The sequence below is a fragment of the Tubulanus polymorphus genome, chromosome 2 (genome assembly GCF_964204645.1).
Source record: "Tubulanus polymorphus chromosome 2, tnTubPoly1.2, whole genome shotgun sequence".
Classification (NCBI taxonomy): Eukaryota; Metazoa; Nemertea; class Palaeonemertea; order Tubulaniformes; family Tubulanidae; genus Tubulanus; species Tubulanus polymorphus.
Window position 1 is genome coordinate 18,233,307 of NC_134026.1, and position 110,560 is coordinate 18,343,866.

The following is a 110,560-nucleotide window of genomic DNA, read 5'->3' on the forward strand; positions in this document are numbered from 1 at the left end:
GCAGGCAGGATTTTATTTTTATTAGGATTTTATATTTTTATTTAAACAATATGTAACTTTCTAGTTTACCTTCGTCAGCGATATGATGTTGGCATTGAGCCAATTCATGTAATATCGCGGTACGTTTTTTGTGTGAGCATTTGTTTCATTGGTTCTCGGCTAAAACGACGTATAATCGATGCGACTGAAGACATGGCGAACCTCCGTCGATGACATGGTCAACTGAGTTAAAATTCTACGAAAAACTGTTTTGGCGGGAAAATTCTTAGCTCTCGCGTATAAAATTGCAATGACCTCGATTGGGGGCGTCGTCTCTACGAGCGAATGGGATTGGCTGTTTTTGGGATAAACGGGGAATTCCGGCGCTACTAAAATAATTATGGGAAAGCTATAGAATGGCATACGTTTCATTGGACTAGGTGCCGTAGACGTGCGAATTTTAAATGCTGATTGCTGGTGAGGATGTAATTATTTCACACATCCGCCATAGGTATTGTTTCATTTTAATACCCGGTGATTGTTTTGATTGACATTGAAGTGTAAGCGAACATTCACTTACACGAGGCCTCCACCTGTGCGCGCAGAGTGCTACACGACATATACACAAGCTCGTACAGTACACTACTCAAGGTGATGCTGTAACGCGTGCGCGTTTGACATGAAAATAGGCTGAATAATCGTAGCAGAAGATGAGCGCTGTGTTTTCTGTTTGATAGAATTTGTAATAAATTGTAATTTCTTGTGAACTGAAAATATTTAGCAACAAAGTATAGGTCGAGGTCTGAATATTGTAGTCGTTGAGTAATTTTTCCTAAATCCGAATTGGTTATGATCAATAATTTCAAATTTATCACAAAAAGCGACTAAACGTTTATGAACGAGTTTTTCTAGTATCTTAGAAAAACATGTTAAAATAGATAAGGGTCGATAATTGTCAAAGGAATCGCATTCACCTTTTTTATACAGAGGGCACACCCGAGCAATTTTGAGTTCAGCAGGGACCACTCAAGGCTATTGTTGAATATATGAGTAAGTGGATATTTATTACATCAATTATTCTTTTAACTATTTTCATAGAGATCCCGTCAATGCCAATACCTTTATTTCCAGAGAATTTATTTACTATTTCATCAATTTCTTGCGAGTTTGTTGGGAAGAAAAAGAAGTTTTCATTATTAGGACGATTTAAATAAAAGCTGAAATTTTTTCAGACTCGGGGATCGTATTTGCTAAACGATGTCCAATATTAACAAAAAAAGTATTAAACTCATTTGCAATGTTTAAACTACCACTGACAGTTACGTTGTTTAGCTTAAAGGAAGCTGGTAGTTGTTCTTTGACGGAGTTACTTCCAATAACTGTTTTTAAGATTTTCCACGTAGCTTTCATATCATTCTTTACACCAAATAACTGAGTATCATAGTAACCTTTTTCAACAGCTTTTAATAAACGTGATAATAATCGCTTATATTCTAAATAACGGGATTTAAAAGCAATATCTGAATTATAAAGTGTTTTCCTATATAAGTTATTTTTATATTTAATAGAGTTTAACAAGCCCGTAGTTAACCAGGGTTTAGACTCATTGGTTTTTGCATTCATGCGTTTGATAAATGGAAAGCATGTATCGTATAAATGAGTAAATTTAGAAATAAATACAGTATACGACCTTTGTGGGTCATTTTCATTATAAATAGCCGACCAATCACACGCTATTAAGCTCCTATAGAATCTATCAATATTATGATCACTAAAGTTTCTAGTTGAGTAAGTACAATTATTGCAGACACGTTTACGTTGATCACACATTGTGAAAATTGGAAAATGATCAGAAATATCTGTACATAATATGCCCGAGTTAAATACATTTTCAACATTATTACAAAAAATATTGTCAATTAGACTGGATGAATTATTGGTCACCCTGGTTGGTTTATCAATAAGTGGGTAAAAGGATGAAGCTATCAGATTATCTAGAAATGATTCAGTAGGCTTGTGAACTTCTGATTGAAGTACATCAATGTTAAAATCACCAATCAAATAACAATCTTTTCTTTCCCTATTTAGCTTGTCTAATAGTAAATTAAATTCAACTAAAAAAGTAGATATACTTAGCCCCGGAGGTCTGTATATAATACCAATAATCTTATTCTTTTTACTCTTACAAATAATTTCAAGAAAGAGAGATTCAAATACCTCATTATTACCAGAAAGATCTGGGCGTATTATAGTTTCGTAATCATCTTTGAAATAAAGGGCAACGCCACCACCCTTTACATCATTCGAGCGGCTTTTAAGAAATACTATCGTAGCCAGATAGTTTATAAAGATTATTGTTATGGGCATTATCATTACTCCAAGTCTCAGTAAGTCCTATGATAGAAAAATCGGATTTTATACAATTGATGTAGTCAGTGAAAGAATCAAAATTTTTGTTGCAACTTCTGATATTAAAAGTGCAAATTGAAAATTGACTTTTATCGAATTCAAAGTTATTCTCATCGAAATACTGACAATCATTAGATGAAGATGGATTGTTAGTCATAGACTGATGGATAATAATACACTTCAAACTGCAGTAACAGGTGAGTCACCAGAAATAATCCTGTCCTTTTTAGTCAGTTGGCTACAACTGGGACTGATGATAGCAGGTGACGTCTGACTATGAGATCTTTTCTTGTTTCTATCCGACGGTAAAGCAAATGCATTCAGAAATGTGGCTGTTAGTTCTTTGGCTCCGTCTATTCCTAAATGAACTCCACTCTTATCCATGGAATCGAAGAGGGCTCGTGTAACACCAGCTTGGTTAGGGCGGAACTTTTCATCATTGTCGATATAAAATAGTCTTTCGTCGCTATTACACAGTTTTTTTAGATAGTTATTGACGGCCGTGGCAGATTCATTAAGTGCCATTATTGTCTTGCTCCGTCCTCTACGGGGGAGGATACTGGATACATGAATTTCAGAATTTGGAAATCTAGTAAGTAGTGTATTTGTAGCTTTGGATAAGTCGAGAATAGTTTGATCATTATCGTCCTTGTTTAAAGAAATGTCATTTGTTCCTAGATGACAAATAACACGTTTTACTAGGCTACTGTCTAATTTCGGGTTAAGCTTGAGTAATTGTTGATCAATACCATGAGCGGTTGCGCCTGGCAAACTGTCAACATGAATACTACTGGGCAGGTCAGTGAATATAAGGCGCCTGCAGTTAGAGTCTCCTATGATCAGGTAATCCGCGGTCGGATTGTCAACAACAAGAGGCGTTGTTGTAAATTCAACTCGCGCTGAGTTTTGAATTGTGTCTGACTGGTGATCACTGATACTATTTTCGTCATAGAATTTTTTGCAACAATAGACGAAGTTTGTCAGTTAGAAAATCAGGGGGTATAGCTATTGCCATCAGATATGACATATCTCAATATGTGTGATCTGTGAATCTTCAGTTAAGAAAATAATAAAAGAAATCCTGGGAGTAGAGGACGCAGAACATATTAAATTCCAGCGAGTCCATAGATTATATAAACGTGCGGAAAGCAACAACAGTCCACGCGGTGTTATTGCTCGGTTCGTACATTACGCTGACCGGGAGAGAGTCAGGCGGAACGCGTATAAATTTAAAGGTACGGGACTGTCACTCAGCGAGGATTACAGCCCAGAAACTTCGAATAAAATCCGCGAATTGCTCCCAATTAAAAAAGCGGCCGTCAAAGCTGGTCACAAAGCGTTCTTCAACTGGCAGGGTAACCTTTTCGTAGACAAAAAACCGTATAAGGGTGATGGTAGCGAATTTAGACGTAAGAAAAAACCAATGAAAGTGGCCCCGCCGCAGGGGAACACGGTAGCCGAAAATCAAGACGCCACACGTGACGAAGGGGTTTTTTCGTTTCGTGCCGGACCAAGCCCAGAGAGCTTTGACAAACATGATACAGTGCCAAAAACCGTATCCAATTCAAAATTCGCGGGGAAACCGAATCACAATAGAAAACATGCGTCATCAAAGCCTGATTCGAAACGGGCACGGGTTTCTTCATCGGTTACCTCAACGGATGATGGCCTAGGCGATCTAGGCGAGGTGCTGAGGAACGCGCGCATGACACTAGATTGCGATCCGGTCCAGGCATAACGGGACACTGAGGCAAAATTATCAATTCTATCACTAAACGTTGGCGGATTGAGGAGCAAATTACATGTCCCAGAATTTCAGGCGCTAATTCTGGAAAACGATGTTATCGCGCTAACTGAAACTAAACTCGATGATACGGACGAACAGTGGATAAAGCAGTTTTTTAAAAGTTTAGGATACAAAATATTCCTTAAGAACCGGAAAAAAATATCATCGTTCCGTTCAGGAGGCATAGCGATCGCCGATAGACTGAACTTAGCTCCACATGTATGCCCTATTGACAGCGAAAGTAAATTAGTTCTGTGGCTGCGCGTTCATAAGCAGCTAACTGGATCTGAAAAAAATATCCAGATTGGATGTGTTTACGTTCCACCCGAATCGAGCAGTTACGGTGGAAGTGAGTGTTTTGACGAACTGAATCTCGAAATAATAGAGAATTATAATGCTAATGATTCGCACTTATTTATTTGTGGTGATTTAAATGCGTACACTGGAAGCCTATTTGATTATAGTGACCCAAACGACATTTTAACACAAGGGCTAGAATTCGAAAACGAGGTTTTTGCAGACACCCATACTTGTGTACAAATATTAAATTCCCTCAATATTACCAGACGTAAAACAAAAGATCTTTCTATTAACAACTACGGTTTACGGTTGGTGGAACTATGTAAAAACCATTCAATCATTATCCTGAATGGTCGAATAGCCCCTGATTTAACAGTTGGTGATTTTACGTGCCATAAAGGAGATAATGAACATATTGTCGACTACATGATTTCGTCATCGTACCTTATAAACTATGTAAAGCGGCTGGAGGTAATGGCATTCGACCGGTTACTTTCCGACGTACATAGTGCCATCGTGACGCATCTACAACTTAAGACATCAGCGCCAGTTGTAACTGGTTCTCAAAATTTCGAACCGGAGGAGGTAGTGAACTGGGACCCAGATAAAAAAGACCAATTCGCACAAGACATTTCGAGGAATTCAACGGTCCTTATTGAAATAAACGAAAACCTGATGAATGGGTCATTGAGCGCAAGCGAAGCCAATGAACGGCTTTGTGCTGTTTTGTTACAATCAGCCGTTAAAGTAATGGGCAAACGAATTGTCAAACGTAAATCGAAACCTCGGCCACCGGCCAAGGCTACCCAAAACGAAGTCGTTAGAAACACCAGGTTGGATTATCGTCGTGCAAAAAGAACATACTCATCTTTACCCTCACGTAATAATCACTACATAATGAACCGTGCGTTCCGTAAATACAAAAACGCCATTCACAAATGGAATAGTGATAGGAAGACGGTTTTCAACGAGAAAATACGTTCACTGTCAAAATCTGACCCTCACAACTTCTGGAACTATTTCAAGAAGAACCACAATAACACGTGTAATGTCTCAAGCGCTGATTTTCTAAATCACTTTAAATCTATGAACGAGCGTCCTGTGCTTGATGGAAGTGAACCACGGCTTCATAACGTCGAAGACTTTAACGGCAATAACTATGACCAAACCCCTTTAAATCAACGTATTAACGGGGATGAAATATTAAAGAGTATAAATAAATTAAAAAACTTTAAGGCATGTGGTACGGACAAAATCCCTAACGAGTTCTTAAAATCGGCCGAGGAGAGTTTACTACCAACACTTATGTGTCTTTTTAACAATGTCCTTGATACAGGTAATATCCCCGAATCATGGTTAAACGGAATGATTATACCTATTTTCAAACAAAAGGGTAGTGCTGATGACCCAAGTAACTATAGGGGCGTGACTTTGTTGAGCAATGTAGGCAAACTTTTTACTAGTGTCATCAACAACCGGCTAACTAATTACCTAGAGACGAACAATATACTAATGGAAAATCAAGCAGGTTTCAGACAAAAACACGGCATTCTGGACCATATATACTCCCTTAAGTCACTTGTGGATATGTTTTTGAATAGTAATCGCAAGCTTTACTGCATTTTTGTAGATTACAAACGTGCCTTTGATAGCATATGGAGAAAGGCTCTGTGGCATAAGATGATCAATAGTGGTGTTACGGGCAAAGTTCTAAATGTAATATGTAGCATGTACCAGGGCATCAAGTCATGTGTATTTTCTAATCATAGTAAAACAGATGCCTTTGAAAGTTTTATGGGTGTCAGACAGGGAGAAAATTTGTCCCCTGTGCTCTTTTCAATATTTTTAAATGATCTGGAAGGCTATTTAGATGCTCAAAATTGTCCCTCCCTAAATCTGCGCATGCGTAATGATGCATGGGTCAAATTGATGATCCTTATGTACGCAGACGATACAGTACTTATGAGCGAGAGTCCACAGGGTCTTCAGAAATTGATTGACAACCTGCATGTTTATTGCAAAGATTGGAAGTTACAAATAAATTGCGAAAAAACAAAAGTAATGATATTCTCGAAACGAAGACTCCGAAACCCTCCGGAGTTTAATATAAACGGTCGAGTGTTGGAGTTAGTACATAACTATAAGTATTTGGGTATACTATTCTCCCATACCGGGTCTTTTGCTCAGTGCCGAAAAGCGTTAGCAAACCAAGCACAGCGGGCTATGTTTTCTATTTTAAAAAAGGTTAGCGAATATTCACTCGACGTTGATGTTAGTTTAAAGTTATATGATAGCATGGTATTACCAATTCTATTATTTGGTTGTGAAATTTGGGGTTACGAAAATCTCCGAGTTCTTGAGTGCGTGCAGCTGAAATTTTTTAAATATTTACTCAAGTTAAAGAAATCTACTAATAGCTCATTTGTCTATGGAGAACTGGGTCGTTTTCCTCTCGAAGTTTACGTACAGCTTAGAATTGTAAATTTTTGGGCAAAATTAATAACTGATGATAAATTATCGTCAAAGGTTTACAGTTGTGTTTATAATAGCTATATTGATGGTCAAGCTAACTCTTGGATGGATTCTGTGAAGTAACATTTTGCTCCGAAATGGGCTCGGATATATTTGGGAAAATCAAAATATTCCAAACGTGAATTACTTGAGTCTGATTCTTAAACAGAGATTGCAGGATCAGTTTATGCAAGTCTGGCATGCAAAACTTACTGATTCCACTATGGCTGTTACGTATTTAACAATCAAATGCCGTTTCGAAATGGAAAAGTATCTAACTGAATTAACCCCTAGGGACCGGTTAACTTTATGTAGATTTAGATGCTCAGCTCACAGGCTACCGGTGGAAGTTGGGCGGTGGCGTGGAATTGCCCGTGCCAATAGGCTGTGCCAAAAGTGTGATTTAGTGGCGGTGGGGGATGAATATCACTTTTTACTCGTCTGCCCGTACTTCCAGGAATCCAGAGCTAGATATATCCCGGAGCGTTATTGGAGATTCCCCAATAACGTAAAGTTGTATGATTTGTTTAACTCAAATTGCCAAACTCTTAAAAAATTGGCGTTGTATATACGCAAATGTTTAATACATTTCTAATGTTAAATGTTGCAATGTCTATTGTAAATTAATTTTGTGCTCTGTGCAATTGTATAATTGTGGAGTAAATAAACTTAACTTAACTTAACTTAACTATTCGATCGTTCCACCTGAGCAATCTTGCGCAGTGGATTGAGTTTGATAAAGTTTTGTGGAACACCGATAAGCATGTTCTATTCGCAGGTATATACTTGCCACCCGAAACTAGTGTTTACGGTGGAAGTCATTTGTTTGACGATTTAAACAGCGAGATAGCGCAGGTTTTAAAAGATGAAAATTATCTCTTCATTAGTGGAGATTTTAATTCATATACAAAAACCTTCCCAGAATTTATAACCCATGATGAATTCATAGCAAATGAATTGGGCCTGGACTTCATTTTTAATGACGCAGTGGTAGGTTTGGCTGAACTTGATAGGCTTGGAATCCGTAATAGATGTAATGAAGATAGCGGGATAAATAACTATGGGTACAGGTTGATTGAACTTTGTAAATTGTGTAATATTTTTATTGTGAATGGGCGAGTTGGAGTTGACAGAAATATCGGGAAGTGCACGTGCTTCAAGGGAAACACAAAACACCTTGTGGACTATTTTATCAGTTCATCGAGCATTTTCAAAAACATTACAGATTTCCAAGTACTCGAATTCGAAAAGCTTTTTTCTGACGTTCACTCAGCGATATCTTGCCAAATTAGAAGGGGAAATTTACCAAAACCAGAACAACGGGACCACCCGACAGTTGTAGATCAAAATGCTAGGATTAAGTGGAATAAACAAAGAGTTGAAACCTATAAAATTGAGCTCAAACGACGTAATGAGGACCAATTAATTGAACTCAATAGAGAACTATTAGATAATAATATCAATGCTGGTGATGCGAGCAATATTTTAACTGACATAATGATCAGTACTGCAGTTTCAATAATGGGGTTACAAAATGTAAAAAGTAAGAAAACGGTCAGTAATAATAAGGGGTTTAGCCCAAGATTAAAAGAGCCGAGGAGAAACTATCGTCAGATGAAACGGAGATATAGGAGGTATAAATCAAACCTAAATAGAACAGAAATGAACAAAGCTTTTAGGCGATATAAAAAAGCTATCCGAACTCCGAGAAATATAAAAGTGAAAAATATGAATAACACCTTGCGGCAAATGAAACGCCTAAACCCAAGGGACTATTGGAAATTCTTCAAAAAGGATAACAATCCACAATGTGAAACCACACTTGAAGACCTCTTTGAATTTTATGTTGACTTAAATAAACCCCCTACAGATGAGGGGAATTACTCCGGTTTTTTAAATGCCCTTGACTTTTCGTTTGACGGCGATGAGGTATTAAATAGGTTTTTCACTACAAATGAAGTTGTTAAATGTATGAAAAGACTTAAGACTAACAAAGCTGCAGGAATAGATCGCATAACTAACGAAATTTTAAAAGCCTCACAAGAGTTCATATTACCAACACTTGTTTTACTTTTTAACACTGTCTTAGATACCGGTGTTATCCCCGACAGTTGGACTATTGGTACTATCAAGCCAATCTATAAGGGAAAAGGCGATGCCAAAGACCCAGACAACTATCGAGGGATCACCCTCCTTAGCTGTCTGGGGAAACTTTTTACTAGCCTGATAAATGATCGTCTGACGGAATACCTAGAAATCAATGATCTTCTACTGAAAAACCAGGCAGGCTTCAGGAAGGAGCATTCTATACTAGACCATATCTTCACTTTGAATTCACTGATTGAATTATTTATAGCAAACAATAAGAAGTTATTTTGTATCTTCATCGATTATCGAAAGGCATTCGATTCAATATGGCGTAAAGCACTCTGGCATAAAATGATAAATACTGGTATAACTGGAAAAATATTACGAGTAATTTACAATATTTATCAAGATGCAAAGTCATGTATTCAAGTAAACGGCGTCAATTCGGAGTACTTTGAGAGTTTTAAAGGATTGAGGCAAGGTGAGAACCTCTCCCCTATTCTGTTTTCAATATATCTGAATGATATGGAACCGTTTCTGATTGAAAGTCAGTGTGATGGTATTAGGTTCTTTCGTGACCAAGATAGCTTAGATGTTTATTTCCAACTCCTATTATTGTTATATGCAGACGATGCCGTTATACTAGCAGAATCTGCCCAAAGCCTACAATATACAATCGATAAAGTCTTTGAGTATTGTCAGATGTGGAAACTCGACATCAACTTGGATAAAACGAAGGCAATAATCTTTCAAAAGAGGAAATGTCGAAATCCTCCAGAATTTTTCATAAATGGGAGTAAAATAGAATTAGTCTCCAGTTTCAGATACTTAGGTATCATTTTCTATTATAATGGAAACCTATCGACATGTATTAAGTCTATAGCTTCACATGCTAATAAAGCTATGTTTTTTGTTTTGAAAAAGGTAACAGAATACTCCTTGAGTGTTGACATAGCTTTACAACTCTTCGACAGTATGGTAACCCCAGTTTTAACATTCGGTTGCGAAATTTGGGGATTTCTAAATTTGAACTTGCTTGAGAAAGTTCAACTGACCTTTTTCAAATATCTATTAAAACTAAAAAGGTCGACACCGACCTTCTTTGTTTATGGAAAACTATGACGTTTCCCCTTGGAAGTAACGGTAAAAACCAGAATGCTTAAATTTTGGAGCAAATTGTTGAATAATCATAGTAAGCTTTCTTCTTTTATGTACAAGGTTTTGTACCAACAGTCCTTATTTAATAATAATACCAGTAGATGGTTAAAATGTATCAAGAATACATTGGAATCTAACGGACTTGGTGATTTATGGTACAACCAAAACACACCGGACCTGGAGCTCTTCTCTTTAATAGTGCGGACACGAATAACTGATCAATTCACCCAAACTTGGCACAGCATAGTAAATGAATCAAGCATCGCCACGTACTATAAATTTTTTTAAAACCAATGGGGTATCGAAAATTACCTTGTCAAACTGCCAACGGATCTTAGAATAAGTCTTTGCCGATTTCGCTGCTCTAACCATAAACTACCAGTCGAAATAGGAAGATATAACCGTACCCCCAGGGAAGAGCGAATATGTAATCTATGTAATATGAGAGTCATTGGGGATGAGTACCACTTTGTTCTAGAATGCCCTTTCCTTCAGAATCTTCGCACCCGGTTCATTAAACCATATTTTAGAATAAGACCAAGTGCCTTCAAACTGATACAATTATTAAATTCTAAAGGCAAACAGCTCTGTAACCTGTCTCGCTTTATACAGCAAGGATCAAAGTTTCTCTAACTCATATTGAATATGTACTGTTCAATGCCCGCCTTAAGCTATTGTTGATTGATAAGTATTCATGTATTTCTTTTCATTTAAACCGTGTTTGTATGAATTCTGTAAACTGCATGGATACGTGTACAATGTATGAACCTGTTTTTTTTTGCTCTGTGCAAATGTAAATTTTGTGGAGCAATAAACTAATTGTAATTGTCTATATCGTAATTCAATCGTTTTTGAATTTTTCGAATTTTTGGGCATTCAGATTTTTTGTGACCATCTTCACGACAATGATAACAAATTATGCCGTACGGACAATCATAAGCCATATGATCAGCTGATTTACACTTGAAACAAAGTTTTCTAGTTTTCAGTAAACATCTGAAATACGGGTGATCAGTGTCACCGCAATGTTTGCACTGTGTTTTGTTATTGTCGCAAAAAAGTCTTACTTCAAATCTTCCAAACTTAGTCTCCACGGGTATAATGTTTTTTACGTTTGACAGTTTTGCATAGATAGATCCGTTTAAAATTTCGGTGTCTTTAATTTTGCCTCTTCGCAGTGAACCGGTTACTACGTTGCCATACTTTTGTAGCTGATTAATAATGAACATATCCGAAAGCTCAACCGGCGCGTCTTTAATAGTTATGTTCGTTATATCAATCAATTCGTCAACTTTGCACGCTTTAATTTGACGATTTCTGATCTTTATACCACTTTTAATGAAGTTTTCCATAGCTTCCAAATTGTAAAAAGTAATTCTGCACTCACCATTCTTCAAAAACTGAATGGCTCAAACATGTTTTGTGTTTTCTCCAAGCTTACTCAATATATCCTCCTCAAAAGATATTACAAAAGACATTAAATAAGTTACAGTAAACTCAGATAAGTACAATTTACACATCGCACGTTTCAAATTATGCCCAGTATGACATATTTGAGTAAATATAATAATATAAATATAAGAAGGCACAGTTGTAAAAAAAACATAGTAAAGAGTACAGTAATTGAATAATAGTAAACCACAGAACAATGAAATGATGATGTTTTGCCAAATCAATTGAGCAAAATAGAATATATATATTGTTCATATAATTGATAAAAGTTCATGAAAATTTTAAAACTCAGTTATTTCACTCAGCACCAATGTTTGTCAACTTAACGATTTAACAAACGCATATTCCAACCAACACCACGCAGAAATTCTGGCATGTCCTTCCGCCTAGTATTGTAATCCATGCACAAATTTCTCAAACGATTTTGTAAGTCCACATATTTTTTACGGATGCGCTTTGCCGGGCGTTGGCCAATTCGATCTTGTTCAATGATAGCACTAACTGCAGCATTCTCGTGCTGAAATTCCTGAATAGTCCGCCAAATAGAGGGATGACGATGCCCTACAAGATTGAAGAATTTATTATTCCAACCTTCACAGAAATTATTTGTCCGAGCGCAATTATCTAAAGTAGCCTGATGTACATTCCATTTAACAGGAGGGAAACGTGGCGGAACCCGTCTAAATCTAATAACACCACCAGGGGCACGCACATTACGATAAGTCCCGGTTCCATAAGTTGAGTTAAAATAGTTCAGCAACTCAACAGCCTCATCAGGAACATTATCCATTAGATATAATAATCCATCTGGAACATCATCTATTGGTAGGAAGGCAAGTCCATCGATCATACCACAAAACAACTGGAATTCTTCAATTTCCATATTGTTGTAACCCTAGCGCCTGAACCTTTCTCCACGTCGCTTGCGTTAGATGGTAGAAACATCCCCGTATTCTCTCCTGTTCATCGCCATCATCGAACGCTGCCTTCACACCTTGGTGTACTGCCATCTCAAAATCTACCATAACCATCTCGGGATCTGGGAAGATGTTCTGTTGCTGACACTTCTCCAGTAACACGCTGATAAGTTCTTGATACGTCTCCTTGGTCTTGCGCTGGAGAAACGCGTAGACTACTGTTATCGCCGAGTCACCACATGGCACCCTTATAATATATATCTGTTCAAACAGCGTTGGTGCCATACTAAAGTTACCATCCATGTACCATTTAGTTGACTGGCCTAGTTTTCTGAGACATTCATCGCTTGCAAAGATAATGATTCGTGACGTGTTGTCGTTGTTATCGTGTAACAGGAACCGTTCTCCTTCTGCCTCGTCATCTTCTCGCTGGGAACCAGTAGTAGCCCAGCGGCCTTCTATGCGTAGTTCATGTAAAGATTGCGGATTTTTTGGTAAGTTCTTCCGTCTGTGTCTTCTGATGGCTTGCTTGCAGATGTCTTCATTTGGCAATGATCCCTTGACTTGTTCAGGGAACTGGGCAATTACTTCTGAGTAGATCTGAACTGGCTTTGAGTGGGATATCTCAGAATTCATCTTCAATCTGGCTTTAGCTGTGGCTATTTCTGTATCACTACTACCATGGTTGTGTAGCATACTGACAACTGGATCTGTCATTGTGGCTGTGGACATCACGCTTCCTTTACAACTATCGCTCTTCTTCTTAACACATTCCCATCTTATCTTGTTATTACGCTCGTACTGTTTGGTGTACAAGTAGCCATCCATACATAACTTGTGGCCTCCTCTTGACGTTTTAATAATTTCGTGCGGCATGTTTGCTGTAAATATTAACTATGATGATGTTTCCCCAAAAATTGGCCTTTTTATACAGTTTCCTATAGCTGATAAGTAATCAAAAGCAATGAATCCACTCACTCACTAATTAAGCGCACCCATTGGTTAATTACTAATGAATCCACTCACCCACTAATTAAGCGCACCTATTGGTTAATAAAGAGTTCTCATTGGTTTTGTTTTAATGCACTATATTAAGCATTTTCGGGTCTTTTTTATTAATGATTCAATTACAGTGGATTGTCAGAGCAATTCCCTTTTTAATTCAAAACATTCTCAAAACAATTGAGTAAATCAAAAACAGTTTTGGAACCCTGCATCAATATTGGTTTTATTCAACAACTCTCCTATTTCAGTATGTACAAGGCAACTTATGGATTCATAGAGAAATACTCATTTTAGTTTTAAAATGAATAACTGCAACAATGCGTTAATATATTGAATAATTAAATCCTTTGATCTAAGAAACAATGAGGATTAATAAGATTAAAGGTTTTATTAAATAAAGCAAATTGCCTTGCTATTGTCAGATTGAGTCAGGTGGAACTTGAATTTAGCTCACATGCTTAGGCAACATAATATTATACTAGAAATTCTGTTAATGTCCATCGATCAAAAATGAATTTTCATAATCAAATCATTTATTTCCAATTATTTCATTAATAATATTAAATTGAACACTTGGAGGGAAAATGTATGTTTTTGGAGGGAAAGTAACTGAAGGGATAATGATTGAGGGATTTTGTGTGGAGGGAAAATGGCCGGAGGAAAAATGACAGTGAATCCAGATTTTATCTCTTTGTGCCTGCTTTCCATTTGATTGAGACGTTGAATAAACCCAGGAAGAAAGACACTCTAAATATTTGGATGGATATATGAAAGCTGTGGGTACTGGAGTGTGTAATGGGTAGTGTAGTGTGATCTGTGTGCATTTGTGGCCAGCACACAGATCACATTGTTCAATGGGGTTTGGTCCAGGACTCGCGGGATTTTCAACAACACGAAGTAAAGTGTAATAAATGATGACTTGAATTGCATGACTACCTACCACCCCTCATTATTGTTGGAAAACTAAACGTTCGGCACTGACTAAAAATTAGTAATAACATTTTAGAAATGGCCAGAATTTTAACTTAGGTTCTATCTCATTTTTATTTTACAATTGCGATTGATATAATTTTTTTTAAACGGCCGTTAAGGCTTCATGTTTCGTCTGCAATTCACTGCAAATAGTTACGCAACTACGCACATTTCAGTGTTTTTGGCAGCTGTACACTCAATCGGCACCGTTCGTGACTAGCTTCACTGCGGAATTATCATTAATTATCATCGCCATATCACATCATCAACTTATATTGTGCCTTAAAACCCTAACAGCCGAAATAATTGAAATGCACACACTATTTCTATCATTGAAAATTGAGAGAGTGGCCATGTTTGTGGTTGCTGCTTCGCGTAAATCCCGCGCGGTGGCGCAACCGCGCGGAGTGGGGCCGATAATGGGCGGCGAGACGACGCGAAAAGCTACCCGAGCTGAGAGCCGCGAAAGCGAACGGAAAACAAGCTTTCTTTGTACGGGACAAACTCGTTATCCGCGAAAACCGTGACCGCGTACCGATGGACAGCCACTAGGAACCAGCGGAGGGACTTTGCGTACAATTCGTAGACCGGACTGTCCTTGTATCTCGAAGTTGTTGTTATGTTATAGAATTTGTAAATAGTGTAAATTTATGTGACAGTTATCCAAATGTAAATAGAGATATCGTTGGCTCGCATGTAAATTCTCATACGGTAGATACATACCCTGATGTAAATAGTAACAATCATGTACCTGATGTAACTCCTAACAATTTCATTTCTGATGTAAATAAGCGAAATATTAACACTTCTGATTTAAATAAGCAAAATGTAACTAGTACAGCAAACGCAGCAAACATAAGTGAAATTCCTTGTATCAAATCATCATTAAAGTTTTCTACGCTGAATGTATGTGGCCTTATAGCTAAACTCGATATCCCAGAATTCTGTGAATTTATTAGCAATAATGACATCACATGTCTAACTGAAACTCACTTAGATGATTTAGACGGTAATTTAGGTTGTAGCTTGCCCGCCTCCCATATGGCGCACTTTAAAAATAGGAAAAAATTTTCAAAAAAAGGATCAGGTGGCGTCGGTATCATATATAGGAAGTTCATGAAAAATAAAATAAAACCAATTTCGACTGACTCTCAGTTTGTATCTTGGTATTTATTAGATAAAGATTTATTTAATCGCGACAAACATGTACTTTTAGGTGTAATTTATATTCCTCCAGAAAATAGTCGTTATTATTCAGAAATAGCTATCAGAGAAATTGAAATAGAGTTATTGCAATTGAAAGTTGAGTATGATTTCAATGTGTTAATTTCTGGTGACTTTAATGCTCACACCGCTTGTATGCCAGACTTTTTGGAACCTGATAATCAGATAATTCAAGATGATAACTTAGACCCTATTGTTGACTCATTGATTAATTTAGGCGTTCCCACTACTAGAAATAATCAGGACAAAAGAAAGAATAATACAGGCTATCAACTAATAGATTTGTGTAAGAACCATTCACTAATTATCCTCAATGGCAGATGTGGCAATGATCAGACAGGTAATTATACTTTTAGGAACACTAGTGTCATCGATTATTTTGTGTGTGATTTAGAACTGTTTGGTTATGTTGAGGACTTTGAAATAATGCCTTTTGACCCATTATTATCTGATGGACATAATCCTGTTAATCTGTGCGTGTATACGAATTCTAGGGACACCATTGCTAGCGATAATGAAAGGGGTAATGAACACGCGAACTTTAAAACTTCAATTAGGTGGGTCAGTACTAGATCAAATCAATTTTTCCTGAATGTAGAATCAAGATTACGAGATAATGATCTAGATAAGTTACTGTTGGACGGGTTGCAAGATCTAGGAAATCAATCGCCAGATGACATTAATGGACTTACCGATAGATTTGTATCTTCTTTATTATCAAGTGCTGATGAGTGTAATTTGATGTACCATAGAAAAAGTAGGAAAAGTAATAACTGCAAAAAAACGGTCCGCAACAGATGGTTTGGCAGGGACTGTAGAGATGCACAGAAGAAATATAATTATATGAAAAAAAGATATAGGGGTTGCCCTACCCCTTCCAATTTTGAATCCCTTAAGAACTCGTCTAAAAACTATAAAAAGGTCATCCGAGAAAATAAGAAGAAACAAAAGGATGAATTTATTAAGGAATTGAGAGAATGCGAAATTAATAACCCAAAAAAGTATTGGTCGATGCTAAACTCTGCGAGCGGAACAAAAAATAATGAGGCTAATATAGATATTGATATTTTTCTTGAACATTTTATGAGATTAAATGATTTGAATAATGTTAACAATGAAACCGATGACGGTGATGAGCCCCCAGACGTGGGTGACCACCCTGTCTATGACAATTATATTTTGAACAGTGATATAACCAGTGATGAGGTAATTAAGGCTATCTCTTTACTCAAAAACAATAAGGCCCCTGGCATTGATGGAATCACGAATGAGCTGTTGGGAGTTAGTCAGTATCCGTTTTTAGTTGATATATTACAAAAATTATTCAATTTAGTTCAGGATATGTTCCAGAGATGTGGTCTATAGGCGTCATCAAACCCATTTTCAAAAAGAATGGCGATCCCTCTAATCCTGATAATTATAGAGGTATTACCTTAGTTAGCTGTCTCGGTAAATTATTTACAAGTATCCTAAATCAAAGATTGTCAACATTTCTAGATACGAATCACATTATAAGTGAAGCCCAGGCTGGCTTTAGATCGAAATATTCCACCATTGATCATATTTACACGCTTAAAACAATCGTAGAGCTGTATCTTTGTCAGGGAAGAAGACTTTTTTGCGCCTTTGTTGATTTTAAGAAAGCTTTCGACTCGATTTGTAGGGTAAAGTTATGGCGAAAATTGATTGCTAACAATGTTAATGGAAACTTTTTCAATGTGGTCAAAAATATGTATAACTCCATAAAATCATGTGTTGAATTAAATGGTTGCACGTCACAATACTTTGCAGCTGATAGAGGCTTAAGACAAGGCGAAAATCTCTCACCTATCCTCTTTTCGTTATTCTTAAACGACATTGAAGAATTTTTCATTGATCGTGGAAAACCGACTTTGTCATTTATAGAAAAACTAAATTTGAATCGTGATCAGGATATTGATACTTTACTGAATTTATTCATAATACTATACGCAGATGATACAGTTATTCTTGCTGAGGATGAGAAATCTCTTCAGCTACACTTAGATACCTTATTTGAATATTGCGCGGCTAATGGTCTCACTGTTAACTCAGAGAAAACTAAAGTACTAGTATTTGCGCGAAGTAAATCCCGGATAAAAACGATTTCGAAATTTATGTTTGGTGATCAAGAGTTAGAGGTAGTTGAAGTTTATGTTTATCTCGGAGTAAAATTCAATTGGAATGGTAACTTTGCTAAGGCAAAAAAGTATCTTTACGATAAAGCTATCAGAGCTATGTTTTCGATCGTTCAAAAAGGCAGACGTTTGAAATTGCCCATAGATGTTATGTTTAAATTATTTGATACGTGTGTTGCTCCAATAGCCATGTATGGGTGTGAGATCTGGGGATATGAAAATCTTGATTTATTAGAAAATATTCATTGCTTCTTCTGTAAAATCTTAATGAAAGTGACGAAATATTCTCGCAACTTACAAGTTTTATCAGAGCTAGGACGTTACCCTTTGAATATAGATGTTAGACGCAGGATGATTAACTTTTGGGTGAAAACAGTATCTGGAAAGCAAACCAAACTTAATTCAATACTCTATAAAATATCTTTCAATTTATTTTTAAGGGATAAATTTAAGAGCCCTTGGTTATCATATATAAAGAAAACGTTTGATGACTGTGGTTTGTCCTGCATTTGGACGCAGCAATTCATGACTAACAGTAAATCTTTTTCAAAACGAATAAAACAGATACTCCGTGACCAGCACCTTCAAGAAACTGTATCAGCCATAAATACTAATCCGATATACACTAACTTTAGGCAATATAAAAATGATATTAGGTTAGAGAAGTATATAATAGAACTTGGTGATGACTTAGGAACTAGTTTATTTGAATTTAGGGTCGGGTCCTATATTTTACCTGTGAACAAATTTTCAAACCTTCATTTAGACAGAGCCGATAGAATATGCCCCACTTGTAATACTTTAGGTGACGAATCCCATTTTCTGTTTGACTGTACCTTACTTAACGAACAACGCAAAAACTTTTTGAATTTGAATACCTTTAATACCCTTGATATTCTGAAAAACCCAACGGTCAACTTAGCTAAATTCATTAAGACCGGCTTAGATGTATATAGATCCCTCCAATAGTATATATAGTATTGTAAATAGTTGATGTATATAATAGTATATATAGTATTGTAAATAGTTGATGTATATATATATTTCGTTACGTTTACATTCTCTAGATTTTAATCACTTTAGTGTTGTTTTGTAAATATTTGTATATACATGTGTAATAGTTTTCCTCCATATACCATGGAAATGGTTGGAGTGTAAATAAATCGTAATCGTAATCGTAATCGGGCCGATACGTCCAGTATTAGTAAATTAATTCAATCGTTCGAATGGTCAGTTTTGCAAAAATCTGCCACACGCAAAAAGTCCGTTACTTCAATTCAATCACCGTGAACATCAACGGCCTTGAACCTTCACTAGCGCTACTGTCGCTAAAGGGCTCAGACACACCGGGCGATTTAGTCGACAGAAATCACCTTTCATAAGTTAATCATGTGAATCGATGAAGTACCGTGATTGGTCGCCTGACACACAAGCCTAAATTACCGGCGACGAAAATGGCCCACCATGTGCCCCCCCCGCTTTGATTCTTTTCTTTACCGAGCGAGGATTCTGTGGATTGGTGCGCGTGTTGCACCGATGAATTTCTCGCAATTCATGTACAAATAAATAACGGATTCTATTTTAAAAATTAAATTCGTTCCTGCTTTTCGAATGGACCCGGCCACCAGGGGTTTATTTTTACAAATTTTCAGCATGATTTTTCCGACCCGGCAACTGCGGAGAAAGAAGGTATATCACTTTTTTGCCCTATTTTACAATGCAGCATTAGGCCACACAAAGAAATACCAGTTTCTCATCAGATTTTTTCTTGAAAGTGACGAGGGCGGCTGAATTTTATTTTTTTTTGCTTTTGCCAAATAAAAAAGTTTAAATAAAAAGCTCAACCTATGAATTATAGAACAGACGCGGGAGGGGAAGTTTTTTTTACCAATGTCAAACAAATACCAGTAATGCGAGTAGAACATATGCAAAAAACTTTATTTAGAATTACGTAGCTCACCAAAACCTATAAAATCAAACTACATGTATATATATCGAGTCATTTAATCGAAACTGAAACAATCCCCTTCGCTATTTTCACGCTTCCGCGAAATGATGTAAAAGGAAACGAACCTGGCGCTGTTTGTGTCACCATGAATAAATGTGCATTACCAGTACGTCGATGATGAGTATATAAACACTCGCAGAAAAAACCACTGTCGTACACTATATAGCTATGCGGGCGAACGGTTTTTAATTTTTGTTAGAAAAAGACGATTAATTCTTTGCCGATGCAGGCTAGCGCATTTGTCTTTTTAATTTTTATTAGGGACTTTTTTATGACACGGGTGGCATTTTACTTTCTTGAGAAACTAGGGTATTTCTTTGTGTGGCCTTAATTAAATTAATAAAAAGCTTAATGGTGGTTGAATACGCAGAACCCGTAGATGCGGCTCACCCGACGCACATCCTTGGGTACAGGCCCGATACACCAGTCACTGTGGGGTCAACAGTCAATGTTGTATAGGCCTGCGTAGGTTCTCAATTTTTTCGTTTGGAAGTATTGTTAATTTGTTGAGTGACGATAGTAATAAATTATCACAAAGGCCTACCGGGTACCGGTAATGAAAACGTTCGGCCAGTGCCTTGTCCGACAAGGGGTATCCATGTGGAAAGTGACAGAACAGGTTAAAATTGACCCATTCTTTCTTTATTAATCATGCTCAACTTTTCTATGCTCAACTCGAGGAACTATTATTGGGCATATAAGATGAAAGATAAGATAAGGCATAAAAGAATGGGACTATTTAAACCGGTTCTGGAGTCGAGCCGGTACGTAACATCTTGTGGGTCCAAGATAACCATCTGAACCGGTTTTATCAAAGCGTGTTGTGAACGCCCACCCAGATATAAATTTTAGACATAAACGCCGTGTTCATTCGTTTCTTCCTGAACCGGGATGTCAATTTTCAAGCTGTTAACCTTTTGTGGGACTCGGTGCGCCTTTCATCAGTGCTCGTATATTCCGCCCTGCGGACGAGAAAATCCTCATTGAATCACAAAGAGTGGATTAGGTCCCTACCTAGTTAAAGTTTTGAAGTTTGTTTTTCATTCCATCATAACCAATGTAACAAGATTGCCAAACAAACATGAAGAGCCATGACGTTTACTTAGTGTTGCTAGCATTTGAATTGAAGGTTTAATGTAGGTAGCTAATCATTGAACTATGTAAGACCCGAGGTAAAATACAGATTATCAAGAAATTAGAATATTTGAAATAATTTCAATTAGTTAATAAGTTACATGTATTATTGAATGCTTATTTCTTCATTAATTGCTGTCACATGAGAAAAGATCATTATTTTTTGTTTGGTGCGTTGCTGCACTGAGATATGGATGACGTACGCACGCCGTTGAGTTCAATTTGATATGTATTTGTCATCGGGACAGGATGGAGAATCAATAGTTTCCTGTCCTCGTCACTGTTTATCCAAGTCATTGACAGAGATAACAGTGCCGCGTGTGGTTGTTATATTACTGACATTTCTGACGCTAGCGTGTTAGGAGACTAAAACACCGCACTGATAAAATATGGATATACTCATGTCAACGTCGTATATCTTACCTCCAATATCGTCCAGAATCTGAATTCCCGCTCTATGACAAAGACCGGATGAGTTTTGAGTAAGTACATATTGTAAATCCGATGACAAATGGGGCCGATTCCGGTACATTTTATTCTATTAGACACGGAGAAAAGAACTGCCAAGAAATCAGTGAGTTCATTGAGTGCAATTCTTATCGCATGGTTTTAAGTATGAATATGACGTTTGTCGTGGTCTATAGGTTCATATGAAATTTGCAGAGAAAGGGGTGCTTAGGACCGACTTTTCTTTATAATTGGGTAGGGGAGTTTTAGTTAAGTCATTCCAACAACAATTGTGAGGTTTCGTTTACTAAAAACGTGCAACTTACACCGACTGATAGTAATCAATCATGCCAAGATGTTCAGATGTGTACTGATAATAATTGTCGACCATCGAACACTGTTAAAATCATTCGTCGAAAAACGTTAAATTTTTGGGGTTTATTTTTTACATAATCCCCAGTAATTTCACAGATTGCTCTAGATTTTTATAAATTCTGTTGAAAATCAGGGTAAATCCGTTTTGTCTAGAAAATTCTTAAGAAGCCACTACAGAACCTACTTTTACTTGTGCTCTGCATTCACGAAAAGGAATCTTGCGTACCGTTATACCGGCTTTTTATTTATTACGTGAATACCACGCACCGTTCAAATGTGCCAAATCTTATAAGGGTTATGTTTACTAATTGAGATGAAAATAGGCTTGCCTTTTTCATTGAAGATACAACCAATTTTCAATGCCAAAATTCTACTTATGGTGTTGTTAAGTACGTATGCTGCTCTAATATAGAATAACGCACAGCTGTTATCCAATTTTGTCCAGGTAGGCCAAGTGATTTGAGATCCGTTCTCTGAGATTAGTCTAATTTAAACACCCGGATTTTCAAATGCATGATTATACCAGCAAGTCTATAAAATATTTGACAAAACTGATCTATAGTACACCAAAGTCAACCATTTGCATATAGGTATATATAAACTGAAAGAATCCACTATTTTATTTTGTTTTGTTGTAAATTCCGGCTTTTTCTTTGCAATTCCATATAGCCTTTTTATTTTAGTATCACTTTAATCATAATTTCCAGCGAGTAGTCCTCAAAATAGGCCACAGCACATTGTAGGAGCATAAGACGGTGTAATCTGCATATATATTGAGCCATATAGATTTGTTGCCGAAGCCAGTTCGCCTATCATTTGATAGAATACTAATCATCTATAAAAATCGAAACCTACCGGCGAACAATTTTCGCCCCATCTTAGCACAATAAAACTGCTGGAATATTCAGATGCCTGACGATTAGTTAATTACCTGTATTTTACTATTCACATTGGGATAACGCACGTGCAAATAACACCAGTGTTTATTTGTCTTTGCCAAAGGACTTTACGCCATATCGTATCAAATACTTGCTTAAAATAGTTAAGCATACAACTCGCGAATTTTAATATATTCTTTAACTTCAGTACGACACGATCAAGGATACTTTGATCTTTCCGAAATCCCGCCCGGTTGTGTGATACAGTAGTATATGTTTTCGTAGTACATTAGTTTGCTTTACCAATGCGGCTGAGGTGTCAGTATATAATGGTAGCTTATCAAAGTGGTGTCATAAGATATATCGACCTGCGTTTAGCAGGAAATATTAAAGTGTTAAATGTCGGTGATTTCTTCCCTAATGATGGTTGTTCAACGCATAAACGAGATCTTTTCTCGTGCAAGGATAAGAATCTCAACTGCGTTACCGCGATAATCTAAAAACTTGTCAAGATAAAATCCTTAGAATTTTGTGGTAGGTGTGGTTGCATGAAGATCAACCGAACCCCAAGATGGTTGCCTAACAGGCCATCTTATATTCCTAAAAAGTGCATTGTGGTCTCTAACTGTGAACATATTTCATTTAAAACATTGAAATTGCGCATAAGATATATGATATTATGTTATATCAGTAGATGGATCTAGGACATGAGTCAAGATGGCCATCTTTCAAAAATGTACCTTTTGGCTTAACTGTGAATTTATTTCATTTTGAACAATGATATCTCATGAATTTTCAAAGTCAACTCATAGGACCGGTCGGCGGAATCGAATAAGATTACTTCGTCAAGAATGTCATAAAATGCCTCCATTCTTTGACGCCCTCGAAATTGTGACTTTGGCATGTTCCAAGTTTCTTCCAAAAATATTTATCTATGATAAAGCCGGACCTATATTTCTTAGCTTCCATCCGGTCCCATAGTAATGATGATTCATAGACTTAATATAGTATTTCTTTCATTTTTACCATGATATCGGGGTTCGGAAATTATCAAATTATAACAATCTATTTACCGGGGAAATAGTTTTTAACCATGGGTCAACATTTGACTTAAAGATGTATAAGTTGGTATGCATATCTTTCTCCTACGCAAAGAATAACTCCGTAATTTTTTACCCACTATCACATCGGTGGAGTGATGTTTTTTGATTTGCCTTTGTCAAAATCTGTTTTTTAAGCCGAATGCGTACAGGGAGCGTCCAAAAAGTACGTAACGATCAAAACAATTTTTGTGTTTAAAAATGCGGACCTTTTTCCTATTTCCAAGAGTTATCTTATCTCGATAAATAATTGTCGTCTTTTGTTGGCACCTTTTACTGATAATCCCACATATCCAAGTTAGAACTCATGATGGAATAAAATTTTTTTCCAATAATTTCTTGTTTCATCGCACAAATACATATATAGAATAAATACACTACTACCTGGTGATTTTTCGAAAGGGTTTTCTGAAATTCATACTTAAATTGTCTTCTTTCTTGAACGAAAACGCTGGCCTAGTGGGTCGGAATTTTATCGTGTAAGTCTGAAAACGACTAACTCTCAATCACGAATTCAGGTTATCACATAAGGGAAAAGTGTTGCTGGACCGTTTAGTTACCCTGGACACTCAGTGGCTGGCGTGATGCTGCTTCTATATGATCGGTCTATAAGATTGATGCAGTAAGTGCGCTGTTAAGGTTTCCTAGCGGGTGTTTTACGCAAGTCGTTACCATTTTGCTTCGTGCTTCAGTTATCATGATAATTGAATTGACACACTACCGTCGTTACCGTGATCCGGCTATTCACTATCGTATAGAAGGAAATCTACATTACCTGCCGCCGAACGTTTTGAAATAACCATTGTGCCTTACCGTTCTATTCAAAAAGTCTGGGTCCTTTATTGTCTTACTCAACTGTTAAGAATAGCTACATTGGTTTGATGTAAATGTGTTTAATTATGAAAAATATGAATTTTTGATATCATATGTATGATATTATTCCTGATATCCAGCTCTCACTGCCCAGAGTTGAATATATTGAAGCAGCCCAGCATATTTTTGACTTGATTTATATACTATTTTATCCATCCCCTGATTTTCAATTTAGCAGAAATGAGATAGAAGACATAATCAACCATTATTGGTATCTGCTAAGTCATGTAGCCTTCATGTAACTTTGAATGTCCTTAAATTATTATGCATGTAAATTAGTTTTCCAATTGAATGTGAATTTTTTGTATTTTGTATTCTCTTCTTCTCCTGTAGTCTGTACTTTTTGTACGAAATGAAGACGTATTATTATTATATGAATATTGGTTAGTTTTTTATAGACTGTTGGTGAAAATATTATGCAATTCTAACTCTAATTTGTAAAGGAATGGATCTGTTACGTATTTGGGATACCACAGTTGGATTCTTTTGAGGAAATTCGTCAATGTTAAAGTGGTGTTAAACGAATATGAATTGAAATATGTCTTTTATTTATATTTCAGGATCATGAGAATCAATTTCTCACCATTTATTACATGGCTGTATATAGCAATTGCTGCTGTTTCAGGTAAGTCTTCCGCCTACAACAACCAAATCTTGTGCATGGTTATCGCTGTTAGGCAAATGTTTACTCAATATTTCAGAGCATTTTTAAATGTCAAACAACGCATTTCTGATTTACCCTGGCTGTTGACGGCCCGTTTATCATTTTCTACTGAGATCTTGGCTATTTATTCAGTGTTCGATGTTATGTTCGCAAAACGCCAACGCCATGCGACAAGGCTACACGAATGGGCACTTGTCATCCAGGTTCCTAGAGAACAATGTTCAGCCGATCAGTGGGCTATATTTCCTGTTGCATTGTTTGCCTCCACATTTCTCAAAAACCTCTCAGCGATTTAAAGAATCGCGAGAAGGTTGGTTTAGAAAATATACGTGGGTGACGGCAATACGTTGAACCTATCCTAAATTCACTATTCGCGTATATAGTTGGTATAATCTGACGGATGAGGATTACTCCGCGAGATTGATGCTCTGCGAAATTGATGCTCTACGTTGAAATGTCTTATTGAACTGTCTATAATGTCTATAATGTTGACAAGAACGGTAGTTGTTAGATTGCGACTTTTCGACCGTCGTCCTTGATGATCAGTCGAGTCAATCATTAAGGGTGTATCGATATATTACCATCTTGTAAATTTCTCTCACTTTTATAGGTGTTAGTAAATCCGCTGGTCGTAAATCTTGTAGAACGTACAGAAATATAAGAGAACAGACGGACGACGATCTGATACTTTTGATGAGAGAAAAAGGTGCCCAGTATATACCGCACATAATGGCTATGGGAGAAGAAAGTTCCACTCGACAGTTCACTAATCTAATACCAACTGTTACTCATTACAGAGTCAGTATTGAAGTATTTTCCTTAAAGATTCTACTAAATCCAAATTAGCCGTCACCACAATTGTGGGATTTCTTATCCGCGTACTTGAAGTACATGGATCTGCAATTCTTATCTTGAAATATTTCACTTCCTTATACTGATTCAAAACCAAAAAATATAAAATAATCCTTGCTTCATATTATACGTCGTAATATTGCCCAACAGTCTGTTCTCTTCTAGGTGCCACTTCATAAAGTCCATATATTTGACAGTGTCCTGACTCGTAAGTCAACTAGGCTGCGGACTTATGGACTAGATTCAGCGAAAAATAACTCAAATTCTGTGATAAAACAAATATATTTAAACAAAAAAGACAGACAGAAAAGAACTATCAACGCCAAAAGTCTGCGTCACCGTAAATACAGACGGGACTTCGTTCATCCAAAAACTGTTGGCATCAATGGCACAGTTTGGATCGGAGCTGATGGTAAGTTAAGTAGTGAAATCGTACTGAAAGTGGGCCAAAACAGTTTGCGTTGCCATCAGCCATTATCGAATAAACATGGTCAGATATGATTTATAATACTTGTACGTGCTGGATTTGCTATTTGCAGACGCTGTTCAATTATGCTTGATTATGATTGTAGTGATCGTCCAGTGATTAATCGTCGCAAAAATTTCCAAACACTTGATAAAATAGTTGGCATACTCATCAATAATGTCATGTTTATTATCTATAACTACAAATATGTACGAATATCATAATATGTTCATTGAGAAAACGTGATGACCTCGCACGGTAAGTTTTGTTAAATGAGGCAAATATTCCGATCCAACTTCTGCCGTGGGTTCCATTATACAAACATGCAGTTTTTTAATGCAACGTGATATATACCGGAAGTGCCCGAAAGAAATTGTTGAAAGTCGTTGTATAGAAAAATTGCCGAATTTATTGTCATCGAAGCCAACATGGTTTTTATAAAAAATTTGAGAAACAGTTTTAATTAATTATCCATTACTAGCAAAATACCCGACTCCTTGACGGGTTCGGTTTGCTGCTATAGACAGAAAACCCGTTATCGCTGTTCTGCAGCTATTTAACAAACTATATTACGATGGAATTGCATCCCGCTTGTGTGGGCGCTTCTATCGACAGACGACATTGAATCAGCCAATAGGGGTTTTTTCTTTTTGATGATCAACACGTGTCTGCTTAGTAACAACGCCTTGTTCCTTGTTCAAATGCTTTACACAAAAACAACGACTGGGAAATATCGAGGAGTCTTCTTGAATTAATCAGAATGTTTTCTCGGATATTCAATCTATTTATTTTTTTCAGGGTCAAGGACAAAAATAGAGTACTGCCAAAGACGGGGCTCGAAAAATCACGATGGATACATGAATATGTGTAATTGGTGTGCTGCAACGACGACACTGCCCAGTAATAGAATACCACGAGTAATCAACGAAGTTATTTGCAATCCAGGATATACTGGATGTTTTGTAGGACCTGATTACACAGGTTAGCGCATTTTCAGTTAATACTTATGTCTCACAGTGGAGGAGACTATTTTTTATGTGCCCACCATCCGCCGTGTCGCCTATAGACCTCGTTAGCCCCTTACATTATCGGCTATCAAATATGGCCGCCAGGGCAGTTATCTTGAATTTCTAGTTAGCGCGATATGGCCGATAACTCCTGATGGATTTTCATGAATCTTAATGTGAGGATTGGGGCAGGTATTTGCCCATTCGAATTGGAGGTCATCGGCTATCATATATGGTCACCCGGCAGGCATCTTGAATTTCTTGTCAGTACGATACAGGGGCGGATCCAGGGGCATGTTGTGATCATGTCGACCAGTAGAAAGGGCATATATTCTTAATTTAGGGCGGGAAGGCATATCAGCAAGATTTTTGAAATTATACTAACATTTTAGAGCTTTCTGAGCATCTCTGAGAGGCATTCAGTCAAGAAACATAGGTTATATATTTTGGAAAAATATTCTATTGTGTATCTCAGGTGGTAACAACGGCAAATTTTACAGAGAAAAAATAAAAAGGCGCTTTAAAATTCCGACCGTGTCGGGCGACACGGTCGACACGGTCTAAATCCGCCCTGCGATAAAGCCTACATCTCTCGGTGGATTTTCATAAATGAAACTCAATGTGAGGATTGGGGCAATTGGATGTCAACCCCTATTGAAAATGGAGGTCATCGGCCATCAAACATGACCGTTAGGGCGCCTCTTGAATATCTTGTTAGCAATATACAGCGTGCAGACAGGTCTATTTATCTCGAACTAAATCAATGATTCTCACAAAGTCGATGAAAAATTAAGTTAACGCTGCTCTTTATGAAGTATGCAATGTTTGTTACCTGTCTTCAATTTCTTGTCCTTTTGCTGTTCACTGACCCAGGGAAGATATACGTCGCGTTGCCATATTTTAGTCGAATAAAATCTGGTTAGTGTTTGTTGACATTGATTATTAGTGGATATCCGTAAGAGAAAATGAAAATATGAAATTATTTTGGGGCATTTGTTGTGATTAAGCCAATTTCAAACGTGGCTACATTTGGTCATTTGGTATTGTAAATATTCGTGAGACCGATTTTGTTCATTTTTGAAATCAGTTATGTATCGGGTAAAAGGTTACTAATACTTTCGGCTCCCATTTCTACAAAATGATAGTAGTGGTGATTTCATACGCGTATCCAGTAAGGAAATATCAACCCATGGCCTTCGGGACATCGATGAATGACTCTTGGTGACAGACTATTTTGGCGACCATCGTGGAAACTTTGTTTGTGGATCTAAACCATCAATGTCATGTACTACATACGTCGTAGTGTTGCATCAACTAAATCTAAAATTCATCGTTATCGATACGTTATCAAATATCAAAACCCATGAGAAAACATTCAATCCTCGTAAGTGCAATCGACTGATTGACGTGTTAATCGTTTATCGAGGTCATGCCACGACGAAGATAGTTTCGAATCTGGTTAGAAAATAAGTCCTCCGACACTGAAAATCTAATTTTTACCTTATATAGTAATTGTCTTTTTCAAAGCTTAATCATTTTCTTCTATTTAATGTGATTATTATGCGATGATGAGTCAGTAATATGATATCCATGTTGTAGTTCAGAAGAACCACACGCGGACAAACTTGTTCATGTTTGCTCCAACAACAGCTCCTGCATTCAAAAACAATAAATCTATATTCATCTTTTGAATGCCAAAATGTTGGACAAATTTCTGAAGTGTTGTTTTGCTTTTTGCAAAATGTTCTTTATCAGCATTTATATGGTATTTTTATTCAATCTCATGAAGAATATTGATTTCTTTCATTGTACTCTATTGGATAACGAAGATCGCTTGAAGCAAGGATGGTAAATTTACATTGAAACTGATTGAAACCACCCTTTATCTATGAACAATAATATGATAACCTTACGCCGTACCTAGAATGAGAGTCATTTTATGGACTTTGGTTTTAGCGAAGTCCATTTTGCTAACGCATATGAAACTTTCTTCCTTTGGTACAAAATACGTAACTTTCAAACGAGGCTTAGTTTCTCTTCGAAACTTTTCAAAACATTCAACGTAGTAATGAAAGCTCTAACCTATTGAATTTCGTCGGAATCCGTTGCTAATTTAGTTCGCGTGTCCTAGTTCAAGTTTTCTTGGAAACTACAAATGATTCAACTGCCAGGGTTCGTTGCAGGCGTCCGTGAAAAGCCTTGAACTTTATGGAAGGGCAGTGAAATTGGGAAAGGAAGAAGTGAATCTTAGAAATTTTTTAATTTACGAAAATAAATTGTCTAACGAACTTCGTACACAGTGTATGTAATAAATGAAATCATCACACCATTAACGTGGAGAGTGTCTATTTAAGCTTGTGGGAAAACCCACTACCATGTGTATTCATGATGAATCATCATGCAGTTGTGTGTGATAACAACAGCGCTTCATGGAGATCTTGTCAATAGGCAGATTTTCATAAAAGCTTCTTGATTCGATCAAGGGGGGCATTTAAGGTTTTTTGCTTACTTGGAGCACGGATTCTCTGAGATTCCGCGAAATACTTCATGCCGAAGATATGTAAGCGTTTCCAATCATAATCTGAAAGAAAATAAAATCTATTTCTTTTTATTTTCGTCCTTATTTTCGATCTAATTATCCGTAAAAAGTAAGTTTCCTCCGATCATTTGAATTCAATCCAATAGTATTCCCTCTTTTTCATGCTCTGCTTAATCTCTAGAGTACCAATGTTTTATTCTGGTGCTGGATTACATACACTCATGTAAATTTTAGGAAAGTCCATATTAAGAATTTCGTTCCTTGTTTAGACCTTAGATTCTGGAACATGTTATGTATGATTTGTTATAGTCTTTTTATAGGTAGGTAAAGGATTACGAGTTTAGCCCAATTTCCTCAAGAATGACGATGGGAGAGTGTATTGGTAATTTCAACACGAATAACGACAAGCAAACCTCATCTTTTCAGAGCATGGGATTTGTAGACAAAAATACATGAATTTGAAAATGGTGCGTAAGCGGACAGTACAAGACAGTAGTTGTAGATTTTCCGATAAATATGGGAAGTCGGTAGTGATGGTGTTGGATGACTGGGAGCTTTACCAACAAACAATAAGAACAGGTTGTGAATGCGCATTCGATTCTCGATCGAAATTTGCCTCTTTTATCAAGCCGTAGCAGTTGAATAAACGTTCGATCGATTTACAAACTATGTAAAATACATGAAATACTAGTTAGTAAACCTATGAATTGAAAATTACTTTTTTAAGAAAACAAATAAATCTTTTATTTCCTCTAACGCTTAGCTTTTACTTCCCATTGAACATCGAGAATAAAATGTAGTCTAGTGACACACTTGCATATTTCGAAAGAAAAATTCAAATACGCATGTACATGTTCCAGGGCAAAATTGATACCAATCTATTAAACTGGGCCCCCATTATATACGGTTATCAAAGTTTTGGTATCCATCCAGCGGCGTATGTGAGGCGTTTTATAACGTTTACAGAAGTGCATAATCAGAATAGAAGAATTATCACAATTATTACAGCGTTTAAAGTGATACGAAGATATTTTAGTGTTTTACGTGTCATCCCACACATCCGTTGGTGTTAATTGAGACTCAAATTCAACGGCTGTGAGACATCCCGTGGTTATTTGCGCGAAAGCTTCTATACACTAATGAACAGAACGCCCTTAATTGGGAGGCAGGCAGGCTTGGAGAGATGTTTCAAGATGGATATACTATACAGCTATGTCTATTTTTCACGAGATCGTAACCGTGAAATGGGTGCATTCCTGGGAAGGTATATCTGCGTGATTTTTTCGCGCCTATTTTCCAACATTAATTTTAAGGAAATTACGAAAATATTAACTATCTACATGTATACGTTTACGTAGCTTTATAGTCTTGATATTTCATTATAATTAGTACTAGGATACATCTCGCATGGAATTGGGGTCACTCGATTTTTTTTCTTGCCGATTTTTCGCTCTAAGCCGAAATTTTGGCGAGGGAATTCTACCAGCCTTGCGTTAATGGGTTATCCATTAGGTTGATAAAAGCATTTTATTAACCTATCAACATCGTTCTTCTCCGCGCAAATAGTCTTAATTTCTTTTTCTATAGAAGTTCTTTGTCTTTTTGATTGTTGTCTGGTATCTTTTGAAAGCTTTTGAATTTGCTATTTTCCTTAGTTTTTTTTTCTTCTGGAAACTGGATCAAAAATAAATCGTTGATGATTTTCTTCCGTGGTCACCCCTTGCGGTGAAGATTGCGACAGCTGCTGCAGCTGTCGTTGGTTTGCACTCTTACTGGCGAATATAATCTCCAGGATAATGAATTATGAACATATCATTAACTGTCTACATGTATACGTTTACGTAGCTTTATAGTCTTGATATTTGAAATTGTCACACTTTTAATACTTTGCATTTTGTTAGTGGATCTCATGATCTATGGCAATCATTTCCATGTTCGTGCTCATGGTATTCAAAAGCAAGACAAAGTTTACATTCTTCCTCTTACGTCTGTAAGTTTCGTAAGATATTTTTTATTGGTGTTATTTTCAGAATAATCATTGTACATTGAAGATATACTTATTTCCGGGCTTAAATACTTCCGGTTAGGGGCATGCTCACTCCGGTAACGACTGATCATAGGGTTTTATGAATTGATGTGATTGATCTGTAATGAATCTCTTTACATTATCTTTCAATTCATGATGGGGAGTATGCTTCCCTCCCCTATCAGGCGTGGGGTTAAATACAGGGTTATCATCAGAATCTTTTAAGGCACAAGCCAATACTTTTTTCTGAATGGTAGCCCAACGAAAAATATCCGATAGACCGTTGTATCGTTTGATGGGGTACCTGCAACAGGTACGTACTTGATAGTGACGCCCTGTTAGGTGTAGGATATAAGTTTTTGGCGTTGATTTTTTTATTTTTGAAAATATCCATTGTTTCCGTTCATTATAGCTCAAGGCCCAATACTTTTCATGGATAATTGCACGCTGGTCTTTAGATATTTTTCTGCACATTTAAACCTTTTACAATTACATGCCTCAAGCATCCGATGATTGTTCTTTGTTTTTTGATGTTGTTCAAATCTGGATAGTCGACGACGCTTGGCTGCTTGAGATACTACCTGAATATCAGGACTATCCTGTTCGGTTCTATATCTAAGCGGAGGCTGCTATTCTATATCCAAACGTGCAAGCTGGATTTCAGTCAGTTCTGTCTCCAAACGTACAGGCTGGATTTCAATCTGTTCTGTCTCTAAACGTGCTGGCTGTATCGGTATTGGATCAAGAATATTGGATTGTCTCAGATTGTTGAATACTTGGGAAAATAAAAGAGCAATCCTGAAAACACGAAGTAAGAAACCAGATGATTTCTCTGTGACGAACATCAGTTACCATTGATTGCTAGGGTTTCTTCCCCACACCATTAGATACACGCCACAGGAACCCCTGGCATATAGCGCTATATTGGGGCGTGTAACTAGTGGAGCGGAGATGATCAGTTAAATCAGGAGTAAAATATCGGTTAGATAGACTGCAGTACGTGGTGGTGACAAAGTATTTCTGTGGCCTTTGGGATTTTTTAATACATCACAATAAAACGTTAACAATAGTAATCAATTAAACAATTATCCTCATGCACCGAATAGACCGATACTCTTAAAAGATCAAAAGATTGCAATAACTCTTGCCTTTTTGCAGCTTTTGCACGTAACTGGATATCATCAAAAATGTGCTTGGCCAATAAAGATTCAAATCCTAGGCTTTTAACCATGCTAAATTGCAACAATTAAATCCGTTAAAATCAATTGCCTTTTAAGTCTTACACTAACAAAAAGGGTCCAGTTACACAGTTCTGAGGATTTGACCCTGGGTTAAAACATTGAAAATGAACTAACTTTAACTCAGAGTTAATTCTAACTCACAACTGTGGAACTGGGTCCTGGAGTATGTTTAAAATGTACCTCCTTTCGTGAGTGTAAATTAGCAACAAGCAAGTGAGTGAACACTCGCCAAATGATGTTTGATTATTAGCTGACTTTGGTCAGTGTATTTGGATTTACTCCCTTTGCCACTGTAAATAAACAATAAAATATTATGAAAATGAAAACTGAAAACTGATGTATATTTTGCAACGGCTTTATCACAGCTGAAAAGCATGGCCGAATTAGTCAGAATTTTTATTTTTTTTTTTACTTAACCCCGTTTTGTCAGTGGAGGGCAGTTTTGTACATGTAATTTTTTCTAATTAATGTTTGACTAATGTTTATTTGGCCGAAGTTTTTGAAATACTAAAAGGAATACTAAAAATGTATTTACAGGAAAATCCCACGAAATACATACTTCACTACAAAGACTTAAAGAAGAAAAGAGATTATAATAGTGTTGTGTTGGTGGCTGTCTTTCCTGGGATCTTATATGAAAGCTATCTCCGATTGATGTTGCGATAGAGCTTATATTTCACGATCCATCCAAACGACATGATAATGATAATAGTAATAATCTATTTTCTTATTTAGCGCTGAACTAAAAATCATAATCTAAGCACTACATTATAAAACATATGCAGCATATTTAAAAAATATGCAGCAAATCTATACAAAATACCCTTTTCTTCTTTTTTAAAATGTTCTACATATACGTCCAAGCATTAGCAAAGCAATCCATGTTACTGCCTTGGTGGCCCGGCAAATCTAACCTTATGACAGAAAACTATGAATTCCTTGAAATATTTTCATGGAGCATCCAACAACAATGAAGTTGAAAAAGATTTGTAAAAAAAAAGTACGTGAGTAGTTTACGAGTATTTGTATTAGTATAACTCGTACTGTAACTGAAATAAATTTTTAATACTTTTTTCTCTTTTTTAATGCATCGTTTTTTCTTTTTCTCTTGAAAAACATTTTACTAGAAAAACTATAAGATGTAAGATACACAGCGTTTGCTTGTGAGACTATTCTCAATCTGGTCGACAAGAAACACCTTCCTCTTATGTTAAAACACTAGGCAGAGCTAAACCATCATTTGCTTTCCTATTCGTGAAACATAATGACACATGATATAAGGATTAACTTGCGCATGATAAACAAATCCTTCACTTTCCTCTCAATTGTGCCATCTTCATCTGTGAACTCAAAGACAGAATTTTTGCATTGATTACTTTCTTTAAAGCCTCCTTCAATCTCAAAAGGTCAGAAATGTTCTTCGCATTCGTTGCTCGGATGAAAGCCAGCTTCAACACATCTCGCATGGTTCCAATAATATTGAGTATATATGTACGCGACTGATATAACATTCATCCATAGACCCAACAACTCCAATCCCGTAACAGAACACGACTTAGCAGCTTTTGGCAATGTCTTAAAATGGTACGCTCCTGGCCGTTTTATCTTGCATAAGCACAGAACTCGTCATCTCATGACTTGTATCAGAGTACAAAAACCCTGATCACCCTGATCCCGAGATGCGCACAAGACCGGTTGCTAAAGTAACAACTCTTTTATAGTGCCGACGTTATGATCGTGTTCTCCTGTCCATATGAACTTTGCATTCTTATGTGTAAGACGGTCGAACGTTTTGGCAAAAATGCTTGAAGTTTGGGAAGAAACCTAGATAAGGCATTTGATTTGGCATTTGCAACAATGAACTTCCTAACAACTTTATGATTTGTTGGCGTATATAAAAAGGCGAATCGTCTCTTAAAGAATATCAATTTCGAAATCTGAGCATGTTGAAAAATTACCGGAATACATGGTTATTTCGGAAATACATGTACTTCATATCAGGTATGAGCGCTACAAGAAAAATAGAATTTGTCTTTATCTTCTTCAATACTGTACATTCTTTCACACGTTCATGTGTTATCCATCCATTAACTATTATTTCGGTCAGTTCAACAGCAGAGAGCAATAAGGCATCTGCAGTATTTGCTACGGATCGGAGATGAATACACTCGTACGTAGGTCACTTTCTTACTCCTTATAGTGACATCTTTAGGGCCTCGATACAGTCCTTACTGGTACATGTCCGTTTAATTCAGATATTTGCCGACCACAAACATGACATAGGGTCGATCAACAGTGTATCTTATTTTGCATACTGCTTTTCGTATGTTGCTTAATTGAATCTGAAGTGAAATACTTCTGACAATAATAACAATGATGGTGATGACGACGGAGGTGCATATTTCGAGAACCTTTGAAAGCATAAAGCTACAGCATGTGAAATGCCATCCAAGAAATCAAAAATCAAAATCTACTGCGTCTCATATCCTAAAGATTCATGGAATTAAGAGACAATTCTATCCATGAAACTTTTGAACGGATGCATAAAGAAATCCTTGCAGTTATGAATAATATTGTAATTTACAAATTTCATTGATGCATTTAGTGTCATATATCTCTTACTAAGCTCCAATGTTTTTTATTCTTATGTTGTCTTATTGTATACACAATGTTTTTGCATTTATCTTACATGTTGAAATTAAGAATAAACATTGACATAACTGTACAATCGAAATATTCGCTTACAAGTCAGAAAGTGCTAAGTAGCATGTATTCCTGTAACTATCAACAATATTTTGACATCATACTGCACTAACCAGTCCAAGGTTATACGGTCTTTCTAGGCTGTATGTTATTTGTATCTTCGAATTCAGCCTTATAGATACTCTCGTAATTCATTTAATTGCAAATGTTGTGTAAAATGAACGCACACAAAATGATAACGATCAATAATTTTAGGTCTGAAACGTCGAAGTTGTCTCTCGGTCTTCGGAATTGCCCCTGTTACCATAAGCTCTTTCTGTAGCCGAATTTTTAGCCGAATATAGTCTGCGATTAAATGTTTTTTGGCTGTTGGTCAAGTTCCCATAATCCTTGAATGGTGTTATCGGCACTGATTGGAGTGGATGGGTATGCCGACTCTTTCAATAAAAATTCGTTGTCATCAATTAATTCGCCTGAATTTCTGCAGTCGAAAAACAATTTCTTAACTACCTTATCATATTTACACTACCCAGTGGTATTTTTTCCTGTTGATATGCGATGATGGATTCTCTCGGGTTGCTACAGCATCACCATATAGTAGTCTGTATGAGCGTGTGTTTGTGTATGCAACAGTTAAGCACTCCCGCGCACGTGGAGGCCTTGTGTAGTGAACGTTCACTTCACTTCAATCTCAATCAACACAATCACGGGATATAAAAATAAAACAATACCTATGGCGATATGTGAAATAATCATATTCTCACCAGCAATGAACATTCGCACATATACGGCACCTAGTCCAATGAAACGTTCGCCATTAATGGCTTTCCCACAATTATTTTAGTAGCGCCGGAATTCCCCGTATATCCCAAAAACAGCCAATCACATTCGCTCGTAGAGACGACGCCCCCAATCGAGGTCATTGCAATTTTGCAATTTGCATTGCTTTCTTACTGACGGTCTATCAATGCGCATAGCACTGTCAGTTTAATTGCAACGCATCCACGGACCTAACTACGCACTGTACGTATATTAGAAACACAAAACTGCTCCCCGTGTAAAAACTTTTACTTTAGGCAAACTCAGTACCAGATGTGAAGTACCATCTGCGCACCCCTTGACGGAGAAACCCATCCTCATCGGAGCTGCACCGTCGATGTCATACAACTACACTTCGGATACCCCAGGACCATACTCCCATCTGGAAAACTTGCGTTTCGAAATGTGCTTCCTTTCTATCTAGTCAACACGCGAGATCATCAACTTAGAGCACTTCGACATCAACATCTACCCGAGAAAATAACTACAATAAACTAACGGACTATTTACACGTAGAAAACGACAAAAAAAATGGATAAAATGATCTTCAACCTTGTAATATTGCTATTTCCAAAATCTCGATGTATTAAATTAGGCAGCCAAGAAAATTCACCCCAATCAGTTGCTTGCCGGTTCAGACTGAATGGAAGATTGTTTGAATGAACCGGAACCGAATTTCCAATTATCTACATCGATTTAAAAAAAGATTCTGTTAACTCGACCGCCGATCACACAACTATATTTGTACTTCGATTTCCGATTTTAAAATCAAACCCCCTGTTTCGCTCCCGGCAGGTGTGTTTGGTCTGTATGAGACACTCAATCAAAAAATCACACGTTATTTACCAGCCAAATAAATAACAGGGGAATTCCATATTTTAAGATCAAAAACCTACATAGCCAGAATCCCAAAGAACCGGTGGGTTGGCCTCAAAGTCGTATAGCTACATACTTAAATAAATAAGAATTTTAAATAGATACAACTACATCCTCAGGCCAAAGTCGTGAACATCACCACGAAAACCGGGCAGCTGGAAAAGATCGTCCAGAACCCCAACATTATACGGCCAAATGGCAAAGAAAATGGGAAACGTGTGGTCCCTTCTCCAGTAAATAAATTGAGATTAAATGATTGTTAACAAACTGAACCTATGTACACTTACTAAAACATGTCGACCGTCCCCGGACTCATACCGAAGGCCGGCAAAGCCAACTGCAAGGTCCCTAGTCCCCCGAACATGGAACGAAGGGAACTTGAGACGGCTAAATGGAAGGACCGGACGAGTGACAGCGCTTCTCTTAAACGAGAACCACGGCGCCCAAAGAAGCCAAAGAATCTAACTGCTCCGACACGTCACGTAAGTAGAAGTACGCAAAGGTAGACGGGGCGGACCGAAAAGCTGCCAACAAACCTGGTCTAAAAACCACAATAGAAAACCGCCCACGAGATCGAACCTCGTGAGACACTACTCTCGCGGAATTGGGCACCCCTTCTTGGATGAGCGCCTCCTTGGTGAGCGAGACTATCCAGCGGGCTACCGTGTCCCTGGAAATATCAGACTCAAAGCCCTGACTGGGCACAAGGCTGAGTCCGGCAAGTCGCCAGAAACTCCCCAGAAACTCCCTAGGTCAGCGCCTCAATTCTCCACTCCCTACCCACAGACATGGGTTCTGGTTTTTTGCAAGGACCGACAATCCCGGGCGAAGCAGAATAAACTGGTCAAGGGGGCCAAAAACAATATGACCTGGCCGAGCCGACAAGGCATGAAGCTCCGACCTGCGCGTCGCCATAGCTATACACAGTAAAAACACGGTATTCTTTGTCGGACGTGAAAACGACAGAGAAGCTAAAGGCTCGTATGGAGCCCAATTCAAAACGACAGTCAAATCCCATGGGGGAAGATCCCAGATCAACTTCGGACGAGAAATGGAAATCCTGCAATCAGCTGTGAAATACGAGGATCTGCCATGACTGACGGAAGGCCCACCGAGCGATGGGTATGGGAGATCGCCGACCTATAGCCTTTCACTGTACATACTTGAAAACCTTTTTCCTTGAAAAGAAAATGGGGAAAATCGGCTAAATCCGCTACAGAGGGAGAGCGAGGGTCCACCTGTCTCCCACGGCCCCAGTTACTGAAGAGCTCCCAATTGGAGTCGTAAATGAGACCTGTAGAGGGTCGTCTCGAAGCGACGATATACGAGGCAACGTTTGCCGAAAAACCTTCACTCTGTAGACTACGCTGGACAGCGGCCACGCGTGAAGATTGAGCCAATGTAGATTGGGGTGTTGCTTGAACCGACCCTGCGACAGAAGCGACGGAAACACTGGGAGAACCCTGGGGCTGTCGCACAAGAGCTGGAGCTGAATGTGGAACCATGACTGGATTTGCCAGCAGGGAGCCACCAGGACAAATTTGTAGTTGGTTGCTTGTTCCAACCGGAGAGCGCCTAGCCGATGAGAGGAATCGGGGGGAATGCGTACGCGTGTAGATCCTCCCAGTCTTGAGCTAACGCGTCGACGCCCACGCATGGTCGTCCGGGAAGGGAGGCACAAACGCTGGGCACCGGGAGTTGTTTCTCAGCGACACCGGTGTAATAATCTGACACTACACAGTTTGCCTGAAGTCTTCAGCCCGATCGGTCGACTTTTGTCTGGTGAGCATTCCGTTTGTCTTATTTCTAGTGAGGTTGGGGTTTTGAAGGTTTGGAAGTTTTTTTTTATTTTAGATTTTGCGCCAACTAGTGAAGTTGGGCAGTTAAGATTTGTGCCAAATAGTGAGGTTAGGCAGTGAAGATTTTGTGCCAGCTAGTGAGGTTGGGCAGTGAAGATTTTGCGCCAACTAGTGAGGTTGGGCAGTGATAATTTGCGCCAACTAGTGAGGTTGGGCATTAAAGATTTGTGCCAACTGGTGAGATTGGACAGTAAGATTTTGCGCCAACTAGTGAGGTTGGGCAGTAAAGATTTGTGCCAACTAGTGAGGTTGGACAGAAAAAAATTTGTTGCAAGCTAAAGGGTTCATGGTTTGTGCTAGCTAAGTATATGGCTAGCGAGGCCGGTAACATTTTTGGCTAGAATGTGTTACACGTAGTTTGCTTTTAGTATGTCTTATTATTAACGGGCGAATACTGTTCACAAATTCATACATTTTATTATTGTTATTATTGAGATCTCTGGGCTGCTACACTTGTATTAAAGTAAGCTTTTATCATTGTTATCTGATCCACTACATGTGATATGCACTAACTCACAACTTGGTCAACTGGCAAATTTCTTGCCCTTGGATTCTAAGAGGTCTCTGCAGGTCTTTACCTCGGTTCTTTAACTCTTGTTTGGCTCGGGCGTTTGGGAATTTACTCGTCGTTCTCAGGGTGACTTATACCCTAGGGTACATTCATCTTTATTGCTTATTTAATTTTTCTTAGCTATTGTGGTGGGTTTTTGCCCCAGGTTGAACTTGCACAGTGGAAGTCTACCACCAAGAAGCAGCTGCTCAAACTTACAATTTGGTCAACTGGTAAATTTCTTGCCCTTGGATCTTTAGAGGTCTTTGCAGGTCTTTACCTCGGTTCTTTAACCTTTGTTTGGCTCGGGCGTTTGGGAATTTCCCTTAGCGCAAAACTACTCAGCCACGCGGGCTGGCATCTCGTATTTCCAGCAACCAGTGGACCCTGTGGTGCACCCAGCTTACTTGGAGTAGTACAAAGATTCGCTGGACCAAACGGTATGGGGAGCCCCTCGGCCCTCCCAGGACTGGTCATGGCCTCCTCTCGAATCCGGTATCAAAGATCTAAAATTCTTTTCGTGCACGGAGCCGCATTTTACCGAATTTCGGCCCAGCTATTATGCGACTCTAGGTTCGTCATTCAAGCCAAACACGGCTATCGATGCGGATATGGTTATGTTGGGCATTTCCACGGCTCAACCTAGCACGTATGCCATGCCTAAACAGGCAATGGCGGCTATGCAATCATTGAGCGAAAGCATTTGCCAAATTGGTTCCTTTCAAGACATTGCTCGTTCGCGATGCATGGGGAACTGGCCTCAATAAAATCCCGGCTTCGTCGGCGCCTGATTTTGATATGGTTTCGGATGGGGTCGCTACGATTGACAGACTCCTACAGCCATCAGCAAAAGCGATTTGTCATCAAGCGCCGGTGGCAGTCAGGTTACAGGCTAATCTGGCCTTGATAGCTCAGCACTCCTGGTTAAAAGATGCTTAACTCCCAGATGCGATTAAACAAAATTTGTATAGGGCCCCGTTGGGGCTGTCAAGTCGTTTGTTTTTGGGCTGGTGTGGGCCGGCAGCTCAACAAGCTCAAAGGCTGGAGGATTCGCAGCAAAAGACGGCCCCTTAGCGTATTCCTAAGAAAAAGGATGCGGCCAATTCGATCGGGAAATCGGTTTTGGTTACGGTACATGACGGTGCTAACCGGTCGGCCCAGTATCGACAGGCCGGTTGGTCTTCGAATAGTTCTAATGCCTTTACTTTGAATCAGAAGTCGGGCAAGAAGTTCTCCGTAAGGGTAAAGGTCCAACAAGGTCAAGCCCTTTCGGAGGCAGACTAATCAAACGCAATGAAGGATCCGTATCTGTGGGAGCATGCCTAAGAGGCTGCCCTTCCCGCTGGTACGATATCTTTGGCGATACCTGGCCGACACGAACAGGATCGGCCGGGTACCGGATTCAGTTTCGAAAGAAACCTCCCTCGGGGAGGTCCCCTCCGGACATGCGACCCAAGAAAGGTCAGGAGCAGCACATTACCCCGGCGATACAGGAGCTAATCGAAAAAGGAGCCTTGCGTCGCGTTCGGGGTCATCCCTCTCGGGGTTGGTATTCCAGGATCTTCACCGTTTCCAAGGACGGTGATAGACCTCTCTCTCCTAAACAAGTTTCTTGACTGCCCAAAATTCAAAATGATGACCCCCAAAGAAGTCATTCAAGGCCTGAAACCCGGGAAATCGGCTGCTTCTATCGACCTGAAAGACGCTTATTTTTAAGTGCCGGTGCATCCGAAGTCACAGCGGTGTCTTCGAGTAAAGGGGAAATGCGTCCACTATCAGTTCACGTCGCTGCCCTTCCGCCTGAGTTCAGCCCCCTTGGGTATTTACCAAGGTCGTAAAGGTGGTCCAGAAAAGGCTACAAAGGAAAGGTATTCGTCTTTTTGTATACCTAGACCATTGGGTTGGGGGTAGGCAATTCGGAGGAGGAATGTCGAAGAGTGATCGGAGAGACGTTCGATCTCGTTCGGGAATTAGGTTTCCTCGTAAACAAGAAGTCCCAGCTGGCCCCATCGAAGAAATTCCTTTATCTCGGAATGTTTTTCGATCTCGTTCGAGTGATATTCCAGCCGGCGGACGGCCGAAAAGAGAAACTGAAATCGGCAGTTCTCGGCTTGATCAGTGGAACACAGCGTTCCTCTCGTTTTTGGTCGCAGACATATCAACATTGTAGAGATATTAGCGGTCTGGAAAGCCCTTAAGTGTTTTCGACGTCAGGTTTGCGGTCGCCATGTCCGGATAGTGACAGACAATTCGACGATGAGGGCCTACTTGCAGAATCATGGCGGCACAAGGTCTCACATCCTCTCCCAGTTGTCCTTTCGGATTCTACTCTGGTCTTTGGCTCGCGGGACGGTTCTGTCCTGCGCACCTAGCGGGCAAACTCAATGTGGTCACGGACGCCCTATCGCGTCAAGATCGCCCCATTCCGACGGAATGATCACCTAATGGGGATGCCGACCTTGGATCTATATGCCACGCGGTTCTATCCTTTTTCCCCTTTTTTTCTCATCCCTCTCTCCTCCCCAAACTCATCCCCAAACTCATCAACAAAAAAGAGAAAGGGACGGGAAGACGTCTAGATTTATTTCCAAACAAGCTTATAGGCCTAACAGCAAACTTCTCTTCCCTAAACCCACAAAGTCATGAGAGAACGGGTTTTGTGTATGTAAGCGATAGATATCCAAACACAGTTCTAAACAATCAAGCAGCTGCTTTTTGATGGTAGACTACCACAATGCAATACTGGCGTTATTTCCGGCCAAGCTAGCGTTGGCTATGTATGATTTTACAGGGAACGTATTGAAGGGAATACCCCAGCTGCTGAGGGTATTCCCTGGTATTTCCTCAACAACCAATCAGAGCGCAGCTTTCTCACAATGACGTCACAAGAGCTATCACGCAGGCCGCGGCATATCCCGTTGAAGAGCAGTGATTAGCTGAAAGAGCCCACGTGATCTCCACAGAATGAGGTATTCATTTTCCGGGTGGAACATATATTCGCGAAAAATTTAACGTTTTAAATGGCACTACGGTACGGTACAAAAGACGTGCACGGCATTTTGTTAGCAAGTTATTTCCGGAAAGGTCTCCAGACCATTATAAAGACTTTGTCGACTATAGTCGACGAAGTCAAAAAAGTGCTAATTTTGGCAAACTACAATGGCTGCCAGTAGGCCATCTTGATTCTTACAGGGCCAGTTTTTGGGCTGAAAATGTGTCTAGGAGAGATACATGTGTAACCAAATATCAGGACATTACATTGAAGCATAAGGACTGACGAAAAGTGAATGCAATAGCCCGCTGGGACTTAGGTCCCAAGTGGGCTAAAAACCAATGACCTAGAAACTCACCAAAATCATAGAACACGAGCTGAAACTTTTCAATTGATTGTGGTAATAAAATATGCTTAGGTATCAATATAATGTGGAGAAATTTTTTCCTACCTACTAATGAGTACTGATGACACCAATATGGCCGCCAATTATGTCATAATTGGCTGATCAAAAATACCTGTCTCGGGAATAAAACATCCCTTTCCAAAGAATACCCATCACAAATTGCAATGAGAAATGGCAAACTAGTAGGAAGCTACAACCTCAGAATTCGGGCCAAAATTGACATTTCTGGGCACTAAAATGATCATGGGACGGCAATCTTGAGTCCGACCAACCCAATTTTTCTTATGCTGATGGGCCCTTTAAGGATTCAAATATATACAAGTGATCAAAGTAATTAATATAAGCGTCATCAAAATTTCCCTCAAAAAGTTCAAAAATGTGTAAAAAGTGCTGATTTTGGGGAAAACAATGGCTGCCAGTTGGCCATCTTGATTCTGATAGGGCCAATCTTTGGGCTGACCATGTGTCTAGGGTAGATACATGTGTAACCCAAATATCAAGACATTACATTGAAGCGTTTTAAAAACTTCCAAAAATAGCTGGATTCCGTCTATGGACGGTTGACGGACAAAAAGTGAATGCAATAGCCCCCTGGGACTTTCCCCTGGGACTAAAGTCCCAAGTGAACTTATAAAAAGTAAACAGATTTTCTGATTATACTCACAGAACCAAAACAAATACTAAAATTCTTGCGATATCTAATCACATTAGAAAAATTAAAACCCATACAGAAAACTGTGAAGCTGGCATATAGCAGCAAAAATCGATCTTTTCACAGGAAAGGGTATCATGTACAATAAGCAGGCAGCAAACTCGCAGTTTTAAAAATGCTTGCCCGAAAGTACTTTTTGGGATTCATAAGGGATTCAGGTGGGCAAAAAGGTTTTTACACCGGAATACCTTCCTAGGATTCACACCCTTTTTAGGCAGGAATACCTACCTTCTTAGGAATCGCATACCTGGTATATAAAACCACTTTCCTTTGTCTTCTCTTGATAATCATTTTCCTTCCTCTTTTCGGCCAGCTAGTGAAAGCATGAAATTCATTGTACACTAGGCTTAATGTATTAATGTATATTCTCTTCCCATTGCGACAATTTGGGCGAACTTCTAATACAACATCAATGAATCAAAGAGAAGGCTTTTTTTATATAGACAAGTGTATATATATAATGTGTATAACATAGATATACTATTCACACTATCTTGAATCTATTGGATTCTTTACTTTTGTTCATTCATTCATTAATAACCGTTACAGATTAAATAAAGGATATCTTTTGCAAACTGGAGCCATTTCAACAGTTGATATTCACATTACAGCTCATTATTATGGTATGGGTATCAAATACATGTATAATATGTCCGTGGCGTAATACAACACACAGGATGATAAAAATCCTGTACTGCATAGGCTGCACATCCCACAACTAAACATATGAAACCTATGATATGGGTTTTGACCTTCTGCTAAGAATTAATACAGTACCCAACTCGACAATAAAAACTAATGTGAAATAATCTAAAATCAAACCATTGATTAATGATCTTGATGATTTAGGCATTACATTGTAATCTTAAACTATGCTTATAGATACCTCGATCTGATTCAAGCCAATACTACCCAAATTAAAATTGAGATTGCAAGATGTAGAGGTTAATTTCTGTAATCTCAACTTAAAAGGCATATTTGAGGAGACATATAATACATAACATATTGGGTAGGTGTACCAGTACACAAATTGTATGGAAAAGTATTCCCCCTGAAACATCAGCATTAGTTCTCAAAACTTGTGCCGAATCAAAAATACATAAGTATTTATCACATTATCTTCACAATTTAGATTAAAAATTGTACAACCAAATTTTTTTTCATTGTACACTAATGTTACTTCTTGGTTAGACATAAAATGGTTGAAATATTCACATTGGAAAATAAATGAATGCTTTGGTATCATGAAAAACAACTGTGGTTGTACATGCACTATGTATACAAGTTTCCAATGATTTGATCCTAAAGGTAGAGACACATGAGCGTATTTTTTTTGCCCAATCGCGACGATTAAATACGCAAACAAATTCATCGCCGAATTCATACGCCCGATACGAGCGGGCACAAATAGCGATCAAACCGAAATTCAGTCAGCGACTGGCACTTAGTGGCAGAGTTAATAAATCACATGATATCAACAATGCATCCTATTGGTTGATAAAAATGGATCGCTCAGCGGAATTTGTCGAGTACGGACGGACGAGCGAATTTTTGGGCGCTCCGATCGCCGGCGTAAATAATCGGGCGAAAATATCAAACATGTTCGATAAGGGCGATTCGCCGGGGAATCGAGTTGGCTGACGAAATTTTCGCTGCCGTGAATGGCCACTTGAGCAATTTTTTCGCGCGATTTATAAATTCGCCACGATCGGCGGTGTGCCCCTACATAAATATGCTCGTGTGCCTCTACCTTAACAGAATTCACAAAAGATTTTTCAGATATAATACATGTTGAGGAAGCTCCTCATCATAAAACTTGATAGGTACATCACTCACCTCATTCTTTGAAAGGTGAAAACTCAAGCAACTTAACATTTCACAAGAAAAATGATATTATTTATGACTGGTGCTATCTAAATAATAGTTGCGTCATAAAATTTTGATCCACGATTCTTTGTATAAATAAATAAGGGTGCAGGGGTCTCAAACATTTGAATATACATGTTACTTTATTCCAAGCATGCACGTACAGTAAACTACATTCAAGTTGGATTGATTTAATAAGAGATTAAAATGACGTCAAATGATACTAGCAATGCTATCAACTACTCTGTATTCAATTACAGGATGTTCATGAGAATATCTACGAAAAATATAACCAGGGCGGATCCAGGGGTGGTACGGAGTGACTTTTTTTGGCCGAGTGACCTTGGAATTTTCTCCCTCAAAAGAATAAAATTGTGAGCGAAATTGTGAGCATATTTATTCCTAATTCCAACCAGGAAAGTCCTCAGAATGCACCTTCAAGAATTGAAGATCCTTGCTTTTGGCACTTCGTGCAGATGTTGGCTTAGGGCCAATAATATATGCAACATAGTGACCGATATATTCCACCTTTTCTCTAAAGCTAGATCCGCCCAAGATAACCTGTTGTCAGCCAATTGGCTGTATATTTTCTTTAATACTGACCAAATTTCGAGCCCATACACGGCAGGTGTGTTGGTGTGAACACATTCCTGCCAAGTCCCTAGTCTCATTATAATTTGTCTAAGAAAATTTCTTAGACTATATTTACCCATAACTGATCCTGCACAGTCATGCTTTAGATTTTGATTGTTTCACTTCAAAGCATCATTTTAAGTGGTCAGGAAATGCATCTAGAATGCTTCAAATCTTCAAAATTTTGGTGGGGGGTGGACCTTCTCCCTCAAAAGAATAAAATTGTGAGCGAAATTGTGAGCATATTTATTCCTAATTCCAACCAGGAAAGTCCTCAGAATGCACCTTCAAGAATTGAAGATCCTTGCTTTTGGCACTTCGTGCAGATGTTGGCTTAGGGCCAATAATATATGCAACATAGTGACCGATATATTCCACCTTTTCTCTAAAGCTAGATCCGCCCAAGATAACCTGTTGTCAGCCAATTGGCTGTATATTTTCTTTAATACTGACCAAATTTCGAGCCCATACACGGCAGGTGTGTTGGTGTGAACACATTCCTGCCAAGTCCCTAGTCTCATTATAATTTGTCTAAGAAAATTTCTTAGACTATATTTACCCATAACTGATCCTGCACAGTCATGCTTTAGATTTTGATTGTTTCACTTCAAAGCATCATTTTAAGTGGTCAGGAAATGCATCTAGAATGCTTCAAATCTTCAAAATTTTGGTGGGGGGTGGACCTTTAGATACTCAGATGATAGGTTACAGGGTCTACAAATATCAGAACAAACACTGAAATGGTGAAGGAAGGTAGTTGGGATAGACCCAACCCTTTTTTGAAACTAAGCCCAATGATGTAAATGATAAAATAAACCGCTATCTTAGTGCCTGCATTGGTACTGGTGATCACTTTATTCCTGGATCCACTCTAGTAAAATTGTCAAAATATGTCCAACTTGAGAGCAATATCTGTATAGGATAGTATAGTATAATAAATCATTCACATATAGCCTAGGGCCTGAAAAACATTTCAACAAACATCAGGGTTAAATGGTTATCTACTGTACAAAGATATGTACTTAAAACCATTGAAAATGCATACATAAGTGCAGGGTTTTGAATATATGAAAAGTATACATGCACACTTTATCAATTCTTCCATCCAAACATACATACATGCTGTATGAAAAATATATACAGTCGAAATCAGCTAATCCTTCTTTGGGGTTACATCATAACTTTTCCATAAATTAATTTAGTGTTGGGTCCCATTTTCCTTTACAATTTCTATATCTACCATAATCAATTTTTCATTATCCATCAATTTACTCAGGAACTAATGTTCCTTGATGGATATTCTAAGCCAAATCCGAAACCAAGTTCACCCCAAAACATGGTATCACGCAATTATTTTGAAGACAATCAAGCTGTATCAATCAGCATCAGTAGAATATGCAAATACAAACTGACCAGGTCGAGATTTCAAAAGACTATCGTTTGACTTAATCATAAATGAAACAAGAAAAAAATATTGACTTCCCTAAATTTACATGAGTGCATGTTTTAATCCAGCATCAAAATTAAATATTGGTACTCTACAGATTGAGAAGAACAAATGTAAAAGAGTGAAAACTCCATTGGATTGAATTCAAATGATGGGAGAAAACTTACTTTTTACAGATATTAGATCAAAAATAAGGACGAAAAATATCAAGAAAAAAAATTTATTTTCAAATTATGAAAGGAAACCCATACCTTTCTTCGGCAGTATGGTTCGGCAGGCAAGTGATCGGAGATATCGAACGTTTCTAAAGGTTTTGGCAGAATTTCAGAGAATCTGTGCTCCGACCAAGTAATCAAAAAGCCTAAGATGTCCCCCCTTGATTGAATCAAGAAGTTTTTAGGAAAATCTGTCTATTGACACGATCTCCGTGCGGTACATGTTGTAATCACACACAACTACATGATCATGAATATACATGGTAGTGGGTTTTCCCCACTGACTCAAATAGACACTCCACGTTCATGGGGTGACGATTCATTTATTTCATGCACTGTGTACGAAGTTTGTTAGACAATTCATTTCTGTAAATTGAATAATTTCCAAGATTCACTTCCCACTTTCCCAATTTCACTGCCCTTCTATAAAATTCACTGCATTTCACGGCCACTGGCAATGAACATTTGCAGTTTCCAAGAAAACTTTAACTAGGCCACACACGAGCCACGCTTTTCATATACATGCACAGATCAATACACTATATAGCAGTGAGTATATGTGACAAGACGTGTGTGAAGCATGAATATACATATCATGGCATGTGTTCTTCCAAAATGAAATGTAGTTCCAACAACAAATAAATGACTGAATTAATAAATACGCAATGGATTCCGATGAAGTTCAATATCGTTAGAGATTTTATTATAGCATTGAATGTTTTGAAAGTCCCGAAGAGAAACTAAGTTTTCTTTGAAGTTATTTTGTACCAAAGGAAGAAATTTTCATATGCAATAGCAAAATGGACTACGCTAAAGCAAAAATCCATAACAAATGACAACTATATGGATGGACCTCTTATCGTGGTATTCAAGATATAAATAGGTCAAAATAGATAAGTAAGTACTATATGTACATTCCCAGTATCTTAGAGTTCATGCACTCCCGAGTAAGCTTCTTAGGACATTCACTGTTACACGAACCAAAATAATTAAGATTGGTATAATGGAAAATGTATATGGTATCATGGATGATGAATTATCCAGGCTCAATTTCAGTTTAATCTTATGAACTTCGCCAAATATCAGTCTTGATAATGAAGTGTCAATTTTGGCAGCTAAGTTTATATATTTATATTCCAGTAACTAGTAAATGAAAAATAGGCCAAACACAGAGTAGCAAAGTAAAGCATTCGGGAGCCTAAAAATGCAATTCAAATTAATTGAAGATTAACAACTACTGACTACAATTGAAGATTAACCACATGCTGCACCATGAATTGAGGGGAATCCCATCCAAAGATGATTGTATATTAGTACATCACTGCATCCCAGGTATTATGGATCAACTGAGGTCGACTTTCAATAGATTTTTATTCACATTTCAGAAACAGAATACCGATAGTTCAGCTGCTGCATACGTATACATACAGTGCCACGTGTAAAATTGGTAACTGGTGAACTTGAAAGTAAGACTGGATTCGAGTTCATTTATATCACTGGTTCTTTTGTCATAATGAAGCCATAGTCTGCTGTCCATATTCGGTTCCTATCAATCCCCGACATAACATTGTAAATTCCTTAATTATCTCTCGCAATTTTCGCTTATTTCCTCGATCTCTACAAAACATTATTTTTACATAAATGAAAATATGATTTTCTGATCGAATGTTTGAGTGGTACATACCTGATAAAAGTCTTATTAGGACCAGAAAAGACTGGCAGTGGACCCAAAAAATTGTTTTTTAATCCATTCTACACTGTATTGAGGGGTTGCAAAAAAGTCTGCATCGAAAGGGGTTCAAGAGAGAAAAGGGACTCCATGATTTGAAAGTTTAACAATATCTTTCCATGCCTACCAACTGAAGTTTGGCATGGAAACACATTGTTAAACTTTCAAATCATGGAGTCACTTCTCATTATTCAACCCCTTTCATGAAGACTGTTTGCAATCCTTCAATACAGCAGAGAACATGAGACACCCATTACCTCACAACCCCCCACCAGCCATCTTTTCAAAAAACACTAACCACTTAACTCTCCTGGCCCACCTTATCTTGTAATGTGGTATGCCACAGGGATAGCATTTGATTCCTACATTATCTATTGTAAATATTGTATCCGAGATTATCAAGATTCAAAGTAACTGTCACTTGAGATATAACTATACCTTAGCACAGATTTAACAAATCTCTCTTTATCATCTTGAGTAAGTCGAGGAGATGGGTATCCATCTTGACTCAATAAATCATTCAGCCATTTGCGGGAATACTCGTTGAAATTTTTATTCAACGCCTGCATTGTATCCGACACATGGTCATTACATCCACGATGCTGCTCTGCACCTATTACCTACAAAACCAAGAATGCAATAGATTGCTATTACATCTGAATCAATAAACCCACTATAAAACTCCCTAAGCTGATATATCTATATCTATCATCGGTAATAACGCAAATTTGACAATTTATTATATTATACCTGCAACAGTCGATCTAACAAAACTTGTCCATGATTCATTATGATTTCTTTTACCACAGGTAGTTTTTCATTGGCATTTAAAAGTTCAGTCTGAAAATAAGCATGAGATCTGAGCTAAAGGGAACCAACAACAATGTTAACATACAGATACACAACTTGAATATACATGATTAAAAGAGAAGAAACTTTTATTCAACGCCTCCTTGGCGTTAGATTGGTCACTTTTAATAGGTTTGCAATTAGTTTTATATAGAGCATCATGAATTTAACTAGATTAGTACTGATATTGCAAACATGATTTGCAAAATGTACATAGATATGTGAAATACATTATCTATGTACATGTAGTTAACACTATTTACATACACAAATGATCATACATTAGTTCAATTAAGATCGACTTACAATGACAAAAATATGTAGAAATCTTACCAGAAAACAACAGCACGATTTAAAGGTATGATGTTCCGGCAAACATAAACCATACAAAGCTGTAAAACACCACAATTACAAAATATGTACCAATGATTTCAGGACCATTCCCGATAAAAAGATTTGACTTAACAATAGATCCTGATGTTTGATATTCATTATTTACGTGTTCTAAATGAGAGATTTGAGCAATAGAAAAAGGTCAATATGATACCAAGAAGCGAACTACCAAAAGCTGCTATCAATTATAACGCCCTATTTATCTTTTTATCTTATTGCACTTATATTCATTATAAAAATCTAACTCAAACTATGAGACTGGCATATTTATCTAGTCAGATCTTGATACACTGCCAACATCAGGGATTCGTGATTTTGATGGTAGAGAGAATATGGCAGTTTATCAGGGTATTAGTTACAGGAGTTCCTGAACCTTCATGTCAGAGGTTTATACAGTAGAACTGGCGTAAGTCGGACACGCTGGGACCACGGGGAAAATGTCTGACTGAAAAATTCCGATTATGAGTTAGTCGAATTTTGGGGGTTTTCTAAGAAAAATCCGAATTAGCTACAAAATACGACCCTGAACCTTAACAACTGAGTGACACGGGGTCAATAATGATGATGATGATGGTTCATTTATTTAGTGCCAATTCCACTGATAAACATTGTTCATAGGCGCTCCTCGAATTAGTGTCTATGAATCTAAAAATGCTGCTTCGAACAGAAACGTTTTAACACCCGACTTAAACAGAGCAAATAAAATAAATTACCATGCGCTTATAGCGGGTACACAACTTTGCCCGAGTAAATTACCGAGCGACATTGAAAAGTAACAACCACGTGTATATTGTCTATGGGAATCGCAAATACAAAGTTTTCAGTCCCCCTTGTAAGGGATTAACGAGTTTATGTCTCTGATCTATGACCAACAACTGGCTGTAAGCTTGAGATTTAACAGGTTTGGTAAATTAATGATGTCAGGTGCGGATCCAGACTATCGCACATGCAGCACGCGCAGTAGTCGCAATTTTCAAATGCGGCGAAAAATTTTTGTCGAGAAAAGAGTAAATAAAAGGGCACACAATTTGTGCGCCATAAAAAATAAATGCCTTTCTGTACTAGGCCTAAAGCAAAATGTGAATGAAAATAAATTGCCCAAAATCAAAAAGGGCAATCTAAGGAAATCTAAGGGATTTTCCTTTACTCAAAAGGGCACTATTCTAAAAGAGACATTATTGTTGCTCTATAAATTTAATCGAAAAGGGGCAAATTTCGCCAAAAATCTAAAAAAAAGGCACAAGCAAATTGAATGTGAAGGCAAATTTAGTGGCATGATACCAATAAATGCCACTCAAACTCAAACTCGCTCGCTGGGCATTTAAGGGGTCATGAAGAGGTTTTTAAGATATGGCTAAAAGTATTTTCTATCATCAATTATAACCTATTTATTGATTTAGTGGTCAAGAAATTAATTTTCAATTCTTCAATTAGTGGGAAAACGAGACTTTTGATCGGCCGCGCTGATTCCTTCCCAACCCGGAAGTGTGACGTCATTCCGAGAACCCAAACCAAAACAACATGGTGTAGTGTGTATAGAAACGGGTGATACTAACAGCGATTAAAGTGCAAAATAGTGACTCAAATACAGAATCAGATTCCAATCAAACGTCTGAAGTTTAGGAAGTCAACAGTTGTTATTAATAGACAGTCAAAATTATTCCATTTAATTTGGACCTGATGCCTCAGAACGAAGGAATTTGTGACTATAGTAAAGCATATTTCTACGTCGTGGAGCAGAGAGCATTCATCATCATTTAAGTCATTCTCTCTTTGCAAAAACCACGAGGAGGGGATGACTGATATAGACATCGCAGATATTTCTGTGGGTAGAGATATTTTTATCCAGTACTGGACCATAAAAGCGTCCTGAAACCTAAACTTGTTCGGGAATCCCAGCCTGCGCCATCCCGGCCGTGTAATAGTAATGTGTGCTGCATACATACAGTCAGTATGTTGTACACACTACAGCGATGTGGGTCACTGGGGAAAGCCAGTACTATATGCAGTGGAAAGCGCGTATCTCTTACTAGGTATTTAATTCGCAAAAATAGTATCACTTGGCAGAATAAAAGGCCCTCAGATAATAAAAATATAAGTTTTGTGTATCCAAGTTTATGTGTGCTGTAATATTTGCGAGAATCCTTCTCTAAAGTGTGAGGCTAGTTTACACATAGGCCAGGTATTTTTGCTCTTATGGGCCATCATCTTAGGGCTAAATCTTTGGATTTGGCCACTAAAATTTGTCGTTGCCTTTGTGGGAACAGTTCATAGCTACACACAGCCAAGGCATTTCAAAAGACGGTAAAATTAGCGCAATATTCAACGAAAATGAGCATTGTATTATAACGCTTCTGAGTGTGCTGCAGGCGATGTGTTCTCATCAACATCACCGCGCAAACCCATGCGTCCCGCTGCTAGGGCTGTTGCTACGGGCTTTTCTCGAGTTTGGATAAAGATATTTGAAAAATTTTAGACTATTATAGATGCATACGGTGAATGTTTTATACAAAAAAAAATTAGATTTAAAAATTTTTTCAAACCTCTTCATGACCCCTTTAATACTGGCCCTTTTCAAAGTTGGTGCCCTTTTTTCGCTGTGCTGTAGTCATTGAATGGCCCTGGATCCGTGCCTGGATGCAATGATTTTGAACACTGCACACGGAAAAACTGTTGGCAGATTACTGGACAAATCTCTGTGTATTATTGGTTTTGGCTGACAGATTAGGGCCATCCCAAATTAATTGTCTGTTTGCCTTAACACCGACTCAAGTTTCAGGGTGAGTCGGTAGGTAGGTAGAAATATTTTTGGCTAAATTCTAGGGAAAAAAATAAATTGCCCATGGGCAAAGTGTGGTTTACCTTGAAAGCTAGAGGTTGTTTGCAGCAAGGGCATTGTTTATGAAAAATCTTTTTAATTTGTGTTATTTAAGTTTATATTGTATTTTATCGTTCTCAAAGAATTATTTTGAGGTCAAATAAGGCCAAAAATATACATTTGTTTACGGTCAACATCCAAAATTTCATAGGGTACAGCGTAGGTAGGGTCGGAACTGTTTTATATTTTGAAAAAATATCTTTCACAATATGAAATAAATTGCCCATGGGCAAAGTGTGGTTTACCTTGAAAGCTAGAGATTGTTTGGAGTAAGGGCATTGCTTGAAAAATCTTTTTAATTCGTGACTATTGTATTTTATCTTTCTTAAAGAATTATTTTGTAGTCAAATAAGACCAAAGATAAACATTTGTTTATGGTATACGTCCAAAATTTCGTAGGGTTCAGGTAGGCATTGGAAACTATTTTATATTTTCAAAAAAAATATTTTCCACAATATGAAAAAATATTCAAATAAAATTCATATGATGTCACATATCAGAGGGTGGCTGAATATTGAGTCTTGGAAACGAAACCTCTTCCAATGTATGGCCGCGGAAGCTAAAACACCGGGCATAGTATAAGATTGTTTTAAATCCTGGAATTTACCACTACAATATTCAGACCTCAACCTATACCTATAGTTTGCTGCTTAGTATTTTCAGGTCACAAGAAATTACAATTTATTACAAATTCTATCAAACAGAAAACACAGCGCTCATCTTCTGCTACGACGATTATTCAGCCTGTTATCATACCAAACGTGCACGCGCCAAGCAGCGTTTACAGCATCTCCATAAAGTAGTGTGTATAAGCGTGTGTTTGTGTGTGCAACAGTCTAATGTTAGCGCTCCCATGCACAAGTGGAGGCCTTGTGTAGTGAACGTTCGCTTCACTTCGATCTCTATCAACACAATCACCGGGTATCAAAACGAAACAATACCTATGGCGATATGTGAAATGATCATATTCTCACCAGCAATGAGCATTAAAGATTCGCACATATACGGCACCTAGTCAAATGAAAGGTTCACCATTAATGGTTTCCCATAATTATTTTAGTAGCGCCAGAATTCCCCGTATATCCCAAAACAGCCAATCACATTCGCTGGTAGAGACAACCCCCCCCCCCCAATCGAGGTCATTGCAATTTTATACGCAAGAGCTAAGAATTTTCCCGCCAAAATAAGTTTTTCCTCCCTCGAATTTAAACAAAGTTGACCATGTCATCGACGGAGGTTCGTCATGTCTTCAATCGCATCGATTATACGTCGTTTAACTGAGAACCAATGAAAAAAATGCTCACATAAAAAAACGTATCACGATTTTACATGAATTGGCTCAATGCCAAGCTCAAACTGCTGACAAAGGTAAACCAAAAATATTCAAATAAAATTCATATGATGTCACCAATCAGAGGGTGGTTGAATTTTGAGTCTTGGAAACCTATTCCTATGTAGGGCCGCAGAAGCTGAAATATGGGCATAATCCACAACCAACCCAAAAAAATCTTTGAAAATTTAATGCTTTTTGTACAATTTCCAAGCAAGGTCAAGGACACGAAACGGTAGCACTGAATCCGCGTCTGGGCGATAAGTGAGGCTGGCAGTGTATCAAATGGCGGTGTATTGAGACATGACTGTCATGCAATTCAGAATCCCATCAAGTGTTTATAGAAAATTCACAAGCCTGGATCGATACAATATGTGAAAATGAGTAACAAACCTGTTTGATATAGACCTAATATGTTACATCCCAAATCATTGAAAAAACCAGGACACTTTTTCAGCAACTGAAACAAATAGAATACAAATAAAAGCTGATCATAAATGTATGCTAAAAGTTTCTTAGTTCAGTGCATTGAAGATTTAAGTCTATCGAAGGATCAATGATTCAGTATGCATCTCAAGAAATACTCAATGGCATATACTTGGGGTCCAAAGACTTTGAGAATTGGTACCGAAATACTTAACAATCTGACCATTTCAAGACTTGATGCCTCCTTGTCAACCCATGTTATTTAAACTCAGCACAATAATAGAACGGGCTACAGCTTTGCAATTGATTGTCGTTACAAAATATGCATACCAGTAGGTGCCAAAAAAAGGAAATACAATGTAATTTCCCTTTTTAGCACTAAGATATTACTGACGCGCACGGCAACAGTAAATAGTCCATATATATAAATATATATATATATATATATATATATATATATATATATATATATATATATATATATATATATATATATTACGTGTTTCTACAACTGATCGATAAAATACATACACGTCGTAGTAGATACAAAATCAGTACCTAGATACGCATTGAAATGCACAACGCGACGATAAGTAAAACAGGCGCTAAACACTTTTATGGTTCACCTGATTACCAATCGTGCCGGACAAGCTGAGTGAGACCGTCATCTACCCCACTATACTTTTACATCATTTTTGGGCTATTTGGAAAAAATTTTCCAATACCGAAATCAATGGACAATTGATCAATGAGTCTTCAAATTTCCGATGAAAACTTAAATAATGATGAATAAAGGACCATGGGTCCAGTAGGATTAAAAAAGTACAATTTATCTTTGAGCATAAAAATTGATTTGTTCTGGGAATGTCTAGAATTATCTTTGCAATATACATATAAAGATGCAATAAATGTATGAAGATGCAATCTTGGCAAAGTTAATTGAATGACAGCACCACTGTAGTAAGCGGGCTCAACTATGAATTCAACTATAAATTGGTTTTCCCATGACTCACTAGCACAGGGCAGAACAAAGAAAAATTCATCGAAATTTTGTTCATTTTCCATAATGATTCCAATACCAATTTCCCTTCTAAATACAAAATATCAGCAGTGTATATCCAATGTGTAGAATTTGTGTCACCAGCAGCTAAGAGAAAGTTACTCTCAGGACCATTCTATGAGGGTCAACACAGTTAATCTTAAAAATATATTTATCGATCTGGAAAAGAAATAAAAACCGGCTTCGACAGAGATGAGAAGAACATGCAGACCTACCGCTCTTAGCATGGACATCACTGAATCTAGCACATCTGTGTATTCGCGTAATTGACCAGATTCCAATAAACTTATCGTTTTCGATGTTACAGATAAGAATAATGCCCTCGTAGGTCCATTAACAATATTATCCGAAGAATACAAAATGAATAGCTGAAAAACATGAAAACCCCATCTTGTTCAAATACCATTTCATTATTGTTAAAAAAGATCTACAATATTATTTTGCCCACAGAGGTGCTCAATTTTTCATTAGCCTTTCTGTTTAGCCTTACTCTAACCATTCATATAGTCATCAAAATGTTTCCTAAAATTGTCCATACCCTGTACCTGTTTACATAATTCGACTATGGAACCATATGGCTGGGTATTAAACATCGTGCCAACCATTTGGCATGTATCAGCAGCTAATGGGATAAAATCATCCATCAAAGAACGAACTGCTTGACGAAACATATCACAAAATGCCTGTAAATATATGATAGCATCGATCTGATAGCTTTGTATACGGAAAATCATCAAGATCATCAGATAAGGGCTTGCTTCCAACCACAAACACTGTTAGACGAAAAAATCAAAATTCTACTTTGTTCAATTATAACCAATCCAATTTATTCAAGTTATGGACTTCAATCTCTACTTTGAAACCAGACCCCACAGCATTTACAAAAGCAATTTTTACTATCTCGAAAGAATCAATGACTAAATGTGCCATCAATAACCAGGGGCCAGTTGCCCAAAGGTTAGTTAAAGATAACCGGCGGATAAATACCATAGTACCATATGGAGTTTCAATTGTCTCTTTGTCAACTATCATTCTTACCAACTTTAGAGCAACTGGCGCCTTACTGTTAAATCTAAGCACATTTTAGATATGACACATACCTCCACTACACCAGGGTCAGTGATCCATTTTTCTGAAATGACCTGCATCAGCGGAAAAAGTTCCTGTAGGATGATCAATACCTGTAACAAGAGAAAATGCTAGCTATCACACAATTTTTCCAGATGTACCGGTATAACTTTATATGGTAGATACTACTAAAGGGCTAAGCTAATATCTGCTAATCTTCAACTACCTACACATCTACCTTCACAACTACAAATAATTCGTGATAATGATAATCGACAATTATCGAAAAATCGATAATAAGTGATAATCGACAATTTACGGCTGTTGAAAGTTTTCACAGGTTTCTATGCTACAGTCTACATTCACAAATACAATCTGGATGTACATGGAACTAGAAGAGAAGTAACTTTCCATGTGGTCAGGTTTGGAGACATTGGATACACATTGCATTTTAGGGATGATAGTGACTGAAAATTCATTTCTCAAGTTAGAGTCTAATCTAAACAACAGTACTAAGGAGCTCATTATGAACTTGGAGTAATTCTGACATTACTCAAAATCTTCATGCAGGTAAATTGACAAACCAACTGAAAGCAAATGGTTCATTGATATCAGATAACATGAAAAACTTGGAAAATAAATTTTGTCTGACCTACATGAGCTTCCCTCTAGCAACCAAACAACCCACAAGAATTGGTATCAAATGAGCAACAGAAATTGAACAAAACCAAGAGAAATTTTTCTCATCTGAGTTAGACAACTTCTAACTATGATACAAAATCAGGGTACTCTAGCAGGGTTGTTAAAACAAGCATATAAGAAACAATCAACCTCAGTAGCTCAGTAGAATAAGGTGTGATACTGTTACATTATCAGTTCACAAGCCGAGCAACAAGCGGGTTCAAATCCTGCAGGCTGCTAACAAACAGTTTGTGGTTCAGACTTTGAAGGCAATCCTGTGGCGAGGTCAAATGAACATTCCAATAGGGTTGGGAGACTAACATCCGACCGATATAGAGCAAGATAAACAAACACTTACTGGTTGTGGTCCCTGCCTTTGTGCAGCACGTTTCTGTCCCTCCTCATCATCAGACTCATCATGATTTATATTCAATGATCCAAATAGTCCACTGATCATCTTCATTTTCAACAAAATCCCAGATTTTGTTGTAGCAGACTGAGACTGGCTGACTAATACTTGTAACTGTTGTATGTGCGGCAACAAAAGAGCATTTAAATACTGCATGATATCTTGTAATGGGCAGACGGATAGTATATGTCCTATCGATGACATCAATCGAATTGATTCACGAGACTGAAATATATAAAATAAGCTGTTTAACAGTACCCTTGAATGAAATTTGTACAGTGAATTATTTTCAAAAATTCTTGATACGATATGAATACCTTTAAAGCATTACACGAGAGAGCAGTCTGAAAATTGGAATAAATGAAATTAGTTCACAATTCATAAATATTATATTCTCTATCACTACTATTGCATAAATATGTATAAATTTGTCTGTTCCCATCCCTTGGAAAATAGACCTTACAAAACTTCACTAAGTCTTTGGACTGGACCCAAAAACATCTTTGTTTGACAAAGAATTGCATGTTTTATTAAGTAGTCCCATAGACATTAATATTTCATGCATGGAAAATCAGATCATCCATACTTGTCTGGAGGGGGTGGGTATAGGTTGGTAGCAGAGTAAAACCTGCATAAACTAAGTAGCTATACTCAATCACTATTCAAAAAGAATAGTTTCATCTTAAGGCCTTTTTTTTTAATTAGTTGGAGTACGGATCCGGCGCCGTGGTTTATTTTCTTGGCAGCCGTTGTACAAAACCAGGGGTCCAGGGCCACCTGCCCACTTGGGAAGTGGTTTGAAATGCTCAACAATCTAACAATGTGAATATATAACGCCCCTGGTGACCATATACCAATGAAACCCACCACAATCATAGAACATGTCAGCAGCTACGATTTTGTAATTGATTGTGATAAAAAAATATGCCTCGTTACCAATTTAATATGGAAATACAAAGTTACTCTAATATTCGAGGCCCCCTGGTGACCATATGCAAAACCCAATGACCTTGAAACTCACCACAATCATAGTAAATGTCATGAACTACAACTTTGCAATTGATCATGGTAACAAAATATGCCTAGGTACCAATCTAATAAGGAAATACTAAGCAGCTACAATTTCGTAATTGATTGTGATAAAATATGCCTCGTTACCAATCTAATATGGAAATACTAAGTTACTCTAATATTCAACGCCCCCTGGTGACCATATGCAAAACCCAATGACCTTGAAACTCACCATAATTATAGAACATGCCATGAACTACAACTTTGCAATTGATCGTGGTAACATAATATGCCTAGGTACCAATCTAATAAGGAAATGCAAAGTTATTCTACTATTCAATGCCCCCTGGTGACCAAATAGAATAACTAATGTCCTTAAAACTCACCACAATCATAGACAATGTCATGAGCTACAACTTTGCAATTGATTGTGGTAACAAAATATGCATAGGTACAAATATAATATAGAAATACTTACTTTTTGTATTTTTCAACGCCCCCTGGTGGTCATATACAAAAACCAATGACAGTGAAACTCACCAAAATCATAGAACACATTATGAGCTACGCTTTCCAATTGATTGTGCTAAGAAAATATGCTTAGGTATCAATATAATGTGGAAAAACATTTTTCCCATCTACAAATGAGTACTGATGACACCAAGATGGCCGCCAATTGCGCCATAATTGGCTTATCAAAAATACCTCAGTCTCAGGTATAAAACATCCCTTTCCAAAGAATACCCATCACAAATTGCAATGAAAAATGGCAATCCCGAAGGATGCTACAGGACTCAGAATTCGAATTTTTGGGCACTAAAAAGGTCATGGGACGGCCATCTTGAGTCCGATCGACCCAATTTTGATGCTGATGGGCTCTTGGTAGATTCAAATATATAGCAAAGATCAAGATAATTGATCAAAGCGTCTTCAAAATTTCCCTCAAAAAGTTCAAAAATGTGTAAAAAATGCTGATTTTGGCGAACAACAATGGCTGCAAATCGGCCATCGTGATTCTGACAGGGCCAGTTTTTGGGCTGAAGATGTGTCTAGGGTAGATACATGTGTAACCCAAATATCGAGACATTACATCGAAGCCTCTTCAAAGTTCCCAAAATAACTCAACTGGATTCCGTCTACGGACGAAAAGTGAACGCAATAGCCCGCTGGGACTTAAGTCCCAAGTGGGCTTAAAAAAGGCTTAACAAACATTGGTAATAATAAAGGACCATTTAGCCTTTTTCCAGATGTAACTGCTAATTTTTTAGAAGTGTCTTAAAACCATTTTTCATTCATTATTGGGTGATGTTCATTCATGAATTTTGCGTTTGGTTTTTTAAAGTGAAGATAAGTTTTCTAAATGACATCCGTACAATCATGACGAAACGATTCTTATGGGAGGGAAACAAGATGAATAGATAATATGAATAGATATTATCATACCTGACTAGCGGAAAGGATCTGTTGGACATACGGACCCATGTGTTCACGGCACTCACGAGTTATATCCCTCAAAGCAACTGATGCATTGTGTGCTAAATCGGTGTTGTTCAAACCCTGCAAAAGCAAGGGTATCACCGATGCTAGTATGTCAGGATGGAAGTTTAACCATTCGGAATAAGCACCTGAAAACAAAGCATATGTGGACATCAACCAATGTCTTAGCCGGATACCGACACTTGGAATATCTTCTTGTTTACTTTCTTAAAATATGGGAATTTGACCTCAATCTCATGTTGTAATATTGCCCAATCAATTTAATATACATGTTTCTGAGTCTAAGTTAGAAAGAGATGATAATCTTTTCAAAGTGGCACTATTTCCACTGATCCCAAAATATTCGAAATCAAGTATGGTTTACGGTATTTCCCCGTTAAGCCTGTATGACGTATACATACGCAACCAAAATCGTACCCATATGACATATATATAAGCTAACTGCGAACAGATTTGCATGTCAAATGCTGTACACACAGTTGATATTGTCATCGTGTACTGTCTGTTAATGCATTATAGTGTATAAAAGGTCCAAAAGTGTTATCAATGAAAAATTCAATTTTTTGCAGAATTAAATATGTCCTGATTTAGTTAAATTTTTTACCTGTACACAAATTATAAAAATAATTGTACATATGCGCAGAAGAAATTGAACCCCTACCCCTACCTATCAAATACTTGATCAATAAAAGGTCTCATTCAACAAAAAAAGACAATTTGTAACTTTTTCCTTCTCAACGTCCTATGGTAATCACGCCAGTGTAATGGAAAACTTTTGACACTACTGTAGCAATCAAGGATCGGTAGTAGTAACTTAGTCTACCGCCTTCAATTTCTTCTACATTTCAATCAAAACTAAACTTTTCTCTTGAGTAGGTCAATGAAAAACTAATCAATAACCAATTAGAAAATCAATCTAATAAATATTTGGTACGTTGTGTGATAAATATTTAGATTCAGGGAGCCTAAAAATCCAGAAAATGAACTATTTCTGAAACATATGACAAATATTCGTGACGCCAACTGCCGGTGCTACAGTCCCCCATACATAACGGTACAACTTACCAATTAACTGCAGGGCAGTTGAGATTAACTTGAGGTTATTGAAAGGCACAACAGGTAGCGATTTGAAAATTGTGGGCAGATATTCATTTTCTTCATAATCCACACATTCAGCAATTGACGACAACAGGAAGAAAGCGCTTTCAGCTTCCTGCCACTGAAGGGCTTCAGTTTTACTGTGTTCTACGAGGTCAGTTATCAATGAACACATAAAAGATATCAACGGCTGCCGGAGAATATTATACGCGTACATCTGAAAGTATAGTCACAGAAATTATTTCAGGCAAGTAATAATCTATCTATCAATTGTAATTTTACGGCCAATTAGTGTAATACAGAGGAGTTGAGAGTAAAAAAGTTTATTCTAAAGTTTAAAACACCATCAAAATGTGACTAAATTAAACAAGCTTAACACATTCACTGCCACCATGATAATACAGTGCCGTTAGCAATTTCCACTATGAGTATACTCGTCGTTGGCACTTGAACTTTTACACCGTCAGCCTTTGTTCAAATTTGACCAAATGACCATGGGAATGAGGCAGAGATTCTTCACATTACCAGCTAATCAGGAACAAAATCATTCTCATGTGCCAAATATCTGATGGTCAATAAGAAGAATCGAGCATACTCACAGTGGTGATGGTCACAGAATCAGAAGCACATGTATACTCGTAGCTGACAGTGAATGTGTTAAGTATAATTTCAAGATGACTACACGATGGATATGAATTAACTTATAGCTAACCATTGTATCTGCAATATCTTGTCTGTAACACCGAAATTGTTCCTTTTCTTCTGTAAAAAAACAAGGATTTCAAAAGTGATTGGCTCGCTATAGATTCTAAAAAACTTGCAGAATCAAGCTCGATTTTTCTTTTTAGCATGCAATACATGCGTACAAATTTACCTGAATTCCATTGTTGTAGTTGAGTGTCAGTGGGATGTTTAACTTTTTGTAGTAAAACACGGACTAATTCGACATAAACTGGAGCCAACCTGTCTTTATACACTTGGAATTTTTCACTGTCAGCTGCAGACATTATATCATCCTGAATATCAATTAATCAGCATATCATTCATAAAACATATCATCCGCTGTAAACATGGTTCGCTTCTATTGTATGTACACAAAATAGTGTTTAAATCTGGCAGGCCAGTGTATACTGGTTTTATATTTATAATGCTCAGTACTAGCGAGCCAGTTTTGCAGCCTCCCACTGCTTCTGCTATTGTCTATGATACTTGTCCGTAGAATCCAATCAGCGATTCCAACACAAAATACATCTCTCTCTAAAGTTCTCACTTGTGTGCAGAAAATGTGTACAAAAACAAGTATGGGCATATATCAACATTTTTGTGTCTTTTGAGCCAAAAAAGGCATCTTAGGAAGTGATATATTCTATTGGAATGATAGTAGGAAGTTTAGGGGGTTACATAAAAGGGTTAAATAAAGGATAACGCACCTGTAGAATGTACCAGAATCCAAATGTCATCTCACTGCATGTTTCATCACAGGGATATTGTCCAGGCATCGCTGTACACCTCTAAATTTAACAAATCAACAATTACAGAAACGGTTTTTTTTTCTAATAATTCCCTTTATTTTTTTCAGTGGAAGATCATGCTAGCAGAACTGGTAGTTTTGAAGTTGAAAGAAATGACATTTAACCAAGGTATAGAGCCAAGCTGAAAACATGATCCATCAAATGATTCAATTTAATGATTCCTTATTAATCGGCCATCAGAACTTACTAGAACTAAACTTATTAAACTCATGGCTTGTGCACTGACAGACTCACTACCAGTTATACACTCTAATAATAACTTCGATTCACATTCCACTATTGTTATTATCAACCTACATATTCCGCCTTGCATTTCCTACAATGTGATAAATTAGTTTAATTACAATTTATCAAAACCTCTTATTGCTTTCTCCTCCATGTTGATTGAGTTAGTGATCAAAATACAGGATATCAAGTATTAGTGTTATTCGGTTCAAGCCTTTCACTGCATCTACACCGGTAATAAGACTACACTGGGTAATTCCAATTCCATGTAAGGTCGTCCTATGACAATGCTAAACAATAATCAAATAACCTGACTTTTAGTTAAAAACTGTTGCTATTTTCCTAAAAATAACCATTCTCCAGATATGAATGAAAACTGATGAAATCAAAATGACTTCGGACTGCGAAGCAACCCTAAGTATATCCATTTCAAATTTTAATGTGAATTTCATTTTTTCTGTGGTGAAAGGCCCTAGGGGATACATGTACAGACTAGATCTTAATTGATCATAGCGTCTTCATCATTTCCAATGAAAATTGCACATGGGGTAGTGCTAACTTTGCTGAGTGGAGGATATCATGTCATTTTTAGAGTTACTTGTAGTAGGGTCCCAGTTAATGTAGGTCATGAAAGATTACCTGATATGATGCAATGGATGTATTAATTTAGAATTTGCAAACACTTACAAAATCACTGGATTCAATAGATTTGGTCAGCAAATCATTCAACTGTAATATTGTAGGCAGCAATAATTTTACGCATGTTGGATATCTGAAATACAATGAAATACAGTACATGAGAATATAAATATCGCCATACTACACGTTTGCAGCCAAATATGAGATGTCTCGTAGTTCTGGTTCTGCCACCATTGCCACTACAAGTTAAGTCATTGCTGATCCTCTTATTCAAAGCCAAAAACATACAGCAAGGAAAATCCGCCAAATCAGTCAAATGCTGCTTATTTTGGTGTTTTTCTGAATATTGCCAAACTGGTTAAACCAAAGGTGTTTTTTTCAGAATTGCTAGACAAGAATCAGACTTATTTCATGATACAATTCTGCTGCCACAAAGGATTCATGCAAATGAATCCTGGATTGACAAGATCAAATCATGAAGCACCGCTAGATTAAACCACTGCCTTGCTTCATGGTGTAATGTTCATCTGGAACCCTGAGGTTTTTGAAATCAAAATACTTTCTATTGTCTTTTAACGCAGCATCTACTGAAGCCATGGAACATAAAACATGAAAAGGATAATGAAAGTTGAATGGAAAACTACAGGCACGAATTGTTTCTAATGAATCGAGATCAATTTACTTATAATTGATGTCTGGAATTTGTAACTACTATTCCTTATCGCATGCGTTTGGCCTTAAAACTATCATACCTATACGATTCTGGATGAGAAAACACATTCACTAAACATTCTATAGCAGTATCAAACAACTGTACGTCACCAAGAATTTTAAACACTTCCTCAATCAGTGACATAGCATCAGTCATTGGAAGACCAAACTGCACCCACGCAGAAAAACAACGAATAGCTTGATTCATGATGTCTGGAGGGGTCGATGATGTCATTATATTCTGTAGGAGTGGCAACACTGGAATTAGAAATCATTTTATTTGGATAAGTGTCGTGATACGCAAATCTTTTTATCTTTGCATCAGAGTTATTGACACGTTTTCGTCTATCTCTTGTCCACAAAGTATGTACATCTTTTTTTAAAGGGACCCCTATATTTGATTGCTCACGGCATCCATGGCATTTGTAAAAATTTCTATAAAATGGTGTGGGCCTATACATCTGGAGAAATTACTGATTCTAAATGAAAACATGAACAAACCTTGTTGAAGCCCTTTCTCTAATTCAACTCGCACAGTTGATCTCCTCATTTTTGTCAGATTTGCTGTGAAAAACTAAAATAAACCAAATAAGATTCCATCCATGCATTGATAATTGTTTACCAGTTTTTCAATCAGAAACGACACAAATTCATTTTCAAACTAAGCACAAACCTCTTCTGGTAAAACTGTTAACAATTCTAACAATATACAACACGCATGACCAGCCTTAAAAAATAAATGATACAAACTCATCAAAGAACTCCCTTAAACATGGGATGTTAACTCACAAAAATGAGATCAATTACCTGTAATTGTGGATGCTGTAAGTGCTGAAATGTGGTGACCATTTCAGAGACTGCATTTGGCCACAGTTCCGGAGTAGCTTGAATAGTCAACACAGACAGCTGCAACAAAATCAAAACCAAATATCAACTCAAAACATCTACACAAATCTAAAGCAGATAAATAATTGGGGTCATATGAATATTTCCACACCTTCCTGATATATTTGGTCGGGACTTATACCAGTGCCTTTCATTGGCTAATCAAAGAAATGTCCATTTTACTACAATCTGAATATAGGATCAGTTGTCGGGTAGTCAAGGAGAGGTTTATATGAGCAGCAGGTTCCACATCTCTAGCAAAGAGGTGACTGCCACAAGACAGGGATGACAAACATTTCAATCAAGGGGTGATGAACATAGGTGAAAATGATATAGACCCTCCTTTCCTTTCACGCACATGTAATATATGGGCAACGCATTGTGGAACTCACAGTTATGCACATTCTTGTCAATACAATACGTGGGCCATTGGCATACTGCAGTATTTTGTCAAAAATCTTATGACGCAGTTCTGGAACATGATCGGCAGGGACTTCATGCCTGAAAGTCCAAATAAACAGAAAATCAAATTAAGAATCAAGAAGTCTAACAATCTCAGTTTACAATAAATGTTTACTTTAACTAGGGGTCCAGGGACACCGTCTCATATGTAAATGATATGTTCTCAACTTATATCAATTGTTAATTTTAATGAAAAATGGCAAACCATTAGGAAGCTAAAAGTCTCAGAATTCAAGCCAAAAATGACCTTTTCGGGCACAAACAAAGGTTTCAAAACAGCCAGCTTAGGTCCACTTGACCTAATTGATTGCGTCTTCAAAATTGTCCTTGAAAACTTCAAAAGTGTGTAAAAAGTGCTGAATTTGGGGAATGATAATGGCAGCCATCATGATTCTGACCGGGCCAGTTTTTGGGCTGGAGATATGTCTTGAGTAGATATGTGTTTAGACAATTTATCAAGACAATCCATTGAAGTGTCTTCAAAACTTGCCATAAGGACTGGATTCCGTCTACCGGCAGACAAACCGATGAATGGACAGGCGGATGAAAAGCGAATGCAACAGCCCAATGGGCTTTAAGTTCCAAGTGGGCTAAGATCACTTGGGTCAATCTGTATCACATGTACCTACCTACCAGTATCAATCTAAATAGAATAGTGCCTGAGAATTCCACTATGCTTGGACTTCACAGACCTATGCCAGGGCTTGAAAGTGTTTACGATGCTAGTGGCATTTAAGTGCCAAGCCATCTTAGATCTGTAAATTATAAAACTCACCAAAATCTAGAGATCTTAATCTGTAAGCAATTTGCACCAAAAAATTGCACTTCTTGGCTCTAGAAAATCAAATAACAAAAACATACTAATTCATTGGGTAAAATATTTGAACTTGAATGTGGTGGATAGATTATAATATCCCACATTATACAAATTCAAAAGTTTAATTAGGGGTTCAGGGATACAAAGCCTACTTGGGAAAATTTAAGTCTGGTATGATAAAGTATTCCCATCAAAAATTTCAATGTAATATGACCAACCATATGGAAGCAACAGGCCTAAGAATTCAGACCTAACTTGACTTTTAAGGTAGAAAAAAGACCGCAAAAGGGCCATAGTCTATCTTTTTCTCATCAATCCAGGGGATACATATACACACCAAACCGCGACACATTTGATAAAAGCATCTTCAGAATTTTCCATGAAAATTTGTTCAAAAATTCCCGATTTTGGCAAACAACAATGGTCACCTGTCAGCCATCTTATTCTTGACTCTATCGGTACAAATTTTGGGATACAACTGTGTCTAAGGTAGATGTATTGCGTCAATTGGTTGATTAGTCTTCCAGATTTCCCAAAAATAACTGGATTCCTTCTAAGGAAATACAGCAGAAATACGAAGTGAACCAGATCCTGTTAGTTCTAAACATTGTCAATTTCAAAATATCTCGTGAAATCGCTCCAAATTTGCATGAAACCATGAATAAATCAAGGAATGATATTGCACAGCCATTTTCAGCCTAAGAGGGACATTCTCAGCCTACAATGGTTAATCATATCACAGGACTTTTCAAATAATCTCTATTTTCACTAAATCCGTAGAAATACTTGTCAGCCCATGTACCATACAAATCAATTATATTGTTAGATGATATCATTTTTCCAGTCTCAATTGGAATGACATATGCACATTCCACTATTTTCATGTGTACGAGGGCCATACCTTGTCTGGAGTGAGGAGCTGCCAGCTAAATGTCCACGCTTCAGGTGAGATCTGTGCATGAGTTAACCAAGTGTTTGCCTCTCGTTGAATATTTACATCACAATAAAACTGCTTCAGTGTCTATGAAGAAGACAGATACATCATGATATAAGGTATTTTAAAGGCCACACCCCAAACATGTATCAAAGTGCTTTGCTAATGTAGTCAGAAAATGTTTCTTCTCTTTTCTTACCTTTTCTACATTTTCTGCTGTAAACTCCATGATCTTGGTCTTTGGGTTTGATTCACTTTCAGCAACTGGAATGATGAAAATCTTAATGAATCATTCATGTAATTAATCAAGAGAAGCTCATATTCTAACAAAAAATCCAAGGAATCAGGAAACTAGGCAGGGTCAAGGGAAACAACAAGCCAACAAGGTGAAATGTTAGAAAATCCAGAAGCAAATGACCTAGAAACTCAACGCTATTATAGAACATATCATGATCTACAACATTGATTGTGATTACAAAATATGAATTAAATATAAATCATTTCATATATTTCAATATCTAACTCCCCTTGAGGTTAATAGGCCTATAATGGGCTATCCCAATTCCACATGACGAGCATTTGAAAGATTTCAAATTTCAACGCCCCTGACAGAAACCAATGACCTCAAAACGTTACAATTACAGAAAATGTCACGAAACAGTACTATGATAAGCAAACCACAATATGATATGGAAATACTAAATTATTCCGGACTTATTTTCAATACCTGCTGGTGACGATATACAAAAATCCAATGACCTTCATGACTCACTAGATTCATAGAACATATCACGAGCTACAATTTTGCAATTGATTGTGCTAACAACATTTGCCTAGGTATCAATACAATATGGAAATTCTGAGTTATTATGATTTTCAACGCCCCTGGTGACCATACAAAAACCCAAAGTAGGCCAATCTAATTCAATATTAAACTCCCCCTGGTGGTGAGAACAACTAGCAAATCTAATTCCATGTGAGGAGATATTTCCTATGACAGTACTAATAATTATCAAATATCAAGACAATATAATTAAGATTTAAGTTAAAACCTGTTCATATTTTCCTCATAAGACCTTTTTCTATCATTGAATGAGGACTGATGACAAAAAGTAAACAGAAATGGAACGCTTGGACGTAAGTCCCCCAAGTCAAGTGGGCTAAAAAATATAGGTTTAGTGATACTGATCATGGATATAGGCCTAGGCCTAATACTATTATAATTAATTATGACAAGCCTTGTGGAAACAAGAAGTGTGTCCTTGAGTGACAATTCATTGCATCATCTTTTTTGCCAATAGCCAGCTTCTTGGAAAACGGGCGCATAGGCTACCAGCAAAATGCAGTAGAATTATCTGCCAAATAAAAATTGGCCAGCTGATTATTCATGAAATTACGGGTACATAACGAAATGTCACACGGAGTGCCAGTGTGACAGATGCCTTCAAATCAACCACTGTTGAAGACGAAATTACTCAAAATTGGCCAGCTGATTATTCCTGAAATTACGGGTACATAACGAAATGTCACACGGAGAGCCAGTGTGACAGATGCCTTCAAATCAACCACTGTTGAAGACGAAATTACTCAAAATCAAGGCATAGGCCTAATCAAACCATTCAATCACACAAAGGTATCACATTTTAATGAGTGAAGTTCAGTTAAAATGGGTTGGTCGTTGGTTTGGAGTGGTTGGATGTTGTTGCGCCGGGGGTGTTGTTAAGGGGCAGGGGGGCATGTTTGTGATTGATGTGTGGCCTGGGCTGCATTACTGGTCAATTTTGTTTTTAAGTAGTTAGTTTAAGTTAGGGATTTCAGGTCACGTGATCAAAATGTGTCATAATTAGCTTTTTCCACGCTTCAAATTTTCAATCGCTCATAAAAAACGTATTCTATATCCGATTGAAGCCAAACTTGCTCAGTATACTCAATTTACCGGTTATTTGTTGTGGTGTAAATTTCATGAGTGTATCTTGCCTAGTTACGGAGCAATAAGTCGTAGTTCGGCGCGCGTTGGCTCATTTCTAGGAAACAAGATGGCGGCCATGTTTGTTCATGCATTTTTCAAACACGTGAAAAACGCATGCAATTTTTTGGGTCAAATCCGCGAGCCGGCTGCTGATTGGCTGGATATTTGACCTCAGAATATTTTAAGAACATGTTTCAAGTAGAGCATGTCGGTGCGTGCAAGTTTTGGTAGGCCCTGTATCACTCGGAAAAAGTCGTAAACATAATTCGAAGTGCTCATACGCTAAAATTAATAATTTTAACAACTTGCACTCTACTACATGATAAAATAAGATACTTTATATATTGTTTTCAATTATTACTTTTAAGATTGATTTAGTAGTCTTTCGCGGATTTTGACCTAAAGTCGGCAAGGCGCTTCAAATTGTTTACATCCGGGTCACTGCCGGCTCACACCGGCTGCCAGCTGATCAATCAAAACACTTCCTGGTTCATTTTTACCACTCTAAATGTCAATTTAACAAGTAAAACGTCACTTTCACTCAATAAACTCATACTTTATTACGAAATCGGCAATATATAAGACGAATAATGGTTAGGCCTACCCAATTTAAAAACTTTGTGTATTTTGCACAAGAATCCAAGTTTTGTCTAAATTTTAGCTCACTTTTTGCTAAAAAGAAATTTTATTTTTCCTATCTGCTTCACCTTTAGGTAACCATCTCATCTTGAATACTAGGATATCCCTCTGAAAAGCAGTTGTTATTCATTTGTTCATGGTTTTTCAATTCCAATTGTCGACCCTTTCGCTAAATAACTGTCGCTGCTAGGCCTAAAATACCCACCAACCAGTGGTTAATCAAATAGATTCTAGAGGATTATATTATCAATTTTCTTTTTCATTCGAATGACTTGCCTAGAAGGAGAGCTTTAATTAGATACCAAACATGACATACTTTTTTAAAATTGACTTTCCGATAAAATATCGACGCAAAACAAGATGGCCGCCATTCCTCGAGCCTCAATTTGAGATATCATGATATAGATATTTCATGGGTAAATCTGTTAGGGCCTAGGGATATCTAAAGAAAAACAAAGGCTTTTCCATTCATTTCAATTTGATTTAATTTCGGAAAACCATGTAGTACGTAGATCTCTTCAACGCTTTATCCTATTCTTCTGCGGCAAGTGAGTATCTGAAATATAATGATATTATTAGTATCTTTTATTTCAGAAGGCTTTAAAACATTGAACTTATCCACTAAGATTAGTTATTTCAAATAATAAAGGTCTATAAGGCCATATCGAATCAACTAAATACATTAAAGATGTAGTTAATTAGATTCAAGATGGCCGCCTTGATACTTACCTTATGGTTACCGTGGTAATCGGTATCACCCTGATGCACGATATCTTCGGTATATTATCTCAAAATTGATATTCCATGTCTTAAGTATCATTTATCTTGAGAAATAAACTATAGTATTGCGTGTTAATGGTTATAGAAGTGGGTATTAATTAGATAATTAGTATGCAAATTAGCCTAATTTACATATTTGTGCAATTACTTACATGAATCTAAACAAACTTTGTATAGACAACATACTGACCAAGTTTGGTTTTAAACAGATAAAAATTCTCGGAGTTATATTGGTTTTAATGTTAAATTTAATTCCTTTATCTGGCTAAAAAGCAGCAAAACCTAGACACTTCCTGTCTGTTACTTTCATTGGAAATGAACTAAAGTGTATTGCGCAATCGAATGACAAAAATACCCCAAATTTCCACCCTTAGATTGCTTATAACTTTTGAACCGCTTGACCAATTTCGATTCTGTAAAGTGCTGTATGCTTATGCTATCCCCTTCTTCATTTTAAGCTATTAGAAAGACACATAGGACACATAGAAATTTTCAACCTGAAATCCCTATTTAAGTTAGATGTTAAATACTACTACCGGTAGGAAGAAGCCTACTATTACTAATTCTAAAGACTAAATGCGTTTTTCTATTCTAACCTGTCTTGCTATCTAGGCCTATCGTGAACTATAAAGAAATACCCAAATATATTCGTTATCAATATGTAACCTTTTAAAAGAGATTTTACATTTTCGACCCCTACAGCCTGGGCCTAATGTAAAGTGAGTTAATACTCTCGACACCAGGTGGCGATACCAGACGGGCGTACTCGCATATTCTCGATGATCGGGTCCGTTGTTGGGACGAAGAGCCGATTCGCAATCGGATTTTTTTTCATTAACCACACACCGGGTAAAGCCGTATCAAAAATAATACAAGCCCAAGATTACTAACGCTAACATATATGCACACAGCGTTCATCCGTTTACTATGAATTGAATTGAATTGAATGATTGAATGGGAGAAACAAAAATGGCGGAGGATCAGGTGCGGTATTGGTTGCGTGAAAAAATGTCTGTTTAAGGACCGTAACGCGAGGCTTGGCTTATTTCTGTGAACGCTAGTTAGTGGATGGAATGAAGTAGAATCGTTTCATCGGATAAGCGTTGAATGCAAGCTCTTCTCCGCTTATATCTAGCGCCGTTGAAATCGTCGTTGGCAGTGAAAAGTAGTCTGTGCTGACCCCGTTCACAGATGACAGTGAATCTGTTCTGTTGGTTTTGTGATGATTATAGTACCGTTTAGCCTCTGAGAATGAAAAGCTATCGAAAAGACTCTTAAATTTCATTTCTGTTCCTATTATTTTCAAATGTTGTGAACGGTACTTATTTTTTCCTGACCATTTTTTCCCTCTGTGTTGGCGTCCCTCGAGCCTTGGGTACACGGCTCAAACTAACAAGAGCGGTGTAGTAAATGACTGAGTGGTTAAAGCTGCTGGTCTCATCCAGGATTCATGGGTCCTACTGGTGGCGACCATTTCTTTAGACTTTGTCAAAGGTTCTCTTCCCTTCATTTGGTATAAAGAAACATCGAACCCTCATAGGCTACATGTTCTGTTCAGCACTCAGAGTTTTGAGGTTAAAAACCAGTCCTAGTGCCCTTTCCTAAGTGGTGCCATTGTGAAATTTTGACTGCTCAATACCAGTAGTGCTAAACTTTTAACTGTCTAATACCCACTAAATTTTGTTTTCTACTCGAGTGATGAGTTGATATTGATATTATTGTGACGACCTGAGTTCAGACCGATGGAAAAAATTACTTAAAAGTCATAAATTTGGGATTTATTTTGGCAATCATTCTTTCCTCATTCAACTATGACTGCTGCCAGTGCCCCACGTATCATAACAAAGTATCATGTCATAGAGTACTAATTCTGTTTATGCATGTTAGGTCTCTCCGAACCCATGTGTTAATTTTTTATCTATAATCAAATTGCTCCCTTGGTAGGGATTAGTACCCGATAGCATTGAGAGTCTGGCACTGCACGAACCCCTGCACAAATAGACCCAGTACTCATACTTGCTCCTTTATGTTCTAATTTTCAAACATTCCCTGGTGCCGGGGGGGGGGGCATTCTCAGAACACCTGACTATGCACCTTCGGCACGTGCACCAAAAGTTCCGCTTTGGTGAAAATCAAACCGCCCAGACCGATGTTATAGGCCTATTCCTGCACCTATTCCTGCAAGTGAATGCACCCTTTTCAGCTGTGGTGACTGTATTTTCATTGACTGGTCAATTTTGTTTTGCAGGAACTCGCACAGTTAGAGGTGCTATGTAAACAGCTTTATGAAACGGCCGATGCTAATATTCGTTCTGAGGCCGAGAAGGCGTTAGTGCTGTTTACAAATTCACCTGATTGTCTCAATCGATGTCAGTTACTTCTCGAGAGAGGCGATGTAAGTATTGCCCTTTCACCTTGCTCTGAAAATCTTTATAGCTCTTTGAGAAGATTTTGTAACAAAAGTATTCAGTAAATTCTTTAGGGACCAATCATTCACCTAGTACGTACACACACTCTAGTAAAAAAATGTTTCATCCAAAATGTACTAATCAAATATTCATGCTAGAGAGCCTTCTAATTATGCTCTTTTTTTGCGTACGGATGATGGGTGAGCCAGGTAGTTAAAAGTTATAAATTGTCCTACATGAAACTTCTCTTTTCTTACAGTCTGCATATGCCCAACTTCTTGCAGCTACAACGTTGAAAAAACTAGTTTCAAGGCAAAATGTGACGTTGCCCCTTGAGCAAAGAATATACATACGTGAGTAGTAGTATGAATAGATCATTCAAAATGTACAAGTCCTAACATTCTTAACATTAACCAATTTGATATTGGTAAATAGATTTACATATGCTCCTGCTAAATGAAGTGAGATAAATAAGGGAGATAACCAACATCATACTATCAAAAATATATGTTAGAGAGCTTGGCCGAAATTAAGAATTGATTATAAAATTGTCTACATAACCATTGTTACAGGTGATTATCTACTTAACTACTTGGGAACTAGACCAAAGTTAGCAAACTTCGTTCAACAGAGTCTAGTGCAGGTAACTGTACCTCAAATAACTTCACATTCGGTGCGCTGAAATTTCATTTCAGCAGATTAAACAATGAATTTGGATTTGAAAAGATTTTCCAATCACAATTTTATAATGGTTGTTTTGCAGTTATTTGCTCGTATTACAAGGCTTGGTTGGTTCGAACAATCTGTAGTCGATTCGAAAGATGAATATGTTTTTCGAAACGTCACTAGTCACGTTAGTAAATTTCTGCATGTAAGTATTGTGCAGTCCTACCTACGAGAGCAGGCTACTATATTCTTTTTGTAATGATAAGATATTCAAATTCAACCCTTAGTTTTTTTTTGTCTGTGTCCCTTAGAATTCATTCCCTTGCTATTGCGAAAATATGATACAGTAGACTCCCAAGGTGAATCCGATCAACTCGGATAACCGTTCAATCAACTCAGATGTAAAATACGCAACATTCAACTCGGATATCACTCAAATTAGACACGTTTTTACGGTCCCAAAAGATCGACTTGAGCGAAGTCTGCTGTAATACATTTTCTGGTATTTGTAACTAGAGCTACTTTACCTGTCGCGACTGTCCAGAAATCAGATTGAATTGTTTCCCAGAATCCATCTTCACAATCTTCATCTTCATAATCCATTTCCCAATTCAACGTTAATTATTTTCAGAGTCCACAGACAGAACATGTAATGATTGGTGTCCAGTTGCTGTCACAGTTGGTTTGTGAAATCAATCAAATCAGTGAGGTAAATACTACCACTATTCTTGACAGAATCTTTTATTTTCAAGAACATTCAGATGACTGACCCTGATCTACTGTATAATGACTAAACAATCTCTCATGGTTACGTTTTCCAGTCCTCATCATAAACCTATCGAAAAAAATGAAAGTTTGGCCCAATTAAATGCATTGTCATTCTGTAAGCTGGTTAACTATTTGTTTTGTCTGATACATTCCAAAACATCAACCACGAAAAAGGATGTTCAAATGTTCAAACTTTTTGCCTTTTGGTTGTTTTTTTTGCCGTCTAGAGACTTTAGTCCCAGGGGGCTATTGCGCTCACTTTTCGTCTATCCATCCAAATTGACTGTCAAGCATTTCACCAAGTGGGCTTGGTGTCTCCGGACTCCTAGTTAGCGATCTCAATTATTACCTCAATGATTTGTGCTAGTAATGATTCACTCCGTTTCAGGCTGATGTGAGTCGGTCGTTGACTAAACATCGAAAAATTGCGTCATCATTCCGAGATACACAGCTATTTCAGATATTCCAATTAGCATGCAGTTTACTTAAAGATGCCGTCAGAGTTATATCGAGTCAATCGAATATAGCTGCTAAGCTGAAAAATTTAGACCTTAACGATGAAATTCAGGTATGATGAAATGATGGGTAGTTTACACACCGTGACATTGTGGTCACCGTGATAACCCGGTAACCTGGGGAACTTATATTTATCAGGGAAAACCAGGACCATTGGCTACGGCTCCAACAGGTCTGACTTATGGGGCCAATATTTACAATTAAACAAAACAACGTTATAGATGTTTTGATTTTTTAACGCAGAAGTAGATGATATAGATCAATATAGATTGATAAAACACAAAACTTCATCTTATACAATATAATATTTTGGTACAAGGTATGACCTTGTATACTTTTTCACTTTACATCAACTTTCCTCATCAACTTAAGAATAATAAGCTAATGTTAATCTGCTAGTTATTATTATAAGTAAGTAGTTCGACATATTCATTGCAATTAGTCTAGTCTTACTTAGATCAAGGCAATCCAAATGTGTTGAATCAAACTAAAAGGTCAAGTGCCCTCTAATTCTTACTTTTTGAGAATTACTTTCCAAATGATGCTTAAGTATATGAATGACGACCTGGGATCAGCCAGAAAAAAAATCACTTGTTTATCTTAAATCAGTAAAATTAAATAACTGGATCATTGACCTATATAGCGTATGCACCTAGGCCGCAGCCGCGTGTCATAATTTCTTCACTATATTCACAGCTCTACTGCTGGCTATCCATTGTATGTTTGTTGTGTTATGTATAACAGTACCAACGCTATACATCAGAAAGAATTTAGGAATCTAAACAACTTCTAAAAGGATTAAATTCGCCACGAATGGTGATCATGTGGTGAGGGATTAGAGACAGGAAACTGTTGGATTATTTCAGACGTACACTGCTTATTTCACCACGGATTGTTTTAAAATCTATCTAATAAAGCTAAGTTCATTGTTTTGAATCCAATCTATTAGTTTTCCATAGCTTTGGTATTAAGCGCACCAAAAGTTTGTTATTCTTCAGTGGTACAACGTGTGTCGAAATGTGTGTTTGACTACAATGACGTCAGCGATCGTGGGTTTTTCACAGCAAACGCGCACCTGCTGTGTACGGCAAACTGGTGAAAATAGCCGACTTTGAAGTCTTATTTCTTAGTAATGGCTTTGCTAAAATCAGAATTAGTAACACACTTATCATTTATACACATATCACATTTAGAAAATAGGTTTTATACAATATTCTATTTAGAGGGCACTTGACCTCTAAACTGGGGATCAATTGTCCTAGAATTGGCATTTATTCATCTTTTTAATTCCCTTCAAAGAACTGCCCATACTTCAGGTTAATGAGTTGCTTGTGAGCTCTATACATTTACTTGTACTACTTCTGTTTTATTAAATAAGTACGGAACTTGATTTGCCCAGAGCCTACAACAATACCAGTACTAACAATCAACTCTAATTAATCAGGAAAACTCCAGGCAGGAACCAGTGATTTTTGCACGGGTTAGACATAGAAAATCCTTTGGACTTAGGGTCGAAATATCAACTTATAAGTTAAGCAATCAACTTTTTACTTGGAGCAATATATCCGCCAGGTCGAAATATCGTCTGATACATAAAAACCATTTCCTGAATGTAATTTTCTTTTTCAGCATGGTCTGCTGTCACATACTCTCCGTCTCGCTCATAACTGCCTTATATTTGATTTTATCGGCACGGCAACTGATGAATCGGTTGATGATCTCAGTACAGTACAGATACCTACTACATGGAGATCAGGTAACCATCGAATGTATTGAGAACCGACTAAACCGGCTATTTCTAACCAATCATTTGAAACTATCGGGTAGAAAATTAGTATTCTGTTTCCAGTTGGCTATTATAAAGTGATATAAAGTGATAAAGCGATAAACATGTCTGAAGTAAAAAAGAAAGAATGAAAATTTATTTGTCATGCAGGATCCAGCTCTTTAAGCTCTGTAAGATTATGGGACTTGCTTATATTGTGTAATCGTTCTACTTGCAAATGAAGAGTAATAGTTGGTTATAGTTTGAATCTGTTTCTAGCATATATCATAAATATATGTTTATGGTAGTCATAAATTCATGTGAAGTATATTATTTTTTATGTTTTCAATGAGTAGTTTAATCATATGTTGCTACCGAAGAAAGTGTAATTCCCTGATGAAAGTATAATCTCCGTGAAGCGCTTTCTCCCTCCATAGCCACTTGAGCTATAAAAACGTCTGCTTTGATAAATACTAGTCATTTAACTGGTTTTCTTTTTTATTTGAATGATTATCAGATATAGGGGAGGAGCAATAATTTGATCATAATTTGATTTTTTTTTTTTTTTCAAAATTGTCATGAAGTTACAATTGATTCCCTTGCTTATCAAATATTTTGGTTCCTTCATCAAAACACTTAGTACAAATAGATTTGATGATTCTTTTTGATGCTTTTATCATTGATTGAAACTTCTTTTTGATGCAGCATTTCTGGAGATGGAGACTGTTCAGCTGTTTTTTGATCTTTACCATGGTCTACCTCCTACACTCTCACCTGTAGTAAGTATAGCTTTATTAACGATGTCACCCTAGTATGCGCTGTACATTGTCTGCTCTTCCCTCTCATTAGCTCTTTACGTACTTCAAATGATGTGTGATTTCTTTTAAACTTGGTATGTGTTATCAGGTAGGTGGTCCACCAGTTGCACCTATTGATAATCAAGTTTCTCGCTCTTCCCGTATGGCCACCACGGTGGACACTATAAATTTCTAGTTAGCACTCTAGGCACTACAAACGAATGACGTGCAATTTTCTTGGAAGTTGGAAAATATGATATGTCCTCGGAATACATCTATCAAAAATCAAGTGTCTAGCTCTTTCAAAATGGCTGTTATGGTGAAGGACCCCTTGAATTTCTTTCTACATACTATAAATGTTATGCAATACTCTTGAAACTTGGAAGAGGTGATGGGCTAGGACGATTGTTCAGGTCCCTATCATCAATCTACCTATTCGTTGTGCATTCTATTTGTAATTATGTTTCGATTTAATTGGTGATGAAATAAATTACTATTACTATTACCTTTTGATTACACTGAATCAAGTAACTGCTCTTTTAAAATGGCCGCCATAACATTTAACATACCCGCGTGATTATTAAGGTTTGATTCCTCACTGTTCACAAGATCAAACGACCACATTCAATCTATATTTCTTTGTTTCAGTCATTGTCATGTTTAGTCCAAATAGCTTCCATCCGTCGATCCTTATTCAACAATAATGAACGTGCCAAACACCTAAATCTGCTCGGTGGAGGCGTTAAAGCTATTTTGGAAAATCCACAGGTAATGTAGTCAGCGATCATCAATTAATTCATTATTTAGGACCAGTTGATTAGCATGTAGGCACTCAAAACCATTGGATTTCTGTAACCCCCTCAGCTCGTAGGTTCTGGTACTATTGAGCCCCTCCCTCTATGTATGTACGCAATATTAACTTCAGATTGTGTGTGATAGAAATTAGTGTATATATGCAGTATTATTTTCAATCCGTAGGCAGCGTCAGTATTACATCAAAATACATTAAAGAGAACTTCATAATGTATTGAACATTAAATATGGTTACCTGTGATCAAATGATATTTCATGGTCTAGAAAATATATGATGTCCGTGCAAGGATTGAAAGTGATTTATTCCTTATTATTTGATGCTTATTGGATTTCTTCATTTTCTCGATATTTTCAATGTTTCAGGGGCTCTCCGATCCGAACAACTACCATGAATTCTGTCGTCTGTTGGCGAGATTGAAAACAAATTACCAGCTGGCTGAGTTGGTAAAAATTGATAATTACTCCACCATCATAAAACTGATAGCTGAATTTACTGTCACAAGCTTACGGGTAAGCTCGATAACTATTTTCCTTGCCATATTTCGTTTTAAGATCACACAGATTTGTGAATTTTGTTAGTTATACTTGGCGGCCCGAAAGCAAAATGAAAGGATTCTAGGTTGTCTGGAAGAAACTTTAATAAGTCCAAAATATGTTCCAAGAGAAAATTTGAAAAAAGAACTGATCGTGATTATTGTTTTTCTAATAAATGAAATTTGATAAATATACAGAGCTGCCAACCATTCTGATTTTTCATTAACTGTTCCATATACCCAATCATGTGAAAATACGGCATTATGTTTTTGAAAAAATTGTTACAGATTTTTATACACCTGAGAAGGCTGAAAAAATTAGCTAAGTTACTGATAAACTAAATCAATTTTTACTGCAAATTGCATTGTTTTTTCCTAATCTCTTTGAATGATGCTTGTCAACTCTAAATTATACTATCAATATGATATAGTACTAGTGTGCCATCTTCATTAAGTGAAGTTCTGGTTTGAAAATTTTGGACTAATGGAATTTTTTTTAATATACTGATAAACTTGGACATGTGTTCAGCAAAAGATAAATTCAAGGTTTTAATCAGAAGATATTTTGCATTGGGTCAGCATTCAACTTGATGTAAATGTTTTTATTGTTATGTTTTAGATGTGGCAGTTTGCCCCAAATAGTGTTCACTACCTTCTAAGCTTGTGGCAAAGAATGGTAGCGTCTGTGCCATATGTAAAAGCAACCGAGCCACATATGCTTGACACATACACACCGGAGGTGACTAAAGCCTATATAACTTCCCGTCTAGAATCAGTTCATGTTTTGATACGGTAAGTCTTAATAGTGCATCTGAAAGTTTTGCTGGGCTTGTAAATAAGTCCTTCCTAGAAAAAAAAAATCATTCATATAATGGAGTTCTAAGTCTTCAATTAAGCCAAGCTTCGAGATATACTTCGAAAACAACTACGCTATTATCAACCATGTTCCAATCTCCGTCTTTTAATTGTTTGTCCTATTCAATTTCAAAAACACCTGAATTCTGTCAAATATCAGGACCAGTTGCACATTCAAGACTTGGCTAGTCTTGTGTCCATAGCCAATCTAACAATTTAAGTCTTAAGACAATTTTCGAACTTGGTTATTCATTTCTCGCTTTTATAGGGATGGATTAGAAGACCCCCTAGATGATCATGGAATGGTTCAGCAACAACTCGACCAGGTACGTTTAGATAAACTCTTAATTCCCAACCGTTACAGGTTAAGATTTTGTATAATATGGTAATTGCATCCCAATAGCTAAAAGCAGTAGTATTTCTTCGATCATATTGTCGTTCATATGATTAGAATCCTATTATTTCATTTTAGATCTTCTCATTGACTTTCTTTCATGGGATTTACATGGGATTAACCTATTTTGTCATTGTTGTGTTGTGAACAGTTATCTTTTTAGCAAGTAACTAATGATATTTGTATAAACTGATGAGAAGTATGTACTACATTTCCTAGCTATCTACTATCGGTCGTTGTGAATATGTGAAGACATGCTCAGTATTAGTACAATTGTTCGATGATACAGCTCAGTGTTACCAAGATTTAATACGCACAGGTGGCCAACAGATGGAGCTAGCTGTTAAAGAAGGTTTGTATGTGTAATGAAAAATACGTGATCTCCCACATGCATATGGGCTAATCTATCCATTGATTATGTGTGGGACATCTTTCCTCTTTCATTTGACCATACCAGATACCATTACAACTTATTAATAGAATTATTTGAATTCAAAGTCCATCTATCTATCGTCAGAAGCATTTGTTTCGGCCATGATTAAGTCGCACTAAGAGTCTGAAAGTTATATCTTCAATACAAATTCTCCAGAAACAGCAATCTAAAGAACACTTCGTTCTCTTTAGAAACAACAGTATAAAATGCATCTGAAAATTAAAATCTTCATTCAATTCAGAACTTGCAACTTTTTCTCGCATTTGAATAAATGCTCTGCTGCCCCTTACAGTATAAATAATTTCCAACAACTAGAACCTTATTTTCTTTAGGCCAGTTAACGTGGTTAGTTTATATAATTGGAGCAGTAGTCGGCGGTCGAATGTCATTTGCTAGCACAGATGAGCAGGATGCCATGGATGGAGAACTAGTCTGCAGGTGAGTATTTTAAAATGTAGCCCCTTCTTCGGTATTTGAAATCAGTTTACCACTTGTCTCAGTAAAAAATTATATTCCATGTGAAGTTCCCAAACAGTTATTCATTGAGTCAGTATTTTAGCTGACAATTATTATGTGATGCTAGATTTGCTTAAATCTGTCGTGTTCAAAAGAAAATAAAAGGTACACCATGCTCGAAAAATTCTGCCATGCTTAAAAAAATGATCGGGAGTTTTATTTATTTATCAAGTATTGCCTTTCAGCTAAGGCTATGTCAGGTTCACACACAATTTTAAAACCAGTGCATCAATAATTGTATAAACACAGACTTCCTAGCTCTGTGTCACTTAGTAAGCCTCTATTCATCAATGATTGTATTGTTTACGCGCTGCACTACCGGTAGTATAAATATCCAGAAATATAAAAATTTTCTGGGAGAGTGCCAGACCTCTATTTCTAATGTGGGCTAGTGCCTCCGGCGCTCATTTTTTGAGGACCGCCATGCATTCATTTCAACCCAGCGAAAACACTATATATATGCATCCCCCTAGGGCCAAATTATTAATGGAAAAATTGGGAGGACACCTTTTTCAAAGATTCAAAATATCAATTTGAAACATTGTACTTTCTATCTCATTGACAGAGTACTGCAGTTAATGAATTTAACTGATTCACGTCTTTCGCAACGAGGCTGTGAAAAACTCGAGCTGGCTATGCTTAGTTTTTATGAACAGTTCCGAAAAATCTATGTGGGTGATCAGGTCCAGAAAGCATCTAAGGTAGGGATTTGTTTTAAAATGTATGGCCGAGGCTCCGGTTCACTTGGATTTATTATTTCTATTGGAAGTTAATTTTATGTCGAGATTTAGGATTAAATGCTCATCGAAGCCAGTGCATCCACTAAATCTGTAATTACTGCTTGAGTATCTCAAACTCAACATATTAAGAAAAAGGAATGTGAATGATGTTTGTTGTTGTTTGGAGGTCATATTGATGGCTTGTGATGTGAGGGATATTGAAATGCATGTGTTTTTCAGCCTCTAGTTGCAGTTGTTAGTGATTACCGAGTGCATTTAGTTCCTTCAGTACAAGCGGTCAGTTAAATTTAGATACAAGACACTGTATTAATTTTTCATTGTATTAATTTCTTCATGAATGCGTGATTTATAAAAAATGAACTAAATGTAACAATTTAAACCAAGAAATTTCCTGTAAAATCACTCAGAAAATTTTGTGGAAAAAAGAAGGGAAAAGGGAATTCGGGGAATTGGGGCTGTTATTTTTGTCTGAAATCATAGGCACCTAGCTGCTTAAAACACTTTCAGTGCTGACTAATAAATACCCTAAAGTAGTGGAAATGAGAAAATTTGAAAGAAAATTCCACCTCAATGTATTCACCGTGGTGCAGTGTATCATTAGTTACTAACATTTCAAAATTACTAATTCTATAATACTCTGCGATGTGTTGTACTAGTAGCAAATTACATCACTGATCCGTTGCCATGGCATATAGGAGCACTGAAAGCATTTTCAGCACAGCGGTAAGGTAACAAAAGCAAGTACTTAGAGCAGAAAAGGGAAAAGGAATAGGCCTATTAATCTGGGTATAACAATAGGGTCCTAGAAGTGATAAGTAGAGTAACACCCATGGAAATCACGGATGATTTTCTTTGGCCCAGAACTTCAAACTGTTTGATTTATTGGCAGTTTAGAATTTATGTGAACTTTGATAACCTGTACCCGTGAAGACCGGGAACCATCAAAGGCGAACTATATGTACGTAGCTATGCACGAACAAACTCCTGATCCATCAGGTGCATGTCTTGAGCTCCTCCTAATTGGGCCATTGTGATTGCATTAGAAGTGCTGCATTGTTAAATTGTTTTGATGCAGTGAGAGTTTATGATCAGAATTCCTGCTCACTGATTGGCTGAAATTTTGTCTGCCTCCATTTGGCCCCCTATAAATATTTTCACACTCGTTCACTGTTACATTAGTTTATTACAATGATTGACTACCACACCAATTTCAAGGTCCAATTCTTCTCCAGGGCAACTCTATTTGGTACATAGTTTCATATTAATATGTAGATAATAGTGATTAACAATAGACATCAGAATAACCACTGATTTTCAATGTCATTGGCTTCTGCATGACTTCGCCAGGGGGCGTTGAATGATGATTTACATAGTATTTCGATTTATATTGGGATCTATGCATATTTTCAAAAATTCATGAAGACTGAATTTCATGAATTTTTGATATTTTGTAGGTTAACCAGGGGGAGTTGAATGTTGAAATAGTCAGATTGTCGTCGGAGGATTTAAGGCCACTTTCCAAGTCGGCATGGTGTCCATGGTTCATAGAAATTCTTTCCCGTACCGATCAGGGTTTTTCAGGATGAATCATCGATTTTTAGCAATTCTCATTCTCATTTTATTCAATTATCCAGAAAGTTGAAATTTTTTTAACAATTACAGCCTGCTTAAACTACACTGATTCCTCGTTTTTCTGCTGCTGCACCAATCTAATTTCATACAAATTTGTTTCATGAGGAGGATTATCCTCCCCACTCATCAAGATGAATCTGAGATGTTAAACCATACAAGCAACATTGATCAAAAGTAGGTCATTGATACTGACCTTATGACATCAAAATTATGGAGTGTTAAGAACTCATCTCAGAACTGTCGTTTCGTACATGCAATTAAAATTTATGAGTTTTTTCATGAATATACTGGAATGCCTATGAGTATTTACAGGCTCAGATTTGCTAATGAATGTCCCTGAGAAGGAAAATAGGTGTTGGAATTGATATGGAAAGTTTTGTCTATTAGCTCTGCCGTTGGAAGTACTGGGCATCACTTGGAGAGCCCAGTGAACTAAAACCGCCACATTGCTGCCGTTACCGTGAATTAGTAAAATGTAAATTGGTGAAGAAATTGGATTAAATGTACATCGGCATGGATGGCCTAAGGGTTAATGTTTATACTGCAGTTGAATTTTTGAAAGCTTATAGATTTGGCGTGTTGCTACGTAACTGCTCATATTTACTCATTCTACCAAGATTCATCCTGAGGGTAGAGGGTAATCCTCCTCTTGAAACAAATTAGTAGTTTTACTAATCAAGAGTCATATCAAACAAAAACTGGAGCCCCGCATGGCATGCTTTGAGGTAAAATGGAATGAAATTTATTATATGATTCTCCCTAAATAATTGGTCGAACCTTTTCCACTTGCCAAATATCTTGGTAAAAACGAGATGGGGCCCAGCAATGAGATATACCCTTCATGATGTATTAATTAAGGGTCCTTTGGTTCCTTTCAATCACTGAAATTTTCCAGGCTGCGAAATGTAATCTATTAAGGTTTGGTCAATTCTACCCCTAGGTACTTTGTGAAACCAGCATTATCAACACAGTTGTCACTACCTCCTTGCGTACATTTGTGAAACACCTCCAAAAGGTTGGAAGGCGTAAGCTTTCAGATTGATTCAATGGGGGGTAAATGCATCGCTTCCCATTGCCCCTGAATTTGGCCTCAAACTGACATGCAAAGGCTTCTGTATGTTGGGTCTGAAAGCAAAAAAGCCCACTTCCTGATAACCCGGTTTTTTTCCACCTGCTTGAACAGGATGGAAATTAGCCACCAATCACTTGAGTACACAACTTAGTCTAGACCACTAGCAAGTGCTCTGCTGTAAGGGCAATCTACATGCTGGCAGCAGATTCATTTCTGACATGGGACTGCTATTAAATTCTTGGAGATTGTACCCCAATCTTGTTGATCTGGGTAACCACTGAAGATGTATTCTGACTGCAAAGCTACCTGTACTCAAACCGTCTAGGTTAGCTCCCATACTTTCAGTTCGAGAATATTATTGCTTATCAGTTTTGTCTGCCCTCTATAGTATAGGCCTTGTGCTTCTAAAATCGTTCCCACTATCACTGCTCTCTGTCTGCCCTGTATCAAAGCATCAGTAAAAAGAAATGCATTTGTTTTGTTTTTTTTTTTCATCAAATTCTCTGGTTGGAATAAGTCCTTCAACATGTGGGAAGGTTTCTATCTTCATATGTTACCCTTAAGGGCATAGTCGGACCTTCTGCTTTTTGATTCTGATAAAGATGGACCAAAGCCACAATCACAGGAAGGTTTTTGGCCTGGGCCAATGGTTCACACACGGGTGCCAAATGGGCGTGTACCAGTTTGGCCCAACCATAAACGTTAGACTGATTCCAGAAGTGACTCTCTTCACTTTGTTATGGCATTGTTTAGTAAAAAATCAGTACATTACCGAATTTAATTTAGGCACAGCTTAAGATGCATACATTCTTCTTTTTCCATTTGCTTTGTTGTGACTTGACTTTTTGACTGAATCATTTAGCATAACTGGCACTAGATCAAACACCTCTTTCTTCAGTTTGGTTACTACTAACAGCAGATGCTGACCAAAAATGCTGACATGACTGTACTAGTCTGAATCCAGTGTCGCCTCAAAAATCTTCTATTACATCGGAATCTAAATTAGGTATTTCATCGTAAAAATATCTTTAGTAATCAGAATGGACATGATGAATTACTTTGTGAAATGGTCTTCTTCTTCTTCCAAATCTGCACATTGTCGATAGTGGACATCACGATGTGGGCATTTTGACTTCCTCTCTCCTCTTCTTTTGGAGGGTTTTTAATCCACTATATTCTCTGTGCACACTTGTTCCTCCCCCTTATTTGGGAAACCTCACCCCTATCATAAGATCATTCAAATCTTGCTGTGCTCATAAGCCTGTTCAAATTCTTGTTGAGGCATCCTCTTATGGCATGGATTCGAACTTCATGGCATCACTACACTCAGCCACGGCACACTAGACCTGGTGCGCAGGTTTACTGCACAAAAACTTGCGGCACCAATCAGATTGCTTGTTGTATAATCGCATAGGCAAATTTTATGGAAGAATCATTAATGGAAAAACCTGGGCTGAAAAAAATGATACATTAAACTGGAATTTAATGACATCATCTAAGCTGCACATGTAGCTGCGTTCTTGGTCTAGTGTGGCAGGGTTTTGAATCATGGCAACTTCGATGCCATCAGGTTCAAACCCCTGCCGGGGAGGATGGCTGAGGATAGGATGACCTTAACAATATATTGCATAGATCTCCCAGCAAGATTCAGTAGCAGTCTTTAGATCATTTAATTTCAACCAGCGGTCACAACGCTACTCAAAGTTGTTAATCATTTCACCCGGTAGGGCGTAGTTACATTCTATTTTACTTAGGTATGTTGTGCACTTTTTCTTCGTTAGTGCTCTACACACTTCAAATTACATGTGATTTTGAAAATTAGCTCTAGTTCTTCCAATTTGGCTGCCACAGCGGAATTTCGTTTTAGGTAGGTTCAGGGATGAAACCTATTGAAAATAAGCTTTCACACTCTTCCAACAGGGCCACCATGGCGTACTTCTTGAATTTCTTGTTAGCGCCCTACACATAAAAAAATGTGCGATTTCTTTTAAACTTGGTATGTGAAATGGAGTAGATATATTACACTTATTGAAAATCAGCTTATTATTAATCAGCATTATGCCACTTTTTAGTTGTTAGATTATGGGTAAGAGTGGTATCGTACACAGGAAGTTTCTTTTTCCCATTTACTCATTTCAAGTATGCAGCTGGGTAGATGGTCATTTATCATTATGTAGCAAGAATTTTACAACTGATTTCTAATTGTAGCCCCATGTAACAAACTGAGAGTGGAATACCCTCTCATAAAGTACGACACTGCTCATCCCCTTGAAATCTTGTGATTCTGCATGAAGTTGACGTTCTATCGCTTATTACATGATTTACTAGATTACGTTATGTAATGATTGTATTGGGTTTCTCTCTGTTAACGGATGCACTGGCGTTTTGATTGCCATGTTTTATCAGAAATTTTATTCTAATTGATGGTGATTCAAATGAATGACATGCATATATTTACTCAGTGGAACTGAAAATAGCTAAAAATTAGATATTAGATGCAATTTACAGCATTTTTGTTCAGTGCTTTCATCAAATTTCTGTATTATTCTGTAAGCCATTGTTTTGAAGAAACGATATTATTACATGTATTATTATTGTTAGCCTAATAGATATTAGTACATGTAGTATGCTTATTATTATTACTACTTATGCCTACAAATCTTCGTTTTTCATATTCTGTGAGGAAGAATGAATGCCCTATACCCTGTTTATTCGAACATACTTAGTTATATACTAATCATATGTCCTCATGATTAGTCTTAAATTTAATCTATCGACAGGTTTATAGACGTTTATCTGAAGTGCTTGGTCTGAACGATGAACCAATGGTGCTTAGTGTCTTTATAGGAAAAATGTAAGTAACTTCCCAAATAGATGATGACTATGGGTCATGTTGATAAATTTTCCAGAACCATGGGACCTAAAACGGGAATGGAAATGGAGCCAGTTACAGACATGAGTTTTTTCACTAAATATTTTTACTTTGTGCATTTGGGCAGAACGACTAGGTTTACAAAAAGTTTACATTTGGTTAGTCTGGTTTATGAACCGATTTGCTTTAACTCTAAATCGTTTGGGTAAGCTGACCAAGCTATTTAAGGAGCAGTTTACTAAAGAAAACCGACTCAACAAAGATGGCAGCGTATTCAAAGATAGAGAAGTTGTCTGCTGCCAAATCTTTGCATTTGTTCCTGTGACATGAACCCATTTTGATAGCCTCTTACCTGAGAAGACCTAGACCTAATCATTTGTTTAAAACAATTTTTCAGCAACATTTTTTATTCAGCTTAATTTATACATATTCATTGTGATTGTTTCGAAGTATTTGAAGCGGCCTCCTTTCTGTGTTACTTGTTAAACTGTGTTACTTGTGGATTACTGACAAAAAAACATGATTTTACTGTATGAATTTGATTTCAATAGAAGGTGGGTTATAATGACCCACAAATGCATCATTCAATGAAAACCAAATACTACAGGTGGTGGTAGTGCCCCCTGTTGCTCATGTTTATCATTCTATACAGGCCTCTGAGTGCAATTGTCCTGATACTCATCTTTGATAAGTGGTTCATTTGACACTTAACATGTCATCTGAAAAAATTCTCTTTGAAAATTAGTCAAAATTGTAATGAAAATTTTTTGAAATAAGTTAAGACTGAGTTATTGTCAAGACTTATAAAAACCTATAAAAAGATTTGTTCTTTTGCTTTTTGCAGCATAACAAACCTCAAGTTCTGGGGTAGCAGTGAACAAATAATATCAAAAACTTTGCAGCTGTTGAGTGATTTAAGTGTTGGATACAGCAGTGTTCGTAAACTAGTGAAACTAGAAGCAGTTCAATTCATGCTTAACAACCACACGGTAAAAATTTTATTCAAATCTCATGGTATTCCATTTATATTTGTTTTGCTATGTAAAAACTGGGGGGTGAACAAAATGAATTTCACGATTTGTTGTGGCCAACGTTTTAATACAGGCACAGCATTGGTATGTACAGTCTTAAGAACTGGCAAACTTGTATAGGATACGCGTGGAATCATTGAAAAACACAAGTGCTTGCATTGCCTTGCCAGTTTACTCACAGTATGCATGCAACTGTTAAGACTCATTACGAATAGACCCATAAGTGCCAATTTTATCTAGGGACATTTTCTGACGGACAAAAAGATGAAATTGTGTAGTTCGTCTAGACGTTTCAGGTCAGCAGAATGATTTATTTGATCATTAGATCATGCATTTCCTTCCTTTCAGAGTGAGCATTTTCCATTCCTTGGTATTAATACAACTAACAGTCAGATGAGTGAAATGCGTTACCGTACGACATTTTACACAGCTATAGGGCGTCTGCTGATGGTTGATTTAGGAGAAGATGAAGAGAAATTCGAACAATTCATGATGCCATTAACTAGTAAGTATCATCTTCATTGATGAATGATGTAGGATTTTTATCATTACATGTATTTCTTTTAATTGCAAAGTTGCCCATAGGTATGGTTATGTTGTTCAAATGATACATGGCCTTGTATGTATAAATTGTCTGTCATTTATTCTCATTGAATGACACTGCTAAGTAGTGTTTTCAAAGGATAGCTGCCAACAGAAATTACCATTAGATTGCCTTGGTTTCTCTAGAATTGTATTATTTAAAGCAAAATGGTAATTGAATCAATGTCACTTTGGTGAGGAAGAATGTAATCTAAAGGGGCAGTCCTAATCTATTTGTCAAACTAGTCCTCGTACATTCATTTGTTCCCCATACATGCCATCCTCAGTTATATGGATGCCCCTTTTAAGGTTACAGTCTAACCTTGAATTGTGATCATAAAGCATCAATTTCAAAAACAATTTATTTTCCTAGACATAATTGCAAAACCTTATTGATAGTGTACAACTTCTATGATGTTCTAGGTGCATTTGAAGCTGTTGGCCAGCTTTTATCTAGTGCTGATACTCCAATATTCCGTGCAGAAGAAGCAAAGGTAATTAATTGAAAATGACATATTTCATGCCGCTTGTATTGTCACGTTCATGTTATGATGGTATGGTGTATATTTTTTTTAGAGATCATTGATCGGACTTGCCAGAGATTTACGCGGGGTCGCATTTGCTTTCAACACTAAGACGAGTTACATGATGCTGTTCGACTGGATGTATCCTTTTCACTCTTATTTGCAATGTTGTAGAGACTGCTTTTGAAATATGATGGCTGCCTACATAACTGGTAATCTTGCTATGATTTGTCACATAGTAAGTAAGTCGATGATTTATTTAAGATCTTCGATTTCCTCGATTCTGGACTCTGTATATGGTCAAAAATTTTCCGTGAAATATTTACTGTACCAATGCTGCCAGCATAAGGCAAATTTTACTGCATATTCAGTATAGGAATTTGATGGATGAAGCCTTGATAGTAGCTTATTTGATATACTTGTATTATTTAGATATTCAATCAACCAAAATCTGAATGAACCTTTTCAGTGTCAGGTTGAATGCGAGAATTCACTGCATCTTCATATACACGTATTTGTATCACTTTTGGTAAAGAAAAGCAATATCGTGAAGGTATGCTGATATGCACAATGGCTTTATGGATGACGCATTCATTACTTGGGGGGATTGAGCTCAGATAATATTGGCTGGCTGAATTGCATAATAGTACACTTTGCTTTTGAGATGGGCTCTTCCTTGAACCTTATTGCGGTATGGAAAAATAGTCCTGCCCTTATCACGCTCATGAATGCATAGTTTTGCGGTACGTTATTGTCCGTATGCGGTAGATTGGGAACTGAACTGTGAGGTAATAGTGTACATGTTATTGTCTCGGTGCTATCAAATGGCTATTAATCTTTTAACCAATCCCAGATATCCTACATATACTCCTATACTGCTACGAGCCATCGAATTGTGGTACTGTGATCCGTCAGTTACCACGCCCGTATTAAAACTGATGGCTGAAGTAGCTCAAAATCGTTCGACGCGATTGCAGTTCGACGTAGCTTCACCTAATGGGATTCTACTCTTCCGCGAGATCAGTCAAATGATTACTGCTTATGGTAAGTAAAGGGAGTACTGGCACTCCACGAAGATTGCGTCGCTATACAGCTGGATTTACATACATTGTGTTCACATTGTGGAGATTATTTCAATCAAAATTGAACTTAATATATTTTTCAATCAGATACATGATAGTAGAAAATCAAAAAGATACAAGATTGACTTAGGCCCCCTAACCAATTTTTCATTAACGATTGAAAGTTGGTTTTATTAAGGCCCGGCATCATGATGTTGGGGGCCTAGAGTGATCGCCCTGTCCATCTGGCTATCCCTCCATTTTTTGTTTCCGGATGATAATTAATTTTATTCTGTAGTACATTACTATAAAAATGAAAGATTTTACTGAAGGTCCTACTGTTGATTACTGATTAATTTGAACATTTTCTTTCATATTTCAATGAAATGTTACTGAAATAAATTCTATTTGTTACTGATAGCACTTGTAAGAAGTTGGCAGCCCTGATGTATCAGTGAGATCCTCACAGAATTCTCGCTTGCCACAGAAGCTCTGCCATCCCATTGTTACAATCATGAACTCTTTAAGCCAACAGTATGGGGCAATACTTCCTCTCACTTTAAAGAGTTACAGGCTGTTAGTTTGAAACTTTTCATGGATCTTTGTTTGTAGGATCTAGAATACTTACTCTGGGTGACATTCCAAAGGATCAGGTTTACCAGCTGAAATTGAAAGGCGTGTCGATATGTTTTTCGATGTTGAAAGCAGCTCTTTGTGGGAACTATGTGAATTTCGGTGGTTTCCGTCTGTATGGTGACAAAGCGCTCGACGATGCATTGGAAATGTTTGTCAAATTACTTCTGTCCATATCTCAGAATGATTTACTGGTAAGATTATATCTTAAGATTAGATCATGACAGCTTATTTAGAATGACTTCATCCTAGGCCCAGGTCCTATGATTGTGTTTAAGCACCCTTTATGTAGCTCCTAGAAAAAAAGTATATCATTGCCTTATATATTATGTGTATCGTGCCCATCGATTGCACGATACTATTTGATAGAATAATGATAAGTAGAATCATTGTTATGATAACATCTGAGTTGTTTGACCATTATTTTTATCCAGTCGAAGAGACATGATTCTGAACTACTGAAATTCACCTGGATGTCTAACTTTTCTATATTCAATGCCATTCAATGAAGAATTTTTGGCAATCCTTCAAGACAGTGTAAAATGGATTAAAAATCGTTGTTTCAGTTCAGCTGCCCATCTGTATTGGTCATTTAGATACATATACCGGTACATTTATCTGGTACCAGTAGGTACTACCATAACTAACTAAGCTAGGCTACCCAACGTCCTCTCAAGCAGAGTTGAAATAGACATTAGTCTTCTTCAAAGTATTTGATATGAATATCTGAATACTAGACAACACCGATATCTTAGCTCTTTTAAAATGATCAGTTCAAAGTTCGATTGATTCTACTACAGAAATACGAAACCACCAAGCAAGCTTTCAGTACAACCATGTCAGCAAGCCCATTTTTTGAATTTCTTTCTTGTTTATTTTTCTTGCACAGGAATATCCAAAACTGAGCCAAACATATTACAGTTTATTAGATTGTCTCGCACAAGACCATATGACATTCATCAGTAATTTAGAACTACAAGTATTTCTCTACATTCTATCTACAATATCCGAAGGTTTGACTGCTCTTGGTAAGTTACAATGGGTATACATCATTTATCCAGGTCATTCACAAAATCATCAATGTCATAAATTCTGTTGTTTGTAGTTAGGTACTTGCATTATCATTGATTCATACTAGATCTGACGTGTAACTTTGGTACTGAATAAAAAGTCCCACACTAAAAATGAAAAGTAATTCACTACGTTTATCAGACTGAAACCACAATATTTTTGCTGTTGACTAATGACCATCATCATCATGATAGTATTTTACAGCCATCATTGTGATGATGTCTTAGTCAGCAGCCAAAACATTGAGGTTTAAGTCTTAACATAAAGAATTATTTTTGACTGTCGGACCTTTTATTTACTTGATTTCGTATTGTATTTCGTGTAGAATTTTCTCCGCCAATGTGTAAGTATAGTTAACATCTCATGCGTTCTACAGAATAAAGTGACATGGCTTCGCGAACTTCAGTTGATATAATCCCCCGGATACCAGGCTGCTGTTTTTGCACTGGGATGATGGACTTTGAGAATGGCTTTTTCCGTGTGTTCACAAAATCATGATTTATTATTATCATTATTACTTTTATCAATGTAGTCTGGAGTTTGAAGGGTTAATGGATAGGGTGTCGAGATACAATACCGTAAACAACTATTCCATCTATCTAGTTTCTATGTTGATGGTAGGGAAGGCGGCATTCTCTCTTACAGGGATCTGAACATAATGATATTGAGAATCTGCTAACAGTATAGAAGCCTGCCATAATATAGCCGTTTCATAGCTATTGACAAAAACAAACCAATCAGGAGAAACTTGCCAGCATTTGTGCCTAATTTGACTCATGATAAGCACTGAAACACCTGCATTGAATGGTCTCTCACATGGATAAACAATGCTCATTTTAGGTGTCTACGGCCTCCTCCTTCCCTTGTCAAGGATGGCTTCGGCTGTTGTAGGAACTGATGTAATCCCCTGATTTAATCCTTTCCTACAGTATACAGTCACAACGACTGTATCGCTATTTCCAGTAAACTCACCAGCTATTCACAGAGAGTACACTAAGGTGCTTTCCTCTAACAACTAACCGCAAATTAATGGTAGGTGGTATTAAGGTCGAAGTATTGCAATTTCATCAAAGTAAAAAATTGATAATTTAATGAGGAAAATGGGGTATACTAAACAGCTTGATATGGCCTTAGTCATGAAAGTTGATAAAGCAAGAATGATTTATTTGAATGTATTTTTTTCAAAGGTTAGAATTAGATAAGACACGACAAGCTTGTAGTCAAAAGGCATCTTTTGATAACGCGAAAACAGCCACACTGATGGTTTGATATGGCAGCGGCTCATGCTTTTAGTAGAATCTTAATGACAATATGGTTCAACTCCAGTAAGGCAGGGTTGGATGAGGGGAGTCCTCAATGATATTTTTTCACACATACATATCCATTCCATCGATCTCTTATTATTTGGTAGCAGGTGTCGTATTTTTTCTAGGGAATATTGAGTTGTGACGATTCCTGTTCACCTGTGTTCACTCTTTTTTTCCTGGAGATGAGACTATAATAGACTGCTTGCTATGACAACAACACAATATTGCGTAGAATAATGTTTCGCTTCCAGTTGTCGAGAGTTGGATCAATTGAACTGAAATAACTCAGTCGGTTTTTATGGCCCATTCGCTTACTCAGAATTCTAAATCTGTACTGTTTATAATGTCCCCTGTTGCCACTTCTGGTTGAGCAAAATTCTGAAATACCTATGGCTTAAGTCTTCATTAACTACTGTACTGTACTAATCAAGTCCCATCTGTCAATTCCCGTCCAAGTATTCACTTTTCAAAGGTTAGAAATTGCGTCTTATGCAAAATGAGGTATCCCATCAGATAACGTAACCAACAGTTGGTCTTATACAGCCATGGATTTCTTTGAATAAACTTTGAAGAAGAGATTGACTTTTTTGACTTGATAGCATGTATTTGGTAAACATGTTAGTCGATTAATAATTGGTTCCAAAACAGGTCAATAACAACAATTTGGATGCTAGGTGATAAAATACATTGTCAATTCCAGAAAAATTTCGGGGTCAACTATGACAGGAGTAACACTTTCAGACACTTTCAAATCTTTGAGTAAGAGGGTCCAGAAAATACCCCCAATTACAACATATGTTTTTTATGTGGTGATATTTTTTACGGTGTCAAAAGGTAGCTAGATAATGGTAGAATTAGAAGAACATAACTATGAAAACGATATATTTTCATCAACAGTTTGTCAGTTTCTCGATGCTTATTGGAGAGAAAATGAATGATCGCATGTTTGTTGCTAGGAATAGTGTTTTTGGAAGTGTTCTTTTTTGAGTGAATTCTCAAAGTGTGTTTGTTGTCAATGTTGATCTTCTTAAGTCATTTATGTGAGTGTGTGCCAGTACCGTCACTATAAGCCGCGACCACACGACAACTAGTTAGACCGGTCTGAAACACTGTTGTTCAAACATGATTCAAAACATGGAAGTAAAACGGATGATGATTGCGACATACGAATACGAATATTTGATACACTCCAAACATTTCCATGGTATGGGAGGAAAATACAGTACTCAAAATCAATTACGTAAACGGTAATAAAAGCATTTAAAACTTAATAAATTGCAGAGGTTGCAACATCTACCGTAGAGATTCAGAATTACGATTTTGACCAGACCTGGTACCAGTTTCTGTCCACACACATTGATTTAGAAAGGTCAAAAATTTGGACCGGACCTGGTTCGCTCTTTTAGACCGTGCCAAATTAGACTGGTCTACACTAGATTGGTTCGATTTGAAACGGTATTTTTGCCCATTTGAAAGCTTGGTCGGGTCTACATTGGACTTGACTAAATTTAGACTGGTCTAAATTTCGTCGTGCGAACGCAGCTATTGTAATAGTGATCAACTATTTTTCCTGCAGGTTGTAGAATTGTATCATTGCTAATAAGATTCATATTCTAAAAACCCACTATGTACAAATTAAAATAATTTTAAAATCGAGAATTTATTTATTCAAAACAATCTAAAATATAAGAACACAATGTATCGATCTCACCCTAGAGATCATCGTCAGGTGTGAGATATTGACTAAAAACAGGAGTATATATACAGAGGAAAACAGGTTAGTTGAGTAAATTGGTGAATGAGTAAGTAATAAGTGTTTGGCAAGGCAAATGGCTTTTCTCCGCACAATTCTCTTCTTTCTAAGTATATTACTTCATGCCTTGCCAAACACTTATTACTTACTCATTTTTTTGAATGTTTGAATTTCTTTCATTTTTAATCGTGAAGGTTTCACTTCCGCATCTGGATAGAACACCAATCGCTTCCATGAACTGGCTAAGACTATGGCCCTGGTTTCTAGGCAACATGGTCTTGTCACATGAATCTAATTTTTGTGGAAAAATTGTGAATACCAACCAGAGATTTGACTCGCCATACAAAGTATCCAGGGATGAAAATCTTCCGTGGAGTCACGGATTTCCTCGGTTGAAAAGAATGAGTTTTTATCATTCTTGAGATTGATGTAGATCCGTTGAGATAATGATGGGGGGTTAGGTCTTGGGGAAAAGTTGAGAGATCGTATAAAACCCGTGCTACGATCTCTGAAATCTTTTTTTACAACATCATTGCGAAACACCGCCGTTGTCTAGAACCACTGTACAGATCAGTAATATCAAAAATTAATAAAGTCCTCTTTATGTATTTTTGATAATATATATACATGTAATAACGCTGCGCAGGAAATCTATATTTAGAATCTGAGGTCGCGCGCTTCAATTCATCCAACAAAGCATAGCCTATGTGCTCAATAAAAGTAGTGAATGTTTTAATCCTTTTCATGTACTCAAGGCATAAACAACAAACAATCAACCGCGTGGCAGCAGTCTTATTTTGTCATTGGAAAATGGGCATCAGACGTGCCAAAAACTCCTTGAAATTTCAAAATTTAATAGAAATAGAAGGTTTACAGGTGACTCCCACTTTCAGTTCAGCCTGAGCTCCATGGTAAGGCAGAACTTAGGAATGGTCATCGACTTGAAAAAAAGGCATGGGATTATACCGTCCTCTTGAAGGGTTAGGCGCTCCTACCCTTCCCTGAGTTGATGTTTCATTCCAGTGATATGACCTGGGAATGAATCTGGCTAATGTAGAACAGTTGGGGGGCTGGGAATATCACAATTTTTCAAATAGAATTTGTCTTCTCTAGCTTCTTCTTACCAGTACAGGTTATTCCCTTCCCTCCCCTTTCTGGTCAAGCTGGTAAGATATAATGATATGCTGAAAAGGTGTTGCAAGGTACAACTAATGCTGATCTGTATGACGCATGGTTTAATGTACCTATTTTTTTCCTGATGTACATGTATGTCTCTCTGTCTTTGATGCCTCTCAATGATTTAACTGAAGTTGTAAAATAGTGCTTGAATAAGAAAATTGCTTTGCGAAAATGGAAATGTTTGCAACTTGCGTTGACATTTTATCCTCTCTTATCTCAGTAGTTACCTCTGGTAAGCAGCTTTAACCCATTCATGCCATTTTTGGTTCGAAGAATGAGAACCTAAGCTATGGTCAAGTTGCAGTCATGAAGTCACGTGACAGGATCGGAAGATTTCTTTTTCAGATTGAGTGATACGCCCCAATGAAATAGGTCCACATACGTAATTCGCTTGTCTTAAGAATATTAAAATTATCATGATAAATATATTCAAATATTCTGAATTATATCAATTTTTTAAATCATGCGTAATGAACGCCGATTTAGCGGTTAAAACAAATCATTACATCTACTTGCGCATAAATACACCATCAATGCTGAGTCTGTTAAAGCGCCAGTACCCGTACGTACAGCCATACACACGTTGACGCCAACACGCTTCCACTTCAAAAGTTAAGAACAAAATTTTAGAAATATTTGTTATGCGATTTACACCAAATAAACCTTTAAAGTAAGGTATTTAGCATTGGATATTATGCCGAAAATTCCAGATTGATACACTACATAGTTTTTCAAGTAAGCGCATTTTTAGTGTTAACTAATTATGTTGATTGACAGGCAGGCTCAGCTGTGCGCCTCGATTGATGACGTCAGATATAAACAATAACATTACCACGTGTGCAATGCAAACGGAAAACAAATTGAATTTTTTTAAACAAACTTCTCTAATGGAATATCAATTTCTTTTCATAATTTGCCTTTCTTTTATGTAATACATAATTTATACATCAGACTTTGCTTCGAACCTCAGAACTTCAAAGTCCTCTTGTCTATAACGGTAATGATGAATTTGTATCATTTCTTCCCATATTCATCTTCAAGCATACCTCCGATTTAGGTGTTAAATTGTTTGTGTCAATGTTTACGATCTCTTTTTTTTCAAATTTGTTTCCCTTCTTGATGCATCTTCTACACATGATGGAAATGATATTTTTTCGGAGTTGGGTAGTCAGTGTATGTTGTCCGGGTAAGAGCTGGCCATTCTCCCTTGGCTAGACTGCCATTGCAGGAAACCCTGCTTGATTAGCCCTGGTACACATGTACTTGAGTTCCTTAGCTGCAAGAAAATGTGCCACAGCAATCAGATGGCCTGTTGCATAATCATTAAGCCAATTCATGGATAAATAGAATAACCAGGTACACATGCCAGCCGAGGGAGGATGGAGCTGGTAGACTGGTGGTAGCTGCAGATTGCACACCGATCATGGCTATTGGATCTGAACCAAATTTTTCAGGAACGTTTCTCGTTTATGTTTTAAAGCGGAAAAATATGCATAGAATGAAATGTAACACTTGGTATGACTGGTATGATGATAAAGTTTTTTCTGTTAGATTTAGAAAATTGTCGAGCTGTGGCTTAGTTCATGTAGTAAAGCAAAATCAACTTAATATACCTTAGATTTGAAGTGACATGTATTTTGATTGCATATTTTATTCATTCATCAATGTCAATGGTTAAGTGACACTAGTCATCCTTAACTGTCGCAAATGCCACAAAGTTAAACTTACTTTTTGTCCTGTTAGTCAAGACTAGCCATGGTTGTTTTCATTTTTTTGCTTTGAAAACATTTGATGTTATTAAAGATAATCTTCCAATGGTGACCTATAGTCACCAAATGTGTAAGATTTGTGGACCTGTTGTTCATTATTTACAACATCATTGCAAAACACCACTGAGTGCCACTCATTATTGATCTTTTCTTTTATATTTAGATACAATGGTATGTGCTGGTTGCTGTGCTACACTGGACAATATAATCACTTATCTATTTAATAAACTGACTAAAAAACATAAGAAACCGCATCCAAATGCTGTGCAAGATAGTGAAGCTTTCCTTCGTATTCTAGAATTACATCCTGATATATTGAGAGGGGTAAGCTAAATGTAATATGGAATATTTCAGGTTCTATGAATACATGCTATTATTTATTTGTGGTTTATTGAATGCCAGTACATGTACTTGAAATGCGTATCAACTAAGAGAGAGAGAGGCGCAGTGGCCGAGTGGTTTAAAACGCACTGGTCTTGTCAATCCAGGGTTTATGGGTTCAAACGCTGGTGGCGTCAGAGTTTCTAGGTCGAAGGTTCTCTGCCCCATTGGGAAAAGTAAACATGGAATCCACTTTTAATGCCCTGCGTGGTGCTTAGAAGGTTGAGGGTGTTCAGTTAATGCCTGACAAATGTGTTATTTTCAATTTTCATCTAGCTGTTAATCTCTGAATCCTACATCTAATCATTAGACATTAAGATTTAATGAACTCGGTTTAATCTCTAGGATTTGTATTCCACCCAATTTTCATTCATCTTTTGAATATTGTAAAAATTATCGATAGATTTTAATTGAAATTCAGTTTTTGATGCTGCAGACCTGGCTCTTGGTAGTCAATTCAGTATTACAGCCAGTGGCCAGGTTCAGCTCGGGTAACCTCCTTGCTATCTGACTACGACTTGGAAGCAACTCAGGGTTTACCGCTCAAAATCCAGTTGCTTCCTAATCATTGTCTACTGATTAGTAGCCCTGCCCTTCTGTGTAAGCGACCAAAATTTTGTTTTTCGGTCTGTACCACTTAATTGTTCCTACACAAAGCTATAGCTGCCTTTATTAAACTGTTTTGATATTTGTTATCATGCTACCGTTATGCATGTAACATAATTAGTGAATTGAGTGTATTATTTAACCTACTTAAAAATGTCAAATCCCACTTGCTTGAATTAATATGTTGTTACATTCGACGTTTCGAAATGAAACAGTTTCTCTGAATTGTTCTTCTATTGTTACAGATGTTGTCCACCGTATTGAACATAATAATGTTTGAAGATTGTCGCAACCAGTGGTCAATGTCGAGACCACTGTTAGGGCTTATACTTCTAAATGAAGAGGTTTGTAAAAAACTAATTAACCTCTAATGGAAATCTGCACCTTGGTCGAATGCAGGAAAATCGAGATAGATGGCTACCTCACAAGGTGTTATCATCAAATTCCCCTACAGATTTGTTTACAACATATTCGCTTAAAGCCATCACACGCCTTTATCTGAGTATGAAGGTATCTTCCCTGCCACAAACGATTCAGATTGAGGTTCAATAATAAATACCGCGGGACGAACACTTTTTGTCGATCTTAAAATAGGGATTGACCCTGTTATTTATTAAAATAGAACACTTAATGCCGGCATGGATGCCAGGTTATCATGCCCTAGATCTAGAATTTCCTTTCCCAATGCTTGGGTGACATTAATATATCATGTTTATATTGAAACCTAACAACAAGTCGACCAATCAGCAATCGCGTTACAAAATGCATGCGTAACTATGCATTCAAATAGCATTTACTTCCACATTCAAAAAGCTGGTTTATATTGAATTTCAATTTACAGGATGATAGAAATAGATCAGTTGTTGGCATCAATCAAACATGCCAAAAGACAATATTGTTTCGGGTTTAGAAATATGCTAATTTCTATCTGGGTTTAGCTGGGCGACAGGTATGCACATTCAATACAATTCAGGCTAAATCATTGAACAGAAAAATTAAATTCATTTCCAGCATGAATGAAAATCTTACATTTAGACTAATTGACCCAAAGTCTGTAGTCCTACCAACCACAGTATCTGTACATTAACTTGCAGATGTAAAGCATCAACCGCTTAACACCGTACTAGAGTATAATCTACCGATACTTGTTTTGTTAATTGTTTTGGTGTATGTGATAGCAAGACAAATTTTATCACTCAATTATACAATAATAGAGAAGGACAAGCACATGTTGGCTGCGGCCGAATAGGGATCCTGTGCCCTTGTGGAAAACTAACATTGTTAATAATGAAGCCATGTAGCCATGAAGCCATAAAGACCATGTAGAATGATTACACAATCTTATGTCTTACGTTATTTTCAGTACTTCGATGAACTGCGACAATCAATCATCAGTAGTCAATCCGTCGACAAACAGGCAGACATGGCTCAATGTTTTGAGAAACTCATGGAAGGCATTGAAAGGTCATTGCTCATGAAAAACAGAGACAGGTTAGTGAAGATCTCTATTTTGTACTGGAAGTACTGAACCTGGTGTATGGTGTGTGACTCGAATGTAGGTAAAATTCCCCCGGTAAATATCCCCCCGGTAAAAATCTCACACGGTAAAAATGCCCCCAATTTCAGTTTTCTGTCAAATTTAAGTAAAAAACCTAAATGAAAATAGATAATACTTTTTACAATAATACTTACAGATAGGTACACAGATATATTGTTATTACTTTTAAACTAGATTTCTTCATAGAAATGTTCAGATATACGATAATATCATTTTTATGCACGTTTCTAGCTAAAAGTCACAGAATAATGTCATATTTATGCACGTAGCTTGGTCAAAGTCATTGATTATCCAAGGTGAATATTGTGAAAAACATTTGAAATGTTTGAAAACTACTATAAGTTTTTCAACATAATAATTTTGAAGTATTGTGTTGAATATTGCTGTGAAATCAAATTTGGGGGGAGTTTTACCAGGGGGGATTTTCCTGTTACCGTGTGACTCTTCTACTACGCTGCACTATTTTCTGCATGTTTTAGGGGATGTGTATGTTACGGACAAAGATCTAACTGCAGTATATATATATTTCAAAGTGATTTTTATGATGGGCACATCGCAGTGATAACATTCATTAAGCCCGTATTATACTGTCAGAGGTTGTTATTTTATAATACGAGATTCGACTACGAGTTCACCATAGATTATTGCCAATTTTTTTATACCGCTCATTTGATGATATGATTCATGACCTGTATTTCAAAAGCCCAACTTAGTATCTCAAAAGACATTGATAAAGCCCATAGGCAATTGTTCATTATTGTTATCATACTTTATCCATACACTTTTGCAGATTTACTCAGAATTTGTCAGTTTTCCGGCGAGACATGAACAATACATTAAAATCAGCGGCTAACAATACCAGTGCGACGTCTGTGAATTCGAGTGATATGATGAGCTAGCGAAGTATTACCAAGCCTGGTTCTCGTGAACTGAAAGTGATGTATTTTTTATCATCAACTCTGATAAGGATAATGATAATGATTACTACAATGATGAAATTCTCTTTATAAAAGAACTGAATAATTGTTTGTATGATTGGTACTGTCTGAGGTTGAGTGGTTCAACTGTATTTGGCTTGTCAATGCTTATAGATTCATACAAATATCTACTGGGCAAAACGTCGGCAAATGAATGTATATATGGAAGTGTGATTGTACTCTAAGTTTGCTGTCTTTTTTACAAATAGAAAGACTCCATATAGAAAGAAAATTGTAAAACTCATTCGAGCCAATTTAGTTACATAGGTATTGATTTGCTTTCACAAATGTATCCAATGTGGGTGGCTCTGATGATATCCAAATCATGGCCTTCGGAACCATCCAATTCTTTGCCACTTGGTACATTATGTTTTGGCATCAGTTGAAAATTTCCATCAAAATTTTGCAGGTTCTCTATTGCGATGATGAATAATGAGAGGGCTACATTAGCGAATATTTTTACCAAGGGGAACGTTCATAAAGTACATGCACAAGCTATAGATAGGGCGTCAAAAGCGTACAATCTGTGTATGTACATGTAGCTAGCTAAGTAGTTCGCAAAAGAAGAGGTTGAAATATTGCTGTAGTATGTATTGCAATCAGAAGACTTAAAAGCAAAATTTAAATGCAAATTATCAATCCCTAGCTGATCGAATGCCAGAATTCCTAATGTACATTGTAAATTGTACCCATTTTATACAATTCTCTTAACCTCGTCATTCCTAATCACAATTCTGCCAACTATTTAGTTATTGCATGTGAAAGCAGTTTTTATGGAGAGACAAAACATTGCAGATCCCACTATCTTTTCTACTCACTTCTACTCTGTATTTGGTAAATATACCATGGAAAGTTTTGTCGTTCGTAGATGGAATCATTTATTTTTGGAAGTTCTCAACATGCTTTGACATACTGTCTCGCAATTTCAGTTTTTACTGAATTATGACCAAATCATGATGAATGAATTAATCATCTGCCAATGACTTATGCGCTGTCTGTAAATGCAGCCCGGGTTCACTCGCTATATAGTATTCCAGTCTTTGTATTTTTGTTGTTTGGCCTCTTTATTTAATTACTTTGAGTACGGATTTCCGGGGAAAAAATGGAAGGGTGAAGGAAAGAATACAAGATAAGACATTTTACTATCACATGATACATTTTGAAATTGGGCAGGGGAAAAATAACAATAGATTTTTTGTATTAAGTATTTTCCACAAAATCTTGGACTGGAAAGATCATACAGAGAATGAAAATTGTTTTGAATTGAATTCAAATGAGGGGAGAAATGAAGAAAACTAATTTTTTGCAAATAATTAGATGTGAAATTAAGACTAAAGCATCAAGAAAAAAAGTTTTTGAGAAGTTATGATCTAAACATGACTGAAGAAAAATGTTTATTTCCTTCATGATACATTACGTGGGGCACATATAAGAAGTTACCTTAGCTCGGGTACTATACTGCTAAACATTTTGAGTCACGTGGCTCGTGGTGGCGCCACCGTACGGTAGTGGATATTCCAAAAAATGTTTAGCGGTATAGTTCCCAAGCTAAGGTAACTTCTAATATTTGCCCCATGTAAGTATCCCTCAGAAATACAAATTTTACTCCAGAAAATTATGATTTTTCAAACGATGTTTTTGTTGGAATTCCAGGAGACATCCATACTCCAAATGATTAAAGAAAGACCTTACTATACCGGTGCAAGCATTCACTTTTTTGTGTACATAACGCTCATTATGCTAGTTTGAGAATTTTCCTGTCTAGGCAAAATCATCAATGTGTTCTGAAAAAACATTTGAGTCAAAAATGTTTGATGTTTATTGTGATTCGATGCTATTTAATCAGGCTAAGGTCAAAATCCTGCCGTCAATATGAAAGATATGTCTCATCGGTCTGTAGCTTCTTGTTTTGATGCAAGCATCTGTGAAAGACTGAACCCCCAGTGTAAGCCATTCGATATTTCTTCATTCGCCATACGTGAGGCATTTGAGTAGGATTCACTATTATAGTTATGAGTCAGGCATTCTACCATGATGAGATTTTAGTCAATTTTAATGCATACATGGATTCAAAATAAATTCTACATCAATTTCAATCTGCCAAATTTGCTGTAACGGTATAGAATACCAGTAGTATTGTTCGAACGCCTGTCATATGCCTTACACAGGCGGTTCAGGTCTTTCCTTGATGGCTGCGTAAATGAGATGAGTGTGTTCATTAGTTACTAACAGTAGTCCCCCAACCAATCTGACTGTATGTTACGTGCAAACATTTGACAACCACCGCTTAAAATCATTCTGATAATATAATGTATAAACTCGTTGAAAATCAGGCACAATTGGAATGGATATCAATTATCATTTACGGTGAGGCGTCCCATGATGAAATTCTGAAAAATGAGCTTACTTTACCAACTGTACTTTTTACCGGTTGATTTAGCATGTTGATACTTTGGCCAAGTTCACCACCACCAACTGATAGGTAAGTAACTATAGTTGGGGGTCCCAGGAGTCCTTCTCAGAAAAATTAGATGCAATGAGTAGCATTTCCGAGCATCTGACATATTAGGTTGAATACTGAAGGAAGTTTTGCTTCTTTTTCCTTGAATTTGGCTTTGAATCAAGTGAGTTTGGCATATTTCTTTAAAAAGAAGCTCAAAATTTCGGTCAGATTCAAGGCAGACGTATAGGCCTACAGCATATATACAGGCTATATACAGGCCTGCTCCTTGCCAGTACCCAATTTTACTTAATGCAATTTTGAGTGAAAAATGTTAGCGTGCACCAACTTTGAGGTATCCTCATAATTCATATTTCATCTTTAGGAACAGCCAGGTGATTTTTGTTCTAGATCTCTCTGTAAGGTAGGAAATAATGTCGCAGAAGAGAATTCATCATAACAAAATGTGATTCTCCCTACGACAAGTTACAATATCTCAACAAAGGTGTTCAGATCAGATAGATTTTTGGTTAATGAGTCAACCTCGGTTTTTGGATGATGACTCCGACTCGATTTCTGGGTTATGTAGGTATCAACATCTGTTAATCCTTTCACCAGCTTTTTACTAGTACAGTGTCCCCTCATTACAACAAACTTTTAGGCACCCGGAAATGTATTTGTTATAACCGATCATTCATTATATCCAGTATGAAGCCATTAGAATTGTCGTATTTGGGATGAAATGCTAGGCTTTTAATGTAATCTGTTCAACTATGGCCTACCGCATTCTTTAGTTGGGAAGTTTATTGAATCAGAAGCTAGTGACAGTTTTTTTCAACAACTTGATTCTCATTTATGAAAATGATTTGATGTTTGTGTCTATAACATTGGATATGAGTTTAGGGGTAAGATTGATATGAAAAAAGATGTGTTAAAATCCAAGAAATGGTCTTGTCAAAATGTTTTGATCCTCTTTTTCTGCCATATAATAGTCAGTTATAATAGCTCATAATAGTCTTTACTATCTCATGATTTCATAATTCCCTAGCAATGGCTTCATTTTTTCTATCCTCATATATTACTACTAAATATACAATATACTTTTTTTAGTCATGGATGATTAACCGAGGTTGACTGTTTCTTGCCTCAATCAGACCGCGGCCGATTCTATTTTCTGTACACTTTTGAATAGATATTGTCAATTTTTGCTCAATGGGTATGATATGTTAATGTGTGCTGTTTTTTAAACTGGTTGGAATTCCAATAGCTGAAAAAAGGGCCGTTAACTAAGTATATATAAAATGTCCTACAGTTTTCGCCACTTTCTGGAAAATTAATGCTAGCTGATTAGTTCTCTGATTTCATCAGGCACCAGCGGTTATGAAACGGGGTTATAATGTTTGTACACTCCATTGTTATAAAGCATTAGATTTCAATTTAGAAGAAGCACTACGCTAGAGCATGTAATAACTATGGGCTCGGTGAAAATACCAGTCTGGTGGCCTAGTTTCAAGACACAATTCTAGCTGAAATAAGTTAAGTTTTCATTGTTGTAGATGTATGTAGTGTGACCAAAGATTTGAGTTAAACGCTTGTGTGATTATAGCTCAACTCTTTCTGAAACTGGCCCCAATATTTGTAAGTATCACCAGTTATTTATTTCATCTAATGTCTCTAGTGAATAAACTGGGTTTTGATGAAAGATGGGAACGGGTTAAGCTTGTAAAGCTTGTCCTATATTGCTCATATTTTCGTTTAGAAATACAGTATTCCCTCTGGCAGACCCTTTCCAGGATAGCATTAAACACTTAAGAAGGAAAGGAATTTTAGTCCTTTTTGATATTAACGCAATAACTACTGCAACTGTATCTGTCATCAAAATAAAGCTTCTTTTAAACAGAGCATGCTTTTTCTAGCTAGTTTTTGAGCCTTTAGTCTGGCTTATGTCGACAAGCAAAGCGACGCCTACCGACGCAACTGAGAGCAACCGCGATCACAGCCTAGCTTATGTCGACTGTGCTCCGATGCGCAGCAACTGAGGCCTACCAGCGGGATACGAGACCCTCCCAGTTGCTTACCTGCTTATGTCGGTTGCGATTACTAGCAACTGCGGGAGCTCAAATGGTCACGTGATACACATTTTGAGAATTAATTTGAATTATTGGGAAATGTGTTTCTATTAGAAAAGCTATTTCTTTAAGACTTTGATCTTTCTGATTCTGTTTTGAATACAACGTGCTAGCGACATTATATAAAGATGGCCGCTCACACCATTAGTTCTAACAATTTCGTTTCTAGATCTTCGGTCCAGTCCACTGCCGTGCTGAAGGTTTGGTTTACGTTTTGAACTACTTGAATTTTAAAGTTTATGACTAATTACGAATGACGCTAACTAGCGGTGATAATTTGTGCTATGTATATGTGGTCTCTCATTGGCTGGAATTGCTGCGCTCAGTTCCGTCGCGTCGCAGATGAGCTTATGTCAGCTGCGATCGAAAGCAACTGTCCGCCTACCGTAGGCTGGAGTAGAACATGGGCAACTAGCCGCATACGGCTTGTGACGAGTCGGTAGGCGTCAGGTTGCCGTTGCAAGCCGGCTTATGTCGAACCGATCGCGCAGCAACTGGTGGCCTCTCGTAGGCCGCTAATCGGCGATAAACCCAGTTGCATCAGTAGGTGTCGCGTTGCTCGTCGACATAAGCCAGCCTTTAGAGAACATATCTGGATCCCATAACAGTGCTCTTGTATATTCGCTTGTGCAGATTTTGCTAAAACGTCTGCTTGGTAAGTGTGATTGATGAATAGGGATATCATGAAGTGACGATGAAAGGCTTTAAAATGGTCTGGTTTCAATCCCTGCCATGGAAATTGCTTGCTTTAGAGAATACTGTATGGTGTGTACATATATATATATATATATATATATATATATATATATATATATATATATATATATATATATATATATATATATATATATATATATATATATATTATATATATATATATATATATATATATTTATATATATATATATATATATATATATATATATATATATATATATATATATATATATATATATATATATATATATATATATATATATATATATATATATATATATATATATATATATATATATATATATATATATATATATATATATATATATATATATATATATATATATATATATATTTATATATATATATATATATATATATTTATATTTATATATATATATATATATATATATATATATATATATATATATATATATATATATGTATATATATATATATATTGTTTGCGTTACAAGTGCAGCTATTGGTTAATCATGAATGATTTTTTCAGTTTTCATTTGCATAATAATACCACTGCCACCGAGAACTGGATATAGTTATCTAATTTCAAAAATCGCATACCAAGTAACTGGTAGATATGTGACTTGAATAAGTAAGCGAGAGGCCAAATGTTTCAAGTAAATTGATTCTTCACGGAATTTTATGAATTGTCAATTTAACACTAGAAACAGATAGATGACGAAAACATACCACTTAAAGAATGTGCTTTGCGAATGGCATTAAGGCCCGCCCATAGATAATGTATCATAATTGTGTGTCAATGCTGTCAAGTTGTGGTGACTTCTGACAGTGTAGGATGATATCAGCTGCCTGTTTTCTGCAGTCAGAAAGAAATATAAAAATTGTAATTGAATATTGTTGATATAAAGTAGGCCGACGGTGGTTGGGACGATAATATGGTAACCAATTTAATCGTTGCATTTGTTTTATTGTTTCTGTTATGAACAGATTCTAATCTGAACATGACAACAATCTTTGAATAAAACTCTTTGTAATAAAATGTAAGTTCTTTTAATTTAGTGTTTTTCAAATTGTTCAGATTTGTCTCGTCAACCAATGCTTCACTAACTCATCAAATGCATCGTGTTAGAAATGAGATGATGTAGTGTCCTCAGAAAATTGAGCTGTGAGATATAAAATATGTTGGTAAAATCTGATGCTAAAAGTGATTTTACTCTTGAGACACCCGAGATGTCTGATATGGTCGAAGCTGTGTAGTTTAGGACCGTGAACATTATGTTTGTGGCTGATCCAAATGAAAACTTATTATTGGTAAATTTAATTGGAAATACCGGTTACTATAAACTGGAACTAACAATTAGACAGTATTGTGATGATAATCGATGACATCCATAACAGACGTTTGACTATACG

General features: G+C 37.0%; 3 protein-coding genes across 3 annotated transcripts; 2 read left to right on the forward strand and 1 right to left on the reverse strand.

The window, feature by feature from the left end:
• The first annotated feature begins 21,466 nt into the window (after window positions 1-21,466).
• On the forward strand, window positions 21,467-30,935 carry LOC141898986 (uncharacterized). The gene is made up of 6 exons (XM_074785136.1): window positions 21,467-21,581; window positions 25,333-25,397; window positions 26,047-26,234; window positions 26,454-26,700; window positions 27,553-27,735; window positions 30,727-30,935. Exons 1-6 carry the CDS (start codon window positions 21,571-21,573, stop codon window positions 30,933-30,935), a joined length of 903 nt encoding a protein of 300 aa, XP_074641237.1. The 5' UTR covers window positions 21,467-21,570.
• A 14,040-nt stretch (window positions 30,936-44,975) lies between these two features.
• LOC141899229 (importin-13-like) lies at window positions 44,976-73,401 on the reverse strand. Its single transcript, XM_074785408.1, has 26 exons — window positions 73,334-73,401; window positions 69,479-69,543; window positions 69,247-69,366; window positions 68,304-68,362; window positions 67,459-67,567; window positions 66,989-67,087; window positions 66,855-66,908; window positions 66,683-66,755; window positions 66,223-66,439; window positions 65,519-65,603; window positions 64,794-64,922; window positions 64,505-64,585; window positions 63,949-64,090; window positions 63,787-63,836; window positions 63,042-63,291; window positions 61,923-62,104; window positions 59,786-59,812; window positions 59,418-59,693; window positions 58,411-58,491; window positions 57,856-57,993; window positions 57,526-57,678; window positions 56,218-56,284; window positions 51,557-51,615; window positions 51,125-51,214; window positions 50,813-50,994; window positions 44,976-50,262 (listed from the first exon to the last, which is right to left on the reverse strand). Exons 2-26 carry the CDS (start codon window positions 69,506-69,508, stop codon window positions 50,154-50,156), a joined length of 2,862 nt encoding a protein of 953 aa, XP_074641509.1. The 5' UTR covers window positions 69,509-69,543; window positions 73,334-73,401; the 3' UTR covers window positions 44,976-50,153.
• Window positions 73,402-73,636: 235 nt separating this feature from the next.
• Window positions 73,637-109,219, forward strand: LOC141900775 (exportin-7-like). The gene is made up of 29 exons (XM_074787805.1): window positions 73,637-73,651; window positions 74,916-75,062; window positions 75,335-75,428; window positions 75,648-75,718; window positions 75,839-75,946; window positions 76,373-76,450; window positions 76,898-77,077; window positions 78,655-78,781; window positions 79,496-79,569; window positions 80,236-80,355; window positions 80,764-80,910; window positions 81,553-81,725; window positions 82,057-82,114; window positions 82,402-82,534; window positions 82,948-83,053; window positions 83,697-83,832; window positions 89,356-89,429; window positions 90,292-90,436; window positions 90,827-90,983; window positions 91,484-91,554; window positions 91,637-91,725; window positions 92,438-92,628; window positions 93,258-93,472; window positions 94,168-94,306; window positions 100,521-100,681; window positions 101,590-101,688; window positions 102,708-102,835; window positions 103,693-103,837; window positions 104,289-109,219. The coding sequence occupies exons 1-28, from the start codon at window positions 73,637-73,639 to the stop codon at window positions 103,799-103,801; spliced, it is 3,345 nt and encodes a 1,114-aa protein (XP_074643906.1). The 3' UTR covers window positions 103,802-103,837; window positions 104,289-109,219.
• The last annotated feature ends 1,341 nt before the right edge of the window (window positions 109,220-110,560 follow it).

Coding starts and splice junctions, on each gene's coding strand:
- LOC141900775 (XM_074787805.1), top strand. Junction 76,451..76,897: donor AAATCAATCAAATCAGTGAG/GTAAATACTACC, acceptor ACTCCGTTTCAG/GCTGATGTGAGTCGGTCGTT. Junction 82,115..82,401: donor TTCAGCAACAACTCGACCAG/GTACGTTTAGAT, acceptor TACATTTCCTAG/CTATCTACTATCGGTCGTTG.
- LOC141899229 (XM_074785408.1), bottom strand. CDS start 69,508: ATGGAGTTTACAGCAGAAAATGTAGAAAAG. Junction 59,813..61,922: donor AGATCCTTTCCGCTAGTCAG/GTATGATAATAT, acceptor TCCAATTTTCAG/ACTGCTCTCTCGTGTAATGC. Junction 50,995..51,124: donor TGTTAGATCGACTGTTGCAG/GTATAATATAAT, acceptor TTGGTTTTGTAG/GTAATAGGTGCAGAGCAGCA.
- LOC141898986 (XM_074785136.1), top strand. Junction 25,398..26,046: donor AGCAATTGCTGCTGTTTCAG/GTAAGTCTTCCG, acceptor TCACTTTTATAG/GTGTTAGTAAATCCGCTGGT. Junction 26,701..27,552: donor AGTTTGGATCGGAGCTGATG/GTAAGTTAAGTA, acceptor TATTTTTTTCAG/GGTCAAGGACAAAAATAGAG.